The 144,179-nt window shown below is 42.2% G+C and overlaps 3 protein-coding genes across 5 annotated transcripts; 1 reads left to right on the forward strand and 2 right to left on the reverse strand.

The window, feature by feature from the left end:
- Positions 1-25,254: 25,254 nt before the first annotated feature.
- On the reverse strand, positions 25,255-26,338 carry b3galt8 (beta-1,3-galactosyltransferase 8). Its single transcript, XM_079564569.1, has one exon. It carries the CDS (start codon positions 26,228-26,230, stop codon positions 25,271-25,273), a length of 960 nt encoding a protein of 319 aa, XP_079420695.1. The 5' UTR covers positions 26,231-26,338; the 3' UTR covers positions 25,255-25,270.
- Positions 26,339-30,839: 4,501 nt separating this feature from the next.
- On the forward strand, positions 30,840-32,903 carry LOC306975124 (ornithine decarboxylase-like; the record flags this gene model as incomplete). Its single annotated transcript, XM_079572544.1, has 9 exons — positions 30,840-30,852; positions 30,928-30,995; positions 31,062-31,235; positions 31,408-31,559; positions 31,669-31,882; positions 32,308-32,391; positions 32,462-32,594; positions 32,668-32,725; positions 32,840-32,903. The coding sequence occupies 9 exons, from the start codon at positions 30,840-30,842 to the stop codon at positions 32,901-32,903; spliced, it is 960 nt and encodes a 319-aa protein (XP_079428670.1).
- A 5,338-nt stretch (positions 32,904-38,241) lies between these two features.
- tncb (tenascin Cb) lies at positions 38,242-115,838 on the reverse strand. Of its 3 annotated transcripts, XM_079566803.1 has the most exons (23): positions 115,627-115,838; positions 88,764-89,333; positions 86,570-87,790; positions 84,626-84,889; positions 83,776-83,891; positions 82,318-82,471; positions 75,050-75,319; positions 73,516-73,701; positions 68,016-68,105; positions 66,586-66,849; positions 59,847-60,122; positions 53,534-53,806; positions 49,253-49,375; positions 48,232-48,375; positions 47,992-48,111; positions 46,952-47,095; positions 45,540-45,673; positions 45,330-45,462; positions 43,329-43,480; positions 43,135-43,231; positions 42,301-42,462; positions 40,580-40,743; positions 38,242-38,981 (listed from the first exon to the last, which is right to left on the reverse strand). In XM_079566803.1, exons 2-23 carry the CDS (start codon positions 89,251-89,253, stop codon positions 38,871-38,873), a joined length of 5,088 nt encoding a protein of 1,695 aa, XP_079422929.1. In that variant the 5' UTR covers positions 89,254-89,333; positions 115,627-115,838; the 3' UTR covers positions 38,242-38,870. The 3 variants fall into 3 exon arrangements, with proteins under 3 accessions (XP_079422929.1, XP_079422930.1, XP_079422931.1); XM_079566804.1 differs by lacking the exon at positions 53,534-53,806; XM_079566805.1 differs by lacking the exons at positions 53,534-53,806; positions 59,847-60,122.
- Positions 115,839-144,179: the final 28,341 nt, after the last annotated feature.

Below are 144,179 nucleotides of genomic sequence, written 5' to 3' on the forward strand. Positions count from 1 at the left end.
GTCGTAACGATAGGCCTAGTAAATGTCCTAATGCAAAAATTGACATTAATGTTTGTACCATTGCCGTATGAAATGTCTGACACAATCTTACTGTAAATTGTTATTTGTTTTTTTCCTACCTGACAACCCGCAGGAGAGCAGACATGCCCCCGCATTTCAGATAATTATGTGACTGTCCTGTCAGAGGTAGTAGTGCCCTACAGCTGTACAGAGATGTGTGTACATAACTGGAGACATCCTTGTAGTATTGCTAATGATTTATAGAGCAGGGTACAAGAACACTTAGGGGATGCAAATAGGCTAATATATTATGTGCAATAATATATATGTACAAACAATTACAAATAATGTAAAAAAAAAAGGGTGTGCAAACAAATATAAATAGCCTAGTAACAATTTTCTCTAATACAGTGCCTCTCGTAAGTATTCATACACCTTGAACTTTTGCACATTTTGTCATGTTTACAAACCTAAACATAAAGATTTTATTTTGATTTTTTTACTGAACGTTCACACACAAGTAACCGACAACTGTGAAGTGAAAGCAAAATGATACATGATTCTGTTATTTTTCAAAAAATAGAAAACCGAAAAGTGGGGCTTGCATAAGTATTCATACAGCATGAATGAATACTTTGTGGAACCCCCTTTTGCTGTAATAACAGCACAAGTCTTTTGGGGTCTGACTCTACAAGATTTGCACATGTAGAGACTGACATTTTAGCCCATTCCTCTTTACAAAACAACTCAAGCTCTGTCACATTAGAAGGAGAGCGTTTGTGAACAGCAGTTTTCAGACCTTTCCACAGATTTTCAATAGGATTTAGGTCAAGACTTTGACTGGGCCATTCTAACTCATTAATATGTTTTTATTGAACCTTTCCATTGTAGATTTATCTTTGTGTTTAGGGTCATTGTCCTGCTGAAGGTGAATCTCCGCCCCAGCCTCAGTTCTCTTGCTGACTCCAGCAGGTTTTCCTCCAAAATGTCCCTGTATTTGGCTCCATCCGTCTTCATAACTATTCTTACAATCTCCCCAGCCCCCGCTGAGGAAAAGCAGCCCCACAGCATGATGCTCCCCCCGTATATTTTAAACTGGGGATGGTGCACTCAGGACGATGAGCAGTGTCAGATTTGCTCCATACATAACATTTTGCATTTGGGCCAAAAAGTTCATTTTTTGTCTCATCTGACCAAAGCTCCTTCTTCCACATGGAGCTGTGTCCTCCATATGACTTCTAGCAAACTTCAAACGGGATTTCTTAGGGCCTCCTTTCAATAATGGCTTTCTTCTTCCACTCGTCCATGAAGGCCAGATTTGTGTAGATACGACTTATAGTTGTCCCATGTACAGATTCCCCCAGCTCAGCGGCAGGACTTCACAGCTCCTCCAGAGTTTTCTTGGGGCACTTGGTTGTATTTCTTACCAGTGCTCTCCTTGTTCGGTCTTTTAGTTTAGGTGAACGATCACGTCTTGGTAAGTTTGCAGTGGTGCTTTACTCTTTCCATTTCTGAATGATGGATTGAACAGTGCCCCGGGAGATGTTTAAATCTTGGGAAATCTTTGTATAACTTAAGGCTGCTTTAAACTTCTCCACAGCTTTATCCCTGACCTCTCTGGTGCTCCTTGACCTTCATGATGTTGTTTAGTGACCAATACACTCCGACCACAGCTCTGAGGGCCTAAAAGAACAGCTGAAATTATACTGAGAGTAGATTACACACAGGTGCCTCTATTTAACCGTTAGGGTGAGGTGTGAACATTCTGGAGTCATTAGGAATGTTATAAAGGCAATTTAATGCACTCAGAAAATGCTGTATGAATACTTATGCAAGCCCCACTTTTCACTTTTCCATCTTTTGAAAAATAACAGAATCATGTATCATTTAGCTTTCACTTCACAGTTGTCGGTTACTTGTGTGTGAACGTTCAGTAAAAAATTCTAAATAAAATCTTTATGTTTAGGCTTGTAAACATGACAAAATGTGCAAAAGTTCAAGGTGTATGAATACTTACGAGAGGCACTGTAGGTTTCATTTTTCATTGAACACACTTTACTCAACTGATATAGTGCTTTTCTACCTTCATCACACTCAAAGTGCTTTACAGCAAGGAACCACTCACCCATTCACTGTCTCATTCATGCACCAATGTACGCAGATGCTGGAGGCAACGTGGGTGATGTGTATTGCCCAAGGACACAACAACAGTGTGCACCTGCAGGAGCTGGGACTCAAACCCACATCGTTACAATCATGAGATGACCCACCAACTGCGCCACCGTTGCAAAAACAAAAAGCTTCAAAACGTCAAATTGACAGTGCAAAGTTTACAATTAAGTGCTTGATAAAGTGACACTGATATGTTACAATATGGTTCATAGGATGAGGAGGGAGGAGGTGTAGGAGCTGACAATGCAGAACACCACGCTCTGAAACAGGGAGAAACCCAGGAGGTGGTGCACCGTTTCAGAGGAGCACTGAGGGCAGTACTCTGGTTTTACCCTGCCATCAAAAACATGATGGATGTGAGCTTCACTAATATTCTCTTGTTGTGTTCAGTCTGTTCAGGTCTATGGTGCTGCCCGGAGCCAAACACAGCAGCGTAGTGGAGAGCAGATGCTACCGAGGAGTCATAAAAAGTCCTGAGTAGAAGCGTGCTCACTCCGAAGGACCTCAGTCTCCTCAGAAGGTGGAGGTGACTCCTTGTACAGGGCTTGTCCGTGACATGCTGGCTTTATTCTTAAAAGCAGAAGAGAGTAAGATGTAAGCTTTTTTTTCTATTGGAATGGATGGAGCAAAAGAGCGCACATCAGAACAGCCATTAGTCACAAGGAATAGACAACGTTATGCTGCATCCAATACATGCCCATCAGAGGTGGGTAGAGTAGGGAAAAATATTTACTTTAGTAAGAGTAATGTCACTTTAAAATAAGGTTATTCAAGTAGCTAAAAGTTACAAGTTGTGACCAGAATAATTGCTTGAGTTGAAAAGTACTTGGAGTACTGGAGTAAGAATCATGTTTTAGTTGCGACATGAATAAGGAGACACAAAGCATGAAATATGAAAATACTAATAGGCTAGTAGTTTATACATACACATGAAGAATAAAGTAAGAAAACACAACATACATGTATTTTATGTGTCAAAATGAAGTTTTGTCAATTAAAAGATGTATTCACAGTGTCATGAGTTCCTGTTTTCTTTACTCAAGTGAGAGTGCCTATACTTCATTTGAATAGTAGGGTCAATTCAGTTAATTTGGGACAATTTGTTATTTTTATTTTTGTGACTTTTGATTGTGAATTGTCCAGTGAAGACGTCTCAGCGATTCAAACCACTTTTTGCAAGTTCCACAGCGCAATCACTGTTCAGATTAATGAAATTACTTTTTTATTACATTATATGAATAACCAGGTGAAAAATATAATTCTATTGCTATTTGGGACGGCATTAAAAAGTGTTAGAAGTGTGTTGCTCCATAGCACAATGCATGATTGTAAGATATATAATGCAGTGTTTCAATCACTTAAATATGAGACTCTTGTGATGAAATCAGGCAGAGGGCAGATGTCTGTGGTTTGGGGTAGTACCTATAAAAACACAGTTAAACCAATAGTATTGCTGCAAAAAAGAGCTGTCAGATTAATTCATAAAGTTGGGTTTTTAGACCACACAAATCCATTATTTTTCAAATCAAAGATCATGAAGTTCTGCGACATTGTTGAGTTCCAAACTGTACAGATGTTATATACAAAGCAAGATATAAACTGTTACCAAACCAAATACAAAGAAGGTTCCAAGAACGTACTGGTGGAAACTGAGAGGCGATCGTGCCTTTTCAGTTGCAGGCCCGTCATTGTGGAATGCACTGCCCTCGCACCTTAGACAGGCCGAGTCACTTTCTGTTTTTAAGTCGGCTCTTAAAACTTATCTGTTTACTGTAGCTTTTAATTGAGTTAAGAATCTTTTGTATTTTATCTTTTTTGCCTGTATTCCTTGTATTCTTTTTACCTATGTGCTCTTAATTTTTACTGTGACCTTTTGCTGTTGTGTTCTGCACTTTGGTCAACTATGTTGTTTTTAAAGTGCATTATAAATAAAGTTGGATTGGATTGGTCGTTATGAATTACGGGACAAATTAAACTTTAGGACTCAGAGTCATAGCTCAACTTTGAAAAGTTTCAGCCTGACAGTTAATGGTGTACAATTGTGGAATAAATTGGAGATGGAGATGAAACGATGTCCAAATCTCAACCTGTTCAAATATAAGTACAAACAAAAGGTCTTTGAAAAGTACAGAGAAGAACACATTAGGGGGAGCAGTAGGATCAATTTGCTACTCTGAACGGTTGTCATTCTATTGTTTATAATTGCAAATAGAGAATTAGGGCAGGCCAGCTACAAATCTGCTGAGAGGCCCCTCCCAACGGGCTCATCAACCTCGTCTTTTAATGCACCTCACAGTACAGGAACATCTTCTTAAAAAAAAAAAAAAAAAAAAAAAACAGATGTTAGGGCAGCTGGGTGGGGGTTTGTTGATGGGGAGCTAACGCCCTCTTCAACTAGCCCGCTCTACACCCTGGCTTTTTAACGCACTACACTATGCAGGGCTTAAATACTTACTACATATTACATAATTCATTGGCATTGATTGATGACATTGATAACCATTCGACTGAGAATCGTTCGCCGTTTGTAACTTGCTTTGTACCAAACATTGTATATGTAACGAGACTGTTGTTCAGATTCTGTTAAATACATGAACATTCCCTTAAGTGCTTCGTAAGGGTGGTCCGTGTTAAAACAGACGCTTTGAAATGTAACAGGTTCCTTGCTAAGGAGGCAAATCCAATTATGATGTTGCTAAATGTATCATTGTATCATAATGTGTTAAATCACAAACGAGTACGTTGTGTTCACGTGTGCGCATGCTGTGTTCCAAGGCTCTCGTACTTTGTAATATGTTCTTTTGTACTATTGTTGTGATATCCACTTTTATTGTAATGATTTCGGGGTGGGCGTTTATAAGCTTTTGCTTCGGCCCACTCCTTTTGAGCAGAATTTTAACTGCTCAAATGAACAAATTAACTAAACTAAACCAAACCCATGTTTTGGGGGGATTTTTTTTTTTTAAAGTCCAATAGTCGTTCTCCAGAAGCAGCGCGCATGGTTCTGTGTGTGGGGGAGTTTGCAGGCTCTGACTTGCTGACTTTTATGAAAAAAAAGTTCCAATTTGTGTGTTTAGTGTAAAAGTGTAGCCTATGGCAGAGGAGACCAAGAGCCGAAATTTTCAACCTCTGTGAAGAGCCACAAACGAGATCCACCCGTGGATCTATTTGCGAGATCCACGGGTGGTTATGGAGGACCGTGGCTGCCAAAACAATAAATATATACAGAAATACATTTAAAAAAGATAAAATTTGCAAAGAAATGCATGCAATTATAATAAGTGCATTTATTTCTGTATTTCTGTATTTATTTATCTATTTCTGTATTTATTTTTGTATTTATTTATTTATGTGTTTATTTATTTATTTATTGTTGTATTTATTTCTGTATTTATTTATTTATGTATATATTTATTGTTTTGGCAGCCACGGTCCTCCATAGGTGGTAGTTTATTGTGATTAAATATAATGTAACCGTTATATTTAATCACAATAAACTACAACTTTATGCCTGGTTGTGATGGGATTTATGGCTCTTTGAAGGGAGCCGTTCATTCGAGAGCCGTTCACTTAAAAGAGCCGTTCAAATGACTGGGTGGATTTTTATTTGTTTTTAAATAAAGTAAATACCGGGATTTTAACAAAAATTATTTCAAACAATATAACATAGATATTTCCCTCTATGGAGTTTTTATCACAAAAAAACAGTCACACGACCTGATTAAGCGAGAAAAGTTAGGCTACGTGAAGCAGCTGATCCCAGAGCCACGATCTGCCTGACTGTTGTTGAACCTACATCCAGCTTTGACTGAGGCTGCTGCACGGGCACCTTTTACACGCCGCCTCGAGGAGAGAACAGGGAAAGAGGGTCTGTTCCCATCTCTAAATCCAACCATAGGACTATGGTCGGATTTTTAGTCAAGATTCTGAAAGACTGTTACAGATTATGGGAAATATGTACCAATTATCATGCAAAGAGCCGCACTCTGATTGGCCAAGAGCCGCATGCGTGTTCGCCACCCCTGGCCTCTCGCAAGACCAGAGATTGATACAGCAATTACAGTATTAGAAATTCTATTCTTTAATTTTAATATTCATACATCGAAATTACTCCAAATGATTGCACGTTGCACCCATGGATGACGTCAGTCTTTGCAGGGCCCCTGCAGTGGCTCTGAGGCCCTCCCAGCCGTAGGTCTACATGGTCTCATTTGAACATTGCGCTCCAGACGTCACTTTCTGTAAGCAATAAAAACATGTAAAAAATCATAACAGCAGTAAGACGTTTAATTCAGGGATGAACTAACATGAGTTCATGCATGATTTAATGAAATCATGCATGAACTCATGTACCATTATTATAAAGTGTTACCAAATATATCTATATATCTATATACAGTGGCATGCATAAGCATCTGGAATTTAACTTTTTGACATTGTGCCATACTGTGGACCATAAACAAATCTAATTGCAATCCACGCTTTACTGTGCGCCGAACTGCTCCTGGTATTATTATGCCTTACAATTTGTTTGGAGCTATAGTGGAGATGCTAACGCCGTTTGTGCTGTGTTTACATGAATGAAGACACGGGGAAGACCAGACAGATGCTAAAGAACTCGTCTAAGCTAAGGTAAGAACATATCTCAGTATGTAAAAACGGCGGCCTATTCCTTTAACAGACCTCTGAGACCATCACAGATCAGCCGTATTTGAACTGACATTAGATTACACACAGGTAGACTCTATTTAGTCATTAGGTCAACATGTGATCATTCAGAAATCATCAGGCAATTTCTGAAGGCAATTGGTTGCCTTAAAAGGAGTGGGGGGGTCTATACTTTTCAGTGTTTTATTAAAAAATTCTAAATCGTGTATAAATTTCCTTTATACACATAAAAATAATAAATTCCAGAGTGTGTCAAAAAAAGAAAAAGCAGCTTAAATTAAAAAAAAAGGAACGATTTTCCCACGTGTCCAGCAGAGGGCACTGACATAAGAGATCAGGATATATGAACACCACATTATAGCCACGTGGTAAATGGACAGTCTGCCTCAGGGCAGATGTGGCTTCAATAACACACTGCTGAGGTGTTATGGAAGAACAATAGGCTTCAATATCGGCCTTCAGCTCTTTCGCATTGTTCGATCTCTTTTCTTTTTTGGCAATGCCAAAGTTCAAGCGAGTTTGTGAGTTTTTCAGAGATTTGGAATTTGGGGTTTTTACAAGTTGTAAGCCAAAATCAGAATTAAAACAAAGGCTTGACTTACGCCACTTTGCATGTCATGAGTCGATATCATATATTAGTTTCACATTTTAAGTTACAGAATTACAGAAATAAATGTTTTTTTTTCACCATAATGTATAATTGTGTAGCAAGTCTCTTTGAGTTATTCCAACACTGAAACAGAATATTCCTTGTCCTCCATCCTCACAAGGTAAATCTGCACTTTCTCAAACCCACTAAAATTACCTGCCACATCTACTGAATTGGTCCCAATGCCATGAACAAGGAGCCATTCTCCAACGTCTAAGTCGGGCAACTGAACGATGCCAGTCAGATTGTCCGACTCGTACCGGGTCGGTCCGTAGATAATGGAGGGGTACGTCTGCACACCATCTTCCTGCACATAACAAGAGTTATTAGAGAATACACAGTGAAAGAGCGGCACATTGTGTGATTGCTTTACCCTGTGACGATGTGGATAAAATGTGTAGGTCTCAGAGTGATTGTATTTATCAGACATTGATCCACAGATCCCGTCGCTGACGAAATAAAAGACTGTGTCTGAAGAAAAAAAAAAATGTATATGAGTGGACAGCATTTATTAATGTTGCTCAAAGCTTTATTTCCCTCCACTTGTTTTATTGAGCCAACTCATAATATTTTTATCATGAGTTTGAATTACTTAGTTCTATGTGTACCAAACAAATGACTAGTGAGAGTTTGCTACACTAACATCTTGTTGTATGAAGTACTCTGGCTTTGTTGTGGATGAAATAAAACTGTCATGATGTGGATCTGGCCTGTCCCTGCAGCTCAGGATTCAATGAAGTCCTTTCTCTTTTTATTGCTATTTAAGTGGAAATTCTGCTTCCCAGCCCTAATGGGATCAAGCCCTTTACCTGTGCCTTTTTTGGCAATGATTTTTACAGCCAACGTGCAGGCTGTGTCCACAAAGTAAGGCCCTGGCTCGGCAATAATCTTCACTCCAGAGTCAGCAGGAAAAAACTCATCCAGAGCCTCATTTATTCCGATAGACATCTACGACATCAGACGACTGTTAGCAGGATGTTGAGATGATGGTGGATGCAAGAGGTTGGTTTGTTGGTACCTGTTCAATTGAAGTCTGATCGTCTTTCCTACCGTTGAAACCACCGCCAATATCGAGAAGGTTCATCTGAAATCCCAGCGGTTTCTGAAATGTGTTTGGAATAAACAATCAGTTCATCCATCCATAGCATGGCCAAACTAAGTACATACTTAGAAACCTTTATACAAAACGTTGTTCGTACTTGTCTTACGAGTATATCTTTCAAGGATCATTTAGTCAGACACTAGGATTAAAAATGTTTTTCTCATTTTTCCTTTACATGTTTCAGCCGCCAGCTGCAAGCCAAGTAGCAGACTGGCCACTGACACATCACTGCACACCGGTGATCCTGAGGACGGCTGAAGTATGTAAACGGTAATAGATAACAGTTCTAATCCTAGCGTCTGATAAAATTAAAGTTACACTGCATACAAATTCATTTTACCACAACTCACAGCTTGATCAAAAACTCGTCTAGCAGCTTCTATAGCCGTCTTGTACGCCTCACGGTCCTGGCGAACACTCTCAACATGGAAGCTGACTCCTATAACGTTTAAGTTCAGCTTCTTCGCTTGTTCAAGCAGGTGCTCGACCTGACAGAGTCTGGCTCCATACTTATGGCGCCGAAATCTGTCGTTGTCCACGATAATCCGCAGCACCAGCCTGGACAGAATATTAGAGTGTAAGGATGCTTTGAAAACCAATGTTAAAGGAACAGGCCACTGTTTGTCCATACTGAGATAGTTAGCATTTGTCCTCTCCCAGTATATTCATATGGCTCCAAACAGGGTGAAGTTTGAAGCGACCAAGCTCTTCCATGGGCACGCACAAAGACCAGACAGGTACGTATCAACTCGTCTAAGCTCAGGTAAGAACGTATCTCAGTATGGAAAAACGGTGGCCTGTTCCTTTAAAAACTCTACAAAGCCACAAAAACAAAAAAAGCATTGAGAAAAAGGTTATTTCACTTGCTTTGCTTGGGGGTGCCACTTGGAGATCTTGCGGAGCTCGTCCACATAGTCAAATGTCATAATCTTCACTCCATGATCACGGGCGTATACGATGTCTAACGCGTGTTTTATTGTATTTGCATAAATGATTTTGTCTGGATCGACTACAAAATCTTTGACCAACTCAATCTCCATCTGCCGTAGAAAAAAACAAATTAAGTTGGGTTCATTTATTTACTGAGTTTGGTAGAATACCAAGTTGGATGAAATGGATAATCTTCACTGAACATAGATCCCGATCATTATAATCATTACTCGCTGTGACCTACGGCCGGGCCTCCACATTTGATGTTCTGAGCTCATGAGTTAATAAAAAAACATAAACCAAATGTCCACCCTAGTCCCTAACCCCCATTCACTCTATAGCAGACCAGTGGTTTCCAAGCCTTTTTCCTTGAAGCCCCCGCTGCACATGCTGTAGTCGGGTGGCCCCATTCCAAAACTGTGACCATTACAAATTAATCAAAGCATAAAAACTATCGCAAAGAATTAGAAAGAAAACGGTGTCATAAAGTGGATCTGGTTTCTCTGTCCCTGACAATTCGGATTGTAGCGTCTACCACTGCAGTGATGCCCAGCCTTCCCCATCCATGCAAAACTTACATTTTTATGAAAGCAAAAATGAGATGGATCTATGGCTTTCATCATAAAACACACTTTAAAAGTCAAAATGAACTCTTGGCTGCTGTACAGTTAAAAACACTTACTTGACGGGCACAGCCGAAGCCTGTTCCCAGTGAACTCAGCGTCTTGAGCACTGATGGTGTGTTGTTGCACTTTGGTGCATAGAACGGTTCCACTCTGGGCAGAAACCTCCGCCATTTAAGCAGCTTTTCTACGACATTGTCCAGATTTAACACAAGGACAGGATCCTCCCTTTTCTGAAGAAAAAAATCAATGCAATAAGCCCTTGTTTAAATACTGAATGTCTGAAAGTGTGCAACTTACCCCACGGCCTTTGATTTTTGCATCAATGAAGCTGCGAATGCTTTGTGAGGAGTTCGCTGTCATCCCTGACAACAAAAAATAAACAAAAAGTTTATTCATTCATTCTCTGCACTTGACCCATCCTCAATTCCTCTGGGGCGACCTAGGAGCAGTGAGCTGCCAGGCTGGTGGTCAGAAACACCTGGCTGGAGGATTCACCTATTGTACGTGTTTTAATAATCTGTGACACTTACTCTTGGTTTCCATTTGAAGAGATGGAGGTGAAGCGGTGCCAACACACGTGTGTGTAAAAGGTTTATCTAAGATTTTACAGTAACTTACTGGCAACAGGGTTCCTGTAAGAGACCGTGTGCGTCTGATGCTGATTTGGATTGCTTGTCAACTGAGTCTTCCTCGGTCAGAAGGAATAGGCAACTCCAATGGTGCAGCTTGCAGAATTTATTGAGGAGAATGGATCAATGGGGATGATGATGATTTGACACAAGTGTATAAATGTGTGTGTTGTTATGTTATCTGTAACAGAAAAAAAAAAAAAAATGTATATTAATAAACATGTAGGCAGGCTATGATTACAAACAGATGTATAAACATGACCTGCAGTACCATCGAACATCCACTAGTAGGAGCTCGAACACTATAAATCAGAGTTGCCAGGTCCACGTTTTTTTCTGCACAGTTGGGCTACTTTAAATTTGACATTGCGGGAGATAATCTTGTGCTGCGGGTTGTGGTTTTTTGGGCTGATTTTAAACTTTCCGCGACCACAACTTTATCTGCCTTAATTATTCATAAGAAAAATACAAATAGGGCCTAAAAAAGTCGGGATTCTGTACAGAATAAAATATTGTTGTGGCCACGCCCCCTGACAAACCGGAGGTCCACCATTTTGACAGGAAGTCTGGAAAATGCCGAGTCAGCATTTTCGCTGACGTCGCATTTTGACGAACTCCTCCCAGGGCGTTTCACCAAATGAGCTTGGTAGAGTTGTGACGCGGCAATAGAGGCACTAAAGGAGGCGCGGCCCGTGAGGGCCGTTCAATGCCGCTTGCGGCTTTAATTTTGACTTCAAGCTGTGTATGTTTTATTTATGTTGCAAATAGCTAAAAAGCTGGGCTTAAAGTAGCCAAAAAAAGAGCTAAAGAGAATAGAAACTGGCCCTTAATCTGTTTTAAGCTGCTACAGTTTATATGAATTATTAAATAAGGAGGATTTTTTTTCAAAGGTTATTGTGCATCATCCTATCAATGTTCCTGAATTAGTGTAAAAAAAAAAGTATTTTCATGTGAGACACAATATCACATAAGACATTAGCGTTCTAACAAAACAATATGTCGGGGTGAGAACCAAAGCTCTAGGGACTTTCTCCCAAACAGATTGACCACATTCAAACTGACAAAGCACGCGTTTACAGTGAGTGAGTGCCTCCATCACACGCGCACACACCTATTGTTATTCCGGAAGTTCCCGTGGGCGCCACCATGAACTCAGGCCCACCTTAATGTACCCATAGGCCCCGGATCCTAAAACAGTGCGGACGTTTGGGATGGTGCGTGTATCTGCAGCGGCTCCGCGCCTGCGGGTTGATCGTATAAAGAAGCTGCGGCGCAAAGCGGACCAATAAGAGGCGTCGTTAATGAAGAAGTCACGCGGTTCTGATGGAGTACTCATGCCGACCCCGTGATAGACTCTTGAATAGGCCCCTGGGCTCCAGCCCCTTGGTTAAGGCGGCTCTGCATGAACTGTGCCCCTCTTCTCCTATCAGCTAATATGGGACTGGAGAAGTCCAGATAAAATCAGTTACAACACGAAAACAAAGCCGTTTTAGGCCGCGCAGAGAAACGCAACTAAACATCAGATTTGAGCAGCGAACATGTTCCCTCGTTCTCTGTTTAAATGAACGGCTTTGCTCTACCGGAAGTGTGAGGACAATGGAAGTGCCGAGACTAAGCAAACAGAGGCAGAAGTGCGGGCGGAATGAGATGAATTGTGTTATAAACTTAAATATAACTTCGATTAATTATTGGGCTAGTTTTGTACTTTATAGGCGATTATTGAGAGGTCATTAGGCTGGAGATTCGTGGTGAACCGGACAACCCTGAGTTAACGTGCATGACTGCCATAAATCTCTAAACGGGTAAAGTGTCAAATGAGGCGAAATATACAATAAATATGATATTAACAGGTATTATAAGGCAACTATGTTCCTTGAGTAGTAGCTATATACAGAGCTACTTTAGGAGCGCAGCAGCATCTGCAGGAGCAACAGGCCGCAGCGGTGTAGCAGTAAGAACACGTGTATAACAACTCCGCCACAGCTGGGCTTATAACTCTGAAATAAACACACCATTCATGGAAAAAGCTATACTTACATTTTAAGGACGCACAGTCGCACACGGCACTCAAACACACAAGGTTAGCGTAGGGTTTTCAATGAAGGAATTCAAGCAGCATATAAAGACCAAAAGGGGAGGAGGGGTAGGCCCGGTCCCTCCCCCGAAACTACCGGTACCCTCCCTGTGCTAAACACTTTTGAAGTAGAGTGTCCCTAACGACCTGCTCACTCCAGAGTATCGAGGTGTCCTGTCCTGACCTCTTCATAGCTGATCACTGCTGATTAACTGATAAGTAATCCATCAGAACCGCGTGACTCCTTCATTAACGACGCCTCTTATTGATCCGCTTTGCGCCGCAGCTTCTTTATACGATAAACCCGCAGGCGCGGAGCCGCTGCAGATACACGCCTGCAGATACACGCACCACTGTTTTACCCCCGGCTCACATTAGATCCGGTTAAGGTCCGGTACGGCATCCGCGAACTTGGAAAGTCATTAAAGGAATAGGCCACCGTTTTTACATACTGATATATGCTCTTACCTCACTTTAGTTGTGTTAATATATCCCCGTCTGGTCTTTGTCTGTGCGCTCTGTCAGGCAAACGGAGCACATACGCAGCCTCTCCCACATGTCATATAGCTCCGAAAAAGCTCACGATAGAAGCTACCAAGCTCTTCCACGTGTTCCCTATTTAAATAAAGTTACGTGAAGTGTTTCCATGCGAAGTATATTTACACAGAAATGTAACGTGTCGATTTTATAAGCAAATAAAAAGGGGGACTATATTGTGAGGCGTAATGATACGAGGAGTAAAACGTCCGCGCAGTAACTCCTAAAGGTTATTGACGGAAGTGAGCGGGGAAGTCTTTAGGAGTTACTACGCGGACGCTGTGCTCCTCGTATCATTACGCCTCACAATATAGTCCCCCATTTTATCTGCTTATAAAATCGACATGTTACATTTCTGTGTAAATATACTTCGCATGAAAACACTTCACGTAACTTTATTTAAATAGGGAACACGTGGAAGAGCTTGGTAGCTTCTATCGTGAGCTTTTTTGGAGCTATGTGACATGTGGGAGAGGCTGCGTATGTGCTCCGTTTGCCTGGCAGAGCGCACGGACAAAGACCAGACGGGGATATATTAACTCGGCTAAAGTGAGGTAAGAACATATCTCAGTATATAAAAACGGTGGCCTATTCCTTTAAGAACTGGGATGAACTAGTTTTTGTCTCAGTGTATTCACAGGTTTGTGGTAGCTACACTGGCTTGTTATATTGAGATGAATCCCTGTGTTTCTTTATACTTTGAGCACAAACTGCAGTCGAGTGTTACTTCAGAATAGAGTTTAAAGGCAGCAATAACAGGTCAGAAAACATGACTGAATAAGTAATATCAATTGTAGCCTATTATCAAGTGTGGGTTCTGATCAGTTAGTAAAAAAGCCAAAAGAGATCAGAGGGGAAAAACTCAATTTCTGTTTGCAGATCTCAGCTAGCACAGAGGCTCATCTATATTTGACCAACAGATGACAACAACAAGCTCAGGACCAAGAAGTCACTCTGTGAAAATGCAGCTGCCTTCAACCACCTTTTTGATTGACATCGTTTTAAGATGGAAGAATGTGTAAATAACTGCCAGCTCTATTATAATAGGATGGTGGGTGTCAACAGTCTTTTATTAGGCTACATTTTTGGATCATGTCTCTGTTGTGGTAACCACCCGGGTCGCCTGCTGGGCCTCTGACTAAACCAGGTAGAAAGACCGGTTTCTTCCTGTACTCCAGACGAGGCCCTCGCACCTATAGACAATGGACCAAATGGCCCGTCTTCACAGCATCACAAAGATCTCCTGCCTCCAAACGCCACCCTGATGCACTACCATGCAAAGCGCCTTTTGGTTGCCTCCAACTGTATTACCATTTCTGGTCATTTTCTCGCGTTATGGGTAACCCTCTCCGCAATGCATTGTGTAATAAACTTTACATTTTGACTAGACAAACATCTCTTAGCTTTATTAAGTACGAAAATCCACAACATCTCCTTATGTCCATGTTACAAAAGGAAAATGATGTTGGTTCACAAGTAGGGCTATACGGATGTTTTGTTATTGTCATTGTGATGGTCATCATGTTTTAATATGTCTGGTGGGTGTTTTTGTGTCATTTCCTCTTAACATAGAAAAGACGTGGCTCTTGGGAGCTCATCTGAAGTGACTCAACAAGCCGGTCACCTTGCAACTTCATGTCACGGGGTACAAGTTGGGTTTTTAAACTTTGCATTGTATTTTGTTTGGTGTGTTTTTCTATTACGCATGTTTGAGCAATTTTAGCTTCAGGGCTGCCAACTCTCACGCTTTCACCGTGAGACACACGCATTTGAGTGCCTTCACACGCTCTCACGCCACACTCCTCTTATCACACGCTCAACCAAAAAATATCCCTGACTTTTTGCAGTGAGCGGCTGCAGACGCTTTCTTTTGTCTGTGTGCCTGTCCACACAGGGCCCTGAGATATTATCAATCATTGTTGTTTGTGCAAAATTCTGTGTAGCAACCATTGTATTTTAGCCCGGTTGTGTTCAGTTCTTATAGCATCAATTATGAGGAAATTATAGAAAGTATATACAATACAGAACGCTTTTTGCAGCATTTTTGAGGGCCCCTACCCTGCTCTGGGCCCTGGGTACTCAGTACCCTTTACCCCCCCAGTCCGACGCCCCTAACAGTATTAGAACATAATTATCATTGTCGAGTGTGGCCACATGGGTGTAATATAAAATAGAACTAACAGCTTCCTTTATTGCTAAGAAATCTGAATTCCTACTCCTTATCCATCCATTCTTGCTCACGGTATTCCCATCATTTATCCAGGATTGATTACATTTCTACAACTGAACGCCACATCCAAAAAGTGTTTCAAAGGTTGTGATTGGAGAACCATAAACCTGTCTCCTTGACAAAAAGCTGTTTGTGTGTGAACGGCGGATTCTTCTCCGGGACCCGCAGCCTGGAGCCCGTGTCCGCTTGGTTCCATCTCCAGGCAAAAATGGCAGCTGACTCTGTAGCACCTAAAGAAGCCCTGGTGTTTGTGAATCACTGGACTTGCAAAAACAAGGACGTTGACTCTCTGTGTCTCACAACTACATACTAACCTGTTTTGACCAGACCACTGTAAGGTAATAGTGGTACAACTGAAGAAACAAACTCCTCTGTCTCTCATTTGGGCCGTCTCTGCTCGGTTTATAACACTGTACTTACAACAACTCCCCAATGCTTTCTAAATAAGCGATGAACAAAAAAGACAACACAAATCATCATTCTTATTTACTTACGTTTATTTATCACTGCTCAAAGTGTTCTACAGGTGGCGCTGCAGTCAGGGGGACACATCATGAGGACACGGCTGCAGCGCCGTCTCACCTCTGCCGGAGCTCCTCTACGGGCAGGTCAGTGACATGTGACTTCCCACAAGACAGGAAGACAGTGGTGCAGATGGTAGAGCGGGTCGTCTTGTGACTGGAGTGTCGGTGGTTCAAATCCTGCAGCGGCACACCGTCATTTAGCCCTTTTCCACCAAGCTGGTGCCGGTGCTGGTTCTGGGCCAGTTCCAGTTTCAGAACCGGTTCTTTCGTTTTCCACTGAAAAAACGCTGGCTCTTGGTTGCAAAATCTGGTGCCGGTTGGGAACCAATTAAAAGCTGGACCAAGAAACGAGCACCGGTGATGTCAGCGGCTGGGGGCGTGGCTCTCTCCTCCAACAAACAATCAATATTAGTTAGTTTGTGCTTATAACTTCCTGGAGAAGCCAAAACAGTCTCTGTGGAGGAAACTGTTGTTTTGCTTTATGCTCTTTAGCTAAAACAAGAGTTAGAAAGAAGAAATCAAAATGTTAACGGCTGCTGTGACTGAAACATAAACTTATTTTTCTGTATTTTATAACCAGAAGTGGCTGTAGTAAGATGTTATCCATTTTTGATGTTGACTTCCCAAAGCGTTGCTATGACAATAGGCCCAGCTCTCATTTTGGTGGAAAACCAAGTCAGTATGGAACCAACCCGGCACCAGAACCAGCACTGAACCAGCCCAGAACCAACACCTTGGTGGAAAAGCCCTAAGAGTGTTCTTGGGCAAGACACTTCATCCTCCTTGGCTCCGGTGTCTGTGTACACTGGTGTCTGAATGAGAGAGTGAATGGGTGAGTGGTTCCTTGATGTAAAGGTGCTGTACAAATGTGACCATTTACCATTTAGAGCAGGTGGTCTCGTGATCAGAAGGTGGGATTCCTGGCTCCTGAGCGTTGTGTCCTTGGGCAAGTGGCCCACCTGGCCTCCAGTACCTGTGCACATCGGTGTATGAATGAGAGTGTGAACGGGTGAGCGACTCCTTCTATATATATACAGTATATACATTTAAAGTTGAGACAATTTACCATTTATAAAGAGCAGCGGCCTCCTGAGAAATCACAGGTCACTCCTGGGTCGTGTGGTGTCGGGTCAGGACGTCCTCTGCTGGTGCGGCGATCACTCCCAAATGTTTCCCCTGTAAACAAACAAAACAAGCACACACAACCCTACCGACGAATACACAGTCCTATTCATCTTTAATATTCATGTATCAGTCATAAATGGAAGGCATTAGGTGAAGATTTCACAGCAGTTTTGGCGTATTTTAAATTCACTTTTTATTATAATATTTTTATGAAATGATAAAAAGCTCCTTCTCTGTCACACCTTTTAATGTTGGTTTTGTTTCTTTTGCAAACCAAAATCAAGTGCAAAGAGACAAATCTTTATATTAAACATATTAATACAGTTAATACAAAACCAAACAAAAACATGAGAAACGGGGGAAGTAGGGAGTGTCCCACAAACTGCTGAGTTCATGGACAAACCCAAATCTGATTACAGTCAGCAAGTGTGAATGGACACACTCACTTTACAGTACAGCAGTCAGTCATTCACCCACACACATCTACACTGGGGGCAATGCGGGTCAAGTGTCTTGCCCAAGGACACAACGACAGTGTGCACTGCCAGTATCGAGATCGAACCACCAACCTTTGAATTAGAGGTCGAACTCTACCAGCTGAGCCACTGCTGCCCCATAACAACACACACGGCTATGGTAGAAATCAGATCTAAAAGTTTGACTGAATACACAGAGAAGCAGTCGCACCAACAACCCTCTGGTTATGGGGCGTCCCGTCTAAGCCGGCTCTGCCCCGAGTGGAAAACAACCCTCTGGTTATGGGGCGGTCCCGTCTAACCCGGCACAAAACCACTACTACTACGACTACTACTACTAAAACTACAGAAATATGTTTTTTGTCTTTTTGTTTTGAAAGTTTTTGAAAGCACACAAAACTACTACTACTACTACTACTACTACTACTACTACAGAAATGTGTCTTTTGGTGTTTTGAAGCACACGCAGACACGACTAAGTTAAGGTCATATACAGGTCAAAGGTCAGCGGCGTGGACGGTGGTAAATGTCGCCATGCCGGACTTTCCAGGTCCGGAGTTCAGAGGCTAAAACTCAGTCCTCGTCTGAATCCGGGTCCTGGAGCAGGTGGGGGTGGAGGAAGTAGCGGGTGAAGCCCCCGGACGTCCCAGCTGTAGTGGAGGGGCCGTCGGAGCCGTCTTCAGAGAAGGAGAGGCGCGGGCGCTTGGCGTCGTCTTCCTTGTCTTCCTCGTCTTCATCATCTTCATCATCTTCATCCCTGCTGCGCTTGGATCCGCCGAGGGGCAGGAAGTCCGGAGCAGGGCCTGAAGACAAATCCAGGATGGGACGGGAGGATGCAGGAAGAGAGAGCTGACCGAGGTCCTGACGGTGAAGCGCTTCCTCGAACATCCTCTGCAGGGCGCTGAAGGCTGGAGACGGGCTCTCTGCTCGCTGCTGTGGGACAGGGATCTCCACAGCTTGAGCAGGAGGGGCCTCTCCAGGAAGGCGCTGGTCTTCATCTTCCTCTTCCTCTGAGAGACTTCCATAGCCAGAGTCCCCGTCGTCCCAGTCCTCCTCCTCCTCCTCTTCATCAGAAAGCACGACCACCTGCAACAAAACAGGAGCCCAATGGACATGAACCTCACCTACGTCGTCCTCGTCTGCGTCGACCGCCTCCTCTGGAGCGTCCCACGGGTCGTCCCACGGAGGGTACCACGGAGCGTCCACAGGGTCTGAAACATACAAACGTGAGCAACTCGCACCAACCAGTGTTCATTTTGACAACTTTTTTTTTTGACGGAAAGGCATTTGAATTTTAGACAAGATTCAGTCAAATAGTTCTCTTAAATTTCAGTCGACTATTTTTAGTTTTTTTAGTTAGTCGACTAAAATTGCGGGTAAAATTTTTTCGACCAAATCTAAGACAAACTTTTTATTTATTATGATCATATTTAATCAAGGTCCTCGGCTTCATGGAGCTTCTCCTCATGAACAAAGCTCAGAGCTGTTCCTTTGGCACTGACTGTAAATGACACGAGACTCTTTCAAATTGTCATTGGAAGTTTGGATGATTTTAGTCTCTTCTTTACATTTTTATCTAATATCTGGACATTTTAGTTATAGTTTTAGTCTCTTAAACAGCTTTTAATTTAGTTTTAGTCCAATTTTAGTTGACAAACATATTCACTGAATAAAATTATGACAAAATATTTTAGTCGACGAAATTAACACTGGCACCAACACATGTAATAACCAATTCATGTTAATAATTAAATATGACTGACCTCAGGCTGGCATCTCTTGTGTAAGTTTACAGGGCACCTGGTAATGCTATCCAAACCTACAAACGCATCAAAAGTTAATCAATATTAATCTACTTTTAAGCAAAGCAAATAGCCTGGCTAACACCAGACTAAAATCACAAGTGATATTTAGTCTGGGGACCACCAATTCATTTTCTCGTAGGAGAGGTGTGGTTTACGAGCGTCCATAGTCGTTTATTGGGCGATACGAAAAAAAAAAAAAAAAGAGTCTCATGCGTCTGCACGTAGCCCCAGCCAATCATATCATCGTATGAGATGACGTATGACGTACCCGCTGTAAACTTTTGAGCTAAATTATTTAGAACAAGGTCTAAAGCTTGATCAAAAAAATACCATCGTGTCTGCTGCTGTCATGTTGGATCCGTAAATAAACTTTTTTTTTAATTATCCGTAAATAAACTACAAGCTTCCATATATCGAATAGCGCGTCATCATCTTGCCGTCCCTCCTCGCTCTGTGATTGGTTCCCAAATCCACCGGAGATTTGGCCATGGTCCCCAGGCTGTTGTGCAGTTCGAAATAATTCGAGCGCACACAGCAGCCTGGTGTTAGCCAGGTTACAAAGCAAATGCATTTCCGAGAAATAATTTACCAAATTAGAATGTTGGGCTGGAAAGGTTTACATCAAACAACAATGATTTTCGACGCCCAGAAACTAAACTATCTCAGTTTTCCATCAAATTCCTTGATGACGTTTTACTTAAGATTCCTACTGATAAATTTAAACCATTTTTATCAGATATTAATCACGTCCAAAATAGAAATAGGTGAATGAAAGTTACCAAGTACTCTCGAGACTGACTTGACCACTTTTGACAAAAAGACATCGTGAAACTAAACGACCTCATGTTTCCAACAAATTCCTGGATAACCTTTTACTTAGGACTCCTACTGATAAATGTCAGCCATTTTTATGAGGTATTAACCATGCTCTAAAAAGTTATCGTCGAGTGAAAGTTACTAAACCTGACCAGTTTCATTAGCTTTAGCCACTTTGACCACTTTTGACAAAAACATTAGCATTAGCAAAAGCCGCACTGCCCCCACACAGACAAAACGGGTACTAACATTGAAAATTCAAGCTATTTTTTGCAATATTTGTTGATATACAGTATTATAAAGACACTTACCACCAGGGAAGGGGTGCAGATTCGGTGCCATGATCGATCAGAGTTCAGCGTTTGTTCGTAAATCTGGAAAAAAAAAACACATACAAGCACAGGAACAAAGTGTTAGAAAGCGTTTTGAATGTGTCTATGAGCAAGAACTGACATAAACTTGGTGAGAAATGACGATACAGACCTCTCGTGTAGTCTCTCACTCGAGCGTCAAAGTGACAGTGAAAAATGACATTCCAGGTGCGGTTTAAATAGTGCGCCCGTTGCCAATGGCAATGACGCCAACGACGCCGAGGCCATGAGTCATGACACACACGTGAGATTTATTAAAAGCAATAATAATAATAATAATAACAATAACAATAACAATAACAATAACAATAACAATAATAATAATAATAATAATAATAATAATAAATCTTCAGGTCGGTGGGGAGTCCTTACCTCAAGTGGAGGAGTTCAAGTATCTCGGGATCTTGTTCACGAGTGAGGGACGGATGGAGCGTGAGATCGACAGACGGATCGGTGCGGCGTCAGCAGTGATGCGGTCGCTGTATCGGTCTGTTGTAGTGAAGAGGGAGCTGAGTCGGAGGGCAAAGCTCTTGATTTACCGATCTACGTTCCCGCCCTCACCTATGGTCATGAGATTTGGGTCATGACCGAAAGGACAAGATCGCGAATACAAGCGGCCGAAATGAGTTTCCTTCGCAGGGTGACTGGGCGCACCCTCCGAGATCGGGTGAGGAGCTCAGTTACCCAGGAGGAGCTCGGAGTAGAGTCGCTGCTCCTTCACGTCGAAAGGAGCCAGCTGAGGTGGCTCGGGCATCTGTTTCGGATGCCTCCTGGTCGCCTCCCGCGGGAGGTGTTCCAGGCATGTCCTAGTGGGACAAGGCCTCGTGGAAGACCCAGGACACGGTGGTGGGACTATGTCTCCGAGCTGGCCTGGTGTCGCCTCGGGGTCCCCCCAGAACAGCTGGAGGAGGTGTGTGTGGACCGGGAAGTTTGGGCATCTCTGCTGAGACTGCTGCCCCCGCGACCCGGCCCCGGATAAAGCGGAAGAAAATGGATGGATGGATGTAATAATAATAATAATAAATAAATAAAAATAAAAAAAATATTTGAATTTTAGACCAATACCAACATTGGTCCATTCCAGCAACAGCACTGCATAAAATTAAATGCAGACTCGGGGGGCAGTGAGTAGCTTACTGTTAAAATTGTCAACAATAAAATCACACTTAGCAGATAAAGTCACTGGAGGAATTTGATGTAAAGCATAAATACATTTTGCAGCCACTTCAGGGGTAAAATTAATTAGGACTTTTGCTGTATCAAACCGGTGACATTAAAAAACACGCAGTAGTGGTCAGAGACAGCCAAGTCGACGACAGAGGACACAGTGGTGGACAGGCCATACGTGATGACCAGGTCCAGACTGTGTCCTTTCTCGTGAGTTGGCTGCGTGACGTGCCAACCACCTCCCAAAGTCCATTTTAACCACTGCAGTCATGTATTGACCTCAACCCACGGAAGACTGCTGAGAACCAGTTGATCTATATCAGGGGTCTCAAACTCATTTGGACTGGGGGCCAAAAATGCGAACCCAGTGTTGGTCGGGGGCCGCAACTGACGTAGCCTTTTATATTCAGTCAATTATGATTTAACAACTTATTATTGATTGCTATAATATAACTTAAAATAGTCTGTACATCTGCACATGTTTAAGCTTTTATATTCATTTATCTTTTGGCATAATACATAGCACTATTTATCAGGGCTGAGACGATACTTTTGTCACGATCCAATACGTATCATGATACTCAGGGGCCGATCCGTATCGCGATACAGTAAACAATTATGATAAGTACCTTAAAATGTCACGTGTCCAAAGATTGAAATGTGCATTAACACAAAATGTAACAAAGTGCAGTGTCATTGAAAGTGGAAAACAAAGGAGTGCAGTATTAATTGATTATGTACTTGGTATTGCAGCAAAAAGTATTATGAGCCAATCCAAATGTTTGTCCCAGCCCTACTATTTAACTGTTATCATGACCTAGAACACAAAACATGCTCAAAAATATCTAAATCAAACAATTCAATATTTTGCTTTCCATTTTATTGTGTGCAAATTAATCATACACCGATGGAGCCCATTTAGGATCAAATCAAGCATAAAGTTTAGGCACAAAAATTACAAGAGCGAACACGAGTGCAGTCAATAACACAGCAACACCACATTCATCAGTGCAGAGAACACACGATCCATCATCTAAAGCTCAAATTTAGAGTTCATAAACAGTTCAGTGCAGCATTGATGCAGCTTTCAGCATAATACAGTCATTTTACAGTAAAGGGATGCAATACTGCCACCTGCTGGATGCAGACAGTCACTACAAAAACACTGAGCAGGATAAAGCTTTCTTCATATTCAAGTAATACACAAAGAAAAAGGCATTTAAGGCATATCACCAGCAGATTTAGACTCACATTCAAGAGCATTTTGCTTTGGGTTATTATCAAACAGAGGCTATGGCTTCTTCCTACATTATTTGACATTCAAAAAGATTGACAGCAAAATACACATTGCAAAATTCATTCAGACATTATGATAATCAAGAGGCAATTTCTCAGGTTCTATACGTCAATATCAGAATAAAACATGGCTTGTTTTCTATAATGCAGCGGGAAAGCGGCTGGATGGAGGTTAAGGCAGCAGGAAGTTAGTTGCATATTGTTGACATAAAAATAACTATAAATAACATTTGCATATTATTTGACATAATCTTTGTTCAGGATCAGTATAATCAGCCTGGGTTTGCAGCAGGACATACAAACCACATCTAAAATGAATAAATACTGATAGAACTGACCAAAGAGGAATGACAAGAGATTAATACAATCTCAGGTAAAGTAGATGCTTATTATTTACAAATAAATAAAGAAATCCAGCATGTTTACTGCAGTGCAAGAGAACTTTTATAAGTCAGGCTTTTGTTATCTGTCAAAATGCAGTGCTTTCCTCTTTCTTAGAAACATTTGGAGTCAAATGGTTAGACTCAGCAGTGACTACAGTGTCTTTGGTCTTAAGGCTTCCCTGAATTGAAGTTTTCCAAAGTATTGACATGTGACTTGTGGTTTTCTAAATAATCATCGCAATTTACCTGTAAAGCAGTAATTTTAAGAAGAAATCTGAAAGAGTTGCAAAACATTTTCATTTCAAAACGTCAGTGACAAAACAATAGGCTTTATATTCCTATAGGATAGAACTGGGACTCGCTGCTGACCCTTATGTACAGTATTACAGAGAAATATATCTTCCCAGCACAAAAAAAATGGCCAAAACACACACCTAATAACTATACCGTGTTTAGTCTTAATTAAACATGAACTAATGCTTGCTTAATCATGTACTATTCATTAATTAAGTGCAACTCATACTGGATTAGCATTTTTAGTTCAGCTTTACCCAAATCAAATTTACCCAGTTACCCAAGTTTCTGGACTGGAGTTTACAGCCTATAGGCCAGAGTAACGCCTCATTTGAAAGCTAAGACCTACACAACTGATCACAACTTTTTTGTCACTTTTGTTGGGTTTTCATCCTTGTGTTTGTCGCTATTTTGACGCTTTGTTCAAGAAGCTTTGAGATTTGGGTAAAGTCCAACTGGAGAAAATGTGCCCGGTTCAGGAGGGGGTTAAGAGGTTAATCTTAAAATCATCAATGTTTAAATTGACATTTAAATTATTAGTATGAGTCGCACTTAAAGAGACTCGATGCAAGTTGGCCATTTTATACTCACTACTGCCACCTCAGGTTATACGTGTAACTGCACCTTCTATATTAAGCTCGTGCATGACAGCAATTCGGGCCGAAGTAACACCTTTTTGATTGACAGTGCAGGATTTTAGAGGCAGTTGTGGTGAACAGGTCTGGGCTCATTCTACACATTAGGACATGGCTGGAACATGTAGGGGGAGGAAAATACATCGTTTTAACATTTTTAAACTCCGTGTTGTCCCTTTAATTAATGAGTAGTACATGATAAGGCTAAATATGGTACCGTTATTACAAAGTGTTATACTAAATCATGGTATCTTACCAAAAAAGGTGTCACTTTGGTTTAAGTTTGCTTACTGAGATGTTGAATTTAAAGCTTTCTTTTACGTTAAATATTAAAGGTGCACTGTGCAATTTTTTATGTAAAAAAAAAAAAAGTTTATTTTAGTGCGACCTTTCAGTGACCCAGTGACCGTGTGGGTGGTTATATTTCAGGTTTTTTTTTTTTCTTCTCAGATTTCTGGTAGGTTTTGGACTGAAATGTATATGTAACCATGGATACGGTTCAATCAGCAGTGAAAACACAAAAAACAATTGATCCTGGAGCGTCCTACAGGCCATCTAGGTCACTGAAAGGTCAAAAACGCTCCAATATCAACTTTTTTTTTGTACGTAGAAAGTTGCACAGTGCAGCTTATAAGTGTAAAAACTGCAGGCTACTTAATAAAAGTGAATCGTTGTTTGACGCACAGGGAAGGACATTAATTTAGCTGCATTGTTTTCAATAGTGCACCTGTCATCGTCACAACAACGATCCTTTGCTGGTCCTAACACTTTGCATACCCCTGCTTAAAGTCCTCCCAGGCGGCCAGCAGCTCGGGCGGCCTAAACCCATTCACCGTGATCAAGTGCGCAAAACGACAGCGCTCATACTTCAAATTCCTCACAACAAACAGGCTTTTCGGCAAAGGCCACAAGCTGTACGCGTAACGCGGCTGGACATCCAAAACGCTCAGGCACAACCCCACGTACACGTCCTCGAGCGGGACCGGTCTCACAAAACTGGACGCCCGCGAGATCCTCCCCGCGAGGTCCTGAGAGAAGACGTACCCCGCTCCGGACACGTAAGGGGGGAAGCTGTCGTCCGGGTACTGCTCCTTCGACAGTCCCCATTTCCCGTCCCGCCTGGGTTTGCCGTCGCTTATGACCGACCCCGTGATGAAGCCTCTCCTCGGGCGGCCCCTGAGGTAGTCCCTGAGGTGGAAAACGTTCACAAAAATGTCCGAGTCCACCTTCATGCCGTAGCGCGTCTGCGGACAGTGCGCGTCCAGCCACCTCATCATCACCAGTGTTTTAATGGTGAGGTTTTGGTAAGTGTCAATAAAGTTAACTTGAATAATATCCCCGTGCTTCCTGCTTTCCGTCTCGATGTTATCCTGGACTTCTGACTTTTGGGGGCTTTCCTCAGGTAGCCCCAAAAAGAACAGGGTCAAGGTGTCCAATCCAGGCGCACCCCACGTGTGACGCACGGCCTCTCGCTGCGCGTAATGGTGAGGCGCCACGGGAACGAGGAAAACGACCAAAATATCACTTCCCCGGTTGCACGCGCGCGGCTGGTTGAGGACATACTGGTACGTCTGGGGGGAAATCAGCCTGTGGTCGTCATCTGACAGCAGGACGGGCCCCTTTGGACAAGGTTTACTTACGGCAAACGCGTAAAACAAAAGTACCAGAATGGAAAATATAGCAGTGACTCTTGCCAACTTCCAGAAAAGGCCCGTCTTCATCGCCGTGTGAACGCAGATGGCGCGCACTGTCCCGGTTTGGACATATATTAGCTCTTGTGTTATTTCAGGATGAGTAAGCACAGCACACGGAAGTACAGGCCCCGCCCCCTTGTAGTGAAGTCAGGCCAGTCAGGAGCCCCCCCCCCGCACCGCTCTCCCTCTGGAGGAAATGGGCTCGGGGAGAGGCTTGTTCTTGGTCCTTGGTAGAGGCTGTGTGGTGAAATGCTGCCACCGTCTGGACAATGCGGGGAGTTGTTACAATGTTACAATGTAAGTAAGTAAGAGTAATAGTACTTTGAAATAATTTGACTCAAGTACAAGTTAAAGGTAGTGAGCAACATAAATACTCAAGTAAAAGTAAAAAGTACTTGGAGAAAGGTACTTGGAGTAATTAAGTAACTGAGCAAAACAGTCAAAAGTTCCAAAGAAAATGAAAATGAAAATACAGGAAATAAAATATCTAAAGAACAATGAGCACAAGACGATCTACATCTATTTCATAGAAAAAAATGAAGCACATATTTACTCTCAGTGGTAAAAGTAATTAGTCAGAGTACTTTTCTTCAAAAGGTTACTCAAGTAAATAAATAAAGATCTTCTTCTTCTTCTTCTTCTACATCTTGATTAAATGTACTACATGCCTCTGGTGCTTAGTAACTGTTTGAAGCGTAATAGTCTGATTTATGTTTTAGTTGGGACATAAATTATGAGAAAACATAAAAATACTGTAGAAATTGAAATATTTTCAAAGAAAACACCATCAAATAAGAAATGTTTATGAATAAAGTAGCAAAACACAAACTACTGCTCTATTTTAAGCACCAAATGAAGATGTGTCACTGAAAGACTTACACACAGAGGCACAAGTTGCTCTTTTTTCTTTTTTTACTCAAGTAAGAGTACAGATACTTCATTATAATATTACTCAAGTAGAAGTAAACAGGAAAAAACTACCAGTTACTTCAAGAAGTTACTTAAGTATATGTACTTGAGTAAATGTAACTTAGAACTACCCACCTGCTCAAGTAAGAGTAACGTTTCTATGAGATGATTTTACTAATGTACAAATAAAAAGTAGTGACCTAAATAAATACGTAAAAGTAAAAGTGTTACTTGAGTACTTTTGCTGAGTGTAAAAGTCAGATTTTTGTTTCAGTTGTGACATGAGGCAAAAATCCTACTATTTCCAGAGAAAGAATTATGACAAATATGATTATATATATATAATCATATATGATATATATGATGCACAGAACACTAACTATATATTTCAGGTTGACGTGAAGCTTCTGTAACTTTAAAATGTACTCAAAGTGGCACAAGTAACTATTTACTTGTGCCACTTTTTTTTTATTCAAGTAAAGATAGAAGTAAAAAGTACTGAATGATATAACAACTCTAATAAGTACACTTTAGGCAAAAAGTTACTCAAGGGCTTGTGGTTAAGTAATAGTCGCAGCTTGATTTTTTTCCTGTATTTTGATTTTGGAGGTTTTTTTTCCGGACCTTTATTTGCTTCAGCCAACTGAGCTTAATCTGCCAGGAATGCGGATTGAATGGACTGTGGATTTCATGGATGATATCGGTGCTCTATGATCGTTTTCTCCTTCCCTCCAGGTTTCGGAAGTTGGACGGCCGGATCTTCATTTCGGCGAATTCGACGGAGTGCTTGTGGCCCTTCCAGTGGAACCAGTTCACGCCCTAAAAATAAATAACAGACAACAGTCAGAGATTTGAGTCTGTATTTACTAATCCTTTGCTTCCTTTGGTGTGTGATGCAGGAAAATGTGGCATTGGCGACAAAAACAGACAAACAATGGCCAATGGGTCGGTTCCAAAAGTGGGTCGTGGGAGCATTTTTACTGGCTCGTTGGCCTGTTCCAATTGACAGTATGGTCCCAATATTGTCTGCAGACGCATTTTATTTCATCTACAAAACTGCAAGGAAATAAGGATGCTTTTGTATATTCCATAATAAACGTTGATCTCATTATTAGTTGATTTTTAAGCAGATATTTATTTGGGTCGTAACTTGTCTGGGTTAAAAGTGGAGCTGTACGAGTTGAGAACCACTGCACTAAAGCAGTGGTTTTCAACTCGTACAGCTCCAGTGGTGCATGTCGGGTTTTTTGGGGGGAAGAATCCGATCCCCCTCCGATCTAGCAGCAGTGTATTCACATGAAATCTCCGCACCCACTCTGATGGGGCTCTGGCGATTTGAAGAAGAGAGTTGGATAATCCTTGAAATGTCAAAACAGAAATGAAAAGCTGTGTCGATTTAGAGCAGTGGTTCGGGGTCCAAAGATGATGTTAACTTACTAACTATTTATACATGTGTTTCCAATGACAACATGTAACAATATCACCACTACTATAATAATTTCTCAAGAAGATAACAGTTAAAACACAGCCCCAGAGACGCACGTTAATTTGATACAACCAGCAAATGTGGCACAGACGTAGCAGCTGCTCAAGACGTTAGCATGCTACCCGTTAGCAACTGTCATCGATCAACTGTCAGTGGCCTCAACACGATAAACACATGTGTGGCTCACATCTATGAACACTGAGGAAATACTACAGTAACAGCTCAGCTCTGACCTCTGTCACATGTTGTAGCCAAAGTTTGGAGTGTGGTTTAGGGCTTTCTCTTGGAGAGGTCAGAGCTGAGCTGTTGAAGCTAAATGCTAACCAGTAGCATGCTAACATCTTAAACACTGATTCACAGAAACGTGAACTCTGGGGGCCATGTTCTAACTGTTGTTTTCTTGACCAATGATTACGAGTACATAAAAATACCACTGTCAATCAGTTGTCTTTCTGTTATATCCTGAGTGTTGCTACTTGTTGGAGTACTGCATAATTCTGCTTCGGTATTCAAAATGGCCGCCATAACAACAAAAGTCACATGACTGAAAGGCATGTATACCATACTTGATTGAAAACGTCATGTTTTTTTAATTAAAGTTTGAAAAAAAAAACGCAAACTATGTAGCCGACATTTATATACTGTATATATACAGTGTTATTTGTCTAAATTTTGACTGTACTTTAGTTTATTCATTTATTTTGAGGTTTCGCTAAGTTTAGTGAACTCTACTAGTTTCCATACCTCTGCAAAGGAATCAAACCCCTTTTAGGACCATGACTGGCCTGCAAGCCTCACTTTGGGCAGCCCTTTATACTATATGGGCATGTTTATTTTTGTCATGAAAACAAATAAAAAGCTTTGAGCTGTTTTTGGCTACAACTCACAAAATCGGTATTGAGACAATTCAGTTTAAGCTCCACAACAAAATGTCAAAAATAAAACAAAATCCTTGGAAATGAAAAGAAAGAATAGGTGCTAAGTCAGCAGAGGGACATTTTTGTTTTATAGCTCTATACAACAGGGATTGTGCTTTGAGAAATTGCTCGTACTTTATAGACTTTGGAGAAGAAGCCGGTGCCGATGAGCTCGGCGGAGAAGTTTTCCCAGAATTCCAGTTTGCGCACGGCGGTGCGGAGCTTCTGCCATCGGTCCACACTGTAGTACTGGTCCGAGGACTCTCCGAACAGAGTGGGACTGGACGGCTCCGAGGACACGTCCACCTCACACATCCTCGAGATGTCCGCTGTGGACGGGAGAGACAACAGAAAATATCAGCTACCGTCCAAGTTGAAGTAATAAACACAATGCTCACAATGACAGACAAAGCCACTGTATAAAATCATGGGCTTAGAATCAAACATGAAAAGATGTGATGGAAGAAGCAACATGCAGCATAGAGGTAAAAATAGGTACGCAGATGATACTTAAGACACTCGCCAAATGAAGAAATCGAACAAAGGTTTACATGTAATTATACCATTTCAGATGTTGTCCTTCTCATTCTTCTCTCACCAAAAGGATATTGGCAGATTCACATCACCCCAGGGGCCTACGCTGCTCTCCTCCCACCCAGACGCCGGTTTGTCAAGCGTTTGTTCAGGACCAAAAGAACCATCACTAGGCCTGTCACGGTAACAAAATCTGAAGTTCCATATACGGAGGAAGGAAAATAACAAATAGCTATATCTATAATCTATACTGTATCCTTGGTATACTAGGCATAGGCTAAGCAAAGGGAGGACACATGCCTCCAGATGACTTGAACATTGGAACAGCACTTGGGTGGCGAGTGATGATGTAGATGCCTGACCCCGCCCACTTTTGACGATGCCTAGGCTTTGGGAAACAGCCAAAACGTGCACGTACAGACACAAATCACAGGCAGTTTAGGCTATTTATACCGCCTGTGTGTGTGTGTGTGTGTGTGTGTGTGTGTGTGTGTGTGTGTGTGTGTGTGTGTGTAGGTGTGTGTGTGTGTGCGTGTGCGTGTTTGTGTGTGTGTGCGTGCGTGCGTGTGTGCGTGTGCGCGCGCGTGCGTGCGCGCGAGTGTGTGTGTAGGCTGATTGAAGATCAGCTACAGGTGCTCGCAGGAGACTCCACCCATGCACACACACACACACATAGAGAAAGCGAGGGACGCAATAAAAAGGAAGAGATTGCAGTGTCACACACAGGCGTTTGACACAGCAGGTCTTAAGGTCTTTCTTTTGCGACACTCCACCATCGCCATCTCTTCAAATGGAAGCCCAGGGTAAGCATCAGAGATTATTTCTCTTTTAAACTATTTTGACATTTAGTTCTGCTGCAAATGTGTTTTTGTTGTCAGGGATAATTGCTCGTGATGAAGCCATTCACAACTTCATTAATGAGAAAATCGAAGCCCGTAATGTTGAGGTAAGTTGCACATTTTTAGACCTTCAGTATTTAAACAAGGGCTTATTGCATTGTTTCTTTGTTCAGGGACGTGAGGTTCCTTTCTGTGTGTTAAATCTGGACGATGTCTGTGACAAGCTGCTTAGATGGCGGCAAAATCTACCCAGAGTGGAACCTTTCTATTCAGTAGGGTGCAACAACACACCAGTTGTCCTCGAGCTGCTTGGTGCATTGGGAACAGGGTTCGCCTGTGACAATGAAGTAAGTGTTTTTAAACTGTAGAACAGCCAAGAGTTCATTGTCACTTTAAATCTGTAACTTTTAATGAAATCAGTGAATCAGTGAAGTTTTTTCCAGTCATTTCGTCCAACTTGGTATCCTACCGAACTCTATGGCTAAATGAACACATGTGCAATGTTTCTTTCTATGGCAGAAGGAGATGGAGATGGTGAAAAATGTTCTTGCCCCAGACCAAATCATTTTTTCACATACAGCAAAACCCGAGTCACACATCAAATATGCCAAAGAGAATGGAGTGGAACTCCTGGCCTTTGACTCTGTGAACGAGCTTCCCACGATCTCAAGGTCGCACCGCAATGCAAAGCAAGTGAAATAACCATTTTCACAATGTTTTGTGGCTTTATGGACTTTAAACATTGGTTTTCAAAGCTTCTTCCAATCTAATTCTGTCCAGACTGGTGCTGCGGATTGCTGTGAATGACCATTCTCTGTTACGACGCAACAGAAAGTTTGGAGCCGAACGTGAGGCTGTCGAGAATCTGCTTCAACGAGCGCAAGCGCTGGGCTTAACCGTGATCGGAGTCAGCTTCCATGTTGGGAGTCTGTGCCAGGACAGTGTGCTGTACAAGATGGCTATAAGAGATGCTAGACTAGTTTTTGATCAAGCTGTGAGTTGGGGTAAAATGAATTTGTATGCAGTGTAACTTTCAAGGTTAGTTTAATCAGACACTACGATTAAAGGTGTTACACTTTAAAAAAAAAAAAATGTATATTTCAGTCGTCCTCGGTATCACCAGAGTGCGGTTAAGTGTCTTATCAGCTGTTCCAAGGCGTTGCCAGTATGACGCTCCTGACAGGTCCATCAGACTGGCCACACCCTAGAGAAAGAACCGCTGATAACTGATGCATCACCACGTGCTGGTGCTACTTCTGAGGATGGCTCCTGAAACATGTCATGGAAATCTATACAGGAACGGTTACTAGAATGACTTAAGGCTAATTTATTTTTATTTATTTATTTTTTTGAACAAAGTATCTTCTTGGTTTGGCCATAGCTGGATGGACTGATTTAATAATTCCCAACACATTTCAGAAAAAGCTGGGATTTCCGATGAACCTTCTCGATATTGGCGGTGGTTTCAACGGTAAGAACGAGGGTCCGACTTCACTTGAGCAGGTAACAACAAACCAACCTTTTGCATCCACCACCATCTCAACATCCTGCTAACAGTCGTTTGATGTTGTAGATGTCTATCGGAATAAATGAGGCTCTGGATGAGTTTTTTCCTGCTGACTCTGGAGTGAAGATTATTGCCGAGCCAGGGCGTTACTTTGTGGACGCAGCCTGCACGTTGGCTGTAAACATCATTGCCAAAAATGGTAAAGGGCGATTTTCAAAAAGGCTTTGGGCAGCGTTGATAAATACTGTCCACTCATTTCTTTTTTTTTTCAGACGATGGAAATGGAATGTTCTTTTACTCCGTCAGCGACGGGATCTATGGCTCAATGAGGTCTAAAATCTATCACAATGAGACCTACACATTTTATCCATATCGTCAAAGGGTAACACACTTTCACAGTTTGTTGCTCTTTTTACTGTGTATTCTAATAACTCTTATGTGTAGGAAGGTGTGCAGACGTACCCGTCCATTATCTGCGGACCGTCCGGCGAACCCCATGACCAACTGACTGACCTCGTTCAGTTGCCCGAGCTAGATATTGGAGAGTGGCTCCTTGTTCATGACATTGGGGCCTATTCAGTATCTCTGGCAATGGTGTCTAATAGATTTGAGAAAGCTCAGATTTGCCCTGTGAGGAAGGTGAACACAGGATGTCCTGATACTGTCTTGGAAAAATTCGGAGATTCTGTTTCAGTGTTGGAATAACTCAAGTGTGTTAAGTTGCGCAATTTTTATAGGTGACATCGTAACTACATTTTACACTCCCTTGATTTCTTATGGAACAAATTTTCACTTTTTTTTTTTTTTTTTTTTTTTGGTGTGTAAATTTATAGCACTCTGGTTTTTGCCCATATTGTGATATGCCTTATGGAAGTAAAGACTCAGTGTTCATTTGCATATGTTTTTGGCTGGCATGTTATTTCAAGATGGTAAATGGACTCCACTTATATAGCACTTTTCTACCTTATCAGGCCAAAAGCGCTTTACAGCAAGGAACCACTCACGCACCAATGTACGCAGACACTGGAGGCAAATGACTGGTCTTGCCCAAAGACACGACAGAGAGCATAATTGGCAAGCGCAGATTTAAAATTGGGTCAACCTCGTCTTGGGTTGTGAGCTGAAATTCGAGACTGTCCTCAAAACGTGACTTATGGTCGTTTGAAGTCTGATACAACTGATTGAGCGACGAGCCAGACTGATCTTCCATGTAAAGAGATACATGGGGATACAGTCTGGAATAGTGTACTGCACAATATACGTCACCTTTCCTCAAATATTCATTAAGCTAGCAACGGTTGCTAGGGGGAGTCAGACTCGCGCCTTTCACTCACGCTAGATGAATGTAAATAGTTTACGGACGAGATGTCTACTGAGCTAAACCTTCTAACTCTGTCCGAGAATGACGTCCCCGGTGCCAGATTCACTGGTAAAGATGGCTTGAGTGTAGAGGGCTGAAATAGATGAGGAAAAGAGCCGACCTGATCCAGAGGTAGATTGTCAACACCATTTTCCCCCAAAAAACATCAGCGTCCGCCACTGATAGTGACATTTTGCAGGTTCAACAAGCTATATTTTACCACCCTATGTCCTGTCTGTCATATTATGTCCTCTGGTTGTCTTACGTCTGACAGTTGTTGGGGGTTATTTATATAATTATTACCCTTCCCCTAAGGCTGTTTCCTTACTACAGAAAAAACATCTGTTGGATCTACCTGTAGGCATGAACAGGCTTGCTAGAAAAAAGCGGAGGCTGAACATGCCTTGCATATTTAAATAAGAGTGTAGAACTGTAGTAGAACTGGTCTTTTGGACGCCCGCACAAGGACCCATCGTTCACATTTATCCCTCTGGGTTTTTGGTTTCGGGAAATGAATAAAAACATCCTTCATCATATGTGGAAGGTCATAGTGTCTGGAGTCGTCGGCAAAGCATAGGTCACTTCGTGTTTGGTTCACTCTCATGAGCGTTAGCCCCGCTTATTACAGTTCCAGACTGTCATATGTATAAGTACATAAGGTTAAGGTATACTTTATTAATCCCCTTAGGGAAATTCATTCTCTGCATTTGACCCGTCCTCGATGCCGCTGGGGCGACCTGTAGGAGCAGTGAGCTGCCAGCGTGGGCCGACGCTCAGGGACCTCCATTATGTGGAGACAGGCTAATGGTCCGAAACACCTGGCCAGAGGATTAACCTATTGTACATGTTTTTAGTGGTAGGGGAAACCAGAGTACGCAGAGGAAACCTACGCAGACACAGGGAGAACCCAGACCTTCTAGAGTGCAAACCACTATACTACCGTGCTGTTGAAATCAGTCTGGCTTTATGCCAGGCTAAGAACAGCGCCCTGGGTTTGTGGAACGCTGTATAAAATTGAGCTGATAAGACCCTGTAACAATAATAAATTAATTTGCAGTAGACTAAGACTTTTCTAAGTGTTCAACGTCTAATTTGTTCAACGTCTTTCATACTTTTGGTTGTCTTGTTGTCTTGACCCAAGAATTTATAATGTTCTGTAATTGAATGTTTTGTTTTATTTCATGAACACGAGATGCTGCTAGTACCACTGTTACTATGATTCCTATTGGGGATTACCTGCAGCTGGACACATGCGTTTCAGTCATATATGTTTTCACACTGCAAAAAATGTCAGTATAAACATCTCAATTTGAGCACAATAATCCAAATTTTAGTTGTTTTGACTAGTTAAGAAGTTCTTGGGCATTTGTCCTAGATTAATTAACTTGTTCTGAGATGTTTCTGACTCGTTTCAATATATTTCGTCCTTATTTCAGGTCATTTTCTTTGCCAATGGGGTAAGAAAATTGGTCTTGTCTCATTGGCAATTTTACCTTCTTATTTCAAGCGAGATTTACCTTAGAACTGGTCTGAAATGTCCTCAAACAAGCAAAGTAAACTTGGTCCGACCAGGAAAAGTGTCTAAATGAGTGAAAACCGCTCAAAACAAGATACATTTCCTCAATTCAAGTCATTTAAGCCAATGCTTGATATTTACTTATTGTAGTGCAGTGCTATGGAGCCCTTTGTGGACTATTTCTATTGAAAGGATAAACTACTTTGTTTTGTAATGTCTTGCATATTACCCTGAAATGCATGAAAGTAAATCATTTTTTTAATATGGGGTAGGCACCTTTTTCTCTTTATTGTGTAATAAAGTGATAATGAAAATAATGTAAATAATTGCTATAATAGATCAAATCAAGTAATACATCATAACTATAAGTTATTCAGCCTTAATTAAACATGAACTATTTTTTAATTAAGTGCGAGTCATACTTGATCACTGCTTAACTACTCCAGTAATCAAATGAAAATTAAATGGTCACATTTATATAAGTGCCTTTCTACCTGCTTTAGGCACTCAAAGCACTTTACATCACACAAGATGACCTGCTCTACTCTCTGCGGCACCGTCAACCCAAATTAATGCTTGACTTCTAATGATTAGCTCCCATAAACACATTTCTGATGCTATATTATACCTTATGGTTATGATTGAATCATATAATCATCAATGATTAGTTGATGTTTGAATTATCAGTAAAGTCACATTAATTAATGAGTAGTACATGATTAATTAAGGCCAACTAAGGTATAGTTTTTAGTGTTATCCTAAATCTTAGTATCTTACCAAAAAGGTCAAAGAATAAGACACTTTGGTTTAAGTTTGCTTACTGAGATATTGAATTTAAAGCTTTATTTTATGTTAAAGGTAATATGAACTCTACTTTTATGTTTATATTAGTGCGACCTTTCAGTGACCCAGTGGCTCGGTGGGTGGTTAACTTGGCGCCTTCGCTTTCCATCCCGGTGGCTCCTATGATGCTTCAGGATCAATTTGATTTCAGACCGTTTTAGGATTTCTGGAATCAAATGTTTAAGTTGTCACATAAATCATGAGAAACAAAGCATGTAATGATGTGAAAATCAGAACATTTCCAAAGAAAATACAATAAATGTATAATTAAAATACATATTTCCGAAGAAAATGGGGCATGAAACAAAACGACATATTTTAGATTGACGTGAAGCTTTTGTTGCTTAAAAATGTACTCACAGTGGAATACATTTTTACTCAATTTAAAGATAGGAGTAAAAAGCACTAAATGATACAACTCTAATAAATACGCTTTCTTCAAAAAGTTACTCAAGGGCTTGTAGCTCCAAACTAGTTGTCCCAGCTGTAATAATTCCTATCATTATATCCAAAGAGAAGACCACTGTATAAATCACACACGTACTACTTTTAAACAAACCTTTTATTGTAATACAGTTTACAGAGAAACACCTGTTTTTTCACCCAGTTATAAACAAACGAAACAATAAAAACAGACTTAATTTACACAGGCATCCTTTCGCCGGTCAGTGGTTCGGTCCCGCCTTCGTAAGGCAGGGGGGAGGGGAAAGGGCTGGGTTTGGGGAGGGGGGGGGAGTGGAGACTGTAGTTCTCTGTAGCAGTGGTTCTTTTAGATTTTGTTGTGCTTTCGAGTTCGGGCTGGGTGTGGTTAGGTAATGGTCATTTAGTTGATTTTTACTGTAATTGTTTATTTTTATTTTCTTGACCTTGTTGACTTTTATTTGCTTCAGCCAACTGTGTTTAATCTGCCAGGAGTCCGGATTGAATGGACGGAATTCAGAAATCAGAAAACGCAGAATTAATTAGGATTCTAATTTATACCTGTTCACGCCCATTGATTTGTCCTGGTTTAGGCCTAATCTACACCTTACACCTTTGGGGTCGGAGGTTTAGCAAATATTACTTCATGAGCGAATCATTTCAACTTGATGAGAACCACTGCCCTATAGTGATCGCCTGACACAATGTTACCTCAATCCAAGTAGCCGTTTTGTGCTGATAACACCACATAGTAACATTCGCTTTTCCACATATATTAAATGGATTCACATTTTGCATAAGAAATAAAAATCACCACTGCCTTTTCATCATCATCATCATCATCATCATCATCATCATCATCATCATCATCATCATCATCATCATCATCATCATCATCATATACTGAATAAAACAGGTCCTGCCTCGGAATCATAGCTCAAACAAAACATCTTTTTCATTTTTATCTTTGTCTTAAACACAATACTGCAAAGTGTGATGCCTTCAGGAGCTCACGTTATGGATGGAAATACTGGCATCCACGAGGACATGGGATGTGGAGGGTTAAATACTATTTAGTCAATTTTCTTCTCCCACTTCTCTGCCTCTTTAGGAGCCAGTTTCACAAAGGTTTTTTAACGGACAACTAGTATTAAGTGTTGATGCTTTATTGTGTAGCCGATCTATTCATGACCAAAAACAGTGCAATAAACCCTTGTAGTTTGGCAGGGCTTTTTTGCAGATGCTAAACTAAGATTTTAAAAAGGCAACATTGAAGTTTAAACCATTGTTACCAAAACATTGTCCTATACAAAAGTTAGCAAAACATAAATAAATAAAAAAATACATGTATTGTTTAGCAGAACAACTAATCTAAAGGGCCCAGTTTCTGCCAAGGGCACAAACATTCAAGATAATAAATAGTCATTCTTTACTATAACTACATTAATTTTATATATATTATAATATTTTGGTAGGTTTAATGTAGCCTATGTTTTTAGTAAAAAAAAACAAAAAAACTATCCATTTTAAAATAAGAAAGAAATGTATGGCCTAGACCGTTATGTAGAACGAAAGGAGCTCCACAAGGCTGCATCTTTGTGCCAAAATAATTCAATAAACTTCTGAACGATACAGGCTAGGTAAAGTTAAATTAACCAAGATTGACTGCGACGTAAGTACGAAAACTACATTTCAAGTCAGGAAAAAAAATCTTTGTGAAACTGGCCCTGCGACTTGGCTCGGTAAACATGGGAACAATGGAAACATTTCACAAATAGACAAATGGCATTTCCTATGATTCAATGTCCGTGTGCCATCACAAATATCTCTAAATCTGTACAATGCAAAGTGTTATAATCCTGTCCATATTTCTTTTTTTTCGTTTTCTGCCTAAACAAGTCCATTATATTGTATTAGAAACATGTGCTTTTTTGTTTTTGCCTGTGAAACCTCCTTGTAAAATTGTGTTTATCGTTAGCATAGTGTCCAAACTGCATAGGGCTCCTCCTTAGACGCTTTTGCTCAAAACACAACGTCATAACGCCTGGGTTGTGTTTCTTTGGCTAGTCCAGTTTGTAGCATGCATGTCCGCGCTGGCAGCTTCCCCGCAAAGATCGGTGGATGAGAGGGAATGGCTTGCTAAACGGCACAAGGGCAGTGTGAGGAGATCCAGTTGTTTTTGAATGGAGGCAGCCGGGGCTCTTGGCAGTGACTTTGGTTGAGTTTTGAGCGAGTTGTTTTTATTTTTTGTGTTGAGTCTGGGGGGTATAGTTGTAAAGACAGAGACTTGTTGTTGGTCACTTGTTGCGGTGGATTTCATGGATGATATCGGTGCTCTATGATCGTTTTCTCCTTCCCTCCAGGTTTCGGAAGTTGGACGGCCGGATCTTCATTTCGGCGAATTCGACGGAGTGCTCGTGGCCCTTCCAGTGGAACCAGTTCACGCCCTGAAAATAAATAACAGACAACAGTCAGATATTTGAGACTGGATTTACTAATCCTTTGCTTCCTTTGGTGTGTGATACAGTAAAATGTGGCATTGTCGACAAAAACAGACGAACAATGACCAAGCTTTCCATTTTTAAGCAGCTATGTGTCAATTAGTGGGTCGGTCCCAAAAGTGGGTCGTGGGACCATTTTTACTGGCTCGCTGTAAATTATTGTCTGCAGATGCATTTTATTTCATCTAAAAAAACAAAACAGCAGGAAATAAGGATGTTTTTGGTATACTTCATAGTGGATCCTGAAGCTGTACGAGTTGAGAACCACTATTTTAGTACAGTGGTTCTCAAACTGTGTGCGTACCACTGTGGCCTCTTCATGTGGTAATGCAATTCTAGACATTATCCATTTTGTTTAGAGATCATTTATAATATACTTTAGTAATTAATTTGGACTTTTTCTCCTTTAGATATGGTTCACACCCTGTTTGGTCATAATTTCGTCCGAGTAGGTAAAATTTAGACCCTTTTCATATAAAGTTGGTTCTGATTTGAACTGAATCTTGGCCTGGTAGTATTCACCTTCTTCAGGAACTCACTTTGGCCATCTTGTATTCATGGCCAAACTGCAGGCCTGACTTACTGTTATTGATGTAACATGTATTTCCGACACATTGTTGTGTACATGCTGTTTATTGATCGTCTCCGGTCCTTTAGAGTATCCTTACTGCTAATTAGCCAATTAGAGTGACAAAAGCAAAGAAAAGTTGTAAGTATAAGTTCACTTTTTCATGCCATCTTCCCAGCGTTAACTCAAAACTGTGAGCTTCCCTTTTTCACTCTCTCTCTTTCTTTTACAACAGTGGATTTCCCCAACTCAAAGGAATTGCTTACACCAACAGGAAATGCTTTAAAGAGGGGGTATTGTGCTTTTTTCAATCACATAGCACCAGTCTATATCACACTACAATGATGACGAAACCTTCTGTTGGTTTGTAAATGCAGTAAATTAGAATAACTGCCTTGTATAAAATTGCTCTCTCAAAATGGCTGTAGCGAATGTCTTTAAATAGGCCTCTGTCTCTTTAAGAACCTCAGACCCTTTCCGACACGCCCCCTCCACACGCTGTCTGTGGCATCAGTGGGGAGGGGGTTCTGCTGAGGAGCAGTGGTTGGTTACTCGGCTGGTGATGAAAGCTTGGAGGCGTCTCCAGGAGGTGGGGGCGTTCCTAGGAGGACTCAGGCAAACCTATCCCTAAAATGGCCGCCATCAGAGTTTTTACAGATTACTCAAAAATACCTGAATGTGCCAAGGCAACACTTCAGGCATGTTTTTAATGAGGAAATTACATAATAACATGATGTAAAGCTTGAAAAAGTCCATTTTGCATAAGCGTGGCTGAATAAGGTGAATATGGAATATCAGTTATTTCCTGAGGTGGTAACTGAGGTGAAACTACTGATTTACAACAACAGTTCTTCCAGGTTGGAGACGGTTGTTGCGGTCGTCGCGATATGTCCACCGGTAAAATAGGTGTCGCTGAGAGAACATGGCTGAGAACCGCTGCCCAGAGAGTACTGCACTATTGTAAAGCTGCATTTACCTTGCTGTGGCTGTTGTCCCCGTAGCGTCCCATGAGGTTGACGCGGTGGCAGTTCTTGTACCAGAAGGCTCCTTTGTAGGACAGCGCGCAGTTGGTGACGGCGATGTCGTTGTCGTGGTCGTATGTGGAGAAGGGGCGGCCATGATGGTACGTCATTGAGTCACCTGAAACCGAGACGAAGGAGGAGTGAGGAAACTTAGAGCACAAGTAGAAACGTAAGTAATACACACTGAGTCAAATAAATATCCCCAATAAATATTCATTATCACATCTACATGGTAAAAACTGGCTGTTCTTAACGGTGCATAAGGGAGGCTAGAACAAATATATAATCAGAATATAAGATCACTTGACTCTAGATTTTCTTTGGTTTGACATTTGATCCTGGAGCAAAGGATGTTAAGGTTAAAGGTGCATTATGCAACTTTTTATGTGGAAAAAAAGTTGATATTTTTGTGCATTTGACCTTGCCGTTTGACCCAGCTGCTGTATGAGTGGTCAGCATGGCATTTACTTTCCATCACAGTGGTCTCTAGGACGCTCCAGGATCAATTGTTTGGACTCATACACCTGCAGGGTAACTATAAGGTCAAAGACACACAAATGTGAACTTTTTTTATTGCATCTAAAGTTCCATAATGCATCTTTAAGTTATACTTTATTGATCGCTGTAGGGAAATTTGTTCTCTGCAAAAGACTCATCCTTCAATGCCACGAGAGCAATCTGTAGGAGCAGAGGGCAGCCGCAGCAAGCCAACGCCCTGGGATCCATCTCCAGGGCTAATGGTCAGAAATACGTGGCTGGAGGATTAACCTATTGTACATGTTTTTAGTGGTAGGGGAAACTAGAGTACCCGGAGAAAACCTACGTAGACACGGAGAGAACATGCAAACTTCACACAGAAAGGCCACGCCCAGGGACTGAATCTGAGACCGTCCAGCTGTGAAGCACGAGCGTTAAAGTGATAGTCTGTAAGTTTAGTTGTTTTACAAATGTAATAGATTGTGCATAAATGTCCACCTGGGTCTGAAAATTTGAGGTAATGTAAGTAAAAGTAGGTAATAATATTGTTTTCTGAAGTCCCTCCTTTTGCTGAAATCAGACACTAATCAGAAACCCCAGGATATCACTTTGACCAATGAGATGAGCTTTTCCTGTGAACCGGCCAGTCAGGTCCAATTGGGAGAGAAGGGACGGGAGCTTGATCGTTTACTTTTGAAAATTCTATTCCCTCCTCATTTTCCAAACGAGGAGTGGCTTTCTGATCCAAGAGACTATCACTTTAACCACTGCGCCACCGTTTGATATGAAGAAGCCAGAGTTCTGTGCTCCAGTGAAGCCGCACTGTACAAATACATCTTCCAATTACATTATTGTTGAAGTACTATTAATACTTCGCTGCTGTAACTATATGGCAATTACTTAACACAGGCATTATCCCATCTAACAATGTCATAATCAGCCACTTTAACAATTTGTCCACCGCTAGAGGGCGCCCTTGTATCTAAAATATCGGAAATAGATCCAACTGCTTTGCCAATCTAACTGAATCCAACAAAACAACCTTGAGCTCGCATTACATTGTTCATCAGTGTTTAAATATTTACAGCTTATCGCCCAGAGCTCCACATGGACGGTAAAAAAGCACAGGTTGCGAGCGCCGCAGACAGTCCGGGTTCATACAGAGTGCAGTGTTCGCTTTAGGCTGTTGTGGCGTTACCTGCCGTGCCGCTGTATCCTCCCACGTGCACCTTGTATCTGGTCCGAGGCTCGGACACGGAGAACTTGTCGTACTGAGCGAAGGCTGTTTCTCCCTTATCCCTGAGGTCCACTCTGAGCTCGTACTGACCGCCCACAGTGATCTTGTGCAGGTTCGACAGACCTGGACGAGAGGAAGCATTTGTTTATCATAGATATCCAGCCCGCAAGCACAAACACTCGCCTCTCTAAAACTAAGAGCAAGAGAAAAGTTTTTTTATTAGACTTTTATGTTATCATCATCTTACAAAACACTCATTCACTCCTGTTTTCACACTATGAGCAATCAAAGACATTAGCTTCTTTTGGTCATGCTAGGGCCCAGTCACAAGTACCAAGTTAAAATTAATAGTAATTAATGCCATTTCAATAAAGAAATACTATATTTTAAAGCCATGCATTCATGATTTCATAATATTTGAAGACAAACCTCAAAAAGAAATGTAGATATTCAAAAGTGAAAGAGATACATCGAGCAATTTGAGGAGAACTTTGTTTAAAACTGACAGTAGATTTACAGAATTTCAGCAAAAACCTGCTGTGAATTGTATTTTGGACTAAAACTGTATGAATGTATAGAGTATTTGAGTTAGAATCCAATGTAGCACTTCATATTACCATTTTAAGGCCTTCATTTGGGCAAGTAATTGAATAACTTCTACTGCATAAAATCATTAACAAGATGCAAAATGACCGCCCAAGTAAGAAATCTAACTGATCAAATTCTAGAAACAGAGTTCCTTTCTTTTCTTTTTTTACAAAAAAAAAGAGAAAACGAGAGATGATTCGAACATACCCAGCCAGAATTCATCGTTCATGTCTCCAAATCCGGCGGTGTAATTCTTCCAGTTTCTGAAAAACTCCACTTTGCCGCTCTGCCGTCTCAGGAAAACCTAACCAAACGGAAACATCACATAGCAACCATGTTAATATGCATAAGAGGCATCTAAAAAACCAAAAAACAACACATTTGCGGTGTGTGATACTCACGATCCATCCGCCTCCGTCAGTGGTCATGTCGCAGAACACCTGCAGGGGCTGGCTCTCGTCCCCTCCCAGGTAAACCGTGTAGAGGCCGGACGAGGTGTCTCCGTTCAGTAAAGCCTGCGAGCAGTCTTTGGGATGTCTGTACAGCACTCCGGCTATAGGAGCAAGACGAGAAAAAAGGAAGAATAATTAGAAAACATGCAGAAAATCAAAAATATTAAGAGATATGAACATATATATATTTCTTGGGGACTTCCTCAATAACGATGATGAAGCGATATTTTTGCAAACCATCAGAAATATGCTAAACTATGCTGCAAACATCGAAATTCTCCCCTGCTTTGTCGCTCGAAAATATAATTGTATTGCAACAGTCTACAAAGGGCAGAAAATAAAACACTGCCATTTTTCCACCAATTTTTCCACAATTTTCTTCACATTTCCTCCTATTTTTTTCCTCTCAATTTCTCCCCCATTCATTACAATTTCTGGTTTAATGGCTTTAACTTCTTTGTCAGTTTGACCTTTCATGTCCCATAAGATTGTTACATTATCTTTCTCTTGAACGTTGGCTGGCTGGTGCTCATACAATTATTTCAGATATCACTATTCCATATTCTTGGCAGATCTTCCAGTGGACACGGGCAGCGACTTTGTTATGTTGCTGAATGGCCGATGGTTTCTTCAAATGTCCCACATACCCTACATTCAGGCTGTGTTCCATCCTTCATGATGTGATGGTGGTTTGCTCTAGTAGCTAGACTACTAGATCTTGTGCAGCCATAATTAGTCCTTCAGTTTCTGCTTTCAGTTCACTACTTCTAAGTCACAGGTGTGTCTTCAGTCTGTCCACATCTGCTTCATTCACATCTGCAAATTTGTCTCTTCCCATTTGCTTTTCAGTAGGTCTAAAGCTCAAGACTTTGCTGTGTGCTTAGCCACTTTGGTGAATGCAGTAATTATAATTATTATGATTATTATTATTATTATTATCTACTTTGACACTCAATTGAAGGTTCTGTTTAGCTTCTGTTGCCATGTTGTGACATGATCTGTGGCATCCTCTGCATACCCTGTGTATATCTTCACATTTTTTTCAGTATACTACATAATTGTACGAATTTAAACGTGAAATTAACTAATTATGGGGCAATAACAGTAGTACATTTGCACATACCAAATTTGGGGCCCTAATACTGTTATACAGGCAATATCAAATGCTAAATAAGTTGCAACACGTCCACAGCTTGCACTAACTAGATGCAGATGGCATCGCGTCATACGCCGAGAGGAAAGGAAGTTATGTTTTGGGAAAAACAATTTTTGACTCTTTTTTCAGCCATTTTCTGCCGGAATATATAACTTATTTATCACATATACTGTAAATGAAGGCAAGTCTAGATCGAGCCCATATGGATGTTTTTTCACTGCAGACTGTTCAATAGAAACGAAAAAAAAAACATCAGTCGTAGCTAGTGTTAGCATGTAGCATGATCTGTTATTTGTATTTATGGGCTGTTGCTTTGTCTCTTTATTGGGTAGAAAATTATTCACCGTTTTGACATACTGAGATATGTTCTTACCTGAGCTTAGACGAGTTGATACATACCTGTCTGGTCTTTGTGAGTGCCCTCAGTCACGTAAAAAAAAGACCAAAGATGTTGTTAGCATTTAGCCTCTCCCAGTATATTCCTATATCTCCAAACGAGGGGTGAAGTTGGAAGCTACCACGCTCTTCCACGGGCACACACAAAGACCAGACAGGTACGTATCAACTTGTCTAAGCTCAGGGAAGAACATTCACAGTATTGAAAAAAACTGTGGCCTGCTCCTTTAAGTAGTTTTGGAGTAATTACAGAAAAGTTTATGTTATTCTCCTGTTTGTTTTCCCCCTCCACTGCTTCAAACGTGACCATATATGGGCGATTCCTGAGATGCCGTCTGTATCTATAATACCTGTCTTGATAAATGGCCCCAAAGAACTACAGCCAAGGGAAGTCTTACTGGTGGTGAATCCTGTGGTGATGACTTTGCTCCTCTTGGGTCCGGCGATGGCCTGCAGCTTCACAGAGTAAACCGTGGAGGCGCCGAGCTGGATCATGTTGTAGGACACCGCAGTGGGACTCAGCACCACCTCCTGAGATGCACACACAGACATTGTTACACAGACAGTTGTTATTGCGACAAGGTGGCGTTACGTCGCGGGTCGCTCACTCGTATGGTCCCGTCTGCCTCGGACTGGAAGCTGAGGATGTAGCCCGTGATGTCGGCTCGAGGCGGCTTCCACGTCAACAGCGCGGTCTCTGTTTGGATGTTACTCGCCAACAGGTCGTGGGGAGCGTCCACATCTGCACAAGCGAGATAAAAATAAGGTTTAGTCACCGGCAGAGCAGTGCAAATCTGGTTGACTAACATGTTTTGTCTTAATTCAAATGAAAGCCGACTAAAATCAGACTAAAACTGAATTAGTGTTGCTCATGATGACACAAAGAGAAAAGAATTGACTTAAAACATCTGAACGTTCCTTGACACAGTTTTGAAACGGCTTTATAACATTTAATTTCACTGCCAAATGAACAGGTTTGTGTTTTCCACATCGGAAGAACTCCATGAAGAGGTGCAATTTGATTAAATAAATTGATATCCATAATCCAGGTTAATTTTAGATTTGGTCGACTAAAGTTAAATGAAATATTTGTCGACTAAAACCCCAAATAAAGCTACAATGAAATGCTTTGTGAACCTGTTCATAAACATGGCAAAAAAAACAATTCTGATTCTGATTTGACTAAATCTTGACTAAAACACTTATCTGCAGAGCCAACTCTTCCTGAGAATATTAACCAGGGACTATAGGGAGTTTAAAAATGTTAAAATTATGTATTTTCCCTCCCCCAACATGTTCCAGCCATGTCCTAATGTGTAGAATGAGCCCAGACCTGTTCACCACAACTCAAAAAAGTTGTTACTTCGGGTCTGAAGTGCCGTCATGCACGGGCTTAATATAGAAGGTGCAGTTACACATATGACCTGAGGTGGCAGTAGTGAGTATAAAAATGACCAACTTGCACCTCCAGTCTCTTTAACTACCACTGGGACCAAGCACCTTTTCTTCGATTTGGCTTTACCCAAATCTAAAAGCTTCTGGAAAAAATGTGGTAAAATGGAGATGATAATGAGGATGAAAATGTGACAAAAACGCGACAAAAAAGTGACCAAAATACGACAAAAAAGGGGAAAAATACGACAAAAAAGTGACAAAAATCCATGAAAAAAGGGACAAAAACACGACAAAACCGCTTCAGAAAAAGTGCGGCGACAGCGCAACAAAAACACTTTAGTTCACTTTTGCAGGTCTTAGCTTTCAAATGAGGCGTTACACTGGTCTATAGCTCCAAAACTTAACTGGAGAACATGCGCTTGGTTAGGGCGGGGGTAAGAGGTTAAACTTATACTTGTAATGATCTGCAACCAATTGTTAGCATGTCAGTATGTTCGAAGACAATGTGAGGAATGAACCGGGGCAATTCAGGACTCAAAGTATTTACATTTTCATGATCGTATTGAATCGCTCTCATCACTGTTTTTGTAACATGTTTGTGAGTGATTGTGGGTTCTCTGCAGACCTGTGGTGAACTCGGTGGTGGTGGCTGCGCTCTTGGCGGCGTCTCTCACGGCGTAAACCTTCACTGTGTACTGAGTGGCCGGAGTCAGCGACACCATCTCGAACTCCACCACGTTCCCAGAGACGCGCTCCGTCACCGGCGCCACTAGGGGGCAGACACACACACACATAGTTTCATGCTTTTTAATGCCATTTTAATGCCCAACTACTACTATATTTGGAATGACACAAACACACAAAAATCCGTGCATATTTCTTTCCTCGACACCTCATCATGGGCATCATGGGGTGTAAAGACAGTCAAACAAGCGCTCATTTTGCATGGCCTGAGTGATAAAGGCTTTTAACAGAACCAAGCCACGGAGAAGGCTCATCATTACAAGATCCTGCGGCTCCGCTAAGTGACAACGAAATCGTGTATGACAGCACGTCACCTGAATGGAAGTCTAGTTTTGTGACATCAACTGTAGAGTTCGCTATTTTGGCACAATTAATTTAGTGAGTAATGCCCCGCGTAAACCCTGCACACAACTTTAATGAGGCAGTCAGGGCCGTCCACAGACTCGCTGAGGCCATGGGCAAGATGGTTTCACATGGGGCCCCCCAGTACTAACTGCAGGCCAACAAATGAATGACTCATAATAGATAATAGATAATGGAAAACATTAAAATAGAAAAGTATAAAAGTATGAACATATTTTGAGAGTCTCCAATCTTTAATATCTGACAAGCTTCTTTTATGCAACAGAAGCGTTGGAGAGCGACTTATGCTTCAAAGACACTTGCGTAAAATGCAACTTAGGTGGAGTTCACACAGGGGAATTAGGTGCCAAGAAGACATTAAAAAAATAAGATTTGAGTTTTGTACTTATACTTTACTGTATTGACTCAAATGTTTGCAGATTGTTTTCAACCTGTTCAGAACAAAAAGAAAATGGATCTAAAAGTGCAGAAAGTGTATGGTGAGCTAAGGGCTGCAGAGCCACTGGTTGGAGATCCCTGTACTGGTTATTGAGAGGAAAGGCTTTAGCTTATTTTTACCTGTGTCCGCGCTGTAGGTGATCACGTATCCGTCGACCGTGGCGATGGAAGGTTGCCATAGCAGCAGAGCCTCTGTGTCTGTGATGTTGATCGCAGTCAGACCGCTTGGCTTGTCCAGGGCTGAGAAAAAAATCATAGGCATTATCTTCAATGAATCAACTGGTACCAAAACACAATGACTGCCATCTAATAATTGGCATGTGTTTATAAATGACTTGATGTTAGTGTTATCGCACTAACCTGTGGTCACACTGTCCACTCCCGGCTCGCTCTCTCGCTCTCCTTTGATGGCGACCACAGTGACCTCATATGTGACCCCGGGGGTCAGGTTGGACATCCCCGAGTGCGAGTCGAAGCCGTCCACCGACAGAGTCTTTGCACTTCCTGGAAGTCAAAGGAGGCACAATAGTCAGCATAGTAATACTCCAAAGTGGAAACAATATCACATATCTGAAAAAAACATATTAATATGTGTTTGAGCAGCATAACAAAGATTTTATTTCAAAATTCAAAATTTCAATTGCTTTAAATTCAATTTTTCGGACGCTTTTGAATCACTGATTACCCAAAAAAGGATTATCAAAGGAAAAAAATAACTCTTATAGTTATTGCTGGCAAATTGTACAGCCTTTTAAGCATAAATAAATAATTTGAATACATTTTGCTTCGTGACCGGCCAATTTTCATCCTTGTCAAAAGTCCAGAAGCTGAACTTTCCAATTTTACCCGAAAGTAAAGCCCTACATCTTTCAGCACTGTAAAAGGTATGTGATTTCTAATGTGTGTGAAATCTTTCTCAAAATCATCTTGAGGGCCAGATGTTTTATGCTAGAGGGACATCATGCCAACAGGAATAAGAGGGGTATCTGTTCATCTTGAAGCCACCGCGTATTGAGCAATTCATTGTAGATGTTTTTGTTGCTCGGATCGAGAATAGGAGAGTTACAAAGAGCATCATTTATTCATGGTACAACTTGGACTTGTCCTGAACTCTGAATTTTGTATCTACATGCTGTATTCCAGTCTGCCACTGGGGGGCACTGTAAGTCTACTCTATGGTTCTGCCAAGCTACACATCAATTTTACTCTTCCTCTCCCCATTTCATATTGTATATTTGCCTGTAAAGCAGTTGGTTGATTGAATCCCTTAACTTTTAGAAGGATTTGAACAAACGGTCGTATTCGTAGTCTTGTAGTAATATGGACTATAGTGAATAAATATCCCAGAGCTATCAAAGTAAAGCACAGTGTTGATACCGACCTCCGTGTTGGGGTACGTAGGTGACTCTGTAGCTGTCGACTCGGGCCCGAGGCACTGACCAGTGAACGATGGCGGAGGTGTCGGTCACGTCGGAGAAGCGGATGCCTTTAGGAGCGCCCAGGTCTGGAGAGCAGAGGGGAAACGGGAGGAAGAATAAAATTAGTTATTGCACAATCTGATTCGGTGTCGACGACTGGGAGCAGACGACTGGGAGCAGACGACTGGGAGCAGACTGCATCTACGACTCATGGAAAAGAAGGAAAGATTCTTTATATTTTTCAAATGTAATCCAGGGAGATGTGGGTAGAGTGGTCTCGTCACTATTTTATCAACTCTGATTGCCTCTTTTTCATGAGCTGACAATAATTTAGGAAGGGACCAGACATTCATACGTAGCAGTGGCGAGTTATGTTTGGCCACGGGGCTCCATAAATGTTTGGCATTTCTCCCAGAGTTGGTTCAAAGTAAAATACTGCCACCATATGAATTGTGCACAAAATAGCACAACTACATTGGGGGAAAAAGCTACAAAAATGATTTAAAAAGTGCTTGAAGTATCGGAATTTGTGCTCGTTTTAAGTAGGTTTGGACTTTATTATTGCCACCGGAGCAAGAACAATATTTCTGGCCTTTGACTTTTTTTGGTCTCATTTCAAGTGTTGTTCTTCTTATTTTAAGCTTAAGTAAAGCTGATTTCAACTTGAAAAGAGATAGAAAAGGCCTTAAGAAAGTTTTATTCAACAAATGCGAATCATGATTGGGGCGGAAAATCTATTGAACGATAGGAGCTGCACGGCGTTGATGAACGATGGCCAGAATCTTCCCCGGAGCCTGGACACTGGTGGTGGTAGAAGGCGACCCGGGGTGACCAGTCAGCGACGAGCAGAACTGAGGAGAGCCAGGCGGAGAAAGGGGTGGAGGAGGGTCGTAGCACGGCTGGGAAACTGATCCAGGTGTTCCAGGTTGAACCTGCGCAGAAGCTTCATTTCATGACAATCCAAACCTACTCAATATCAGCATTAAATGTCTTAATTGAAGCACATTTTAAGCCAAGATGTCCAAGACCTTAACCCTAGCCCTTTCCAGTGTAAACCACTATACATTTACATTGTTGTTTTGTTGGTTTGTATGTAAGAACTCATATCCAAATTTCTAAACTTAACAAATGAACTTATATTTACCATCATAATCAAGTTACCTGTATCAGTGGCCCCAAACACCCACACTTGGGCGAAATGCCGAACATAAAGGGAGTCCCATGTAGCCACAGATGCCCTGAATTAGACTAACAGAAGTGTGGCAGCCAATCTGCACTTTTAGAGCCTTCTTTCACCACCAAATTGCTCACACACACAACTGAAATAGTAATAAACAAGTCCCTTTTGTGGGAACGATATGAATTGTAGAATAGACAAACAGATCAATTTAATTGGGCATAGCAACTACTAAGCCACGGAAATCTCTTTAAAAGTGCTTGGAAACTCGACTTCAGGAATCGACCATTTCTAAGCCAGTGGATTCGGAGTAAAAGTAACTAGTTCTCCACCCACATCTTCCAATATGTGTGTCAGTGCACATCAATAAATGACCAACTCAGCGTTTCCCGTGCAGTTTAGAGAGCTTCCCTCACGTGATCGGGGCAAACGCGTGTATTCTGCCCCCATTGAGAGCCAACGGAGCAGCAGCAGCAGCAGCAGCGGCGGTTTAGAGACATAGACGCACATGGGACAAAAGCCACGGGACAGAGGACACATTGAACACGGCGTCTTCGCGTGACCGTCCCGGGGAAATTTACTTGCCCCCGTTTTAGACAAATACAAAAGTGTGTGCAGGGTAGGGGGGGGGGGGGGGGGGTGAACGCAAGAGTGAAGCCGTCTCATAGCCCCGGGGTGGAGGACGAGGAGGTGACCGAACAGCACCCTTCACCCAACGTCAGAGGTCCATAAAAGAACATACATGAAAACCAAGCAGCGGGACAATGTTGGACGGAAGACAAGTGGACCACGATCACAGGAATGAGAATTGACTGATGTTTCGGGGAGACTGTTCAGTTTTTGCTCAGCACTGTTTCCATTGTGTGATTCTCATTGAAGACATTAAACCCTAGGGAGAATGCAAAGCCACTTAAACGCAATTTGTAATTTTGTAACTTCCTCTTTCATTGTTTGCAATAAAAAAAAAAACAGGTATAGGTCCTTTAAGGTGACCGAATACTTTTGCACTATAGTGTTTCTTCAGAACGTATTTATCTTTACCAAATCTCCACTGTTGCCTCTGTTTGCCTCTCAGTTACAAATAGGCCGACAGAAAATTTTTACTCATTCATGCTATTTCATAAAACATTCTAGCAACTATACCCCGTGCTTTTATACAATTGTCTGCATTTCTTTTTCTCCATGTCAGCCACGTCCCACAACCGACAGATGAACTTCGCCTCTAAAAAGCCCTTTGTTTACTCGCGTCTCTAAGTGTTAGGCCTGTGATTGCAGTAAGTGGCCATTGTCCAGAGGTTATTCCAAGATAACTGTAATAATAAGGGGAACCATTACGCTATTATCTGCTATAATTTCTCTATTGCACGAGCCTATATACATATGAGGTTCCGGGCTTTTGCAAAGTTTATATAAAACGGCCATTGACATTGATGTCTTTCATCCGGCCCGCGATGCTAATGTATGTTCCATATTGTGTGGGGAGCCTATATTTTCAACACACGTGTGAACCATAATGGGATACTTAAAGAAACCAATGGTCCGTGACTATTTGTAATGAAAGAACGATGGCGGTGAACCCAGCCATCAGTCAATTCTCAACACACGCATATGTACTGTGTAAACGAGAGCAGTGGTTCTCAAACTATTCACTCCAAGCACCATCACAGAGAATGTTTGATATTATTTGCGAGTGCCAACTTTGACGGAAAAAGATGGGCCTAAATCAGGAGTAAATTAGGAGTAAATTAGGTCTAAACACCAAATTTAAATGGTGAACATACCAATTTTGAATAGAAACAGACGGTGTCATACATGGTCATGTTCGAAGCAGCCCGAGGGGGAAAACTACTGAACTTTCTCCCATTTCTTTACCACTACGTTAACAAATGTTGAATTATGAATATATACTGTTTCAACTAAACAAAGTGGGTCAATACTAAAAAAAACAGACAATGCTGACCAGAATGCTAACAATAGCTTCATGCTACATATGCTAAAGTTAGCAACAAGTGCCATTTTCCGCGTCTACTGAACAATTTGGTGTGAAAAAAAGATCCATATGGACCCAATTTTTACTTGATTTTTTTTGTGTGAGGTAAATATGTTTAAAGTCCACCAGAAAATGGCTAAAAAGAGTGGGCCTACATTCACAATATACTCTTTCCCGTTCTAAACTTTGCTTTACTTTAATCTTTGTTGAAGGGACAATGTACAGAGAGATTAAGGTCTCTGTAAATGTGCCACTGTGAGTAAATTTCTAGGTTACCAAAGCTTCATGTCGACATAGAATACATGCACTTTTTATTCTGTTACCCTGCATATGTATATTAAATACATCTTTATGGTATTTATTTCACATATTTATGAAACATACAGTAATCAGAGTTTTACACTCAAACAGTTACTCAGTACTCACAGTACTCAAGCAACATACTTTTTTTAACTTTTAGTTGAGTATTTATTTGGGTCACTACTTTTTACTTGTACTTGAGTAAAACAATTTCAAAGCGACGTTACTCTTACTTGAGTAAAGACTATATTTTGGCCTCTCTAACTATATCTGGAAGTATTTCCAATATCTTCCAAGGACTTCCAATACTGCACTGACGCACTTTAAGTAGAGAAACAATAATTCTAAGAAGCCGTGTGCAACAGCATAAACACTGGAGGCAAAACTAACAAAATGTTTTGCTCAAAGGGCAAAACAACACTGTTTGGAGCTGGAATCAAACTGACCACCTTTAAAATGGTGGGTGAAAGATCAGCCAGTGAAGTTTGAGAACCACTGAACAAATTGGACTTAGGACATAACATTTACTCAACATTAAGAAGCTTAGACAAGACGAAAAAGCCACCTATTGCCATCAAACACAGACAAAAGTCGGACAAAACAACGAGGATCAAGATAAATAGTTGAGAAGACCACTCCCAAACATTTCTTGGTTAGTAGACCACTACGCCACGATTGTTATAGCACACCAACTGAGCCCAACACCACGACAGGACGCAGACATCTCCCAGACAGGACAACTGGACCTTCCACATCCCATCGATTCTCTTTAGGTACCTGTTCGAACCTGCTCCGTCACCGACTTGGAGCGCTTTTGCAAAACTAGCCCAAAGATCTCAACGTTATACTCGGTGTCCTCGTTCAGGTAGGAAAACTCCGCGCTCCTCTCGTCTCCGCTCAAAACCAGTTCCTGCGGCTGGGCAGAGACGTCGGCCCGGCTCGACATTACGACAAAGGTATCGAACGCGAAGTCCTCCGCCTCCCAGGTGAGCCTAAAGCTTTCGGGGGTGACGTCCCACACGCGGAGGTTGTGCACTTCCGGTTCAGTCTCTGGGTGAAATAAAAAGTCAGTTTTCCATTTTTGTTTGGCAGAAGAAGTTTGTTGGTTGTGAAAGCTTGGTTGTGAAAGTTTGCAGAAGAAGAAACAGCAGAAGATGTCCAGATTTGATTAAGAAGCCCCGCATTTGCAGAACATTAGAAAGTAGGGAGAGAAAACAAGGTAAGAGACTGATATAGCCATGAAAGAAAGAGTAACAGGAGTAACCTTTTAGGCTCGCTATAACAGTATGAAAAACAGCAATAAAGCAATTATGAAATTATTTGGTGAAGCGTTACGAGAGATTGATCTTAATTCATGAGCAAGCAAGCGCCTTTGGAAGTGCAGCCCTCCTTTGTTCTTCATCGTTGTTTTTTCCTTTGCAGAGAAGCAATTTGTATCATTGTTTCATTGTTTTACTGTTGTGTCATACGTTTCTTGTATTTTCTATGCTCTCACCTTACAACAAGTAGGTCCCAGATCAGGAGCCTTTCTGTGTGGAGTTTGCATGATCTCCCTGTATCTGGTGTATAAGGTTTCCCCTACCTCTAAAAAAAATGTCCAACAGAGACCTTGGCGCTCAAGACTCCCATGAAAAAGGGTCAAATTGTTGGAAAAAGAAAATGGATTCAAATGACAATATGAGATCTCATTTTAAGTTGTACAAAATTACAAGCCTAGGCGCCAGTTTATGTTCTTTCCAATGGATGCCAAGTCAACAATAAAAAAGTCAAAGTCGGGATTGAACCTGCAGCCTCGTGGTTGGGAGCCCGGGGCTTTACCTATGGAGCTAAAAGGGCTGTGCAAACTATACAGTCTTGTATGTTGTATTTGCTGAACACTGGCAGCAGCTTTACAGGTTTGATATTTGATTAATGCTTTTGGAATCAAGGCAAATTCGCCTGGGTGCCCAAAGATTTGAGTGGGTGCTCTGCAGCCCTGCAGCACCCACGGGATTGGCACCTATGATTACAAGAGATGCACAGATCCAGCTTTTGAGCTTTCGAATCCGATGCTGGAAGTTTGAGCATCCACTGATATGTGTTACAAACAGATTTTCTTAAAAATGGTGCGACAACATTGTGTGGTCAATAAAGTCTTATCTTTTCTTGATCTTTTCTTGATGTTACACACCAATTATCAATCATATCTGTAAAATGAACATACTTATGTAACATCTGTAAGGATTACTGGACTTTTCTACACCAATTATCCTTGGGTGCATGACAGGCTTTCCAGCAGTGGCCAATATTATTATTATTACTTTAGATGACACAACATTAGCTTCATGTCACAGTTTTGATTATTTGCCGCTAGCATTAGCATGCTGCTGTTAGCCAAAGCACTTAACGCGAAGTGCATTTGGTTTGCAGAGGTTAAAAGCTTAACTTAGCGTTTTAGTTCTCACAAGTTACAAGCTTCAAAATGAGGTATGGCATGTCCAAGTTCACCAAGATGTACTCGGTGAAAGTTGTGTTCTTAAAATGTTGATAGTCATAATAAGTATGGGATTAGTATTGGATATTTGGAATCGATACCCAATACCGTATTATCGTCTCCGATATCCAATAAAAGTATAGGATCAGTGCATTACTGAAAATCACTGGTATTATTATATGTCCTGATTCCTACCACAATAACATTGGTATCGACCACATTTACCAATCGATATAATCAATATGTCTTTAAAATTACAGATAGACCAATATTATATGTCATTTTTTCCCCAGGAATAATCTCAGGGAGAAATCGATCGTACCCACCTAAAACATGATGCCTGTTTTGAAAAGGGAGTGCAAACTCCAGCTGCTCGTCTCAGAATAGTTCTCACATGAAGAGCAAGTGCGTACGTCACACGGCGGCACAGACGCCCCGGTTAGGAGAGGTGGTCGCTGTAAGCCGCCATTAAGAGTGGCTAATAACAGCAGAGACGAAGGGGGGGGGAGAGAGCTGAGAGGCAGCGGGAGGGCAGCTACAGCTGGAGGGGGAGATAATGAGCCTGGAGAAACTTCCGCTACAGCGGCTCGCATGGGCATGAGGCTGGACACAAGGAGAACCAGAGATGAGCTACATGAAAGTCACAACTTACTTAAAGCAGTACTAAGTAACTTGTTTACCTTAATAAATCCTTTCCGTAGTCCCTGTGGGGGTAATACAAGTGTTTATGGGATGATTGGAGGGTCTTTCATCTCCCCCTGGTGTCTCTGGCCAGAAAACCATGTTTGCAACTTGACTGCCACCGGTCCGGAGAAAGCAATACACACTAATAGAATCACGAAGAGGAAGCTAACATGCTAACGGGCATTTTTAAAATGTAAAATGCATGTTGATAATACATATTGCAAAGACAAATTGCATGGTGAAATTAAAGATTGCATGGCCAAATGTCAAATACAAATCTAAAATGCATGCCAAAATAACATAATGTAAAGCCATTTGACAATTGCATTACAAATTGAATAAAGCTACCAATACGCTTCCATAAACTGCAGGCTAACGTCACTTTAAACAGTATTTACAGCCAAGTTTGAGTGAAAAAAAATATTTTCATTGTATAATTGGATGCACAGTAACCCTCTCTCCCTTCGCCTTTCCTGTCAGCGTAGTATTTACTCTCCAAGACGATTAATAAGTAAAAACATCGTAACTTGCTACTTCACCTGTAGTTGCGCTCAGGGCCTCTAGGGGGAAGAGTTGCTTAGTACTGCTTTAATGAATTTACAACCTGTAATGTTGATTTAGAGGAGATTTGATTTAGGGAGCAGGTATAACTATAATTATTAGTTTGGGCTACATGAACTGTCTTGAAAGTTGCAGTAACAGTGATTTTGAAATATTTTACTAAACTACCTAAAAGACTTAAAAAACAACAACACTTTAACAGGATAAAGTCAAGAATAAAAAAAAATTAACTTTTGCACACTTTTAAGTTGCCATTTGTTTTGGTTTTGGCAGATTTTTCCAAAAGATGTGAGATTTAAGACCTCAGTAGCTCGATATTGCGTCACCTATAGTGCAATACTGTGCAGCCCTATAATTGATATGCACAGTAACTTTGGTTAGTTTGGCTAAATGGTTTGATGACTCTTTGAGAAACTATACCATCTCAATCTCAGACCATTTTGCTAAGCAGTCAGGAAGTCTAGCACTGGGAGAACATGCAAACTCAAGACCGAAAGTTCAACACTAAAGTAAAAAGATTATGATTTCATTTATTGTGCTGTTTTTTTTACCAACAATTTTTCTTCATATGCTCTCCCTTTTCAATGAAATGTACCTTCCAATTGAGCCAAACTCGAATGGTTTAATGAGTAATATTTCTGTTTTGTAGCGGAGAGAAGCTCAGAACAGGCTTTGAGAAATCCTGGGGCTGTCTCATTAAAACACTGGACCGATAGTGCGGGTCTCGGGGGAGGTCTTTGCACTCGCCCCAAAGACAGATTTTTCTTTCGCATTTGTCGTTTGAGAAGAAGTGGTGGAAACGAGAAAGCACCCAAATCCCCGGGCGCCGTCACTCTTCATTAGCCGCCGGCCGCTTTAGCCTTAGCCGGTCAGCCGCCACGCAGAAAAGAAAAGGGAAGGGGAGGGACGGGAGGCTAACGTGCTAACTGATTATTTTAACCCTCGCGCGGTAGACACAACACCGCGTTGCCCCGTGGACCCTCCGACTCCCCCCCTTCGCAGACCCGAGGGCATGTGTGCACAGCTTGTTCACAAAGGCGGTCTGTTACTGTTAAGAATGACCTGAAGGAAGCGGGGTCTAAGTCGACTGTTTGAGTCTTGACTTTCAACCTATAGAGGAAAACGTTATACAAGTGTTGAAAGAACTAAGAATGTGTTCAACCAATCTTTCGTTATTATGGCTTCCTCATTCAAAGATCTGAAAGTGGGCAAAGAGTATCAAACCAAAATCGAGGGTTAAAACCATACTCTTGGTTCAAACAAAGTCGATTTTGCATGAAATTTCTCTTCAGGCAAATGTAAATTTACGAAAACAAAGTGCTCCACAACTTCTATTTCCTGCTTCGCTGATTTTGAGGAAACTCTTTCACCACAGATCCACCTCAGATTGCGCATTATCTCCGCTCACATGATAGAACGGAGACTTGTTATCAAATCCTGCTCCTGAACCAAACCTCTAAAATTACTCAGCACTTTCCTTCCGAACTCCTGGAAAATGTAAGAGCTGTCATTAGCATGCAGACAGAGGGTGCGTTGAGGGCATGTCGTATTCTGCGTGGCCCCAAGAGCCCCTGGCACCCACCACCCCTGCCCTCCTGCCCCCGCAGCTCCAGAGCCCAGAGGAGCCCAGAGGGGACCAGGGGCAGAGGCAGGGGCAGAATGGGGGCCCAGTCTGAAGGAGGACGGGGGTTGAATACAGACGAAACAGCCACAAAAGCCCCTCAGGGTGGTGCAAATTCTCTCTCAATCTCCTCTGTGCGACTGATGCCGATCACTGACGTACACAAGCTGACTGACTGGTTAGCTGAGTCTTTTCCCCGATTCATGAAACAGCAACTGTAGACTTTGCAAGAATAGCACTGTATTGTAGTGGGGTGAGGGTTAGGGTAGATTTACCCTTTTGTATAAATCAGGCAGGACAATGAATGAAACTGGGAGATGTGGGAATGGTGAGGAAACATGAAATAGCAAGTTCAATCTGCAGAGTGTTCTAGTTCAACCAAGCCACAGTCGGTCACCAAACACTTCTTAAAGCCCCGCTCACAAAACAAGCCTCAGTAAGCTATATCGTTGCATCCTGAAGCTGGGATCTGCGATATTCTTCTAGGCCAAGTCGTACCACAATAACCGCGAGATGGACTGAGGAACCCCTACTTTCTAAGTCTTTATTTCATTTGTAGGATGAGACTTACAGATTGCAGAATTAGAAAGTAAAGCAACAAATATGTCAAATAAGGTTGTACCTTCACAGCCCCTGTTAAAGTGCCTGTCTCACCGGCCTGGAGACTAGTTAGAGATGTCTCTGAGACGTCCCCTGGAGAAAAGGCTGAGTCTCCAGGTAGCATCGGTGAAAACTAACAGCATGGACTGCATGGAGTCTTGAAACAGTCTCCATGTGGTGCCGCGAATACTATTTGTTGTCCTCAACTTGTGAGATGTTTCTGTGACGTCCCTGCAATGTCTCCGAGACTGTCTCTTCCAACAGGTATCCGGACAGGTCTCGGAGACATTGCAAGGATGTCACAGAAATGTCCCACAGGTTGAGGACAACAAATAGTGTTTGCAACGTTGTCACAACTGCTTGAAACCTAGTAGAGACCTCGCGGAGACCGTGTTTGTTTTCCCCGAGACTACCTGGAGACTTGCCTTATCTCCAGGGGACGTCTCTGAAAAATGGGCCGGTAAGAGAGACCCTTTGTATGCGGACTGTTTCCCCAACATCTCTGCATCTTTCCTCCGGTGAGATGGGCCCTTTAGCTCACAAGCCCCACACCTTCCCTAACTTACACACAAAGCATTTACCAAAGCACCCCACCCTACATTTTCTGCATCGTTGAACATGTAGTGCTTGTCTAAAGTGAGCAAAAATGACTAACCAGATCCACATAATTGATTGGACTAAATCACTGTGAGCATGTGAGGTATGCAGAGCTCAGTCCACATTTAGGTTTCACTGTTTCCAGCCTCCGTTCGCCCTGTAATCTCACTCTAATGACTGTGATTGTCGCGGGGCGTCCGCTGCGGCGCACCTGTACCTCTTCCCTTAAACAACATGCTGACAACCTGGTTTATGGCACAGTCACAGCACACCAGGCGCCTCTGCTACTGTTGGACTCAGACCAACAAGCAGGCTGAAGCTGGATCAGTGTAGATGGGCTCCAAACAAATGTCAAAATCACAAAAGAGAAACACGTAGTTCACAGAAGATTAGCTAAAGGGAAAGTGGCAGAAGAGAAACCGATAGAAAACCCCAAAGTCGAGACAAAGTATGAAGACTGAAGAACAGAGAAAGCCCAGAGATGACAGAAAGCCCGACTACGGCAGTGACTCTACTGAAGCAGAGGAAGCTCGCGGCGCTGACGACGTGGATACCTGTGATGGTGTCTGCGTACACGGGCTCTAACACCGCCCCCTTGTGGAGGCCGTACAGAGTGGCTCTGTACCAGGTGGTGGGGTTGAGGCCTGCCACATTGAGGCTGCGAGCGTCAGCGGGCAGAGTGTGGTTCTGCCACTCCGCACCTGCCTCAGCGTCGCTCACCTCCACCAGGAAACCCTCAAACGCCCCGTCCTCTGCCCACCAGGACAGCACGAAACTGTCCCAGGACACATCGCTAACCGTCACGTTGGTGATGACGGGCTTCTCCTCCTCTGGAACCACACAACATGGATTTAGAGCTCAGTTTGATCCCTCTTTCTTCGTCCATGGAGAACTCCTCAAGAACCTAGAAGGGACTGTGCGGAACTGATGCAGTTTCATTAAAAACACATTGCACTTTTAAACAAAATTACTTTTCTGGAAAATGTTACTGGAATTTGTGACTTTTCCTCAGCAATATGTAACAATGGTTTATGTCACTGTGACATTTTGAGTTTTATTTCACTGCTGTCCATCCTTTTGTCTACTGAATACATGAGTCAGAGAGTACCATGGAAATGACTGTCGACCAGATCAGTCACAAAACTCAATGTATCAGATGTTGGGATCCAAATTGTCTCAGAAAAGCCTTGTCAAATCACTTTCGAACCAACTTTAAAAAGCTTATGTTGGTTACCGTATATTACAATCCCCAAGTCACTTGACAAGTGAGAAAACTTTTCTTCAAAAACAAATAATAAGAAAAACAAATAGGACACAGACAGATAAGTCCTCCTGGACAACTTCCGCTGAAAAAGAGGTCAGAGCCGCTTCTTTCATTCCAGCTTCAATCATCTCATTCTGCTGTCAAAGGAAAACCCAGAAGGCCGTCACTTTGTCTGGATGGAAATATTCTCGTATTTCCACTACAAAGACCGCATTGAACAAACAGCCTCATTACGAGCTCTGCCTCTGCTCTCGGCTCCATATTATCATATAAGAGTGGTCCTATAGCGGCGCAGACATAAGTGTAGACCTACAGAGACATGCTGATGCAGCGTGTGCACATTAATGACTGTAAATGAGCCATTAACATTGAAGGTGCGGCGCAGCCCCGCCACAAAGACAGGAGTGCGTCGTCCACTTCAAAACATGTGGGGAGGCCATGCAGAGCCGCGCAGCCACGGTAATGAGTCTATTCTGTGTGCAGGCATTCACAGGAGCAAAGAGCCGGCGAGGAGCAGGTAAACATCAAGGCTCCATTATCTGCTTTCCGCGAAGCCAGCGGCCAATGTTCAAGAGACAACGGGACGAGATGGAGCCTCGGATCGGAGCGCTTTATCACAGCTGCCAAGGATGAACTGGTCCTCAGCCACAGACCGAGGTCACAGCTTCCACTTTCAACTCTGTCTAACTCTAAAACTGCAGCTGAAAAGAAAAAAAAAAACAGGAAACACAGCGGAAAGATGGATCCACCAGTCGGTTCTCATTCCCAAGGCTTAAATATAGTTATCTGAACAGAGGCCCGGGCTGTCCGCAAGTCATCTGTTATTTGTCAGTTATGGGGGATTTGCAAGACGAACTGTTTCGAGTGTTTGGAAGAGTCGTTTATTATTATTCTGCGCTTTAGTTTGTCCCTTATTTGATCATTTTTCGGAGTAAATTCCCTGCAATCACCGGACTTATTGACAATGGAACATGACAAGTAAGTATCACTGATTTATTGATGTCAAATTCCACAACTACCAGATTTCTATACTTGAATTGCCAAATATGAGGTGAATCCGCCTTGCTATACTTAATATTCCAGGAATGAGACCGGATCCAGCGAAGACCTAAATACTTGTTTCCTCATGCAGTTTGAAGAGATGTGCAATGTCTGACAGAACAAATGTTCCCCCGAGATATCACCATTCTGATATCTACCATTTGCTGTCCACACATTGACATCTCTATATCTATAAAACAGGCTCTACACAGAAATCCCTCAGCTCGACCCAGTGCGGATGATTGGCCGTACATGCTGGCAGCCAATGACCCCTCTGCTCCCTGTTCCTTATCTAAGCAGATCGAACTGGACTACATCTGAGGCAGAACCATCCCAGCAGGTCTCATTAGTTTCGCTCGGGGCTGTCATGGTCTCTCTGATAATTGCGGCAGAAGCCACGTAAGCGTGCATTTATGTGGCTTCTAGGGCAACACTTCCCTGCCCTGTGAGGCGGGTTTCATGTGTGTTACGCGGCACACACCAGATCCAGATAGTTCTACTTTACAGTTAGATAGGTAGCATTGCTTATCTCGACAGTTTAGATATGTGTGATTACCTTTCACCCTGATTTTTGCCACATCTTTCTATTTAGTTAACTTGGTTTTATTTGGGACATTTTATAAAAGATAAACGCATTGATTTTTTTTCTCCATTGATTTGTTGTTGATGTTCTCTGGTTTCTTTATTAAGTCGAAAGTGGCCTTTGGAGTGAAAACATGAACTTTGTTGTCAAAACCTGCACACATTTTGCTTCTCTGTGCTGAGAAAAGTGTGAGAGCCGTTTTGATGAATGAGCTCAGTTGGTAGTTTAACTATATTGTTTAATATATCAAAATGCAAAATCCTGCAAAAGTAGAAGTGTTTTGTTTACATGATGTTTATGCTTTTAAAGGCACACTGCGTAACATTTTGGAGTCTACTGTTGCCAATACAAACATGCTCCTAATGAGCAGCTCGACACTGAAAGGTCTAACAATTATTTTGGTAATCGATTAATCTTCAGATTATTTCTAGGATTAATTCATTAATCTTTGAAAGGTGTACGACAATTACATTTTTTCCGAACCTTTTACTTTGGCGCCACTTGAGGACATGTTGATGGAGTAAACGTAAAGTGAAAGTTTAAATAATAGATGTTGATTAATTGATTTGTTACATCAGTCCAACAGTGGGTAATCAAAGAATGGATGTGGACCATAACCTATTTAAATCTCATATTTGGCTGCCTTTAGTCCTCATCTCCATGGAGACGAGCTGGAGTCGTCCCCACTGAGTTACAGTCAGGTCTGTCACAGCCAACACATTTGCTTGTTTGTATTTTTTAACATTTGGGTAAAATGGTACGCGGTGTGGCTTTACGTTTGCACACAACAGCTCCAGCGCAGGCTGATGTACATAGATGTGGCTTCCATTCTTCACTTCTACAGCCTCTTCAACCACCACCAATCACACGAGGAAGTGAACAGTAATGAGGAATGAACCATTAACTTCTGGTTAGGGGTGGAACTCACAGTCCAGAGGTTTTCCTGAGAGCAGGCTTGGCTCTATATTATATCATATATTATAATATTGTAAATATCTGTAAACTGAACTGAAGCTTCCAATCAGTAGCATTGCCTTAAATTCCAAATGATTTCACAAATCAATGCATGTTGGCTTTGACCCATGTTTGGTCACTCTAGTTGAACCCCTTCCTCCCTCTCTCTCCCCTCCCTTGGGCCTGTCCCGCTCGCCCACTGTTGCGCCCCTGCCGTGTCTGGAGATGATAAGGCGTTTTGAGGATTGTCCGTGCCGAGGATTAGCCGGCTGCTTATACCCCGGAACAATGTTTGAACAGGCTCTCAGCATGTGGCCTTTTATCGGACGCAGCCAGAGTTCATCGTGGTCACATCGCACAAAGACGGGAGCGGCTCGGGGCTCACGACGACAATTATCACATGAATGAACGATGTAAAACACCCCCGCCCGTTTCCCAATCTCACACTCACTGACATAATCTATCTGTGCATTTTGGACGCGTGTAGAGGGCTATACCCGCGCAGGGACGCACATAATTACGCTAAAATCATTTGAAAGTACAGTGTTGTGGCTGTCCAGTTAATAACATGTATATTCTCAAACTGTGGCACCGGCATTTTCAGGCTCTTCAACAATATGTGAATGAGATATATTTAGTTTGAATTTAGGTCTATTTTAGCCCCAGATTTAGCCTTTGTCCTGGTGGGAAGGTTGTCAGACAAAACTGCCAATCCCGGACATACAAGATTTTATAAAGAATAAGCCTATAATTAACATGTTTTACATAGAAATCTGGCTACCCTCCTTCTCTCAAAATGACACACAAATTCGTAGGTATAGTGTGGAAAAAGATTTATAATATTTAGCAGTTTGAGAGTCATTGAGCTGTGGTGATCAAAATATTTTCTTGTGGTAGTTACTTCATTCGATCTACATTGTAACCATAACATTTTGGAAAAGAAACACCGACCATGTGCGCCGTTGTGTGTAGAGATGTACCGATCTGATACTGGTAACGGATATTGAAAATACTGAAAAAAATATTATATTGGGTATCGGCTACAGTAATTCACCAACTAAACCTCAGTGAATATGGGCATGCTCTATGTCATTTTGAAGCTCAGAGGAATCATAATCCCTGAGACATGCACATGTATGCTATGTATGCTAAAGCTAGCAACAGTATGCTAAAGCTAGTAACAGTATGCTAAAGCTAGTAACTGTATGCTAAAGCAAGCAGCAGTATGCTAATGTTAACATCAATTAATCAAAGCTGGGACGGAAGCTTGAAATACCTTAAGAAACTTAATAAAACAAAATTGACTGCTACAGCGGCCAAGTGTTTGTATTGCAGTTTATGAAATTCTGTTAATGAATACCTAATATAACACATTTGTTATAAGTTACATTGATCAGATCACTTTATGTGAGTTATTAATGTAACCTAATAGCCTTTCATATACCTGAGGATATTTAGAGTAGAAAAGTAATTCTTGTTTAACGTTTTTCTATTAGTTTATTATAGATCATTTCACTCACAGCAGCCACTTTTATAAAGTCTCTTGGTATCGGTTTATATCGGAAGATACTCAAATCCCCAGTATCGGTATTGGTTGGATGCAAAAAAGCTGGAACGGTGCATCTCTAGTTGTGTGTCTAAATATAGCGCATTTTCCTCCAGTGCGAATGAGGAAGTCTGAGGCTGAATTAGCACAGTGTTAGCATTAAGGATGGAACCTGGTTCTACCAGTAGCTGAAACATGTGATTCTGCGAGCGTCACACGACATCATTCAGAAATGTTTCAGTGCAGAGGAGCCGATAAGGGTGTCCTTCGCCCTTTGTTCATAAAAATAAAGCAAGGGAGAGAGATGGGTAAGAAAATCACTAACAACCTGTTTAGGTGCTCGATGCATCTCCTCCTCTGTGCGTCATCATCAATACAGTTGAATTAGTCAAATAAACGTTTTAGAGAAACAAGTGTCTCTTGCCCCCCTGAAAAAAAACATTTGAGCCTTAAACCTTTTTAATTAAAAAACAAAATCACAATAGCTTTTTTAAATGCATTGTATTATAGGAGTCTGCTAATAATTGGGCTAATAAATTGGCCTCAAAAGCAGAGAGATTTTCTTCAACTACCTGTGACATTCACAGTTCAGGTAATTGAGCTTAAAAAAAGATCAAATACAATGACAAACTTTCTTTCAAATTACCGATTAGTTGAGTAGTCGACCTCCATTTGACCTGTGCGTTTTGAGCCAAGAGATTTTTTGACTGTCTATAGATCGAAGCTCCATTTCAGCCCAGACGGCTCAAATAACCAGAAACCTGATTCAATCTCTGCTACCAGCGTTTTACACTGTCCCTGTGTCAAATGCAACTCACCCCTGAGATTGGTGGTAGTCGCAGAGGCTGCGCATGGAAACATATTGGCAGCCACGGTTCGATCCATCTACCCCAGGGCATCTGTGGCCTGGAACTATAGCTCACCACAACCTGCTGTGAGCGTGTGAATGAATAAAGCGGCTAATTGTAAAGTAATCTAACATGTCTAGTTACCTTATCCACTCTTGTGTTGTTGTTTTTTCAGTGAAATATCCATCTAATGCCCTTTTCTGAAAGTGGCATATCGACTTCTGGCCATAACCATTAAGCACATTAAATGGTTGCACAAGAAAGATTTACTGTTATATGTCAGCAGACTGTGGCGTCCTGCTGTCCACAAACGCCTCATTTGTCATTTTCTCTTTGGGGTTTAGAAAAATAAAATGGAAAACATACCCACCGCTTTCAATGAGGCTTAAGGGGAAAGTGTAGAGTAAAGACAGAGACTTACATTTAGCATCAAACAATGGGTTTGATTCATCAGCTCGGTTTGGCAGAGGAGGATTTAAAAAAAAAAAGAAGCTATAGTGAACGTTTCACTTCCTCTAGAGTACAAAGTGTATGGAAACAGCCCTCAGAGAAATCTTTGTCTCACACCGGAGAGCTCTGTCGGAGCGTTCGGAAAGATTTTAACGCTGAATGAAACAAAATACGGTCTCATGATGTGAGTAGGACACTGTTGTATTCTTCTAGACTGCATTTAGTCAAATTAATGAACAGTTACCTTTGGCCAATGGTTTCTAAAATTCCAAAAGCAAAAATTCTAATTATCAATTATTTCTAGGGATTCCAGCACACTCTCTGACAATGAAAGGCCTTATACCTGATAGTTTTGTTTAACAGCAATAAAAGAGTGAGAGTGTAATGTTTAAACTGCTGTATTATTCATAATGCTAACAACAACGAGCCGGCAAGTTCACAATCGATAAAAACATGCCGCAGACAATGAAGTTGGACAAAGCATCGGATACAAGGCCTTTTATTGTCTATTTATCTTTATTTTCTCTTCTCTGAACTGCACTTTTGAGACCGTGCCGATCAAACTGTCATATAATTGTGTATCGGAGCGCTCACTTCCACCACTGACCTGTGGGAGCGGAGATGGTGGCCGGGGCGCTGGTGCGCCTGCCTCTCTCTGCGGTGATCTTGATGGTGTAGAGCATTCCTGGGGTGAGACTCTTGAAGGTGTGCTCCTCGGTGCCGGACGGGACCGAGGCTTCGTCCTTCTGCCCGTCTGCGGATACGTAGACCAGTCGGTACGTGTCCAGCTTGGCCACGGGCCGCTTCCACTGCAGGGTCATGGAGGTCTCCGTCACATCCATCACAGCCAGGTCCTTAGGGGCGTCCAGAGCTGCGGGAGATCAGAAGAAGTTTAATACGCTCACACTGGCTACAAAACAGAGTCTGTTTACAACCCACGGGTTTGTTACAACCAAAATGTTGCTTTCATAACACGACCATTAATAAGAAGCAAATTATTGGTCTTGGTACTGCTGCTATGCTATACTATTCTTATACTTTATACTCTACAAGGTAAAGCATGGGATACCTGACTTTTTGTTATTGTAGAGTAAATTTATTTTTGGCATCACAGAGTGTGTTGTAAACGCAACAAAAAAACAGAGCTTGTGGTCTTGTCTTCACCCAAATGTTTATTGAGCGTTGGAAGACTGACGTAGAATCTAGATTAGTGCAATTTATTTTGGGCGTGGTCCGCCCTTGCTTCACTTTTCCACTGCTCATAGCTGTACACAGGCATTTGCTTCAACGATTCTGGTGTGCAGGGGGGATTGTGACAGCTGGAAATGAGTTTAGGCCAAAACTAATTCATAGTTTAATTCATAGTTTCAAAGTAAATAGTGTTTCTTTTAAAGAAATGTCGATGCATTAAAATAAATTCCAAACTTTTGACGGGTGTGTTTCACATACTTTCTACTTTGTTTCTAGACAAAATATAAAGTATGTGTATTTCTGCTTTTCCAACCAATTTACCATACTAATGGATACATGGAAAAGGTACGAGACCCAAATTAGCATCACTTTTGTTTGTCAACACAACATTAAGGCAAATATTAGGTGGTAGTATATGTGGAATATACTGTGGTTAATATACTGTGGAATATACTCAGGTAATGCTGCGTTCCATTTGTCCTAGGAGGTCGGTACTCGGAACTAAGAAAGTCCTTTTTCCCGAGTTTCAGTTCCAGTTGTGAAGTTGGAAATTTTAATGACAGTAAAAGAATAATTTCAGCCGCAATGCTGGTAAAAATCCAGCACAACATGGTCCTAACTTGTTTTATAAACCCGAGCAGTGTGGTTGTATTTACGATCTCATAAGTAATGTTACAATGAGAGAGCGCAGTTGGCATTAGCGGGTCGTTAGCAACATTAGCATCGCAGAGCAAACAGTCCACTTTATGATATATCTGGTTATGGCTAATGTAACCCAGTTCAATGCTCAAAAAGACCACTGGATCTAAAATATATTTCAGTAAAGATTTCTTTGCAGTGTCCCACCTGTGACTGCGTTGGTGGTGGCCGGCTGACTCTCCCGTTCGTCCTTCACAGCGGTCACTCCCATGCCGTACTCAGTGCCCGGCCTCAGCCCTAAACATCACAAACACACATTTTAACGGGGAATTAAACCCAATGTCACGTATCGTTTGCATAAATCCACTCGAGTGTCTCCCGGAAACGGCCGCCACCAGCTGTTTCTGTGATCACAAAAATGCTCCGATGCCCCGCAACGGCCTCCCCGACTAATTGTGTTTCATGGAGAGGTATTTGCATTAGTGTCAGGGGGCAGGGGGGGTTCTGGAGCAGAGACGTGTGATCATAGTGTCAGCGTTATCACATATGGTCTTGGGAAGATGACAGAAACACAAAGAACAGAACACTGACGGCAACACAAATCAACTCCAAAGAATTACAAATAGATATGTTTTCTAAAATACTGCTGCTCCTACTTCTTAATATTTCCTTTCGATCTTCCAGGTTGTGGGAACCATTTACTCCCGTGACTACCCAGCGCAGGGTAATTGAAATCCCAGGCCGGGGCTGTCCCGCAGAGCATGTCTGTCCTATTTGCATTGATGGCTCTTAAGGGCCCTTGTCGCGGGACCGAAACATGACTCGCTACCATCCAGACTTCTCAATTATAGTCCCTCCGTTGGCCCGAATACCCCCCATTTGAATGCCTTTATGAAGACCCACGCAGAGGTCGTCACACGCGCGGCGCTAACAGCATGAAATTGCGGCTAATGCGCGGGAAACTCATTATCAATAAAACCGCGAGCGTGAAGCCTATTACTGGTAATAACGGTGTGAAACAGGCGCTGAGGTGTGAGGAGAGGAAGGGGGAGAGAGATGGAAACGTGGCTTTGTTTCCACGGGATGACGACAACCAGATCAAGCGTTTAATCAAAGACCCTGGTCAATACTTAATAATATTCCATCATTTGACCTGTTCTGCGCTGAATGTGTGTTCTTCACTGCGCCATTGAGTTGCTTGCATGCCATTGGCTAAAAGTGAAAGCTTGGTGTGTAAAAATCCTCAAAAACATGTCCAATTCATTACTCCTTACTGTGTTTTCTTTACGTAGACATTACACATTTTAAAAGCCAAACGTACCAACACTGTGATGGCATCATAAGGACATTTTGAAGCTCTACTCGTGCATGATATGTTCACTTTAAGTTGCAACTCAGAAGAACCTTTACCACCCAAACAATGACCTTAGGCGGTGGCGGGAAGAGGAGATAATTTGCACAACAAACAACGGTAGAAGGTTGAGAATTTGACAGCTAATTTCCCATGCGGATCAATAAAGTCTGTTTTTCTTTTTCATTAAACCGCTTGTGAAGTTAGAGTTTGTGGATGACTGAAGCTGATCACAGCAAGTCTGAGCCTTATGCCCAATGAACAATTTCTTTTGTCAGAAGACTTTTCGATGCCACATTGAAAGACTTGGGAATCGTGCGATGTTTCAAAGACAGAATTGTAGCAGACAAAAGTTTATCGCAGCGACATTCTGGTCCCAGACGGCGCTGAAGAGGCACCAAGAGCCCCCCCTCACCTGAAGCACGGTGGAGGCGTCACAGGAGGCGCTACAGGAAACAAGGAAGCGACAAACAAGGAGGTATCCGGGCAAGACTCGCAGCTAAGCCTAACATTATTTTTCTGACTAATCTTCGTTCACTGGAGATTAGAATAAAACAGATTATATTTGTCTTCTTCGCTCTTCCCAGAAAATGGTGAAAGACTGTAGTGGAGCGGAGGGAGCTGTTCAGAAGAAGAGGAAGTGGAGGAGTTGACCAGTGTGGGACACTCTGGTCTGAAACAGGGTCGACCCAGGAGATGGTGCAACGTTTTAGAGCAGCACTGAAGGCAGCCAGCTGGGTTTCCTTCATATACTCCAGTTTCCGCCGACCTCCATAAACACACTGGTCACGTTGGCCCACAATGGCGCCGTGCTCAGTCGCTCAGGACTAACCCAACACCTGAACACGATTTCGTTTTACAATTATACAATGACAAATGAGGCACTTACATGTGTGTAGCGGAAGCAAGTGCTGCATGCTAGTGATGTTTATTTCCACGGAAAAGTAAAATACAGAGTCAGACTCCTTCGTGCCTGGCCTGTGTTGAGAAACTTGACAACGATCGAAGGTAATACACTCAAATTATCAGGGACGTTTTACCATTTATAGACAACGTTGCAGACTATCCCATGATAACATCTCGACTTCACAACTAAAGTCAAGGGTCTCTGCCTCAAAACCTGCATTCTTCAATCCAAAAGTGAATAAATAAATATTGTAGTTCTACATGTAACTTGGCAGAAGCACTTATTTTCTTCCAGGGAATGAGGCAACACTCTCTCCACCTCTGTTTATCTGAAGCTTGAATACCGTACCTCCTGCGGTGAGGCTTCCTAAAGCAGATTGTTTAAAAAATGGGCCGTGTGCCGAGTTGAAACAATAACAGCCTGTTTCAAATAGAGGAATCTTTATGTTGCGCAGTCCTAACACTTAGGCCTGAAGTGTAAGAAAATAAACCGCAAACGTATGCTTTACATTGAGGACGGAAACTTAAAGGTGCCTCACAAATTAAATTACCAAAATAGACTTGTGTGTTTGAGTGTTTCCTCTTCTAAAACCTACTACGTTTTTCTCCACCAACATCTCAAAACGCTGAATACTATAGTCTACTATAGTTTACTAATGAAACAAGAAAAGCCAAAGCGAAGGTGTTAAAAAGTATTAAACATAAAGCCAGGAATACCGCGTATATGTCTTGTTAAAGTGTGAAAGTGCAGTGTGCTTTCCTGCCCGATCGATCCGCTGAGCCGCACTCCTATTGATCGGAGTCTAATTGGACCAGCATGCTCTGTAGGCCATGGGTCTTAATCAACTATACTCCATAGGCTTGAACTCGTACGGCATTATAAACACTTGGGTTAAGGAAAGAAGAAGTAACGTGAATTTAGATGAGAAAAAGAATCCACAGGGCTTCACCCTGTTATCTGCTACCTTAGGGTTAGGGTGAGAGTTAGGGTGAGCAATTATGCATATCCAAATCTCAAAGCATATATGTGCCAATGTGATACCTCATTTGAAAGCCAAGACTTTCTAGTTTGGCACGGTACTGGGGTGCACGTGAGCGCAGCGGTTAGCGCTCAGCACAAACCCGGACCTTCTAGCTGTGAAGCACTCACAGCTATTCCCACCTGGACGGGGCTTTTCTGTGTGGAGTTTGCATGTTCTCCCCGTGTCTGCGTAGGTTTCCTCTGTACTCCGGATTCCGGATTACCACTAAAAACATGTGCTATTGGCCAGGATGAATGATGTGTGCGTGTGAATGCATGGTGGTTGGCGCAGATGTGCAGTAAAGCACTTTATGACTTTGTCTGTGAAAGGCTCTATGAAAAGCTCTTCTTCTTCTTGTTTCTAAAACTATGTGTGAGATCTGTGTGAGTGAAACACAACTTACATGACATTTGCCATTCCAAACCCTAATCATAATCCTAATCCCTGACCCTAACCTAACCCTAGCCCCCGATCAGGCGGGACAGCAGGAAACAGGGTAACTGTATAGTCGACTACTGTGCCACTAGTCGACATCATTTTAGGCGAGACGACAAGTCGTGCGTGTGGCCCCGGCTCTAAACAGGTTTAAGTCCTCCCTTAAAACCCACCTGTTTACACAGGCTTTTTAAAATGTTCGTCTGTTTCTATGACGTTATAGTTTATTATGCCTTGTTTGTATTTGTATGCCTAGTTTTTATCATCTGTTTTGTGTTGTGAAGCACTTTGGGCAGCCATGGTTGTTTACTATAAATCGTTGATGTTACAGTGAACTGTAACATGCGAGCTAAAGCCGGGACAATCTCTCCACCGTCGCCCATCGCGCACACGGCTTTGGACTTTTCCTCTCACACCGACTCATTGACACAGAACACTACATTATTACATGACGGATTCGGATGTGGACTTAATGTACTCGATGTAAATGAACATGACGTCATGACCGAGTGTCAAAATAACAACAACCTGAATTTACCTCTGTTGCCATTGCATCCTCTCTATATGACATTTTTTACTGATCCTATAATATTCCCATTATATTCTGGAAGGACAATTGATGGATTAAATCTTGCTACGTGACACGGAGCTGGCATTAAAGTCACTCAGTGTGTAAAATATGACTTCCAGATTACTGTCATAATGTGAAGAGCTGAATAAGCCACTTCATTTTCTGTGTGCAGAGGCAGCAGCTGTCAAAACACCTAAAGCTCCTCTATAGAATGAATGCCTCCACTGAATAATGTGCTGCATAGGTTATAAATGATGTGCTTAGGGGAGTCAAGGATGAACATATGTATAAATTAAGAGGACGTGGACGTCGCTTTTGAAACCATAACACTTTTGAAACAGACCCTTTCATCTGCAGCATCTTATGGAAATAGAATGAAGTGTCAGAATCCAATAACTCCACAAGCAGTGTGTTTTCTCAGCACCTTGAGTATAGTATTGATTAGTGTAAGAGGCAAGACTCGGAAGAAACTAGGTCAGCTATAGGGAGAGTGAAGCAATATACTGCAAAAGTATAGCACCGAGCCCTTAACAGAATTTTATGAAAGAAACTCAATCGAAAGTTCGGGCCGAGCGTTTGAAAATGTGCATCTCAAGTTTCATTGGTCTGAACCAGGAAAGTCAAGGAATCAGCTGGAGAGAAACTTGGAGCAATTAAAAAAACAAAGTAAATCGACTACAACTGAACTGGGACTAAGATGAAACAGACGACAAATCCACAGGGAACTAAAGTGGGAGACAACTTTGGCCCATCTTTCTCCCATTTCTCCACAATGACTTTAACAAATGCTGAATTATGAATATATTTTTCTACTAAATAAAGACTGAGACATGGAGAGGAGCGAAGTTCTCCAACAGCCTGTGAATACTTAGAAAACGGACAGTGCAAACCAGGAAGCTAATGTTAGCTTAAGCTACATATGTTAGAATTAGCTACGGGTGCCATTTTTTTGCTTCTACTGAACTATTTGCTGTGTAAAAACATTCATTATTTTGGCTTGACTTTATTTGTGTGTCATAAAGAGGTTTTCTTACCCCCTCGGCTAAACCACACCCCTTGTATGACACCTTGCCGCCCGTATCTATGGTGAATGTTTTCACTTTGCAATGAGAGGATTAAGCTTAAGATGATTTTGCATATACTGCCCTTTAAATTGTCGACCGGAAGTATTCTCCTGTAAAGGGTGCATGTCTAAGAATATCATTACTCTCATGCAAGGTGGGAACCCAGGGTGCTGAGGGCGCTACAGCACCACCTGGTGGATCGTCTGTGCATTACAGGCAATATTAAATAAATAGGCAATCTTGTCTCTCAGCACCCCCTAGCCAAAATATCTTCCCACGGTCCTGCTCTCATTACGTATTACAGACACATGACACTCAAAGCGCTTTGAATTAGTAAAACATGGCAGGGGCACATTACCGGTGATCTTGGCCTGGGTGGTATCTCTGGGCCCGGGGTTGAACAGCAGCTCCCCGTGGTCTCCTCCGGACAGCGGGCCGTATTTGATGCGGTAGCTGTCCACTCGAGCCTGACTGTTCTTCCACTCCAGAGTGATGCTCTCGTCGGTCACCTCCACGTTCTGCAAGTCCTTAGGAGCGTCCAGGTCTGGAAATGGAAAAAAAAGAGAACCGTAGAGTATGTAAGTTCAAAAGGGACATTGTTGTTTTGCATAACTGATTATATATGTTCAAAATCATGAGTGACCTATTTATTCTGTCTAAACTTCTCAAGACTTGGTACTACAGAGCTGCCCCCCAGGCCGAAGTGTAGGCTAGACTGGATTAGGAGCCGGGCCCTCGCTGCGCAGGATTTGAATGATTACTGTGTACTTTGATGGCGGTGTGAGCCCAGCGGGGGTCATCCCTCATAAACTCTGCTGATTAAAGAAGAGCTTCAGAACAGCCAGTGTGGTCTGCCCCTCCATCACACGCTCAACCTGGGCTTATTAGCTGCTTCATCCTGCTAAACGTCCGGACATCTCTCTACAACACTCAAAGGCTTTCTACAGTTAAATGCTTACATGACTTGCCAACAAAGGTGGAAGAAGTGTCTATGCCCACATACACGCAAACGAAAGTTATCTTATTTTAAATATCGTTGGTCAAATTAGAACTAAGAAAACCGAAGCTAAATGTTGGTACCGTTGCACATTCTGCTTGATACAGTATGATCAAGGTCAAGGTCATTTATAAAGCAAATTTGCACAAAACAATCATCACTGCCTTCGAATGCAGCTTGAAATGTCGGTAATGGGTTTGAAACTATAGAGCAGGGGAGGGCAATTGTTTCTATGTGTACCCTGGTGCCCCCTAGCTCCCGAAGTTTAAAGGGGCAAGGGAATGAGTAAAAACTTTGTCACTGGAAAGAGCTGACAGAGCCTCGAAAGGTTGCCATTATTTTGTTCACGCATCCAAGCTCCCTTTACGGAAACCAAACCCCAACTTCTGTCGCATGGTCACAGTTTTTTAGTTGTGCTCAGAAACCAGGTGAAACTGTCCAGTCTTACATTTTGCATATCCATTCCTTGCTGTATATTGCAGGCTACAGCGGCATGATGACTCCCCTTCGCGGCAGCTCTGAGAGACCAGTTGCTTTAAGGACTGCGTGAAGGACCAATGGCCCATGAAAGCACTTAAAGCTAATGCTCATCGACACCACCGTCATACCTCCTTCCTTTGCAATAACTTCTCTGGTCCAAATCATCTGTACTCCATATACCCATAGCCCCCAACAATACGTATGAATGCAAGTGATACGTGACTTCTGAGTGCGATCCCCAGAGGTCCCAATAAGGATTAGTACCGATGTCGTGCACAAATCAATAAATAGTTCAAGAGAACTTCACAGAGTTTCTTATGAGAAGTCCCTGGCTTTGTGTTAAAAACATTACACTGGATGTAAATACTTGACTGGAGGAAACGTCTGTGTGTAGTATAAACAAAAGATGGTTCACCTGTGAGGAAGGACTCGTAGACCGGGATGCTGCTGTGCTCTCCTCTCTTGGCCAACAGCGAGACCTCGTAGTGGGTGTCGGGCAGCAGAGCTCCCAGGTGGTACTGCGTGTCCGTGGGGGGCAGCTCCATCACGGTCCGGTCCAAGGGGTCAGAGCTGGGCCCGTAGGTCACTGTCACTCCTTCTATAGCGGCGACGGGCTGGAACCAGGTCAAAAGAGCCGTGGTGTCGGTCACATCGCGAACATCCACCTGCGTCGGGGCATCGATCTCTGAGGGGAGACACACAAGGTTTGATCAAATCCAATGGTCCTTTTACTTAATACGTGATTGCACTTATTAAATGTACAACTGACACAGGACCAATGAATTTCAGAGGAGAATTCCATGTGAGTCATGTTTACAAAGGACTAAATTGCACCTTTTACACATAAAAGAAATCATTTAGTCCAACTTGTTCAACTAAAAAGCTGTATCATTTCCGCTCGTGCAGTTGCAACCATTAAAACAATAATCTTGTACTTAACTGTGATTAATCTTACAGTGCTACTTTAGAAGAAAATGCACTACAAGGCTGTGGCCAAACAACAATGTTTAAACTATTGCAGGGTGTAATTACTGCAACTATGTACAACCACCATTAGCGTCCATTAAACTTCCATTAGCTTCCATCATCATTTGCTCACGATAGACCAACAGTTTTTTCATGTTGGTATCAAGCCATGGGTTGCCAGATGTGCGGTCATATCCTTCATTTATCCTGTTTTCCACATTAACACTGATCATTCCTTCTGTTTATTGTCCATTGGCCTAACGCAGGACCACATACAGTCTTTATATCAGGGTTTACACGGAGCATTACAAGGCTTTGAAAGTCATTACATGAAATATGCCCAAATAAAGGAATTAAAACTAATTCAAATACATTAAGTCTGATTTAAATCTTCTTACTGCATACAATTTTTAATGCCATTTTTAATACCTATATACTAAATTTTAATGCCAACCACACATATTTATTTTCTAAAGATTTGCAAACATTTCCCCAAACAGAAGAAAGAGAATTGGACAAAATGGGAAACTATTGAGCAAAGAAAGTGGTCACTTTCAGCCAAAATTGCAACTTAATCTTTTAATTTTGGTATTTTCAATTAACTTATACAGTAAACGAATTTTGAGCAATGTCATAATTTTCATATACATTAAGATTCAATGCCAGCTTGAATCCAATTTAATGCTTTTGATGACATTTAAGGCCTTGATTTTGGCAGGACTCATGCTATTTAAGGGGTTAATGCCCGTGGAAGCCATGGGTTTTGAATATCACAACTCCCCCTCATTTCCCTCAAATATCGTATTTAGACATTAAACTTGACTTGCTGACACTGATAGAAGCCCTCATATATCTTTGATAATAACACTTTTTACTTAAAGCAGAACTAAGTAACTTGTTTACCTTAATAAATCCTTTTCGTAGTCCCTCTCGGGGTAATACAAGTGTTAATGGGATAATTGGGGGGGGGGGGTCTTTCATCGCCCCCTGGTGTCTCTGGCCAGAAAACCACAATTGCAACTTCCCTGCCACCGGGTAGGAGGCGCAATACACACCAATGGAATACTTAGTACGGGACTATGCAGAGTTTAAAAATGTTAAAATAAAGCATTTTCCTCACATGTTCCAGCCATGTCCTAATGTGTAGAATGAGCCCAGACCTGTTCACCACAACTGCCTCTAAAATCCTGCACTGTCACTCAAAAAGGCGTTAATTCGGGTTCGAAGTGCCGTCATGCACGAGCTTAATATAGAAACTGCAGTTATGTGTAAGACCTGAAGTGGCAGTAGTGAGCATAAAAATAACCAACTGGCATCTCATCCCTGTAATATGGTATAACTTAATAGTGTGAATATGGTTAAATTAAGAGCTTTCATGGCAAAGGTTTGATCCAATACTGAGCTAAGTTTCTATAACAGGGATGATAATGTCCAGATTGATGGATTTAAAGGTCCTATATTGTGCTTTATTCAGGCGTTTACAACACCTTTACACTCCTTAGCCTTGGTGTTTGTAGTATAACTTAAAAGAATGGGTCTTGAATATACCCCTCAGTTCTTATGTTTGAAAATACAGTAGGCTATTAGGAGCAGGACGTTTGGCGAAGGTGTCAAGACTGATAATGTCAGATGAATATCATGGAAATATTTACGTGACGTGCACCAGTGTACGGGCTTGTGCGGAAAAGGAAATATGTAGATGTACTAAAACGAAACACTTCAAGTTTATATATATATAGTAATGGTTTAAACACTGGAGCTGTTGAGCCGGGTGAGACGTTACATCATATTTTCTTTCTGATCTCTTTTGCCAGCGCAATGAGAGGGGGGTCATCATCGCGACGGAGCGCTTTCCGCCTGCGTGAACTTGTTTACCCGCCGCAGGTGTTGAAAACCTTACGTTAGCCTTTGAATTTATGAGCCCGTCTTGATTATTTACTCTCCGCATCCCGGCGCCGTGAAGGACGCGCCTTTTTAGCGCCGCCGAAACGGATTTGTCACACGTAAGCAACTTCGGCAAAGTCAAGCCTCTGCTGCGGCTTGATAACGTGGAGGATCTGCGCCGGAGCTGGAGGTGATTTTCGCGGCGTTGTTACAGTCACCAGAGCCCTCCCCTGGGACCGCTCTGAGCCTGACTGACTGCGGCTGTGCGCGGCTTTGGTGAAGGGGTGGGGAAGGGGGGAGCGAGGGGTGAGGAGGGGCTTCACACTCCAGACTCTCAGCGGGACAATCTCACAGCAGCAAATGTAACTGGAGACACAAAGCTCAGAATATGAACCCGGGAAACACATTCATTATATTGCATTAAAACGGCAACATCGAGAGGTTTTTAAGAGTCTAAATACCTTCACCTGAACATTTCACTGCACAAACTAAAACTATCCGGTAATTGCGGTCATACAAGACATCATCTGTACTGGGTTGATCTAATGTGGGGGAAGTTTTGCTTCTTCAAGAGGCTTCGTCAGCTTCCCACCTCTTATCAGAAGGCTGAACAGTACCCATCAAAAGTTTGTAAACCTTATTTTACGTATCGTTTTCTTTCATTTCAAGACGATTTATATTGTAGAATTCTCATTGAAGGAACACATATGGAATCATGTTTTAAACCCCCAAAAAGTTGAAATAGATTCTTCAAAATAGCAGCCTTTTCTTTGACTACAACTTTTGACTTTTTCTCAGTGAGCTTCACGGTGTCGTCTCCAGGAATGGTTTTCACTTCACAGACTGTTGAACCATTTCAGGACGACCTTATGAAGCTCATTGAGAAAATGCCAAGAATAAAGGGCAGCAATTTTGAAGAATTTAAAATATATAACATATGTTGAGTTATTTCACCCTTTTTTTGTGTCCCATCCATCAATCCCTCCATCTTCTTCCACTTTGCCATGGGAGACCTAACCAGGAGCACAAAGCCCCGACAACAGAGCTCCCAGTATTATTCGGGTGTTCAAACCCCTCCAACACGTTAAGGCGGCGGTTCCAGGAGTGGACATAAATCCCATGTGTGCATTCATAGTTTCAATGCCTTTAAGGAGAATCATACAAAACAAATCAGGGGTCTCCAACCTTTTTTACCCCATGAAACTATGTTCATAAAACAAAAGTGTCAGAGAGCTGTTTATGCTTGTGTAACGATGCGATTTAAGTGGATTTACCGTATTTTCCGAACTATAAGTCGAGCTTTTTTCCTAGGTTGGCTGCGACTTACACTCAGGTGCGACTTATATATCAAAAATATATAAATTCACATGATTGTTCTTTTCACACTGACAGCCGCTCGAGGGCGCTCTAGGCTGGTGTACCAGTATTTGCTACTCCTGTTTGGAAAGTTTGGAGTGAGCGAGAAACTTGTGAGGGACTGGCGAAAATATATAGGTGTCGATATATACTCTTACTGCTTGTACTGCGAGTTACGCCTCCATGCCCAGGTAGTAGCCACGGCTGGTGCAACTTATACTCCGGAGCGACTTATGCTTTTTTCTTCTTCATTATGCATTTTTTGGCTGGTGCAACTTATACTCCGGAGCGACTTATAGTCTGGAGTATAAGTATAAGTCTCTGGCGAGCTACTGGTAGTAACGGTGTTGAAAATAAATAAAAGCCGATATACGCCTCCAAACGTTTGACCAGAACTGTGTATCGATTCAGTCGGGAGAGGGTCTGAAAAACTACCCTCAACTTGTTCAATAGTCTCTTATGATGTCCTGTAAGTATCAGTGTCTTATTAGAATGAAGAGGGATATAAGTAAAGTCAAGTAAACCCCTACTGGATCAATATACACTGACCCCAAAAACTCTTTCATTGTTTCTTATAAAAACAAAACATCTGATATAGGGCGGTTCAGTTTCTTAGGGACTGCTTTTCTCGAGCCCGGTTCAGTCAATAGTTGCAGTAGTTGACACTTCGTCTGAAAACACAGGCCTAGGTCGCAGGTTTAGACGCCCGCAGAGGTGCAAAGAAACGAAAATGATTGGTTTTAAATTGCATTTCCAGCCGTCGCTCTATTTATTCTGGAGCTTTCCCGCTGTTTTGAGCCCGTCTATAATCTCACCCAGGCACTGACCCACCGCTGGATAGACCTGTCAATTATTACACTGGCTGCAGCACAAACACTAAATCCTACTTTGTTGAAAGGTGGAAAAAGTCTCCCAGAGGCGGCTCGGTTGCACACTTCGGGACCGGATTTGAATTACAGTTTCTGAGTCTTTGCGAGCGCTTAACTAAAACACACGTTTAACAACTTCGGCGGGAGGTCGAGAAGCCTCCCCTTAGGTCAACACACTTGGAAATAAAGTAGTTTGCGTTTCGACCACTCCGCTGGACTCTCACGCCGACCGTTTTCTGAGTATATATATCGAGCAAATGCCAGAGCGCCTGCGTGTTTTACAAACCGTTGGGACTTTATCGCCGCTGCAGGATTGAGCGAGGGGTTCCTATCTCTCGGCGCAGGCCCCCGTGAATCCATATCACATTTACTGCCTTTTAAATCAAACCAGTGCAGCGAAATATAATGAGCTGATCAGTCAACGCCGACGTGGAGGAATGTGCTTCGGCGCTGTCCCTGCTGGGGGCCCGCGCTATGGCTTTCTCAGACGCGAGAGAAACCAATGATCCGGCACCACACGGTGAAGGTGACAACTTGTGTTAGAAATGAACTCCGACAAGGCTCTTCAATGTACATTACTATATATGTGTGAAAAAAGCTCTGCAGAAGTCTATTAGGTTTGATCTGCAAGAGCAAAAATTACATTTTTTATGAGATTAATGGCCATATTTTAGCCATTTTTGATGAGATTAAATGTTCATGATGGAGTTTATGCTTCATGTACGTACATAGATCAGTGCTCAAAGCTGTATCTGACAAGGCTAAATGGACACTCACTTTTCTCAGGTTTGGACTCAACTAATAAAATCTTATAAATCAGTACTTAATGCAAGCGCTGCAAGAAAACTGCTTCAGATTCACAACATTCTTAAGTAGGGCCGATATTTGTGAATTTTACCATATTGGCCAATAGCCGATATCGCCGGAACCAAAAGTGATAGAGGCTTCCCGTTTTTTGCTCTGGGATGAGTTCAGTCAGGGGAACTGAGAAACATCGCGGTGAAAATTGGTCACGAGTTTGTGTATTTTTATGTTGTAGACAGAGACTTACCCTTTTTTGTTTTGTCATTCAAACAAGCTCCCTCTAAAGTAAGTATAAATATAAAGTAAACATAAATGTCCTGAATATATCAGGCCTCTAATAAAGTGCCCCCTGCTGTCACAGTTCAACACTGACATGTTAAGAAGCACCATACCTATGACTTTAGACGAGGCATTTTTCAACGATCATATCGGTATCGGACCTCAAAAATCCATATTGGATTTTAATGTCAAGTAGGGAAAATCATTCACACATGTGTATTCAGGTACAAATTAGCACGTGTCACTGCCTCATTCACCATAAAAGAAGAAGAAGTGCTATGTGCAACAGGCAGCCAGAGGAGGACACGGATGGCAAAATGCAAATCCAAACTAATAACCAAGTAAACCCTAAAAGGAAAAAGAACTTTAACTCAAGTCGGCGCTGATTCCGTAGTGCTGCAGGGCTCAAGCACCCACACAAATCTTTAAGCGCCCAAGTAAATGTGCCCACATTACAAAATGATTCAATAGATATGTAACCTGTAAATAATGCGAGCGCGGGTCTGCCCCCTTGCACTGAAACGGTGAGTTTGCAAAGCGACGTTCTGCCAACGGAGCATAAAGAGGAGAGTGTCCAACTTTATAACTCGTTCATATTAATTAATGTCAGTGCACTGCATAGGGTATATGTAATTCATTAGAATATATAAACATGAATTAATCAAGATGGTGCACTTTTTCTACCAAATTATTTCATTATGTACAAATATATGACTCTGAATTTTGGGTCCCATGAGGAGCATGATCGTGAACAGAACTGGAGCTTTTATTTTGTTCGTAAGAGTCCTCCTGTTATTAGAATTTGTTCTTCAAGAAAAACGTTTTAAACCAAGAACACATTTTGTTAATGCCAAAAACCTTCCTAAGAAGGTGTTAAAGTGGGTGTATTATGCTTTTTTCAATCACATAGCACCAGTCTATATCACACTACAATGATGACGAAACCTTCTGTTGGGCTGTAAATGCAGTAAATTAGAATAACTGCCTTGTATAAAATTGCTCTCTCAAAATGGCTGTAGTGAATGTCTTGAAATAGGCCTCTGTCTCTTTAAGAACCTCTGACCCTTTCCGACACGCCCCCTCCACACGCTGTCTGTGGCATCAGTGGGGAGGGGGTTCTGCTGAGGAGCAGTGGTTGGTTACTCGGCTGGTGACAAAAGCTCGGAGGCGTCTCCAGGAGGTGGAGGCGTTCCTAGGAGGACTTAGGCAAAGCTATCCCTAACATGGCCGCCATCAGAGTTTTTACAGATTACTCACAAATACGTGAATGTGCCAAGGCAACACTTCAGGCATGTTTTTAATGAGGGAATGACATAATAACATGATGTAAAGCTTGAAAAAGTCGAATTTTGCATAATACCCCCCCTTTAAGAACCTGTTGTTAAAATAAAATCCATTATTATACGTCTGCCACTTCACCAAAGTTATTTTTCAATTTCCTCTCTCATCTGACCGTCCAATCTGTGACCATTGACTCACCGACACTTCTCAAACAGCTGTTATTACATTGGACTTTAGCACTCACTTGTCACTACATTCTTGGAGGCGGGGGGTCCTCTCTTGTTGTTCTTCACCACCTCCAGCTTCACCTCGTACTCCTGCCCCGGGCCCAGGCCTGACTGCTCAAATGTGGTCTCGGGACGTCCCAGAGAGTTCATGATCTCTCCATCTTCCTCTTTCTGCCAAAACACACCAAAAACAGCGGTCAGGAGACAAGGCAAAGACTGTTACTGGCGTTACACAAAGGGGGATATATTTGCCAAAGGACTGAAAGAAGAGCCGTGTGACTTTCTAATAATACTTATCAAGGAATAATAATTAGTCAGTAGGACTGGGAAAGTATCATTTTGCACTATATCGTATAGTACTTGTGATATGTGCATCGTATCGGAAACTATGTATCGCAATACTTTTGATACTCAGTTACGGAAAAAATATATACAAATGTTTTTGACTTAAACCCAGATTTGGTGCTTTTCAAAATGTTTTAATCAATATCAGACTGATTTATATTGTTGTGAAAAATCATAAATGTAATACTTTGTGCATTGGAACAAATTGTATCGTGATATGTATTGTATCGGGCCCTCAGTATCGTGATACGCATTCAATTGCGACAAAAGTATATCATCCCAGTCCTAATAGTTGGTGCACAGTAACTGCTTGGATGCATTAACACATTTTAGTATTGATAATTAACCAACATTTTTAATCACAAATTCATAACTATAAATATCTAATAAATATCATTTACAAACCAATGGACAACAGAACTGAAACTGACTGACCAAATGTTGTCTTAAGGCTAGACTCAATAAATTGTTTAGGTGGATTTAGAAGAACCTTTTCTAAACGTCACTAAATAAAAGCCACATTGTGTAACATTCCAGGTTGTGTGTTCCGACGTCACAGAAACAAAACTGTTGCAAAACCATGTTACGCAAACAAACATACCAACAAAACCAAAAAAAGGAGAGAAAAAAAAGTGTTCCTTATGCAAGGGCTTAACGGACAGATGTTGAGTCAATCTTGGCACAGTGGGAAAAGGCTTCTGTGAGCACTCAGTAAAAAGCCAAACCAAGTGCTAAGCAGACATTTGCTCTACTGGCTGTTAGCGAAAAGAAAACTCCAGCCGCTAACTGTTTTTACTGCTGCGTGTGCATATTCTGGCTCAAAGGGGCTATTTTCCGCGGGACAATCTGGCAGAGCCTTCTGTTGGCACATTGGGAAATCACTATATTTAAATAAATGAGAAAGTGTCTGTGGGTTTTGGTTTTCAAGTCAAGGAAGAGAATTTCAAACAAAGATCCTTTACATACTTGTGGGTATTTCTGCTTGTGCCCAGTTTAAATGAAGCAGACAGCGCAAAATAATCAAGTCCAAGGATTTACGAGTTCGGTTACATCAACACACAGTTTAACAGTAATAACTGCAATATCCAGTGTTTTTCTATTTTTTAAGAGTAAGAGCATACAGGACTTACAGTGTTTCTGAAGATGAGGTTCCATCCGTCGAAGGGGACGTTGAGAGGGTCCCACTGCACCTCCACTGACGTCTCCCGCACAGACTTGAACTTCAGGCCTTCAGGCTCAGGGAGGTCTGTGCAGAGAGAGTTAGACAATGGACATCTGGTTTGGTCTGGTACACCTTATGTCATGTTAAGTCTACCTAATTGCAAAGCTTTCTTCAGAAATCGGTCAAATGCACAGGTTGCCTTGTTGTAAATGCACAGCAGTTCTTCCAGTACCATGTATGTACCATGTAGGCTTACTGGAGAATCTCCACTAAAAACATAAGGTTTACTTTATTGTGAAATGTGTACTCTGCTTCATTCAGTGCCACAAGGAAAACCTTTGAGAAGCAGTGCGCAGCTGCTGTCCAGATTTTGAGGCTCATGGTCAGAATAACCAGACTGAAGATTTAAATAATATCGTGGATTGATGCGGGAAACTCACTCACAGCGGCACAGGGAGAACATGCAAAGTCTGCTCAGATAGGAAGGCATGTAAATCAAATCCTTGGACCGTCTTACCATGAAAGCTTGACTGCCCACCATTCCATTACCAACTATTGTCGCTATTTCTTTATGGACCACAATTATGTTTTGATTGACAAGTTCATGCCCGAGCAGCCAAAAGCCTAAGGTACAGTACATTAATTGGGTGGCAAACATATTGGTTAGGATGATAAAACAGAGATTTGTAGTCGTCTTTCTGTGACTGGAGTAACAGGCTAATTGTGTGAGATTGTGAAGCTTATGGAGCTAATTTAACCAGAAGCCTGTGGGCCACCAATGATTGATCACCTCTGGCATACATTCAACTTCGACTCACGTGTCTCCACTCGGGCGCTGACCGGGACACTCTTCTTGTTGTTGAGAACGGCGTACACGCTGATCAGGTACTCTATCCCCGGCTCCAGTTCGCGGATCGTGGCCTTCTTCTGGTCTCCGGGGACTCTCATGTCCATCTCCAGACCCCCGAGCGCTGTGGGCGCGTAGGTCACCAGGTACTCTGTCACGCGCATGGCGCTCTCCCATGTGAGGTCCACGGTCTCTGTGTCCACCTCCACCACGGTCAGGTCCTTGGGTGGAGACACTACAGAAGGACAAAGTATTAGGAAAAGGCTTGAATCTATGGTGATGTTACCCTGTTTTCCAAGTAGGGCTTCATGATTAAATTGCATCAAAAAGCAGTGTGAATTCAGTCTATCCTCCTTAAATATGTTTTAACCAACTAAACCTGCATAACAGTATCCCAGACTGTATTTATTAATTGAATTTTCCATCTTTTTTGATGTATTATGCAGCCCTAAAATCCTGGCGTAGGAACAAGGCGCTTCTAATGATTATAAATATCCACTGGATGCAATTCATGCTGCTCATCCGTGACATTTCCAAACATAAGCTTTAAAATCCCTTATGTGACTATTTTTGCTTTTGATTTAGCAGAAATTGCCCAATCCACTACTATCCACATAATCCCAGTCATCAATCCTTTATAGGGCCGGTCGTAATTGAAAATAACAAGCTCATCCGTCACTGACACATGCGCATTATGAGCAATATTATTCATTCTTCCCATTGATTTCAATAAAAGGGCAGATTTCCCCAAAATATATGGTCTTGAATGCATAAAACAGGCCTTCTGACCTGGACTGTTAGTATTATCAATGCCAAGTCTTTTTTTAAATATATGACTTTGAGATTTTGCCCAGAATATGGCTTTAAATGCTAAACACATTCATAAACACATTATAAAACTACAAATAATGCCATAAAGATTTACTCTTCTAGTCCTCTGTTTTTTACATGTTCATTCTAGACCGTTTACATCTGTTTTTGTATGATGGATTTCTTGCTAGCGTTTTGTTTCTAGTACCAGCAAAGACTGTTATCACACAACTACCTGGTAATTTGGTGAGTGTTACATAAGCCCAACTTTTATCTCTTTGCTTCACAGATGTTCTCCATGAATAATGAATGAAGGAGTTTAAAAGATTGAAATCTTATCCACGCAATATGCCAACTGTTATAAACTCTGCATGGTCACAATGAAAGCTGCTGATACTGTGACTTTTGCTATTGTTTAAGTGCAACTGTTTAGCTGCTAATAAGGTTTACCTGATTGTGTGTAACTTGAAATGTATCTGTTTCTTTGTGTTTAGGAATATTTTGTTATCAAAAAGAATTGTGCAATATTATATCTGTTTTGCTGTATTCCTGAGTGCAGCAACAGAAAAGAGCAGGCATGGACTGGATCAGCTGTTTACTAGTATTTCTCTATGTATTTAGTTGTTATCGCGTGAAACCCCGTGGTCTTGTGAGGGCTCCGCACCATGCTCAAAACTGCACTTAATGTTAGTCCCAGTTTACAGAAAAACTGCACTAAATACGTACCGAAGAGCCCAGCGTTAAGTTTAAGTTATACTTCATTAATCCCTGTAGGGAAATTTGTTCTCTGCATTTGACCCATCCTCGACACCGCCTGTAGGATCAGTGAACTGCCAGCATAGGCCGGCGCTTGGGAAACCATCTCCAGATGTGGAGCCAGGCTAATGGTCAGAAACACCTGGCTGGAGGATTAACCTATAGTATCTTAAGCAGGTTAAACCGGAGTAGGCTTACCCACACAGACATGGGGAGAACATGCAAACTAAAACCCAGGAACTTCTAGTTGTGAAGCACGAGCACTCACTGCTGCGCTACCGTGCCGCCCTTGCTATAATAATAACAACAACAACATCAGTTAACTGAAAAAGTGCAACCCCTTCCTTACCTTCAGAGCAGTCTTCCCCGATGAACCCCTCATCGCAGATGCACACTCCGTTCTCACAGCGTCCCTGGTTCTGGCAGTCTCCAGCACAGGTCAGCATGGAGCAGTCGTGACCCGAGAACCCTTCGTAGCACACGCAGGTCCCATCCACACAGTACCCTCTTTCCAGGCAGTTATTGGGACAAGTCTTCTCGCTGCAGTCCTCTCCGGTGAACCCCTTGTGGCAAACGCACTGTCCATTGACACAGCGCCCGCGATCGTTGCAATTATTTGGGCAGGTCAGCTCACCGCAGTCTTTACCGGTGAAGCCCAGGAAGCAAACGCACTTGCCGTCTACGCATTCCCCACGTCCGAGACAATCCTTGGGACACGTTTTGACGCTGCAGTCCTCTCCCGCGAAGCCCTTGTCGCACACGCATTGCCCGTTCACGCAACGGCCGCGGTTTTGACAATTGTTGGGGCAAGAGATCTCGCTACAGTCTTCGCCTTCGAATCCGATGTCGCAAACGCACTCCCCATTGACGCATTGACCCCTGCTGCTGCAATTGTCAGGGCAGGACAAGATCGAGCAAGCATCTCCCTCGAATCCGGGGTCGCAGATGCATTTGCCGTTGAAGCAGTGGCCTCTTTCGTTGCAGTTGTCGGGGCAGGTGAGTTTCGAGCAGTCGTCGCCGCTGTAACCGGTCTGGCAGACGCACTGACCGTTGACGCACATGCCGCGGTTGTTACAGTTTCCTGGGCAGGTGAGCTCGCCGCAGTCGTCCCCGGTGAAGCCCTCATCGCAATAGCAGGTCCCGTTAATGCAGCGCCCCCTGTCATAGCAATCGTTCGGACAGATCAGCTCTGAGCAATCGAACCCGGTCCACGGCTCGTCGCACACGCACTCGTCATCTACGCATTTGCCGCGTCCCAGGCAGTTGTTGAGGCAGTTTGTTTGGGAGCAATCTTCGCCGATGAACCCGTCCTCGCAAAGGCAGGAGCCGTCGACGCAGTGGCCGTAGTCGCCGCAATCCAAAAGGCAGAGCTCGATGCCGCAGTCGTCGCCGCCGAAACCGTCGAAGCATTCGCATTTCCCGTCCACGCACCGCCCCTGGTCCTGGCAGTCATTGGGGCATTCCGGATCGGTGCAGTTGGGACCTTTCCAGCCCGGTTCGCAAATACAGCTGCAAGTTTCGGCGCTCCAATTCCCACGGCCGTTACAGTAGGGCTTTGTGGACACCTCACCTGGAACAAGAACAAGAAAGGGGAGACATTTAAAAGGGCAATCAGGGTATTAACTAAGTTTACACTGCTCTCAAATGACACTCGATCCAAATACTGGGGTTGGTTACTTGGGAAACAGGTGATTGGTGTTCCCGCGTTGCAATAGTTGAGCCAAACAATGACACAAAAAGGCCAGATTGTATTACTAATTTATGTACCCAACAGCAGCCAACAATAAATCTTTCCAAGTGTTTGTAAAATAAGCTCCTGCACCACCTGTTTTCTGCTCCACACTTTGAATCTACAATTGCAAGTCGGGAACCTCCCCTGGACTGGAGTTTGGAGCCCTGTTAAACCTGTTTGTCCACGGTCCAGATTGAGAACTATGGGAGTAATCGAGAAAGTGCCTTTCCATCTCACCTTGCAAAGTGATTTGGATTCTTTTGCAGTAATACGTATTGGAGTCTTGACATTTTTGTAAGGCGACAACTAAGTTATGGTTAGTTATCAGGAATGGATATAGTTTATGTCCCAAAACATGGAAGAACATTTTTACTCTTTTGGCCCCCAGAAGAAATTATGAGATTGTTTTAGGGGCTGAGATTTTCAAATGATTGCTGGCAACGGTCATTGTTGTATTTGATAATTTCTCAAGTTTACCAAAGTAACAAATTACAGTTTGTCCTCAATTGAAGACAATGTTCATGCCACAAATCATGGTAGACATTCCCCTAAAGGCTCTAAACTATTTCTTGATTAAGATATAATTAACCGTGTGAAAAAACCTGCACACACAGACCAGACGTGACAGACTGCACAGCCAAACACAAAACAATTTTCAACTATGTTTCCATAAGAAACTGTAATGGCACATAGAGATGTGTTAATGTTTTGTATCATGTGTGCTTACGCGAAGATATTATGCATTGTATTAGCTGATCAAAAGAGGAAAAACTGTAATACTCAAGTAAGTTGCATTTCACACTAGCTGTACCTGTAACGGGAGCTCCACAGCAGCCTGCTCCACTGCCACACTGCTCCCTCAGGGCGGACAGCTCTGACTCCAGCATCTCCAGGCGACTCAGGATGTCCTTCAGGTCCGGTAGGTGGTTGTCGCAGCCACACGCCTGCTTGGGAATATTGATGCGATGAGTGAATACAATCTGATTCTCCCCATCCATCGTGTGCTCCATGTGTTCTGTGTTTTGCATATGATCCAGTGGTCCGCTCTTGTGCTTGGGCTCCATTGTGCCAGGAGTGTCCAAGTCCACCGAGCAGAGAGACGTTGAGGGGACGTTGATGTTGTAGACGTGGTTGAAGACGACAGGCTGGTCGGGGTGAGGTAAGGTGATGTTTTCTTGGGTTTTCTTGGGCGTCAGAGTCTCTCGGCGGTGGCGGATGACCTGTTTGACCAGGCCGGCATTGGAGAATTGAAGCAGGAGCGCTGCACTTAAGCAGACTAAAAGTATTGGTTTCGCCCCCATGATGACACCCCTGGATTGGGTCTTTTTTTAGAAATCAGCAAAGGGAGACTGTGTTTCCAACAATGGAGTTTGGAGGTTTCCTGAAAACAAACAGAAACAAGATTTAGGTAAGAATATAAACCACAATTTCATGGATGTTTTGTACGGAGGAACTGGAATCACACCTACAACCTCTGGATCTGTAGGTGAACGCTCCACCAACTGAGCTACCATCCCTTTTTAGGCAATTCAAGAAGCCATTTCCATCCATTTCACACAACAGACCTTCAAACATTTATTAGCTCTCTACTGCCCTACACAGTTCCCTACGCAGCAAAACATCCATCTTTTTTGCCCTTGCATCTGGGGTTGATTCAGCAACTAGTCCCAACACGGCGTGAACACAGCTGCAGTGAAAAAGAGGAGCATCTCACTATAAAAGCAATTAACCTTCTTGTGTTGCCCTCTTGAAAAGAAGTGCACACCTCCACCTGGTCGATCTATCCCTCTCTCTGAGGGAAGAGACACACCATTAGCAATGGCACATGACATTGTGCGGTATTACTTTCACAATTCCTCCGAGGTGGGAAGACAGCCGCAATTACATCAGACCAAGAGGGCGACCTTGGGTATTCAAAAGCATTATTTTCTTTGGATCGGGTCGAGTCACGTTGCGACAAAAGGCTAATTCGGTAACACCTGCAGAGGGGCGAGCGTCCCATCTTTTGCTTGAACCACAAGCCACACCGACAATGAATGAATGTTCTCTATGGTCAGGCCATCTGTGAGATTCCAGTAAAGGTTTGCAGAAAGTTCCCTGTAAACTTGCAGGTCAGCATTCCTGCCTTTTTCGAGCCTCTTTTTCCGACAACCTTCACAACTTCAGAAACATGAGGCCTTATTGCTTCCACTGACGCTTTGACGGGCATACGTGATTCTTTTTAAAACGGTCTTTGGTGCAGAATGTGCTGAGCTGGTGGCATTGAGAACAATCTTCAGACATTACAGTTTTAAAATGCTTTTTGATGGGAGCATCACATTACGCTGTGATGGCAGAGGCTGAACTTCACGAAGGGGACACGGAGGAGCTTTAAAAGTGGTGAAATTGTCTGCTCTAGCCAATTTCGGCAGACACTTCAATAGGGATAGAAATGTCTAGACAATTTCCACATGATGAGCTAAAACATTACAGAAATTGCACAAAGCTATACCTATTTTCTATGCATGTCAGTTGGTGCACATTCTGTTTAGGGCCACTAAAATATAGAAACCACAATCTTTTGACGAGGCACACGCAATGGCTCAGGCTAACCACACATTTGTCACTACGATTACATGCACTGATGAGCTGATGGAACAAATGAATTTCTCCATTGTATGTGATCAATGAAGTCCTATCTTTTCTTATCTTACCCTACATGGCAATTGTAATCAATATCCCAATCCAAACCATGACACACGCATGGAGAACAACATGACACAATTTCCGTTTCTTCTTCCCGTATACAAAGACAACAACAAAAGCAGCACGGACAGCGAAAAGGACACTCAAAAGACCAAGATTTCTTGTGGATAGAACATGCACAGAACACAAGTTAATGTTCCTTTTAATGGGGATAATCCGATAAGCGGATGACCATTTAGGTTTGAAAAGGAGTAACCCAGGGGTCATATTCGGGTTCTTGCCGGTGTTTACATATAGAGTTCGGGAATGTGATGTCATATCGCTAAGCATTATGGGAATAGCAGCAATTGTAAACTAATGGAGATTTTAAAAGTTAAAATACTGGAGTTATTGTTCACATTAAAACACTTGAACACCACAGTGAGTTGGATGTATCTACCAGCAGTAACTCAGCAGCTAACAGAGTTGTTCTACAGTTTTTTTATCCACTTTTTATACCGATATTAGCTAATATTAGTTAATGGAAATGTATGCTAACAGCTGCAAAGATGTCGGATCTCCATGGTAACTGTGGAATTTCCCGAACTCTATTCTGGTTATGAAGGGGTTATTGACTGCGTGTAGTCAGTGTTGCCTACAATCACTATTTACAAACCTTCTGTACATAGTTTGGTTGCAGGCGTGCTTTATTTTCTTCATAGATAAATGTGTGAACCTTTCAGGAGCAGTGGGGGAAATAAAAACCGCCAATGTGCAGGGAGAACCTTCAAACGCCACGCAGAAAAGCCTCCACTGTTCGACAAATCAAGTCTGCGTTGCTTCTTTCTGTGAGTCAATAGCGCCAAGAAAGTTTTGTGAAAAGACAATAAAGTGCAGGACAACTGGGTTACAAAGACAAGCACGGCATGTTTAGACAGCCAACCCTGGCTCCTGATTTGCCTGGAGACTATCCGCTTCCTACACGCATGGAAATCAGAGGTGCCTTCGCTGTCCCCCCACACATATCACTGTGACTAATTCAAGAAGCAGAGAAGACGAATCACCACAGAATATAAGGCGATCGATGACCTGCTACTGCGCATTTCTCTGCTTGTGTTGACTTTTTCAACGGTGGGAATTAGGCTTTAAAGCAGAGCCATGGTTTTCACACTACAGGTAAAGGAAATGATTACTGTCAGCATCTTTGACAGGGTGGGGTAAAAAGGCCAGTTATATAAGCTCACCGCCTCAGCCTTCCAGCCAGCCAGCAGACACGCCGTTAAAACTCCGCTCTGTTGAAGTGTGTGAAAAAGCTATATATATATGCAGTGCGTACGGTGAATTCGCGAGCTGACAGGCGCTGGCACGTAAACAAGTGGAAAGCGGATAATTAGCAGCAAAGTGTCGGCGGAATCAGCGGCGTTGCAGCTAACAGATGTACAGTATGTGCAAAGAGAAGGCGCTCGGCAAAGACTGGAAACAGGAATTAGCTTTAAACGAACACTTTACAAGCAATGTGTTGTCAATAAAAAGTAATAATGCAGGGATTAGATTTATAACGTGCTTTACAGGGCTCTCAAAGCGCTTTATGGAAGGCCATTATTTGTGGACAGGCAGTAATAGCGATTGGTGATGAGTGGGGCAGCTCATTTAATCACAATCACGGGGGGGAAAAAGAAAAGCCCTCCAACTATTGCAGACCCATTCGATTGCTCTGCATCACAGCTGTCCCGTTTTTGACTTGATGACCTTCAAGTATCTCTTATGTGGCTTGGACCACCCTCTGCTGGCCTTAGAGGGAATTACACATGACATAAACAAGACACAATACAAATAGTAAATGTGGTGTGTTGTAGATTCTGAAAATGTAGAGGACTTTTCTGGGTTCAGTCTATAGATACAGACAGCAACGCGCCAAGGGGCAAGAAAACCTCTCATGAGAATCACAATTTTTCAAAAAAAATTAGCTGTTTTCTGTCAAACATATGTATCACCCACAAATAAAGTCAAGCCAATATCGGGTCTATACCTATTGATGTTTTTTCACAGCAAATTGTTCAGTAGAAGCGGGATAAACAGCAGTCATAGCCAACGTTAGCATATGTAGCATGAAGCTAACTTTAAAGCGGAACTAAGTAACTCATGCCCCCAGAGGCCATAAGCACCACTGCAAGTGTCGCAACACGATGCGTTTTTTTTTACTCATTAATTGCCCGTGAGGGTAAATACTACGCTGACAGGACATTGTGTACATTGTGCCACGACCCAATTACACAATTTAACTCAAACTTGGCTGTAAATACTGCTAAAGTGGCGCAAGCCCGCAGTTAGCTTTGCCCGTTAGCCTGCTAGCTTCTTCTTCGTGATTCCATTAGTGTGTATTGCGCCTCCGAGTTGGAGCAGAGAAAGTTGCAAGCACGGTTTTCTGGCCAGAGACACAGGGGGGAGATGAAAGACCCCCCAATCATCCCATCAACACTTGTACCACCCCCAGAGGGACTAACAGAGAGGATTTATTATGGTAAACGAGTTACTTAGTACTGCTTTAACTTCCTGGTTAGCATTGTCCCTTTTTGAAGTATTTATGGGCTGTTGAAACACTTTGCTCCTTTCCGTATCTCTGTATCTTTATTTAGTAGAAAGATATAAAATATTGCAACATTTGTTAAAGTAACGGTGGAGTACTGTGAGAAAGTTTTTTTCCTTTCTTTGATTTTCCTCTGGCTGCTTCGAACATGATCATATATGGGCAATTGCGCCCTAATGTGCAGTAAAATCCAGAAAACACAATATGAAGCTCTTCAGTAGACGACGAACCAACCAAATTCAAAACGATAAAAAAAAAAGAATGATTTAAACTCTATTCGTGTCATACATTATCATAATAACATGGGAATGAACAGAAGGGTATACATATTCTCGAATCTATTGTAAAACCAAGTTATATTACGGAGCATGTCACTTCTGCAGGTGTTGGCTATAGCTACCAAGGTGTCTCCTATTTCCAGGCGCGTAGGCAGAGGACAGTCCCTGGGTGATAGGGGAGACAGGGTTGGCTGTTTCTTGTCCTGGTAATATGGCGTGTGATTAGGCTGCTGACGGAGGAGCAGGAGAGACTGGGGATCAGGCTGTCCACCCCCCTGTGCTCCCGGGACAGTTAGACAGGCCAGGGATAAGCGTCTCCACGGAGGATGATGGGAAACCTGCAAATGTGGCGTTCTATATTTGACCTTACTGCTTAATGACGCGTCTGCAGTTTTCAGACTGATTTAGAGACATTATAGATGTAGATATTTTTTACTCAAATTGCACAGTTCATGCTGTATGTAAAAGCAGAATAATTCTTTGGATAACTTTATAATTTTATGGCACTGAAACAGTAATGAAAAACACTGCTGTGTAGGACATATTTACAAGCATACGTTGAGCTTTTTCAATGGCACATATCTGTTTTGGCTAATGATCTCTTCTTCAAGAGGTTTTCTTGCTGTTGTTGTAGTTAAAGGTGCTCAATTTGCTGCTGCTGACAGAAGCAATCTTCAATGAATATCAAACAGAGAATTTTGTGTGTGTGTGTCGCCGTTGCATATTGCATTGTTGTTGATGATGTTCAATAAAGAACTCAAGTGAGAAATCCATCTTCCACATTTACAGCGAGGTTGAAAACAAAAAGTCATGTGGATTGGGTTGTTTACCGAAGGAATTTCGCCTCATTCAAGAAGCCGCCTCAGTTCTTGATCTTTTACTCGCATTTGTGGCATTGTATGAGAAACTTATTTACAGGGATAATGATGATAGATCAAGACAAACCATCGCGAAGGTCCCTTTAGAATTCCATTCAGACAGCAGCTTTTTCACGGCACATTTACGGACCATATAGCGTTTAAAGAAAATCTTTATAAACCCAAAGGAATATGCTTTTTAGTCCCACTATCAAACACGCTGCTTTGTCGATCCACGCACAAACCACGTCGCTGCTGAGCTCAGGCGTCACAAACTACGGATTAAACCAACAAAACAGGCAGAAAATTGCATTTGTGGATGCTAAGGTTTTAGTTCTAGGCGGGCGGCTGGCTTTCTCACTCGGAGGCTGGCCGCGCGCCACGTGGACCGCTGCAATGAGAAGAGACTAAAAGCACGGCTTTGTGTGAAAATCTGCGGCTCTGGCAAAACTCGCCGCGATTCAGAAATAGATGAAGGGAACAGATATGCTCCAGGTCCGGAAATATCTGTGATCCAGCCATTTATAGAAGACTCTACAGTCGACTGGGCTTCCAATATTTAAATGAGGACAGGGAAAATCATGTCAGATTTTCTGTGCAGCGGCATCAGGACAAAACACCAGTGATGCAATGTTTACAACTGAAACGGATCTTCATTGTGAATGGTTTGAATTTGATTATCAATTGTATTGGAACCACATGTCACCATATGTTATACCCGCAAACATTTCAAAAGGTATAAAGCAAGTGATTTGTGATATCATGGTCTCACATCAAATGGGTTTTTATGCAGAAAATCTTTACAAATATGTGTCAAATGCCAGTATTTTGATTGCGACTTTTCCATGGGCCACATACAGTAGATTTGTAATCCAATGTTGTAATCGTTGTAATCCAGTGTTTTTGTGTTCTTTGGACAATTTACGCATACTTTTCACAATGATGGATGCCTGTTCGGCTTTTTCAACACCACAGTCTTTTTGTATTACTGCAATTGCCCTGAGGGTTGAAATATTTGCTATGTCAAAATTCCCAGTTTGCCTTAAACATAATGTTTACAGTACATGGCCACAACTGCTCTGAAGTGAATGCCCCTTTATTTTGTAAGTTATTTGATACAAGTTACAATGTCAGTATATAATGTCCAAGTAGGGTTTGTATCTCAAATGATTTTTATTTTCATTTTTTCATTACGATACTCTTTTTTAAATGATTATTATTATTCAAGTAGATAAACCAGCTTATAGGAGCCATGGTGAAATGTGGCTAATTTAGAGACAGATTTATTCGTGGTTTGTTTTTTTCCTTGCTTAAAGATGAGTTTCGTGACAAGAACTTTTCATTCCAGCTGAATAAAGTCGTATGTAAACAAAACGGCTAATGCTACAACAGTTAGCAAAAAATACGCTAACATTTGTACGTTTCTTCACAACAAATCTAACTGTGACTAAAAGTAGTTCAGATCACTTGCAGTTGTTTTGTTAAAGTTTTATCATTAGCTGCACTTGCTGTCATTGCTGCCTTCATCTCATATCTGAACTCGGACAGCTCTGATCATCTCCGAGTTTACATTCTGCTATGTGGTGTGAAAAGTTTGAGAACCATTAGATCATCCCTACGTTAAGATGATGAAATGTGAAGTTGTTTGCTCTGTGTGGGGTATAAAACTTTATTCGTGCCACAAACTCTCCTTCACGACAGACAGATTTAGCTCGTTGCCCCAAACTTGAACATGCCAACGGGTCCCTCCTGGTCAAGGCTGCCCCCCATTTCCCCCGGCAGCTTTGTTACATTTGAGAGACTAACTAAAGAGGAAGACCAGGCGGTGCGACAAAGGAGCAGCAGCTCTCAGATTGTATGCAGCCTGTTGTAGTGTGCCAGACCAATGCATTGACCCACTGCCAGGTCCATAGAGATCCAACGGGGCGGTCCGAGGAGGTCTAAACCCAGTCCAAACCAGGATCAACCCTGTTTCTCACCACCACACCACCTACTTCTACTTTTTTGGCTAAGATTTATTCGTCATTGGCCCAAAATCCTCAGAATTTACTTCTGTCATCGGACCTAATGTGTCCGTGATCTATATTTTAACTAAATTAGTGCCATCTATCATAGTGGCTGAGTGAACTGGTGACTCCTGTTTCAATTTGTAAGTCTTTATTTTTGTAAGCTTATTTATTATTTTTCTCTTTCAATCCAAAATTTGATGAAGAATAAGTGACTTATTGTTATTGTGCTGATCTTGGCCTGTGAAATCACTGCTATACTCTAAATGCGTGAAGAAGCCTTGGAGGAAAGATGCGAAACGTCCGCAACTCAAGCACCCGAGTCCAGTTGTCATCATTGTCGGCGCCACCAGGGTCTGGGCCAAATCACTCGAAAGGCCCGATGTAGGGGTTACCAAATATTGTCTGAAAGCTTGCACAAATACAGCTATACATCCGGCAGCTGTCCTTTTTGTTGCCTATTGCTGTGAACTGCATCTCACAGTTTCTGTGATCCACATTGTTTTGTATGATGTTTTTGTGCATCTTTGCTGTGATTTTGTGGGGTGGCCATGAAGGAAACAGCTTTATAAACTGATTGGTTCCTTACTGTAAAGCACTTTGGGCCTGATAAAGGTAGAAAAGCGCTATGTAAGTCCATTTACCATAACACTAGCTAGCTACAAATCCACAAATGTCTTCCCCCCACACACACACACCTGCAGCACAGTGGAGGTGTCACAAGAGGCGAGAAGGAGCGAGAGCAGGAGCAGAGAGAGCAGCACAAGATACAATGAGGAAGGAGGAGGTGGGGGAGCTGACCTGTGCAGGACACCACGCTCTGAAACAGAGACAAGCCCAGGAGGCGGTGCACAGTTTCAGAGGATCTCTGAAGGCAGCCAGCCAGGTTTCCTCCAGGTGCTCCGGTTTCCCCTACCTCTAAAAACATGCTGGTCAGGTTGGCCCACAATGACGGTGTGTTCAGTCGCAACGACTCAGGACTAATATGACATATTGTACAATATGTCATATTGTACAATGACATATAAAGCACTTACTTAGAATACGTTGAATGTTGTCACTTCTTGAAAATTATTATTCCATTATCTTATGTATTCATCAGACACCATATTCGAAATTGACAGGGCTCGATGTTCATCCACTTACCAAATATGTGTCCATTCTATGTCCAATACATATGGTGTAGTTTCAAACATGAAGCAACTTTGAGTGTACTGACAAATGTACGGTATATTGTGCATTTGACGATTGTGGAAAGTTTGGCATTTAGTGTCATAGAAATCACAGTACTGACCTATTACAACTCTATCTGCAGAAACAGCAATTGTCTACCTCTGCGGCCTTCGTTTCTGGAAACAATCTAATGCCAGCTATATCCGTAGGACACAACATTTAATCACTGTGCTGCCCCTTTACTCCCAAAAATGTTCTTTTGCAGTGTCATGGATATTACCAAACCCACTTTCAAAGCTCTACAACTGTACTCACAGAAATGGCAAGGCCCTCCTCATTCATCCCCCTCTCTCCTCTCTGTTGCAGTTTTAGGATTCCCCGGCCGGGTCCGATCGAGCTTACTGTGCATATCTCCCCTCCACATCACACGCCGCTGACTTTCCCATCAGCCTAATGTCGAAAGCAGCCCGAGCACCCGCTGAACCGGAGAGCCGTCCTGTCCTCAGCTACGCGAACACGCCGTTCCCACAGCGCATCCCCATCCCACCACGTATAAATCTACCGCTTTAATCCTTCGGCAAATCATGGCAAGAGTTAAACCAGGACAGTTCAGCGAGTACAAAGCCACACGAGCTGGATACTTACACAGAGTTGGGGAACGTCTATGCTCTTGCTCAAGGCTTTGGTTTATAATGCCCTTTTTGAGCATAGAGATAAAAAACGTTCCCTTTGGTTGATTTGTGCTTTGAATAGCAACTCATTTCAGCTTGTAGGGAAAGTTGTAATACTGGAATATGCTGACGTTGCTCTTTTAGCTTCTTGCACCTTTATAAGCTGCAAAAAAGGTTGTCACAAGTTCTGGAATTTCTTGAATTTCCAGAGAAGCGCAATTTAAAACTGATCAAATGCAGACTCACAACACTAATAACATTGTTTTAAACTAAAAGATGACTTGATGGTTTGTTTAGATTGAGCTGTGATTGGCTAAAACGAGGCACACTTGATCCAATCAGCAGCAAACATCCCAAGAAAAGTCTGTCCTCTTCGAGAAACAATTTCAAACCGGAGCGTTCCCAGATTACTGTGCCCATTTGCTCTCTGGTGTAATACGGTATCTGGCTTTTAGCTTTCTCATCTCTTCCTGAAGTTTAGATCTGGCTTTTCGACTTCTGCAAACTCACTTCTCCCCGAAGGACGGCGTAGGTTTTTGAGGATTTCTCTGAAACGGGGCCAAGACTGTGGAGCTGAAAAAGCACATCGTCAGAGAGCAGTTCACCTCCGCAGACTCTCGCTTATGGCCAGTGTAGAATACACCAGAACTGACTGTTTCTCCAAAAGCCGCACTTGGATGAATAGAACGCAATTTTCTCTCTCATTAATTCTATTTAAAGTATGCCGTCTTCCAAAATCCTAGGCCAAAATCTATTCTTTTCTTGGTTTTTATGTAACTGGTTTGCGCTATCTCCTCTCAGTAAGATTCTTGGACTGTGTTTGGCTTTTCAGTGAAGAGTTTGCTCTGCCTGACTTTACGGCTATAAAACTATAATAGTGTTCTGATGCATAGAGGACAATGTAAATAGGGATGCACAAATACCGGAGCTGATACTGGAAAAAATACGATATCGGGTATCGGCTACAAATATCCGATACTGAACCGACACCAGTTTTGTCTCTTAACGCCTTAAAAGCACAACTTTTACTACCTAAATCTTAGTAAATATGGGCATGCTGTGTGTCATGTTAAAGCTAAGAACCTGTAGAATTCAATCGCTGATTTAGTTTTAACCGCAAATGCATTTTGGATCGCCGCGCTAGCCATAACATGCTAAAGCTAGCAGGTGCATACTAATGCTAACGAAAACTAATCAAGGCTGGGTCAGAAACTATGATATTAATATCTAAATCAGCCTAATACAATAAAATAACCACTGCTGAAGCCATTTGTGTTATTATTTTAGTTATTAAGAAATAACTGATCTGACATAACATTTAGATCACTTCATGTGAGTTGTTTAATTTAACCTAAAGACTGTCATATACTCAAGGATATTCAGTGCAGAAAAGCCCAGTGATCCTTGTATAATGTGTATCCAGTAGTTTATCAATAGATATAATTGATATTTGAACTGTAACATCAAGACAATAAAATGACTTTATTGATCTTAAAATGGAGAAAGGGTCAATGAATTTTTTTACTCAGAGAAAGCCATTTTAAAGAAAGTCTCTTGGTTTTGGTAATTATCGGATATTGGCAGATACTCAAACCCCAGCATCAGTATCGGTAGCAAAGTAGCTGGATCGGTGCATCTCTAATATGTAAATCTAGCCATGAGACTACCAGCTAATATCAAAAGGTGCATCACAGTTCAGCTCTTTTTTACGTAACATTTTCATGTTTTAATTGAAAAGTGAACCACTAATTTCTCCATTATCTGTCTAAATACTTGTGTTTTTCCACAATTGCAGCGGTTCACAAGAGTTCAGACCGACAGATCTGTGTCAGTGTGCTGCGTTCAAAGACTTGTGCTGACTGGGAAGTCCTACCGTCAGACTCACACACAGGCACTCCAAGTTCACAAGCTCAGGAGGCAGGTTTGTTTGTATAGCAAAATTCAGTTTCAAAAAAGGGGAAAGCGTAAACAGAATACTTGAAATTTAAGCCCCACTTTTGCAACATAAATGTACAAAAGGAGCTCTGCGTCTGGGTAAGCGGTTAGATCACTCCCCTTGCACCCGGTTGCCTTACAGAGGTGTGAGTTACATTGTAAGGCAATCCAGCACACACTGAACTCTAATAAGCCTGCACAATAAGGATGTGTTCAGATTGGCGGCAGTGTGGAGTACAGTCCCCATCCATATTCAAATTTGTCAAGTGAATAATTGCTAAACTTCTTCATAAGATAGCACAAAAAGTTCATTGTTTACACTCATGCTGTTTTACTAGACACTGATATATTAGAGCCCGTCTGTTTCCATTTGCCTAAAATCAGTGTTCAGAACTTTGCATTTGGCAGCTGGTGCTTATATACGGATAAGAGTGTGAGGTTAGCAGGCAAAACTAGATCTAAAGTCCAACAAAGCCTCGACAAAACCAGGTCTTAGCCAAGCACACAGGGTCAAAACAGGCGTAAATCAGAAACGAAAAGGGTCATGGGTCAATCTGGACTATGTAAATCAAACCTAAAGCAAGCCAGACCAAAACCATGTGCAGCTCAGCAGACGAAAAAGCAGGCGTCGAAAGTCAACCAGTATCTTGCTAAAAAATGGAGATATAAACATTCATTTGGGCGCCTGAGAATAGCTATTTTTTACATTTAAGACTCGAAAAATTGTCTTTGTAAGGATAAATCTGTAGGACGGAAAACACAGAGGCCAGGCCTGGTGAGAACTTAGCCTGGAGCTCCCCCCGCAGGCGGCAGCAGTAGGAAAGACTTGGTCACATTTGCGTTGCGTTTTCATCCTCGTTTTCGTTGCTGACCCTTTTTTTGTTGTTGTTGTTGAAGCTCTTAGATTTGGGTAACGCCAGACTGGAGAAAATGTGTTCGGTTCAGGTGGGAGTTAAGAGGTTGAAAATGTCGAAGGCAGCTCCATGCTTTTCCTACGACGCAATATAACCCAGGAAGTGCAGAGCGGAGCGCAACAGCAGAAGAAGAAATCACGAAGAAACAACCAAACATGAAGAGGACGATGAAAAACCTCTCATGTGCTTGATAAGGAAAACATTACAACATGATTTAAAGCTTTAACAAACAGGGTCAGTTTTGCATATGTGTATCCTTTAATACCTCCATTCACAAAGCACAACACTGAAAGTCATGATCTCATAGTATTTGAGGAGAGGTGCCGCGGCTAAAGGAAGTCTGTGGTATTATACGGTCCATTACAAGTGTCTGGAAACGAAACCAGCAGGTGGATGTGTTGCAGACTCCACGTGACGGGGGAGCCATAGGACATAGGAGGTGAGGCCCACAAACTTTAGGTCACCAGCAAAACCGCCTGTTGAAAAGCGGCGGGACAATGATTAGCAGGCGTCCTCTCCATCTGGACACAGCCCGTAAAGAATACGGAGCAGCCCACAAGTCAGAAGACAATGCGGTGAAAAGGAAAAGAATGATTTTGAGTTTTGAACGCCTACAGTTTAACCACAGGGGTGTCTCCTATTGACTCAAAACAAATCAGTATTGTAAAGCAAAGGAACAAGGAAGGGCCTGTAACTAGATCTGCTGCAGTAGGCAATTGAAGTAAACAAACTAGCAAGACAATGCAGCATCCCTTGGAAAATATGCTCATCTTGTATTGCACTAATTGAATCCATAGAAAATGCTATCTGAGCCTGTTCCTACCGTGCATCTATATTAGCCATCGGCTTCCCGGACCTGTTTGGATTAGGCGTACGATTGACCTACGTACATAGTATGTATGGTGAGGTATGACATGTCCGTTTCATGGCATCTATATCATTTCTGCGGCTTCTCCATCGCTAACATTGTTACATGATGTTTCGTGGCTATTGGATGAATATACGACCCACAAAAAAATCGCTAATTCTTATCTAAAGTAAAATCTGTACATTCATTAACCATAAACCATCATTTCAAATTAAGAGTGTTATTGGTTGACATAACATAATAATTTTAAAATGTTTCAATATCATGCAGAAAATCAACGTGAGCGAAGTCACCATATTTGGTTCCTATCCCTTAATTAAGTGGTAAAATAAATACTAAGGTTTATATATAATATATTTAAAAAGTGCTTTCAGGTCTCAGGGGTGCTGGTATTCAGAGACGTTGTGTTTTGTGATATTGATGTTTGAATGATCACACCTGTCATAGGGAAGAGTTTTTGTAATGTGATTGTGCTTTACATGCAGTGGGCGGGGTCAGACACCTCCAATATTGTTTGCCTAAAAATGTTACTAAAAATGACCTTTGGCAACATGAAATAGTCCTGGGGTTTAAGAAAATACTGTAAGTATAAATAACAGGTGCAATGGGAATGTCCAAGTATGGACAAAACTAATTAACTTTAGGTTTAAGTGAACCTAAATCAAATATGGTGCCTGCCTTTTTCATGCTGTAATTTCACTTATTTCACTACGTCCTCCAAAAACCAACAAATATATCATCACTTAGTACAATTATTCACCAATAAAATGCGTGAGTTTCAATAAAGGGGAAGTGATTGTTAAGGATTTCTAATTACGCTTCTGTATCACCTAAATGTGGTAGAACAGCTGAAATCAACGGCTAACGGATTCTGAAAAGTGTCCGGAATTAGCCGGCTTGCTAACTCTTAGCATACGTTCTCCTTTTTTCTCTCTATACTTTATTTCCATAAATTCATGTAACTCATGAAATGGAGATGACCTAATATTATTGTAAACGATCAACAAACATTTGTCCCTGATTTGAAATTGGATGTGTCAAAGGAAAGAACAAAAGTAAATGTCAAAGGGGAAATAAAACAGTCCAGACAGACACATTTGGTGCATATGTTGCGCACATGCCCGTTAAGTCTAGCACAAGTTTATGGCTGATCTCACCTTTTGTCCTTGTACAAATCAGTTTAATATTTTCCATGACAGTTTCTCTTAAAAAGCCAAAAAAACATTGTCTCCTTTTGGCCCGGAATTAATTTGGTCCATATCTGAGGTGTCAAAGTCGTAAATTGGCTTGTAGAAATAGACTTGGTTTCCCCCTGTGGCCGGTATAATTTAGAGACAACATGACAAACTCCCGCCCCGTATCATTGCGGAGGTGATGGCTTTCGTTCTTTCCTTGGCAGCGCGGCACACTTCTCCTTGAGTATCGAGATAAGTGGGTCTCCAATTCAGCCTTATCAGCAGCCGCCACACGAGCCCCCACTACTCCCCCGATATCTGTGTCATCTGAACCAACGGGGTCACAGCCAGCAGACACGTTTTTTTCTTCTTCTTTTATCCGTCGAAAATGTCATTAATTCACCATTTGACTTCTATTTAGCTAGACAAATGCAGTAATGTATTCACAGCTAAACAGGGCCATCTTCTTCAGACTGTTTAAAAGAGGGAACTTTGTTATTTTTGCGGGTATTTGACAATCATTTCAAACACATCTTTATCACTATATTGTATTTTGTTATTTTACAATACTCTATGCATGGTCTATAATGGCTCACTTACTTCAAGAGGCTCTGTGCACCAGAGAGTGACATGTGACTTCCAGAGGTCGCCGTCCTTCCTCTCTTGCTATTTCCTAATAAGGATTAGCGACGTCTTGCTCAAATCCACTAACAGTTCAAGAAATCATCACAGACAGTGAGATACTGATGGGAAGTCACTGGCTACGTGTTAAAAACCATACGTCGGATGTAAATACTTGACTGCAGGTCTGTGTTCACTGAGGTAAGACTTTTTCATCTCAGAGCTAACGGTGAATATCAAAAAACCTACGCCACAAAAATGAATCAATTAAAGAGTATTTATACTAAGGACAGGCTGATCATTTTCTGAGTGGCTCATTCGTATTCTTGCCGCTATTTTAATTTGTATTCAGCGCTAGCCATTGAAGACAAAAACACTGTGATGAGCAGGAAGTTTCCTCCAGTGAATCCTTTTCTCCTGACGCATTGTTTATCTTTTGATGCCGTGAGCTATTTACTTGATCAGGACATCACTACTTATTCATAGGTTAGTTATAAAAAGCGTTTCGGTCCATTTTCAAGTATTTGCAGCTTTGTTTCTTGAGAAATATCCGTGCTATGGAAAGTCGTCTTGATCGTGTTTTAAAACTCTTGAAAAGTCCATAGATTTTTTCGTTTTGTAGCAACACAAGCCAGAATACTGACTAATTATAATATCTAAGTCCTAATCACTAGCAGGCACATCTTTTGGTTTAAATGGGACTGATTTTTATGCTTCTAAAACGATATTCGGCCACAATTAACAAAAAGATTCTGTCGAGAAGATTCAAAGATCACTCAAACATGCGAGAATGGCTCATAACACAAATCCAGATATGGTTTTCATGAGGGAAGAACACACGTTAGTGATTATCTCTGGTCCTTAAAAAGATCATGCTTCGAGTGGCATTATTTAGACATGAATGAAACAATGCAACTCTCTGTGTCTGTATCATGTGGAAACAACATTATAGGTTTGTAGGTTTCAATAATTCAGTCAGTTTAACTTTAATAAAGACTTTTATTGCAGTAAAAAATGTTGATATATTCTCCATGTTGCTGCTACGTACAAGTAAAATCATCCGTGTTTTGTGATATTTCACTTGAAAAACAGTGATGGAGCGTAAAAAACATTGACATCCTTTATTGATTCCGTGTCTGGAGCGTCAGTCCGAAATTGTCTGGGAGCGTGCGGAGTCAATATGGTCAATCTTAGAGAAGAAATGCATTTACGAAAGAAGGTAATTTATTTTTTTAAAAACATGGCCGGAAGCATATTTAGATTGGCATTTTCTCCCCAGACAGCTTTGAATTAACCTTTAAACGGAGACAATTCCGAGAAACAAGAATCCGTGTGTTGCAAGATGATGATGTGGCTTGAAGGAACATTGATGGACACTTCACTGCAATTATGGAACTTTTCTATGGGAAGCACTCTTGTCGGGTACATCTGATTCCGAATGCCTTGACCTGACACATCTGAGTCGCATTAAACGCGGCAATTCTTCGTTGAGTATTTATCTCTCTCTGTGTTTTTAGCACCTCAGCACCACCAGCCACCCGACCGTGATCGTAAAGTTGCCGACCGAAAGATGGCGCGTGCCCACTGAGGTGCGCGACGATAAAACGTGAACAAATCCTTATCTCGGAGACAACCGGCCCATCGATCTGGCATTGAGCTGTGGACAGGAGACGAGTGCTTCCAGGAATTTCATCTGCGCTTTGACGATTATAACTCCTGGCCGTATAGTGCTGGCGTGTAGTGCTACCGTCAGCACGTTACTGTCTACGAGGCTCTGACCTTGGACATAAATCAATATTCACCTGCTCCGTCTGAACGCGGCAGGCTCCTAACAGCCCAACATGGAAGCGATTATCAGCACTTTTCAATCATCTGGTATCGTTGTGTGTCCAAAATCGTGAAGACACTGGAGCTATACATTTCTTCGACTGGTGCTATAGCCTACACAGACATGCTGATTTCTGAGACAAATATGAACGATTTATGTCGTTTTTTGCCACAAAAACGTACGGATACAAGGAGTCATTAGTATTTGTAGACGTAGGAGGATTCATCACGAATGCGTAACAGCCGTTTCAATCAATGCACATTTAGAACGGGACAAAAACTTTTTCAATCGATGGTAACAGGAAGAAAATCCTCTTAGAGAAGATGAAGCATCAACATTTACGCAGGTACATTCTCGTTAAAGCAGAACTAAGTAACTCATGCCCCTAGAGGCCATAAGCGCCACTGCAGGTGTCGTAGCGTGTTGCGTTTTTTTACTCATTAATTGTCCGTGAGAGTAAATACTACGCTGACAGAAAAGACAAAGTGAGAGAGGGATATTGTACATCCAATTACACAGTTAGCTTTACCGATTAGCCTGTTAGCTTCTTCTTTGTGATTCTATTTGTGTGTATTGGGGCCTCCGACCCGGAGGCAGGGAATTTTCAAGAGTGTTTTTTTAGACAGAGACACCAGGGGGAGAGGAGAGACCCCCCAATCATCCCATCAACACTTGTATTACAGCCAGATGAACTACGAAAAGGATTTATTGAGGTAAACAAGTTACTTAGCTCTTCTTTAAGTACTTGCAAGACAATATTTTACTAGTGGTTAATTCAGTTCATGTCATGACAACGTGGTCTGTGATTGGATCAATATCAAACTTTTCGAGATTTTATTGGCTGTTAGCTTTTGAACAGATTCAAAAAGCAGGTGTGGACGACTGACCAGGAAAGCTCAGAAAACCCAGGTCCAATAATAGAGTCTGGACTTTAAAAATGTAGAGGGCAGTTTCGCATTTTTATCTATGATGCGATTATGTTCAGGAAGTACAGAACAAAGCATGAGTAGAAGAAGGAACACCCACAGGGAACAGGATTACTCGAAACCGCGTGATTGAAATGAAAGACTTCATCAGGTTTGTTTTTGAAGGTACAACCATACGTCATTTGGCCAAAGCAACCCCTCCATTGTTGTGTGTGGGACATTGCAACTGCACCATCTCCTCCAGTCATCAGGAGCAACTTTTACACTGTAGAGACTGATACAAACACTCGACGTTCTTCATATAAGTGCACCTCCAGCCCATCTCCACCGTCTTTCTTTGGTCGAAAGAAATGGCAAATTTGCAAACTGTTCAATGGCACTCGGTTGCTGCAGTCGGTGAGTGCAGGCCGACTTCACAACGGGATGACGGTTTGGGATTTTGCCTGGTCATTGTCTCGCTCACGGACAGCATTTCAAGGTGACCACTCTCCAACATAAGTCGCCCCCCCTTCAGTGAATCCATACAACATTGACCCACATTCACTTCCCACAGACAACCAAAGAAGACCAAAGACACGCTGGGGTTTTGTCATGGCTGGCCTGACCTACAAAACGATGCACGCTTGATAAATCCTCCACAAATAAGAAGAGCCTGTTTCTTATCAGACCTGCTTAACATATGTACGTCCTGGGACTTGGGTTGTAGCTGCATGCCGTTTGAATATTCACAACTTTCACACAAACAACTGGGGCAGAGCTACATTATTCAGTGTGTTTGTTGTCAGGTTCACACACAGAGGCTGCCGCGCCGCGTTGCACAGTTTGACATTTGGCAAATTGCAGTTTTTGCTTCAACGTTCTGGGTTGTGTGGCTTCGTAATGGAGTTTGATGATAGAGGAAATTGCGTGTTCTCCTCCGCTGCTACTGTTTCCCTGTTTGAGTTTAGGGAAGTTTGTCTAATAAATAAATCATTTGTGTAAATATCACTCTGGAAACATCTATTATGGTTCATAACTTGGGCTGTAAGCCAAAAGCAAATGTTTTCTTTTCTTTTTGAAATGCGAACTCTGAAAACTAGTTACTCTACATCCTTTTTGTCATTCGTTGTATATGTTTTCGGTAGTGGATATTAGTTTAAGCTATAGTATGCCGTAACTTGCTCCTTATTTGTGAATGAATTTTTCTTGTTTTCGATATAATCAGTGCTAGATCACAGGTGACCAACCTCTTTTTACCCAGCGAGCTACTTCTATGAAACAAAAACATCAGAGAGATACTTATGCTTCAAGGACACTTGAGTGAAATGTGACTTCGGAGGAGTTCAACCAGGAGGATTAGTAGCCCAGATGATATTTCACAGAAAATGTCTTTAGTCTATATATATATATATATATATATATATATATATATATATATATATATATATATGCTATATTAGCCTAAATGTTAGCAAATTATGATCAGAACAAAAAGAAAATGCATCTGAATTTGACTCATCAAGCGTATGTAAAAATGTAGCTAGATAGGGCTGGAGAGCTACTGGTTGGAGATCCCTCCTCTATTTTGTTTTTGGTAATGGATATCTATCCGGGTCCAGCTTTTAGTTTGTTTACACTAATGTGCCATTTGTAACTTGCTCCGAATCCGTCAATTCGTATCACGTGATTAAATCTTCCCCTTTTCAATATGGCGAGTGCTAGATAGTCAGTCCAGGAAGAACGGTCTGCTGTGAGATTTCATGACACAAATTAGAGCTAGGCCCAAGGATAACCTTAAGGTTAGGGTTATTTATATTTTCCGACAAAAAGTTAGCCCTAATCATGCCGTATTTCGGGCTGTAAAGGGAATGTTATCACGAGATACAAATTGACGGATTACAAGCAAGTTATGGAAAAATAGTGTAAATAATCGAAAATCCATGTTTTCAGCAGCAAGGGCAGATTTGCACCCTCTGCTGGTGTTTTGTAAAACTACATAACATCACCTTGCCTCCAGTGTCTGCGTACATTGGTGCATGAACGAGAGTGTGAATGGGTGATTGGTTCCTTGATGTAAAGCGATTTGGGTAAAAGTACTAAGTTAAGACCACTTTTCCATGTTTTGATTTTTCTGAACATGTAGCCTACATTGTTTTCATTTATACAATAAGAAGTACCCAGGCTAAGGCTTCCAAAACTATAGTTTAAAAAAAAAAACATACATAACGTACAATAGTAGATTGGGAACCCACCAAGACACAGTGAAGAGGCAATTTCATGAAGTTTCCATGTACAGTATGATAACACAGCATCTCCACTCACTTCCCATCGAATCAAATCTGCCTCTCCATGGACTTAACATGCTTTCAGGACATAGGTGCACGTATCAGAGTAGCATGGTGTTTTGTCATAGTGAATCCTGGGCGGATAAAGGGATAAAGTGTGTTGCGAACCGGGACACAAAGACTGTAAGTAGAAAGTACTGAAGGAACCTGGAGGGCCATCGTTGCCTCGGAAAATTCGATGATGGCTCAAAATACAACAGAGGGCACGACATTGCTACATGGTGAAATGCTCTAAAAGGTAAATTCTGAATAATAGTCCTCCTTTAGAATTGAGTTGTCTACCTGTAAATGAAGTCGTAATCCATTTTGCTACATTGATTGTGACGTTTGCCCTGTTAGCGACTCAAACGTCTTGGTATGTGCGAGTTCCCCTTCGAGACCTCGCAGCGAAACATGTTGGAAGTCCAGTAAATCGCTGAGTAAACAGTAAAGTCCTTCGCCTCCAGTGAGAGACTGCATATTTCAGCACTTTACTCACTCACTTTATTAGATACTTCCATTCACGCCACACGAGGCCAGACAGACTCTTTTTTTTCTCCTCGCTTTTTTTCCCCCTTTTTTCCTCCTCAATCGGACGCGGCGTGTTGGCTGTGATACCGGGACATCTGTTTGTCCTTGTCTGCGCTGAATGGCCTGGAGCGTGTTGCGTGTCCAAATTGGGATTGCCTTGCATTGAAACACTTGTATGCGCCTGCTGACCCCTCTCCTCCAGGTCGCCTCTTCATTGGTGAGGGTTTTTTTTTTTCTTCGTTTTTTTTTTTGGGACCATTTTGCCAGATTTGCATACGCTGGGCCCCTTGAAGAACATTATGGCACATTGCATTCCAATGTAGTGGGGGGCGGCTATGGAAATGGTGGACCACATGTGTTTTGCTATTGGCTGGGTCCAATGTTGGCCAGTACAAAGACAATCGCAGACTTCCACTCCTCTTCCACTACATATACATACATTAGCATCCGTGAGGCATTAGAAACCATCTGGACCGAGAAAACCAGTGGATTTATTTGACGGGGGCCCTTTTTAGTGAGAGATGAGTAACCGGACTACTGACTGGAAGATATAAAAAGACTTTTGTCCGGCCACTTTGGGGGAAATACTCCATTGAATTTTAACAAGGCTTTTGGGGTAAATTGTAAAGAGTTGTGTTTGTACCTATGGTGTTAGTTTACCGAATTTGGTCAAAGTAAAGTTATATACTTCATGTCCATTTTTGTCTTTTAAAAAAATAAAAAAAAATCTAGCGATGGATAGTATCTAAAAAACCAAAAGAGGCTAAATCTGGCGCATTTGTACAAAGTAACTGAGTGTCATTAATGTGCACTGTCCATTTCATATCAAGTTCTTTTTTTGAGGGAGTTCTGGCGCACCAGTGACATATGTATATCAGAATAACACATGATCACATGATATGGAGGAGCAAATAATGCGAATGCTAAGGTTGTGCGGCCGATAGCCTAGTGGATAGGTCTACTGCACATGTACGCCAAGCAATAATCCGGGCTCAGCACTGTTGGTTCAAGTCCTGGCTCTGACCATTTTCTGAACGTCTCCCTCCTGACTTCGGTACTGTCTAATTAAACCTATAATAACTTAAATAAAAACCTATATTTTTTCTAGCCACTCAGTCACTCAATCAATCAAGCAATCAAGTTCATTTCTAGAGCACTTTACGAAAAACACTTGGCAGACCAAAGTGCTTTCCATAGCAACATAAGAGAAAAACATCAACATCAAAGCTGCATGGGGTAATCAAATGATTTAACTTCAGTTTGCACCATATTTACATTAAACGCGACATTTGCAACAGAAAATGCGCGCTGTTGTGCGTCAGAATACAGCCCGTAAGCGTAAGTCGCTTTGTGTTTGATTGGTTCGCTCTCGTTCAAACCACAATCGTTAGCCCCGCCTCCAGCCTCGGTTTGGAAATTGCGTCCTATCACCACAATTCCAGACTGTCTTTTATATGTATTTATAAATACATAAATAAAGTCAGTTTGGCTTTTGCCAGGCTAGCGCGAACCAGGAAGTCAGAGGCTAATTTAGCGCAGCGTTAGCATTGGCCCCTGTTCACGTTTCAAGTCTTTCTTGCTTGGAACTCCGGCTGAGAAGAGCTTTGAATTAACTCATGAGCCATCGGGATGTGGAGTGTCTGGAGCTCGAAGGCAACAGCTGAGAGGTTTAACCCAACTACCTCCGACTTTTCACGGTTTGATTCAGGTATAGTGCAGTGGTTGCGATTATACCGGAGACTCGGAAAAAGAAACTTCTAACTGACACTAGCCAAGTCCAGACAAATTTAGTGAACAATCAAAGTCCTCCAATTAGAAACTGTGGTGCCAGTTTGTCAAAATGAAGGTGGTACACTGTCTTTCAAGAGGTATTTGTCTTCCACATTGACCCATCCTCTAAGGCACTTGGTCAACAACTCATGCAGAAGCAGTAGGAGCTGCCACAACTTGGGGCCCATCTCTAGCTTTTATGGACCTGGAAGATTAGCTTGTCTGTATGTTTTAGGGTGTAGGAATGACACGCATGAAGACATTAGTCACACTGCATCTCCTTATTGACTTATTGCACAGTTTCACGCATTTTCACTCCAAAGGCCATCCTGATTGTATAAGTTTGTGCCATCAGATTTTGGACAGAAGCCATTGAAAGTAAAAAAAGCATCTTGTTATGGGCCCGCATCCCCACAACCTCCATTACAGCAAACCAAAACAACTCTTTGGAGCCAGTCCGGGTCATCCCCATGAATACGCACTGTTATAGTGTCCCCTCCATCAACTCTGAGGAGGAGCTAAGTGGGGTTAAACTCTGCCACCCTTTTAACGCTCTTTGTGGGCCCAGCGCCGTGTAGCGTCGGGAGCTAACAGCTGTCCAAACAAAAGCACGTTTCCCACTACTCATCTTTATGCCAAGTGTCAGTAGCAGGCGTCATAAAACATTCATGCACCCGACTGCCCTGCCATCTCTAACGGGCAGCGGCGGCGTCTGCTCGGGCCAGATAATCCGCACCCCAGACTCATGTTTCATGCGTGGATGTAATCAAGAAATTGTCGCGAAGAAAAGACAGAGGGGTGGGGTGGTGGGATATCTGATAAAATTTCCATTGTGCCGGCGACGCTTCGTCAAACGTGTCAGTGTTGAGTGGGTTCACCTGACTGCCGGAGCTTATCTCGCTGCCCACGCTGCCTGTCTCCTCAACGCGTACCAAACGACAGCGGGCCTACAGAGACGCTTAAAGCACACGCGGCGAACATGAGAGTGAAACAAAAAGCACGTCTCTGGTGTCTACGTCTTACCGGCGATTGCCTGGAAACAATGTAACATTTCAACGGAGTGAAACACAAGCATTAGTTGTTCGACGTAGCTCAAAAAGCATTCATCTTAACTGTGAGCTGGCTCGTCTCTCTTTGGACGGGATTTGACTGGGAGCGGGACATCACCGGCACATCTCTATGGATATGTTGCCATTTTGCTTTCACTTTTGGCAGCGTGTGGCCTTTTATTTACATAACCTACAGAAAAAGTAGCATTGTTTGAGTCTAGCTGTATGAAAACACTCTGCGACTGGAACAATGTATTCGTAAATGTATTTATTGTGGTTTCAGAGAGAGGAATTTAGCTCCCAGGAGTTTGGCAATAGTTTAGTTTAATTTGAAATTGTGTGGGATATAACCAAATATTATAGCTGCTATTGTTTATGAGGTGGAATCGTTTATATGTTTATTGTTATTGTCTTTTAGCATATTCTTTACATAGACATATTATTGATAGATCGTCATTCCTCACCCCTCCCCGTTTACCACAATGGCCACGTTCGAGGGGGAAATCATGGCGGATTTACAGACACCTCCCCAGCTCTGATCAAGCATGTTCCTAAAAAGGGCATAAGGGCGGGATCTTCACTGTAGACTCGCCCCTTGCATGACATGTAGTTCTAGCAGCTCCAATGCTAACAGTCCAGCTCTCATTAGTACGAGATTTCGAAATTTGTTCTTAAAAAAAACTAGCCTGGTTTCTTTAATTGTAACTAACCCAGTGTTGTCACAGGAGGAATATCTAGGTGTAGAACGTTTAAGAAAATTAGAAACCAGGCTTTAAAGTTGTTTTGTGTGTCCAAAGTGCAATGCTTTCCAATGGGAGACTAGCAGCTATATGGAGGTACTACAGCAATGGCGGCCCCTAGTGTCGTCATCACAAGGCAGAGCAGCCAGCGGCCATTGATTCTTTACCATAACTGGCATTCCTTTTTGCATAGAAGTTTGATTCGTCACATGACCATACCTGCATCACTCTCATTAACGAATGTGTGTCCATTGGATTTTCCACACCCTCAATATGTACAGAACGACATACCACTTGTGTTCTGCAGTAAACATCAGGTGCTACAACTCTCTGACCATTTTCCAGTCCGCACCAGCATCCTTGTGACGGTAAGCGTACAAAATACAGTTTGCCATTCGCTTTTATTACAGCATGCATTTGCTGCTGCATTGTTTCAGTAACCTTGGCAAAAGATCCAGTGTTGCTTTAATTCATCACCAAGATCTTGTATTGATGATGGGAGAGAGCGACCCACAGATTCTCAATGGGGCTAAGTTCTGGATCTGCCCGTGCCATCAGGGAAAGAAGAAATCCATTGATGGAATATTCTGATCATTCAGGATGTTCAGAGCGTCAGCTGATCTCTTTCTGTGGGCATAGTGTTGCTGATTTAGAGCTAGGAACCCCAGATCACAACAGTTAAATCCAGGAGGGCAGTGTAGTCTAATATTCTGATAGTCATTCCATCCATCTTATGTTCCACTCCTCGTGCTCCACTGCGCCTCATCTGGTAGCTCTGTTTCTAACGCAGACTCTGCAGACTGACCCCTCTCTCTCTCCTCTCTTCTTCTTCTCTCTCTCTTTCTCTCTCTCTATCTCTGGCAGTGTGACTCGAGAGGAGTCAAACTACAGACTCAAACACAGGGAACAGATGTCTCCCTCGCAGCTCTGCACCAGCCTGCAGTCTGTTGGCACCAGGCAGCACATCGACACTCTACATCTACAAGCACTAAGACAGCAGAGGAAATAGGCCAGTGCTTCTCATACTGGGGGTGCTCAGGTGACTTCTGTAGTGTGGAGACCGATACTTCGTTCTGCCCTTTACCTAAATTTTACAGTGAGATTAGCAAGTCAGAGTTGCTAAGAGATGGTTAGTCTTGATAAAATTCTATTGTTCCGATTTTGGACAACAACAAATGATGCCTTGATTAAGTTTTTTCTTGTTTTTGCTGATTTGGCGTCATTCGAGTTTGCACTATCGAAGTCAAATATTTGTGAACCGCCAACTTCAGCACATCTTTTTTAAGGCTGTTTTCGGCGGCGGTGTGGGGAGTAAAAAGAAAAGGGGGCGAGCAAGCGGAAAAGTTGCACAGTAAAAAAAAAACATAATTGGCATCCAGGTGTTAGCAGTAAAGCGGAGAGTTACAGCGGCCTCTGAAGCCGGGGCCAGTAAAACATTAGGTACGATTACAAAAGCTTGCTTTGATGAAAGGAAAAGGCATTCTTGAGTGGCACTAACAGCAGCCGTGGAAACACATCACGGATCGGAAAGACAGCCGATCATTAGGCAGCCCAATTATAGCCCGGCAATACGTCCATTAGCGGCGACAGTGGCGGCTTATATCCGTGCAGAATGAAGCGGCTACTGCATTTCACATGTACATGCATTTTTAGACTTGGAGAGCGTCTGTGCAGAGCGACACAACGGAGCACGCCTGGATGACTGAGCTCAAAGACGAGGTTAAAAGAAAAAGTCTGGATAAGCAACACACAGTTAACGGTAATTAAAAGAAAAGCGCAACTTGAAAGCGCAACATCGACTTCAGTCTTCTCTCAAATGCTAATCGAAACAGCACATCGTAATTACAATTGAAAGGCTTGACAGAAAGGTTACTACTATCTTCCAAAATAGTACAGTCCTCATATCAAGAGGTCATATCAATGAGCCGACAAATTTCAAATATGCAAAACTCATCGGCGTAATGACAAACTTACTTTCCTTATACATAGCTATACAGTTGGTTAGCTGCATTCATTAGAAGGCATCTCCAATGCTTAATAATGCATTGACATGAAGTGCAGTGGAAGCAATACCCATCACAACGTACAATAATTGACTAAAAAATTGCTATCAATCAACAAAGAGCAGAGAAATAGCTGGGATGAAACCATTTTTGTATCATCGACCATCCACTGAACCCTACTTCGCCAAATCGAGACCATATCGGCGGCCAATTAACCCAAGTCAAAGTGATCAAGAAGTAAAGCATGTTCTACCTGAAAAAATTGCAGATTCATAGTATTGAAATTCTCATGATCTTAGATGCAGGTAAAGTCTACAATATGAAGCCTCCTCACATTCAGACAATTACTTTTGAGAATCAATTCTGACACACATAATGACATCTACACGACAAAAAGAACTGCTCTTCCCCATTCATTCACAAAAATCAAGCAAAAACTGTCATAAATCCCAAGAAAAGTCACTCCGTAAACATAAAATCATCATCTCAACTGTTACCGGTCAACCAACGATCTCTTGAGCCATGTCATCGTGCAAAGTCCATTCATTTCGTCCGCAAATATTCCATTCATGCCCATTCAGATTACAAAGAATGTCCCGAAAGTGCTGAGACGGTGCTTCAAATCAAACACCAAAGGCTTAAAAAAATACTCAAAAGTCTCCCAAATTGACATCACACATCACAATGAGCCGAGGTAGCACCAGAATGGCACACATAATGAGGATAGCAGTTACCAAAAGTCCATGCATCTACTCGTAAAGAATCCAAAACTCACCTTAGCCCGATGTAGAGTCGTCCCGTGGGTCACTAACGCGCCGCTGAGATGCTTTCAGAGAGACTCGTTCTTGCTCCTCTTTTCAGTGCGTTGGCAGCTCGGTCATCCTTCCTCCAGCAGCCTATCTCCTCTCCAAGTGTAAACTCCAGTCTGCACCTCGCTCCAGCGTCTTCGCCTCTTTCTCTGCTAGAGCTGGAGAGAGAGAGAGAGAGAGAGAGCGAGAGAGAGAGAGAGAGAGATGCACCAAGGAGAGAGGGGAGAGAAAGAGAGAGAATCAGCCGGACTTCTCTTAAAACTGTGCGGTCCCAAGTACGAAACTACCACCTACCCCTCTCTCTCTGTCTCTCTCTCTCACTCTAAAACCCCCCACCCATTCATTCATGCACCCTGAGCAGCGGCAGGCAGCGCAGCATTGTGGCTCAAAAAAAAAAAAAAAGAAGTAGAGTGAAATGGGACGCCTTCAGGCTGAGGAGACTGACAGAGAGAAAGAAAGAGAGAGAGAGAGAGAGAGAGAGAGGGGAGGAGGGATGCTGGGGAGGGGGGGTGGTTGGTGGTAGACCATTAGCTACAAATTGCGGCGGGCGAGCCAACGGAGATATGAGCGAATGCAAGGGCCCGCATTAACATAGCATTTAGAAAGTTGAAAGCGCGGAGAACAGAGGCCGCTGTCTGTGAAGAGGAAAATGATGACACCGGGAAATGGAAAGTAGCCGACTGCTGGTGAAAGGGCAGGGAACGGGGCAGGGTGACCCAGAAAGGAAACCAAATCAAGATAGTGTGCTTAAGAAAGTAGCTGTTTTTTTTAATGCAAGAGCCGTTCTGTTCTGAAAAGGGGCCCCTCTCTATGGAGTTTACATGCGTCTTTCAGGTGTTCTGGCGGTTCCCTTTTATAGGCTTAAAAAAAAAAAATACAAATCATCTGATCATTGACTTTATTGTACAACTTAATGAAGCACTTTTTAAACTGATCAAACAAGGTCTGAGTCAGGTCTTAATGATACCCTTTTATACTCGATTTGAATATTTCCCACTTGAGCAAAGATTGAACATAATGAGCAAAGATGGTTTTAAATTGACATTGTGAGGCCTATAGTGTGGATATATAATGCATGAATTGAGTCAAAAACATTCTCAACAATTCTTTTATCATTTTAAATAAATTTAATGACAGCTCGCTTGTTATGAAGTGTCTGGAAACAATTGTCGTTAACTTTTTGAGGTCTGAGGTTAAAGGAACAGGCCACCATTTTTTCATACTGAGATATGTTCTTAGCTGAGCTTAGACGAGTTGATGCGTACCTGTCTGGTCATTGTGCGTGCCCTCAGTCACGCAAAGCGACCAAATATGTTGTTAGCATTTGGCCTCTCCCAATGTATTCCAATGGCTCCAAACGGGGTGAGGTTGGAAGCTACCACGCTCTTCCACGGGCACGCACAATGACCAGACAGGTACGCATCAACTCATCTAAGCTCATAAAGAACATATCTGAGTATGGAAAAACGGTGGCCTGTTCCTTTAAGGGTGTCTTAGACAGCATGCAATTTGCCTTTAAAATGAACAGTGTACAGAGGACGCTATCTTACCTTTGACGCATGAACAAACATTAGGCGGACTCTTGTTCATATGCTTGTCTGGTATTGATTGACTTTAGTTCAGCGTTTAATACGTAACAACCAAATCTTTTCATGAAGAGGCTGTCAGAGCCATTTCTAACTAATTGCTGTCGATGGTTTAGTGTGAGCAACACACTGTGAAACAGCAGGGTTCTGAGCATGGGAACGCCGCAAGGCTGTGTAAGCTCACCCATGTTTTATTTACGCTCGTCACAGATGGATGCAGGAGTTTTTATCCGGGAAATCATATTTTTACATTTGCAGCCCATCCAGTGATACTATCTTTGCTCCATAAAGAGGAAAGCAGAAATTTGAAGATTTGTAGATAATCCCCTAGTTTTGAATTATTTAAAAATGTTGTTTGTTCCTGCTTTAATTGGGCTTTTTAACAGACCGGGCAGGTAGAAAATTGAATTGGCCAGGAGTTTCTTCTGTGGGCAACAGTGGGAATGACAAGGTAAATCCATGGCTTCAGGATGAACAAGGTTTGGACTGTTCAGAAAGGATAATGGGCTTTAACGGTTATTATGTTTCATATAAGGCAAACAAACAAAATCCAGGAAATAAGGTTCATAATAAACACTCTACAAATATGCAGAGTTTTCAGCAGATCACTGTGATAAAATGAATGTATAGGAACTTGATTCTAACGGCCATACCCCAAAGAAATACCGACGTGCTGAAAGGTGACACTTGTGCATTAGACATTAGTATGTGTAGCCTTGTCGTGATTAGAGTCCCTTGCTGCTGCCATGTGCTGCTGGTTGTAATTACCTTCGGTTCTGCTCTCGGTAACGTGAGGTAAACAGCCACAACTGTCTCAAGTAAACACCAAAATACAAAGCGCTGGAGACCGCTCGCATCCACTCAGTTCCTATACCCCCGGTGCTTCAAAGCAAACTTCAAACAAAAGAAGAGGACCCAGATCGTCCTAAAGGCTGTGGGCTAATCATGATGCCATCCCGTACAAGGAATCAATGAACGGTATTGTCCTTAGGTGGCTCATCAACAGCTGCAAAGAGAGACACGGCTAACCTTGAGAAGGGGGAGCATTCATGGATCTCAAGTGATGTGAAATGAGGGCCGTTGCCAAAGCGAAACATGACTAGTCAAAAATCCTCAAAATGGCTTCCATAACAAAATGACATCGTGGGACTGAAATCAGTGAATATAGTGGTCTTGACTAACCAGAAATCGCAAAGTAAGTTCATATTTCATCAAGGCACTTTTGATTTATCAAAGATCTAGAAAAGTTTGTCAATCTCTTTTGAGGTTATGTGCAAGTTGCCCCCGGGGTGTAGTACAAAATTCTGGCCTTTGTTGGTGGACCCGCACTCGCTTTCTAATGACTATACGCAATTATCATATGCTTTTTGTGTTGGCCTTTTGAGTTTTCTGAATGTTGTGATTGACATAGAGCCAAGTGTCCAAGACAAATGACCGGCCCAGAGATGGGTCAACTGCCTTAATTGATGAAGTCTATTTTCAGAATTAAAAAATGTTCAAAAAAATATCGTGCCTATTCTGAATTTTTGGGATATTGTGTCATTTGGGCATGTCATATTTCCAGGGGCGGACTGGGACTGAAAAACAGCCCTGGACTCTGACCAGCCTGGCCCAAATTAGCGTAATTGTGCACTTTCACAAATACATATTTTAACCTCTAACCACCCGCCTAAACACTAACAAGTGCATTTTCCCCAGTTCAGCTTTTTATTATTCTTTTTTTGATTGGTATCATCAGCAAAAAGAACGGGAAAGGTGGTCATAGAAACAGAAGTAAAATCATTAATATAAATAATAAATAATAATGGTCCCAAAATTGAACCTTGTGGTACACCATACTCCACGGAATTCCTTTTAGCATAGATTCATGTTTTTTTTTTTTTATACTGGGCTTTACCCAAATCTAAAAGCTTCTCGACTGGAGAGCAAAGGAAAGCTAAGACCTACAAAAGTGACGGTAACTTTTTGTCACGTCTTTTTAGCTTTTAGATTTGGGTAAAGCTCAGTTGAGGCGGGACTGGTGGCCCTAGAGCCAGTGGCCCTTCTGTGCTCTTCCAGAATGAACATATGGCCAGTCCACCCCTGCATATTTCCCTTTGCCTGATCAAAGAAAAAGGTCACTCATTTGACCACGTTGGATTGCGTGGATTGCGCGAATTTGCGGTCACATTCTTTCACTATGCTTCTGCAATAAGAAAAGATCCAGTGTTGCATTAATTTTTCACCAAGGTCTTGTATTGAGGATGGGAGAGTGTGACCAGCCTTCTTCAGCTCATCCCAAAGACTCTCAATGGGGTTAAGATCTGAACTCTTTAATGGCTAACCCATGTGTGAAACCGATGCCTCCTGCTCCCTGAACCACACTTTCACAATGTGAACCCGATTAATCATGGCATTGTCATCTTGGAATATTCCCATGCCATCAGGGAAATCCATTGATTTAATAACCTGGGCATTAAGGCCTGGGCATTAACCACTCACTCTTTGGGCATTAAGTGTTGCTGAACCTTGACCTGACCAACTACAGCGACCACCAGATCAGAACAGTTAGTCAAATCCAGATCACCATCCTCCAAGATGGCTGACTATCTTTTGTCATTTGCCTATATTTTCAAGGAATCGTAACGGTTATTTACTTCGATGATCTGGCTCATAAACCTTTTTTTTTTCAGACAATCACCATTCATGTGTCTATTGACCTTGGACTCAAACAGCAAAATACAATGGAGTGTACGGTCAACTATTAGTCAGGACCAAGTCAAGCGAATGACAAGACATGTTTCATTAATTATTGATCATCTCTGCCTGCTACACTCTCTGTCAAACCCATAAAGTCATCAAACACTGAAAAGCTACCATCTAATTTCTGCTTTTGAATTCCCCATTGTCCACGTGCTTCTTCTACATTAATTACGATACAAGCCAAAAAGTCTGCAGTAAAGAAAAAGAAAAAAACAACAACAATCCCCTCTTCCTAAAGCAACACGAAACAATTTAAAAGTTCGGAAAAATTCATCACCAACTTACATAAACGAGCCTTTGGGGAAATTTCCAATCTAAACCGCTGCTCCCGTTAATAAAGACAATATGCGGGAAGATCCATAACGCGGGTGGAGGAGGCAGTTTGCTGAAGCCGTTCTCAGCGGGGGAACAGAGCCAGGATCCAGTCAGGCAGAAAAGACCCCCTCTAATCCCATACACCGCACAATGGCACACATGTAGCACGGCTATCGAGCGAGAGAAAAAAAAAGAAAATCCAATGACTGGAAGGGCCCTAAATTCATTTTCCGACGCCGCTCCCCGGGGAGAATATCTATGAAGGGGAAAGAGCGGCGAAAGTGTGCTTCTAATGACTTCTGTTGTAATGATATGATACAGAGGAGATGATGGCCTGGAAAGACGTGCAGTGCTATGTTTATGTACAGTGAGTAACCAAGACGGCAATGCTTTGTCAGTAAAAGAATTAGCTTTAGTAACAGCAAATACAAGGCATCAGCTTCGTCTAAGTGAATTTGTAAGGCTGGATTTAAAGCATCTTCATAAATGCTACAGTTCAGTTGCTTGGCCAGCCGTCCACTCCTGCCTTTTGTATCTGTTCAGAAGCAGATTGAGGATGGGTCAAATGCAAAGAACGAATTATCTCTACGGGGATTAATAAAGTGTACCTTAAACTTTAACTTAAACAGCCAATCAAATCTTGAAAAGTTTTATATCGATCCAATCACAGACCAAGTTTTCGCGACAGGACGACCGTAGGGCTGCAGCTAACGATTATTTTGTCATCGATTAATCTAGCGAATATTTTTACGATCAATCGATTAATCTCTTGGCTGTGAATGGTGTAGGAAAATTGGATTAAAAAAAAAAAAAAATCACATAAAGCTAAAGTGGCGCCACTTGATGACATGTTGATGGAGGAAACTTAAAGTAAATGTTTGTTGGAGGCTCTTGGCGCTAATTTTGCTTCTGATTGGATGAGACACAGACGGATATTTATGAAATGTACAATATACAAAACACTACAGACCCTTACTATGAAAAACAAAGTAGGTTTTCATCAAAAAATACTACATTACTAATTACGATTACTAAAATAGTTGTCGACTATTTCAATAATCGATTAGTCGTCGATTAATCGATTCGTCGTTTCAGCCCTAGACGACCGAATTAACCAGAGATGTTGATGCTGATGCTTCATCGTCCTTAAGAGTATTTTCTTCTTGTTGCCGTCTAGCGTTTCGTCCCGTTCCAAACGTTCCTTTATTGAAACATCCTTTACGCATTCGTGTTGAATCCTCCTACGTGTAGAACTGAACCGAGTTGCAAATGACTCCTTGTATCCTTACCTTTTTGTGGCGAAAACGACATAGATCGTTCACATTTGTCTCCGCTCACCTGGGCGATGCATTGTTAAACCGCTTACTTCCTTGTTTACAGAAGACGCAGCGTACCGTTCATGGTATATTCAGCTTTACTCTGATGGGTTAATTCGTTTGTCAATCTCACCCATTGGGAATTCGAAGACATCACCCCTGATCACAGACTATATGTCTTTGTAAAGAATAGGAAACCAGCGGGCGATCAGTGGAAACATGGCGTTGCATGAGGCTCCGAAACATCAGACCCTGCTCGATGTCTGTCGCAGCTCATCTTTGGTCGTAACAGTTCTATTCCTAATCTTTATCCCTGTCTCACTTTACGACTTGCTTGTTTTGAGCTAAGACAAGTGATGTTTCGTTTCAAACAGCCAAAACTCTGCAATGATTCGGACCGGGCCCACATCTCAGAGGGAGATACCACATTTCTTGCAATCTTTTCATTCCTGCCATAAGGGAGAAGACATGCCTTGAACCGTGCCTTTTTTCTGCCCTATTGAGAATTTATGGGACTGTGGGATGATCAGAGTTTCATCCCACAACCTTGACTTCACCTGATTAGATATTCCCCCTGCAGATCTGTTAAAAAGTGTTAATAGATGTTAGCATGATGGGAAATAAGACTGTTGCATAAAGAAGCACCATTTGAAAACTGAGAAATGCTGCTTCTCTCTCTCTAGACTTCAGGGAGTGTAGCGATGGGACCTCTCTCCTCCTCCCTGTTTGTCAAAGCACACACATACTGTACTGTACATATATATATATATACCTGCTCTACCTTGACTTTCAAAGCAACTCGAGCGCACGCCTTTGATTTCCCCAATGGCATGCGCCGGCAGACTCGAGGTGCAGCGTCTTCCCTACTTGTCATCCAATCTCTGCCTCTGCCACGCAGGCGGACGGCTGCAGGGAAGCCATTCTGTTTCCATTAGAGCAAAACAATGTTCACTTTTATCGGTTGTCATTTTGCATGTACACGCACTCTCAGACGGGCAGAGGAAACATGCCAAGTCAAAAGAGAAAACTGGATTCATGCTGTGAGCTTGGTGAGAAACGGTTTTCAGGAGCCTGTCTCTCAAATCGAAAGGGAACAATATGGAAGGTGCGCAAAAATACACTGCCTTACCAAAGAAAGAGTCACCAAATAAACAAGGTGTCACTCTCTAATATTTATTTGGACCGCCTTTAGCTTGGATTACAGCACACATTTGCTGTGGCATTGTTTCAGTAAGCTTCTGCAATGTCAAAAGTGTTGCATTAAATCCAAATCTAGATGCAAGTTTTGGAATTTGGGTGAGAACAATGGAACATTTTTGAGTTTTTTCAGCAGAAATTAGTTTGTGTTTGAGCTTTTTACATAAGGTCCTATGATAATGAATCACTGAAATGCCTGTTTTGAAGGACAGTTGAATCAAAAATCGAGATCAGTCAATGTGAGGAAAGGAAAAAATGTGATGCAAATTATACCATAATCTGTTTGCTTCAGACTGGACATGACACAGGAACATTACGTGACACTTCTGGGGAAGGCAGTAGAGCATGTTGAAAATTGAACATAAATACAATCAGACGACCGAATGGACCTGATCAAGCTATTGTGTATTGACACAAACGGCATTGGCGTCATACAAGGGGGCGTGGCCTAGTCGAGGGGACAGAAACCTCTCATTGGAATCAATCTTTTTTGCCGTTTTCTGGCAGACTAAAAAGTCAAGCCAAAATTGGGTCCATATGAATGTTTTTTCACAGCAAATTGTTCAGTAGAAGCGAAAAATTGCACTCTTTGCTAACGTCAGCATATGTAGCATGAAGCTAACGTAGCTTTCTTGTTAGCATTGTTTGTTTTATCCTTTATTTTTAAAGGTTGTTGACCCACTTTGCTCCTCTCCATGTCTCTGTATCCTTATTTAATAGAAAATATCTATAATTCACCATTTGTAATGGTGGAGAAATGGGCGTTTGTTTATTTTCCCTCTGGCTGTTTCGAACATGACCACAAATGGGCAATTCCAAAGATGCCGTCTGTATCTATATCTTTAGAACAGAAATTATGATTAGAACAATTTTTATTTTTATAATTCTTTCCTGAATATTGACACATTTGAGGCAACCCAATCTGCGTTAAAACACAATCCCTCTGCTTTTTAATGTCCCTATTTTCTTTTCAAACATCGTCTCCAAAACCAAACAGCAGAATGATCTTCCTGTATTCCCTGATGTTTTGTGAGCGCTACCACGGGGCCGGCCTATTCCCTGCATTATGAATTATGGATCACTTCTAATAGGCTGTTCCTGCGCTGTTTAACCATCCGTCTGCCAGAAAAGCAGAATATACACCTACCGTTCTGACTCTTAACCAGAGATTAGTCACAAACCAATCAGAATTGCAATTTGAATGGGCAATTAGCAGATCATAATCTGGTTTGGTAATAAAATACCCTGATATCTCCATGAGGGGTTCAGTTAGAAAAACTGTTAACCCATATGTGATTCTTGTAATGCACCCCGATGTGTCAAAAATGTGCGATATGATCTTTTTAAAGTCTTATGTTATCTGTTTGTGTTGATACGTTGCAAAAATACACAATATACAGTACAAAATAGCTTCAGTCAGTGTGCCATTGTTTTTCTGTATGTGATAGGATTTGGTGGCTTATTGCTGTAATGTAAAGGTGAAGCCAGGCTGGGTCTCTGTCCAAGTGACCCTCCCTGAGGACTTAACCCGCTCCGTCCTGCTTGAGTGCTGCATAATGGATGAAGCACAGACGGAGGAGGAGGAGGAGGAGGAGGAGGAGGAGGGGAGATGGTCCTTATTACCTTCGGATATATTTTTAATGAGGAAAACAGGTCTTCCCAGGTCACCTGTGAGCCCACCGGCGGCTGCTCGGTACGCCCTGCACTGTAAAACTGAACTATAGAACAGGTTTGAAGAGGTGAGGACAAATATTATAATAAATAGTTTGAGCTGTAAGAAGTGCTTTCGAAGTTGGACTCTCATCAGTGCTTATTCGATTCTTCAGGAAGGTACTTCACCTATTCTATGTCCCGTGCACTGATGTATGAGTGCCTTTGAGTATGAATGGTGATGTGAAGTCTTCTCTAAATAAATGTGACTTAATTGACCCTTTGCAAAAGTCCAGCGCCCCAAAACGGTCATTGTCTAATCATACCTGACAGCAACCGCTGCTACCAGACACTCTCCAGATACCCTCCCATTGAAACTAATGACCTCTGTGGACCCACCACCTGCAGGAGGAGCCATAAGGGGCTGGTGCAATGTGATTGTGATTTGGGCAGCTCCAACAGCTGCCCCCACGACCCGGAAACGGAAGAAAATGGATGGATGGATGGATGGATGGATGGATGGATGGATGAAACTAATGAAGCTAAAACTAACTTTTGAGCCAAGGTAATCCTCTTTTACCATCCATCTTGTCGTTTGCCAAGAGTTTCATGAGCCGTCGTTGCTGGACATCGTCACAGAAGACAGTGTTTTTACTTTTTAAGCGCCAATATATTGATTATATTGATATTGATATTTCAACCGCGGGTGGTTTTGTTTTGTCACTGCACTGATAACACATGGGACATCAAAGCTTGAGAATCCTGACCAAAATGTTAGCTGAATAAGACACGGGGGGGGATAGAGCCACAGCAGCCAGTAGCAAACTTTACAACAACGCTGATATTTGATCAATGCTAGACTAACAAAAAAAGAAAACTTACGTAAGAGCATAGTCCATACAGCTGTGTCGGTTGCATTTAAAGTGGTTCCAGTGTTTCTTTGTTTTTCCCAAGTTCAGTAGCTGTAATGTCCCCTTCGTTGCATATTTTTGATTATCTTCCTCCACTGCAACTAATTTTGCCTCGATCTGGAGGATATCATGCTGGTAATGCACCAAATAGAGTCACTATAACACGCACTTCTCCCCCGTGACATATGCTAAACTCCACTTCTTGTCAGAGCTAACAGTTAACAGTGGTGGGGCAAAAGCTTGCAAAAGGTCAATTATCGCCAATTATTATGGAAAACTATACAAAACACGGCCTGAATGGAGGAGATTTTAAATCAAGTAAAGCCAGCTGTTTTACCTTATAAACCTGGGCTAATTGATTCCTTCCCATTCATTTTGAGGTGAATTGACTTGAGTCGAGTTTTACAGTACAATCCTCCCCGGACCTTATCACTGCCCGCGCTGCCATCCTCCGTGGCTGCAGGGGGCTCCACAGCATAATTAGGTCTCACTGTCATTGACACCCACAAAGGCCTTTCACCTTTCCTTCAAGTTCAGTGGCACCAATTACACGCTCATCTTATAATACGTGCTTCAGGCGGCCTCCCACTCTCACCATCGCGACGGAGTCCAATCCCTGCTCTGACCGAAGACATAAACAGACTGATTTCGTGATTGATTCCCGTAATTGAAAAATTCCGTTTTGTAGGCTACATCATTCAAGCATATTCATTTCAGCCTATTTCAATGACTCTTTTGACTTCGCGTTGGACAAAGCTGTTTTGGCGGTACATTAAGTTTGCCATTAAGACCTTTGCTCGACTGGCCGCGTGTTGGTCATAAGAATGTCTGTCTATTTGACGTGAATTTTTGAACACCATTTGTGGACCACTCATGATCTACGGCCCTTTTAAAACGCCCTGGCTTTTCAAGTGGAAGCAACTTGCAAAATGGACAGAGCAGTGCAAGTGCTAATAATTCATTCAGCCTGAAAGGTATCAGAATTCACTACTGCAACGTTGCATAATGGATAAAGGGCAGGCGGCAGATGCATGGAACAGTCGTCCTGGGATAAAAGTGATTGTTCATATTACACTACCGGTCAAAAGTTTGGAAACACTTTTTATGTATCAGTATGTATGAATTATGTATGTTGTATAAAGACTATATTTTAAACAAAAAGTTCAAACAGATTCTTCAAAATGGCCACCTTTTGCTTTGATTACTGCATTGCGCACTTAGTAACCAGAAATTGCTTTGACTTCCCAGACTAATTATTACTATGAAGCTCATTGAAAAAAAAATGTGCTTGATTTTAAATGTGGAAGAATTTAAATTATAAAACATATTTTGAGTTATTTCACCCTTTTTGTTTCCTAAATAATTCCATTGTGTAAGGTTTTTTTTCCCCCGATACCGGTCCTGTAACGATATACCTGAATGATACTTTCCTCAATAGTTATAATATTTGTCATTTGAACAGGGCTTTCTTTTACATGGTATGATTTATTTGAGCTGAAACAACCAGTTTCACTTCCTTTAAAGCAGAACTAAGTAACTCATGCCCCTAGAGGCCATAAGCGGCACTACAGGTGTCGTAGCATGTTACGTTTTTTTACTCATTATTTGTCTGTGAGAGTAAATGCTACACTGACAGAAAAGACAAAGGGAGAGAGGGATATTGTACATCCAATTACACAATAGAGATTTTTTTTTTTCACTCAAACTTGGGCTGTAAATACTGTTTCAGTGCCGCTAGCCCGCAGTTAGCTTTGCCTGTTAGCCTGTTTCTTCTTCATGATTCCATTAGTGTGTATTGGTGACACCTACCCGGAGGCAGCGAAGTTGCAATTTCTAGCCAGAGACACCAGGGGGAGATGAAAGACCTTCCAATCGTCCCATTAACACTTGTATTACCGCCAGAAGTTACTTAGTACTGCTTTAAAGCTGTTTTTTTTTTTTGGTACCAGCTTTCGATACTTTCTTTCTTTTTATATATATATAGTGCCAACACTTTTTTTCCCGATACAGTGATACCCAGTCCTGCCCGCGTTCTCATTCACAGTTTAATGTCTTCAATAAGAATCACACAATGTAAATAGTGTTGAAATGAAAAAGCTTGTACATATAACACTTTTGACCCATATGTATCAAGCATAATGGCAGCTTATACCATGGTCTGGGTGAATACTCGATTCTGATTGGCTGGTGGGTGCTAACAAGCGTGCATTATTTTGGTATAACCGCACACGTAGTCCGGTAGTTAAATCACTGGGATATCACTCCGCTGTGGGCATCGCCATAGCAACGCATGACACAGCTGAATCAGATAAACACGTAATTAGTGACTGACAGGAACGTATGAGATGGATTTTGTTTAATTTCAACGTTTTTGGCCAAAACAAAATGTTTGATAAATGGGAAGTAGAGGAGAGTGAGCAGTTAGGTTAGCTACTGTTAATAAAATATGAGCTTTCCATTTCTATTGAAAACGGTTATGGCACTATTCATGATTTTCAGGCGTACATAAAATGATCCTGCATTTAAACATATTTGTCTGGATTAGTAAAGTCAAACATAAAAGTTTCAGTTCGTGGGGCCCAGGTGTGAGCGACTCCACCGCAGCTGTTTCCATAAACAGTTGAGCTCGTTGAGCTAGCTAGCTAGCTTCAGGTTAAACAGCGTAAAAGTGAAATAACTCCTGCCCACGAGTGCCGCATATCGGTGTTTGCTTCCACGGAAAAGTGCCGGGTTAGTCCTGTTGTGTTGTGATTCTGTGCTTATGTTGTTTCGTTGAGCCTGACTGAGATCCTCGTAATAGCTGCAGAGAATGACTCGCTCTGAGACGAGCCTTCAGTGACCGGCTAATAACCCACACAAAATAGTCCCGGTGGTCTGGCACATTTAGTGAGTTCAGTAAATAAAACGTTTGTGGGACCATGGTATAAGCGGATTAAACAACTCGGAGCCGTGCATTAGACGGTTATAATGCACTTCGCGGAGTGTTCTTGACTCCGCGTCGTGCATTATAACCGTCGAATGCACGGCTCCTCGTTGTTTAATCCTTACTTATAAACCTGCACCTCAGCATTAACAGTTCACTTTGTATCATTCAAATCAATGTAAGTGCATGGAAATTATACTTGTCGAGTAAAGAATCTCAGCATGGGCAATTACACATAACAAAATCAAGAAACAAAACATTTTTAGCGAAGTGCATATACAATTAAACAAACTTCTTCCATAACAATCTCTTCAATGTGATGCTTTTCTTCAATATGACCAAATACAATAATTTCACATTTCCACCATGCCTTTTTTTTATTTAGCTGCACCTGCATTCTGGGACCTTCTCCAAACCGCACCTCACGCAGTATATTCGACCCCCCGTGCTCATTAGCGGACGCCTTGACAATGGTAATAGGCCACCCACAGACGCTGACCGCTGCTCGTGTCCACATAAAACACCAATAAACTGCCAGTAAATGTCCCGGGACAACATGTATGCGGCTCATGTGTGCGCTCTGGCCCGTGCCCTCTGACCCTATAACCGCGGCGCAGACGCCCATGTGTTGCTACAGTTGTTAGCTGGCTACCACCCTTCAGCTTCCTCTGCACCTGACAACTGTTCCCTCGCCCCAGTGGACACCTGCTGCATATGAGGCCATGCACGAGCCAAGTCAATAATAAAACAATAAATAATAAAACAGAGACAAAGATGAAGAGTGTAGGTCATTCAAAAGCGTGTTTTACCTGTGCAGTGTTTCCTATATTTGTGGCATAAAATCTCATTTTTCTGCTACTTTTCAGTTTTCTGTGCCTTACACCTTTGAAAAGTAAAAGGCAACGAACAATTCGAGAAAGAGCTCATGATTTGAGAGGATATGGGGAGAACTCAATCCACTCGGTGTCTGTATGCAGAGACAAAACTTTGGAACAAAACGGATGTACAACTTAAAGGAACATAAAGAAAGCTCCAATTTGGCCTGAAAGGGAGTGGGACGAAGAAAACGTATTTCATTCCACCCCTATTTCTATTGAATATTCTACACAATCAGCTTCACTGTTACATCTTTTTTATTCAGCAAACAATGGACTCGAAGTTGATCTAGAAATCATCTTTGCAACAGAATTACATAAAGCAGAAGCTGAAATAACTAAAGCATTAAATCATGCTGGCGTTACCATACATTATAACAATTCATGCCAACAATGGTAAGGAGTGTGAACAATGCCAACATGCTAATAGAGAATACAACAACAATGGTAAGGGAACAAAGCACACATAATCTCTACAGTATTTATGTAAAATTAAGACCCACTCTTTCTAGATAGTGACCAGAACTGATGTAGAACAGTTTAAACAGCTGGCATTGCTTAAAGGAACAGGCCACCATTTTTCCATACTGAGATACGTTCTTACCTGAGCTTAGACGAGTTGATGCGTACCTGTCTGGTCTTTGTGCGTGCCCGTGGAAGAGCTTGGTCGCTTCCAACTTCACCCCCGTTTGGAGCTATAGAAATACACTGGGAGAGGCCAAATGCTAACATATTTGGCCGTTTTGCGTGACTGAAGGCTCACACAACGACCAGACAGATATCAACTCGTCTAAGCTCAGGTAAGACCATATCTCAGTATGGAAAAATGGTGGCCTGTTCTTTTAAGCAATGCCAAAACTATTCATAGATTTAAACTGTTATACATCAGGTCTGGTCACTATCTAGAAAAAAAATGGGTCTTAATTTTACATAAATACTCAGTCTAGTGATGATGTGTGCTTTGTTCCCTTACCATTGTTGTTGTGTTCTCTATTACCATTGTTGGTATTGTTCACTCTCCTTACCATTGTTGGAATAAATTGTTACAATGTCATCACAATCCTATGGTAACGCCAGCATGATTTAATGCTTTAGTCATGTCAGCTACTGCTTTAAGTAATTCTGTTGTAAAGATGATTGTTAAACCAGCTTTGAGTCCATTGTTTGCTGAATAAAAAAGATGTAACAGTGAAGCTCATTGTGCCGAATAGGAGCTTTCTTTATGTTGAAATGTGTGTTGATATGACATGTCACGAACCATGTCCATGTCTCCCTCGTGCTCTACTGCGGAATGCCCTTCCCTGAAATAAATTGTTGTTAAATGCTAATATAACACTGGCGATTGCAAAAGGCAGAGTTTTCGTACAACTTGCTGTCCACTTAAACACATTATTCAACATTAGAGAAGAACCAATTAGTGGTCATCATTGCGAGGCTATTTTCGACCAAAAACATGTTTGTTTGTGGTTGTTGATGCTTAGAATAAGTCGGTGCCGTACAGTGACCGTGAGCGTAAAACAAGCCAGCGGATGAGGTGTTTATAACAGGCAAAGAAGTGTGTGGAGACTTTTATTTCATACAGAGCCGTGATATCAGTTTCTCCATGATCCAATGTGTCAGCATGCTGTCGGAAAATGATCTCTCTTGTTTCCATGTTTTTCAGTGCGGTGATGCTTACTGCTTTGGCACTGAAGGTTCACCACACACCATATTTATACAATAGAGTTGATTCTGGTATTATTGGCTGGTATAGGCACTATTTAAATGGCATAAGCGATCTCCCTGCGGTTTCTACTTCACAAAGACAAGGCACAAAAGATTTTATTGTCGAACGATTGAATAAAATGATGTGAAGTCGTCAGTCTGGCAATATTTTGCATTGAGATATGTCTATAAATTGGTCTATAAATTAGCGGGGTATAATAATCAGCTTCTGTTCTTACCCCACTCTGCTGCAGTGTCATGTATGTTTTCATTCCGACAATGAACGGTTTACGTTTTAGCCCAGGGACATAAGCAGCTCCACTGTTCAAATAAACACGGTCCGGCAGCAGAACATGTGAAAACAAGCGAACTGACCACACGTCCTTAAGGCTGAGGGACAGATAACCGCTGTCAATGGGAGCTTTATTACCCACGCTATACAGGAGACCTTATTCTTATACAATGAACACTGTGGGGCTGAGCACACACCACATGTTTTTTTCAGTCTTAGAAGATTTTGTAAAGAATGGGGGGGTCCATACATGACTGAATTATAGAACAACTGGGGGTTCACACATAACAAGTGAGAATCACAAGAGTGGCCACACTACACCAGTCTGTCAAACAACTGATGCTGATGTATTCTAACGTCTCCCCCCCCCCTTCCTTCTTGATTTCTCTTTTAGGGGGAGAAAAACTGACTCCAGATCAGAAAAGATGCCAGTATTTGTGAACGTGGGAAACACATGTGTGTCTGGATTGGTCAACAATGTCATGTGATCACTGTCGGCACAGCTCAGTGCCGTAGGTTTGAGTCTTCCTGAACTCGTTTATAATTATCTCAAATGGAAATTAAAAGCTGGCGACACAAAGAAGCGGAACGTATTTCCAGTGGATTTAATAAGAGAAGGAGATCGGCCCTGAGACGACTGAAGTTTATGCTGCCTTCATGTGGTCTCGTAATTACGGTAAATATCAATTGCACATGAACGTGCAATTTTTCCACTAGGAAACTGGGAGATAATACTACCTTAATGTGCAAAGATGATCCTTTCCAGTTGAGAAGTGAAAATTACGAGTGCATTGTGTTGAAGTGCTTTTGTGTCACAGCAAAGTGAAACATTTAAAAAACACAACAGGTAACCTTTGATGTTTCAACACAACAAAGAGCAGCAATGATATGATTTTATTTCTTTTATCTGACTATTATGAATGACACTATGCATGTAGCTACTCAGCTACTCAATTTTAGTATTGTCTCTTTTTTCCACACTTATCGTCACACTTAAAAAAAGCCTAACTTTATGTTTTTATGATCAAAGCAGATACAAATGAGCAGTAGTTCAGCGGTTTGTAGACGCCTTTCTCGCATGGATTTATTTGTTTAAAGTGTACTGCTGTTTTATTATGTTTTGCTTTGCTACGACACAAAAGTAATTGAACACAATGCACTCGTAACATCAAGGACATAAAGGATCATCTTAACATGATTCGAACGTGAGTCCAGTCATCCCTCCAATTTACAAGACACAATTCTCTGTGACTGCCTTCAACTAGTCATGACTCTGGAAGACTGTTTGTGTTTATTGGTCAAAGGTGGAAGTGGCATGTGTTTTCCTGCTGAGACTCGTTTTCAAAATAGTCTTTTCATCATTAATTTAGCCTAAAAAAAAAAAAATCCTATGAAACCTAAACATTCTATCAAATGCATTTCTCAGCAGCGTCCTCGTCCAGCGCGTCCCAAAAGTGGAATGCGCACAGTGAGAGTTTATGGACCTCCTGGTGAAATGACCCCTGACCTGACCTCAGCTCGGTCCCAAAACAACGACACGAGGACCCCCACACGGGCCCGGGACTCCCACCTCTCTCCTCTTTCAGTGCAGTGTGGGGGTGCTCCAAGGGGCTAACACGGCCAACAAGACCAGCGACTACAAAGACACTGTTGAATGTGCATTTTCTGGATCTGTAATAATCAGAATTAATGAGCGTTTTGCCTTGGGATCCTAAAAGAAATCGTTCAAACGGGGGTTCTGGACAAATTACTTTGGCATCCGTCCCCCCATGATAATGTTTAATGCCCAGAAATCAAACAATTGTTGGTTCATTAGTTCACAAGCTAATAAACTGGGGAGCGTCCATGATAAAAAAGTTATCCCTATGGGGAGACACCGCAGGTTTTGGGCAAATTTGCTCTCTTAACCTAATCTTCACAATAACATGTTTAATTATTTATTTATTTCATTATTTAATGTGGGCAGCAGAACGAGACTGAACCTCAGTTGCAGGAAATCAGACATGTCTAATTTTTAAGCCCGATTTTGGACGGACAGGAGTGGTTTTACCGTCCCAAAAGTGACACCCACAATACGGCGGCCAATGACAGAGTGAAATACTGAAACACAGAAAAACACTCCCTTTTCATTTTTCTGTCATAACAGCGGCACAAACAATTAATGGCCACAGCAAGTCCCGCGCTGACCACGCCAAACAGAACATTATGTCACCAAAAGTTCACAAGAACCATCTTTTCCAGCTACATTTCAACCGCAAACAGGGTTTTCTATTTCTATTCAGCTAGCTTCCCTCCTCTAGCTTCCCTCCGCTAACTTCCCTCCGCTAGCTTCCCTCCGCTAGCTTCCTTCCGCTAGCTTCTTTCCGCTAGCTTCTTTCCGCTAGCTTCTCTCCGCTAGCTTCTCTCCGCTAACTTCCCTCCGCTAACTTCCCTCCGCTAGCTTCCCTCCGCTAGCTTCCCTCCGCTAGCTTCCCTCCGCTACCTTCCCTCCGCTAGCTTCTCTCCGCTAGCTTTTCTCCGCTAGCTTCTCTCCGCTAGCTTCTCTTCGCTAGCTTCCCTCCGCTAGCTTCTTTCCGCTAGCTTCTCTCCGCTAGCTTCTCTTCGCTAGCTTCTCTCCGCTAGCTTCTCTCCGCTAGCTTCTCTCCGCTAGCTTCTCTTCGCTAGCTTCTCTCCGCTAGCTTCTCTCCGCTAGCTTCTCTCCGCTAGCTTCTCTCCGCTAGCTTCTCTCCGCTAGCTTCTCTCCGCTAGCTTCTCTTCGCTAGCTTCTCTCCGCTAGCTTCTCTCCGCTAGCTTCTCTTCGCTAGCTTCTCTCCGCTAGCTTCTCTCCGCTAGCTTCTCTTCGCTAGCTTCTCTCCGCTAGCTTCTCTCCGCTAGCTTCTCTCCGCTAGCTTCTCTTCGCTAGCTTCTCTCCGCTAGCTTCTCTCCGCTAGCTTCTCTCCGCTAGCTTCTCTCCGCTAGCTTCTCTCCGCTAGCTTCCCTCCGCTAGCTTCTTTCCGCTGGCTTCTTTCCGCTAGCTTCTTTCCGCTAGCTTCTCTCCGCTAGCTTCTCTCCGCTAACTTCCCTCCGCTAACTTCCCTCCGCTAGCTTCCCTCCGCTAGCTTCCCTCCGCTAGCTTCCCTCCGCTACCTTCCCTCCGCTAGCTTCTCTCCGCTAGCTTTTCTCCGCTAGCTTCTCTCCGCTAGCTTCTCTTCGCTAGCTTCCCTCCGCTAGCTTCTTTCCGCTAGCTTCTCTCCGCTAGCTTCTCTTCGCTAGCTTCTCTCCGCTAGCTTCTCTCCGCTAGCTTCTCTCCGCTAGCTTCTCTTCGCTAGCTTCTCTCCGCTAGCTTCTCTCCGCTAGCTTCTCTCCGCTAGCTTCTCTCCGCTAGCTTCTCTCCGCTAGCTTCTCTCCGCTAGCTTCTCTTCGCTAGCTTCTCTCCGCTAGCTTCTCTCCGCTAGCTTCTCTTCGCTAGCTTCTCTCCGCTAGCTTCTCTCCGCTAGCTTCTCTTCGCTAGCTTCTCTCCGCTAGCTTCTCTCCGCTAGCTTCTCTCCGCTAGCTTCTCTCCGCTAGCTTCTTTCCGCTGTCTCCTCCGTCTCGGGGCTGATGTCCATGTCCTTTACTTATTAAGTGGAACCTACAGACTTCAAATTTTCCAACCTCGGACTAAACAGTATTTTGAAGGTTTATTCAGAGAGATTTTTTTAAATATCTAATTCCTTCCCCCTTTATTTAAAAAAAAAAGATATCCAAAATCCCCCTTGAAAAAGTCTTTGTAACAAATATGTCGACAAAACAAAACCTGTTTAAACCTGGCTCGATCCATTATTCAGATTTTGTCCCCGAAAGTATGGGACATTTTCGGCATTTTTAACATTTTAATGTGAAAACATAAAGTGGCAGAAAACGTGCAGCACATTTTTTCCTCATATTTATATCTGTAATCTATAGCATGTTTCTAATTGATATCTCAAAATGTCAAAAACTTTCCCTATTCACCTCTAGTGTCTAGATAGAGAGACGTGTGGGCCATCCATATGCAAGCACTCAATACAATACACGCATCAGAACCAATTAATTAAAAGTTTAAAAAGCTATTATCAGTAGTAATAAAAAACAGTACACATTACGATGGTCTTACGGCTGCCGGGACGACCTCAAGAACCTCTCTCGAACATCCGCTTCGCTGACAACAACTTCTGTTTGTCGCTTTTTTGGTCTTCCGTCAAACTTGAACCTTCCCAACACTTCCAGTGACCAAGGCATCTACTCCAGGAAGCCTTTCATATTTCACTCACTCATACCATTGTTATCTTACACAAAAACAAGAGAAGAGTGTAGCTTCCATCAGTCTAGGTAATCTTCATCATTCTGGCTGACTGCTCTTAGGATGTATACCTTTCCCAGACTGTATTTTTTTTCTTGCTGCATAACAACCCTGCAATGCTTCGAGCAATGCCATCCTCTATGCACATGGTAAACACAGTGATAGCAATCGTTTCTATCACAAAACACAATCTTCTCCTGTTATTGGAATTATGATATGCTTGCAATCGGCGCAGCAGATTAGATATCTCTTATTTTCCACTTAACAAACGGTGTTGCACCTTATCCCCATGCTTCAACACATCCAAATGCTTCTATACGTGCGAACACAGCCTTATCTGGTCTATTTTAAGCCTTGCAGACAGGCCCCTATAGAATGATATGGCAGCTCCCACCCGTTGGCTGCGAGACGAACCTGCGCGCCTATATTTTAGCACCGCGCGGCAGGTAGAGAGACGCAGCTATGGCAAATGTCAGGATTTGTAGATTAGCACGTCGCAATGGGGAGTTTAAACTCTTCTTAGCAAGTTGAGAAAAGCCTAAGCCGCGCAGAAAGAGCTTACATCTGAAATATAAGGTGTGATGCGGCTGACGGGGGAAAGCGGTCAGGAGCTGAGCCGACAACATGCATCCACAAAGCGACGATATAGTGGAGTGTGTAAAGAAAATGGAGCACCGGCATTTTCTGGATTGTTTTGTCATTCATTTCTGCATTAAATCAAGCATGCTGCATCTTCCTTCCTTAGTTCATGGTGTATGCAAGCCTGTGGAACATCCTGGCTAAACGTCTCTATGCTTAAGAAGATCATGCTTTTTCTTCCAGGCAGCTTTTCATTTGAGACAATTAGAGCAAAGCATCATACAAGGGGGTGTGGCCTAGCAGAGGGAGATGAAAACCTCTCATGGGAATCACAATTTTACCACTATTTTGAGTTGTTTTCCGGCAGACTAATGATAAACATATTTATCTCACAAGTCAAGTCAAAATCGGGTCCATGTGGATGTTTTTTTCACCGCAAATTGTTCAGTAGAAGTGCAAGACGGCCCTTGTTGCTAACGTTGACATATGTAGCGTGAAGCTAGCGTTAGCTTTCTGGGTAGCATGGTCAATTTTGTAAGTATTTATGGGATGTTGAACCACTTTGCTCCTCAACCATGTCTCTGTATCTTTATTTAGCTGAAAAATGTATACTCATAAAAATGGTGGAAAAATGTGAGAAAAGTTCACTTTGTTTTTCCCCCTCGCTGCTTCGAAGATGACCATATGGGCAATGTGAGTGTTGGTGGTGGTCGGAGGGGCCGATGGCTCAGAATGGTTGCCTCGCTTCCATCAGTCTACCCCAGGGCAGCTGTGTCTACAATAGTTTACCATCACCAAGAATGGAGTGAATGAATAATGCAATGTAAAGCATCTTTGAGTGTCCAGAAAAGCACTTAAACCGATGCATTATTATTATTATAGGACTTTTTTCTCTTTTTTAGCTTAACATTATTTTTGCCTCATGAGAATATGTGGCAAAAGTAGAAAATTGTAGGTAAAAAATTTGCTTGATATAGAACATATCCGGCATATGCATCGTTTTATGATTTGTTGAGTTGATGTGGTGTATATGGTCAACCCAAATAGTCAATAAGTAACAACAACAACAAAACATATCGGTATACTTTTGTTGTCAAACTTTGACACCAAAAGACGACAGTAATGGTTAAAAAGCATTTGATCTGATTTTGACAAAAAAGATATTTAATCAAAACATGTTTTAGTCCAAGTCTGACCAAATAGTAGCCTGGCTGGTGCCAGCCAAAATATCACAAGTGATATGTATTTTCTCTGGTGTGGTTAATGATCATCCATAGCCGTTTAAATCCATGTGAAGATTTTGGCCATGGCTGCTGAGCAGTTCGAAATGATTTGTGTGCGCAAAGCAGCATGGGTATTCCGAGGCTAACCAAATACAGCCTTTTCTTTTCAACTGCAGAATAACAAAATGAGGCTGAATATATGGGTTTAGGTTTTGGTCGGACTTGATTTTTTGAGTTCCCTAAATACTATGGCCGTCCATGTAGGCAAAGCACTTTATAATATCGCCATTTTCACCATTTTATGATATGATCAATCATCAATATGATCACTATGACACGTGAGGGAAAACCGTATCTGCAATGGTATGACTTGGATGTTGTTTCATTTTCGTTTGTTTTATTTCGAACACTTTTCTTAGTGCACTCTCACTCTCACTTCCAACCACATCGTCTTCTTCTCCGAACTCCAGCCATGTCCCAATCAGACCCTTTAAAAATCCCTTTACACAGTCGATTCTTGTGCTGGGATTCCTTCGCGCAGCACTCTACCCCCCCTTCTGTGTACGCGTCAAGGCTGTACCTCATCTCCATGCGTTTTCTTTACGGCTGCTTTTAGCACAGTCTGTCTGGCCAAGTGGAGGGTGTCCGCCTGGCCCTTTCCCTCCTTTGTCTGCTCCTGCGGGGGACATGAATGGGAGGCTGGAGCCCGGACAAAGGACAGATCACGGCGCTATTGCGGGGGACAAATGAGCTTAGTTACCCCAAATCGGAGGGAGGTGTGGCGCGAGCATTGAAAGCCTCACCTAGAACCGGATAGATGGGGAGGGACTTGGTGGACGGGAGACGGGGGCAGGGGACGGGGGCGAAGTTTCACGGGAAGAACAGCTGAGAGCTCACTTCCCATGATGCAATGCTCTGTCACTATCCCACAATAACAACAGGGGGTATGGTTTTGATGGGGGGGAGGGGGGAGCAGCGGGGGCACCAGCTGATCGTGGGGTTCGCCATGGCGACGGCGAACACAGAGTAGTGATGTGCAGAAATGTGACAGGTTGGCAACTCATCAACGCCAAAGACAAAAACGCAAAGCAAAACAATGTGGCGTTTATTGGGGGAAATGATCCTAAGACGCTTCATGCAACAAGTTGTTACAAACCGTCTGCTCTCACAGCAAGAAGGTCCCGGGTTCAAGACCACGTGTGTCATTCTGTGCAGCATTCTCGTACGTAGCACTGAGTTTGTGTGTGTGATTAAATGATTGCATATATGTATAAGTTGTTTTTTAGATAGAGATGGGAGATGTACTACAATGTTGTGTCAAAAGGCCCAACCAGAAGCTGGAGTTGAAAATTAGCATGAGCTAGCAACACACTCTTCTTGCAGAGCATCAGCGACAAACTTGTTTTGTGCTATGTCAAATTGCAATCTCCCTGTCATACAGATAAATAAATAGAATTAATAAATGTATGAGACGATACCTCAAGTTCTGTCAAGATGATGTAAACCAATGTGACGTCAAGATATGTTTCAGTTGTGGGTGTTAAAGAACAGCTAAGTAACGTGTTTACCTTAATAAATCCTTTCCGTAGTCCCTCTGGGGGTAATACAAGTGTTAATGGACAGAAAACCACACTTGCAACTTTCCCTGAACCGGGTCAGAGGTGCAATACACACTAATGGAATCGTCATATTGAAGAAAAAAAAACACATTGAAAAGATTGTTATGGAAGAAGTTTGTTTGATAGTATTTGCCATTGGCTAAAAATGTATTGTTTCTTGATTTTATTATCACGAAGAAGAAGCTAACAGGCTAACAGGCAATACTAACTGCGGGCTAGCGCCGCTTAAACAGTATTTACAGCCAAGTTTGAGTAAAAAAAATTATCTCCATTGTGTAATTGGACGTACAATATCCCTCTCTCCCTTTGTCTTTTCTGTCAGCGTAGTATTTACTCTCACCGACAATTAATGAGTTAAAAAATGCTACGACACCTGCAGTGGCATTTATGCCCTCTCGGGGCATGAGTTAATTTGTTCTGCTTTCAGTTATGGATTTGACTGAAAGATGAATTTAAACAATGTTAAAGATTACACATTATATTTGTCTGCATTGTTCCAGACTGTTGATTTTGATTTTCATTAAATCATTTATTTATTTCATGAGATAAGCTCATTCAGTATCAGTTACTGTGAGGTTGGTATACAGGTTGGCAAAGTAAGCTAAATACTTTAGCCTATTCCACTGTTGGTTGAAATGTTTCTTTTCTTTTCTTTCTGTTTTTCTTTTTCTTTTTGGGGATTGTATTGATTTAAATGCATCAATCAACCAAATAAACCATTTATTCATGTGGAGATGTGCCCCCATACGTTACACCAGTGGCACTACAGGATGGTTCAAAAGGGACAACAAAACATACCTTAATCTAAAATGCAGTGAGCTGTTTTTGAGGATAAACTCCACAGATATCGCCTCACGGTTTGAACTAGGACTGTCTTGATGTGAGGACAGAGGGCCAACATTCGAATTAATTCCATATTGAACTACAAACCTCTACAAACTAACATTCATAACCGTAAAGTTACCAGTTTTCCCAGCGGATCCTGTTTCGTATCAGATTGTGATAGTGCCACTAAACAAAGTAACCATATATAGTCTATTTTCTGCCAATTCACACACGTAAAATATGATTGTAGCATTTGTCCAATATTCATCCATAATCTAAGATGAAACATAGATTAAAACCACAGACATAACAGTTCTTCCGGTCCATACAGCCTCAGCTATAGCATTGTCCTTTACACCTTTACGGCTTGAGCCTTCCCGAGATAAGACATTTTCTTTCAGTGGAGATTGAGCTGAGATTTCTCTAAATGTCACGTATCACAAATGCCATTTCAGTTTCCCTCTCCGCTGCTGTTGTTCTCACTTTTTTTCACTCCAAAGGAAACATTTCCGCGTGGCCCCTGTAACCCCGGCCTTCCTCCCGCCCCGCTCTCCCCTATCTTCATCCTCCTCCTCCTCCTCTCTGTGTCACTGTGAAGTCCCGTGTGGGTTTAGCCGTGTTTGCTCCTGCTGTTGGCTCATTCTACAGCCCCAGTCAGTAACACATGGGAAAGCAGCAGAGAACAAATAAGCGGCTTCTCTGGACTCGTTCTGCTCATTTCAGCACGCAAATTGCCTCCACGTTGGAGCATGAAAGAGACATCCGCTGACTGACTGGAGTTTGTTGGACAGTTTGAGTCAGAGGGTAGAGTGATCAGAAGAGAGGTGGTTTGAATTCCGGTTTTTCCGCCAGTGTAAACTGTCACTGTGTCCTTGGGCAAGACACTCCACCCCCGGAGTGTGTTGGTGGTGGTCGGAGAGGCAGATGGCTCAGATTTGTAGAGTAAAGGTGCATTTTGGAACTTTTTATTTATTTGTGCGTGTTATATGAGAGGTCAGGCTTTACCTTCCATGACAGTGGTCTCCTATGATGCTCCAGGATCAATTGTTTTTTAGAGTTTCTGGTAGGTTTTCACCGCTGACGGCCCCTCTCACCAGAAAACCTATACACATTTGATGCATTGTAGAAGCCACCATGATGGAAAGTAATTGTGCGATTATGCTAACCACTCATATTTTGTAAAAAAGAAAAGAAAAAAAGTAAATTATGCACAAATATCAAGTTGTTGTTGTTTTGTTTTGCCTATAAAGTTGCGTAATACAGGCTATTGTGCATGTTTTTAGTGGTAGGGGAAACCGGAGTACCCGGAAGAAAACCTACACAGGAGAACATGCAAACTCCACACAGAAAGGAACCCGGGACCTTCTAGCTGTGAAGCATGAACGCTAACCGCTACGCCACAGGGCCCAACCAGCTTCACTCCTCTGTCAGTCTACCCCGGGGCAGCTGTGGCTATAATAGTAGCTTATGAGCAAGAAAAGAAACGTGCACCAAAAATGTTCTGTGTGTGTGTGTGGTTTACTTTATTGTCTCTCAATGGTGAAATGTGTTGTTGTTGTTATTTTCTAAGTTAAAGGGGCTAGATGCGAGTTGGCCATTTTATGCTCACTACTGCCACCTCAGGTCATACGTGTAACTGCAGGTTCTATATTGAGCTCGTGCATGACGGCATTTCAGACCCGAATTAACACCTTTCTGAGTGACAGTGCAGGATTTTAGAGGCAGTTGTGGTGAACAGGACTGGGATCATTCTACACATTAGGAAATTGCTGGAACATGTATTTTTTAACATTTTAAACTCGGTATAGTCCCTTTAAGACTTGAATAAAAACCTAAAAAGAAGATGGAGATTTTTTTTTTTGCATGGGTTGTACAAAGAAGTATTTATATGTACAGATTACATAAGTACTCTATGAAAGTCTTAAGTTGTCAAGATGCAAAGATGAAACGTACAGATACATCAGATACATCAGAGGCCATAGGCAAGGGCATGTTTGTAGATGACTGGGCCCCTAGTTACAGAAGGCCAGTGATGTAATGTTTGTTGCAGAACAGGTCACTGTGTATTATGGTCAGATGTCAATGAAGCATGTACGTAACATTATTAGTGAGAGGAATATACGTACAGTCAATGATCCAAACGTTATTAAAGAAAGATAACCTGCTACCTGAGTGTGTGATTCTATTTTTATAACGTTTTACATTAGTAGCTTACCACTCTTAAAGGAACAGGCCACCGTTTTTATAGTGAGATATGTTCTTACCTGAGCTTAGACATGTGTACCTGTCTGGTCTTTGTCCGTGGAAGAGCTTGGTCGCTTCTAACTTCACCCCGTTTGAAGCTACAGGAATATAGTGGGAGAGACCAAACGCTAACAACATCTTTGGTCTTGTTGTGTGACTGAGGGCACACAGTTCTTCCATACTGTGATATGTTCTCGCCTGAGCTTAGATGAGGTGATACGTACCTGTCTGGTCTTTGTGCGTTGCCCATGGAAGAGCTTGGTCGCTTCCAACTTCAGCCCCGTTTGGAGCCATAGGAATACATCGGGAGAGGCCAAATACTAACAACAACTTTGGTCATTTTGCGTCACTGAGGACACGCAGAAAGACCAGACAGGTACACATCAACTTGTCTAAACTCTGGTCTCAGTATGTAAAAATGGTGGCCTGTTCCTTTAAGTGTATGAATAATGACTAGGCTAAACGATACCAATATGGTATTGAGAAAAAGGCACTACTGGTATAGAAAAAATAAATACATTGAAAAAGCAGGTAAAAAAACAAAAACAAAAAAAATCATATCTTTAGAGACCAGGTTTTGCCTGTTTGGTCCAAGCTGTAATTTCCTGTAAATACTTGGTTGTTTCAGCTCAAATAAATGATTCAAACTGAAAATAAATAGTACTTTATGGAATAAATTAACATTATTGTTCTGTTTTGTGGTTCCTGATGACAAATATTTAAGGAAGTATCAAAAAATGCAGGTATCAATATCACAAACTGCTATCGAAAATACCTAACTGGCCTCTCCAGAGTTTATAAAGACAAATCGTTTGGGTTTGGCTGCACCCTGTTTTTGTCTGAGATTAGCCCTCATTCAGTCCTCTTTTAGGTCTAGTTTAGCACTGTAGTCCTGTTTTAGCTGCCGTATTGCTTCGACCGCGCTTAAGTCCATTGTATTCGCTCTGCTTTGTGCTCAAGTGCATAGAAGTGCTCTGTGTAGCATCTCCGTACATAATTGAATCCGATTGTTCTCTCCTGTTGTCAGCTGATCCTCCCTCGCTCCATCTCCTTCACTGACACCTCATCTCACCTTGTTAAAGTCATTATGTCCCTCTGTGAACGTGAGGCGAGGTGCATGGAGACAGATGACCAGTGGTGACCCCAGGGGCAGCCCCCCGACAAGAGGATTACCCCGCAATAATGGATTCTGTCACAGCCCTTTCCTGTGTCCCCCCCACCCCGCTCACACATGGGACCGTCCCGCTGTGATTGATGCTCTCCACGGGACTCTCTTTCTTTCTGTTTCTGGATGGGAGTCTTTGGTGGTCCCCGGATACTTGGGTCAATCAATGCTGCAGCTGTCACAACTTCATGAAATATCTATAGGCAAGTTCAATTTTGACTCTTGATCTCGTTTTTTGGGGGGAGTTTTGTCAATGAAATCATGTTCTGCTCTGGAAAATGTCAGGAGATTTCCCAAACTACCTGGATTTGACTAACTGTTATGATCTGGGGTTGCGGCCGTTGGTCAGGTGTCGGTTCAGCAACACTCGCCCATCACCGATACAAGATCTTAAAGTTGCACTATTTTTTTATATGTAAAAAAAAGTTAACATTAGTGCATATTTGACCTTTCAGTGACCTAGTGGCTGGGTGGTTCCTTTTCTTACCATCCCGGTGGCCCCTAAGACGCTCCATGATTGAACCGGCTCCATGGTTACGCAAACATTTCATTAGGAAACCCTACCAGAAATCCTAAAAAAATCTTAAAATAAAATTGATCCTGAAGCATAATCGGAGCCACCGGGATGGAAAGTAAAGACGCTAAGCTAACCACAAATACAGCCACTTGGTCAATGAATGCACTAATATCAACTTTTTTTTTACATACAAAGTTGCATAGTGTACCTTTAATGGAACACTGGAACTTTTGACGTTGCAGAAGCTGATTGAAACAATGCCACAGTGAATGTGTAAAGCTGTATCCAAAGCTAAAGGCAGAACAACGAGATATAAAGCGTGTGACCCTTTTTTTTGTGGCAACATTTTTGGTCAAGTTAAAGGAGCTAGATGCAAGGTAGCCATTTTATGCTCACTACTGTATCTCAGGTCATACATGTAACGGCACCTTCTATATTAAGCTTGTGCTTGTGCTTGATTTTTAGGCAACAAAAGGTGTAGTAGTTGCTATCTGTAGTAGGGCTGCAATTAACGATTATTTTGTAATCGATTAATC

This window comes from Gobius niger, assembly GCF_951799975.1.
Source record: "Gobius niger genome assembly, chromosome: 1".
NCBI classification, from domain to species: Eukaryota; Metazoa; Chordata; class Actinopteri; order Gobiiformes; family Gobiidae; genus Gobius; species Gobius niger.

What these genes read in the sequence shown, in the direction of transcription:
- b3galt8 (XM_079564569.1), bottom strand. Translation starts at nt 26,230, where the DNA reads ATGAAGACGGGCCTTTTCTGGAAGTTGGCAAGAGTCACTGCTATATTT.
- tncb (XM_079566803.1), bottom strand. Translation starts at nt 89,253, where the DNA reads ATGGGGGCGAAACCAATACTTTTAGTCTGCTTAAGTGCAGCGCTCCTG. An exon ending in CTACGAGTCCTTCCTCACAG is followed by an intron (nt 73,702 to 75,049) that starts GTGAACCATCTT and finishes TTCCATTTCCAG; the next exon opens with ACCTGGACGCTCCTAAGGAC. An exon ending in AGGATACAGCGGCACGGCAG is followed by an intron (nt 40,744 to 42,300) that starts GTAACGCCACAA and finishes TCTCGGTTTCAG; the next exon opens with GTGACTCAATGACGTACCAT.